This window comes from Calypte anna, chromosome 4A (assembly GCF_003957555.1).
Source record: "Calypte anna isolate BGI_N300 chromosome 4A, bCalAnn1_v1.p, whole genome shotgun sequence".
Classification (NCBI taxonomy): Eukaryota; Metazoa; Chordata; class Aves; order Apodiformes; family Trochilidae; genus Calypte; species Calypte anna.
In genome coordinates, this window is record NC_044248.1 from 30,233,735 (window position 1) to 30,377,913 (window position 144,179).

The 144,179-nt window shown below is 37.2% G+C and overlaps 3 protein-coding genes across 4 annotated transcripts; 1 reads left to right on the plus strand and 2 right to left on the minus strand.

Moving 5' to 3' along the window:
• The first annotated feature begins 4,407 nt into the window (after positions 1-4,407).
• On the plus strand, positions 4,408-85,870 carry MARCHF1 (membrane associated ring-CH-type finger 1). Its single transcript, XM_008493820.2, has 6 exons — positions 4,408-4,509; positions 41,290-41,340; positions 52,594-52,673; positions 64,664-64,844; positions 81,376-81,523; positions 85,428-85,870. Exons 1-6 carry the CDS (start codon positions 4,408-4,410, stop codon positions 85,727-85,729), a joined length of 864 nt encoding a protein of 287 aa, XP_008492042.1. The 3' UTR covers positions 85,730-85,870.
• Positions 85,871-95,627: 9,757 nt separating this feature from the next.
• TMA16 (translation machinery associated 16 homolog) lies at positions 95,628-113,831 on the minus strand. Its single transcript, XM_008493819.2, is given in 8 exon segments — positions 95,628-96,048; positions 96,050-96,122; positions 97,702-97,744; positions 103,065-103,213; positions 104,315-104,399; positions 105,094-105,131; positions 112,428-112,540; positions 113,743-113,831. Coding segments are annotated over 8 exon segments (579 nt in total). The 5' UTR covers positions 113,746-113,831; the 3' UTR covers positions 95,628-95,973.
• A 19,638-nt stretch (positions 113,832-133,469) lies between these two features.
• On the minus strand, positions 133,470-138,884 carry NPY5R (neuropeptide Y receptor Y5). 2 transcript variants are annotated; one of them, XM_030450327.1, is made up of 3 exons: positions 138,350-138,884; positions 136,669-136,773; positions 133,470-134,854 (listed from the first exon to the last, which is right to left on the minus strand). In XM_030450327.1, the coding sequence occupies exon 3, from the start codon at positions 134,843-134,845 to the stop codon at positions 133,514-133,516; it is 1,332 nt and encodes a 443-aa protein (XP_030306187.1). In that variant the 5' UTR covers positions 134,846-134,854; positions 136,669-136,773; positions 138,350-138,884; the 3' UTR covers positions 133,470-133,513. The 2 variants fall into 2 exon arrangements, with proteins under 2 accessions (XP_030306187.1, XP_030306186.1); XM_030450326.1 differs by lacking the exon at positions 136,669-136,773.
• Between the last annotated feature and the right edge of the window lie 5,295 nt (positions 138,885-144,179).

Below are 144,179 nucleotides of genomic sequence, written 5' to 3' on the forward strand. Positions count from 1 at the left end.
GACATGATCTCCTTGAAGATCCTTGGAGGGCTGTTGCCACAAGTAATGGCATGCACTCTTCACTGCACCTGTGGCTGAAGCAGACTGTTGAACTCCAATTAACATGTTTTTAAAAAGTTGTAAAACTTTGAGAACCTAGACTTCTTGCCACCTGACATTACAGAGGATTGGCTCCAAGTTGCTAGCACGCCATGTATCTGTCTCAGCTACGTATAAACTGCTAATGTAACAATTGCAAGTACTTACCTTTGTCATACTGATCTACAGCTCTTGCCTGGGGTTTATGGTTCTTTGTCAGTTTTTGGTAGCAGGAGAACCCAGCTGTGCAGAGCCATTTTTAGAATATTCCCTAGAATACTAAATTTTTTCACTTTACTAAACCCAAACTGTGCAGTATAACATGTTGTATGCTTATATGTGCTGTATAGAATTGCATTCTCAGGCTTAATTGCCTTAAATAGAGTACATGATTCTGGAGGTGGTGGACTTTGCATTACTTTCCTATATCAAATACATCTCTAGAAGAATTCACTGTACTGTGTAACATGCAGCCATGTAGGTTTGCTTCTGCTAAAAGTTTCAAATAAACTTTGGTAGACAATCAGAAACAAACAATTAGCCTTACACATGAAGCTGAATTGAAGTACAAGCCTAAGAGAATAATAATTCATCAGAAGTAACAGAATTCTAGAAGGGTTTTCAGTGAAGACCTGAAGCTTTCTCTATAAGTTATCAAACATATAATGGTTCTAAAGAAGGCCTCCACTAGCTTATTCATGTGAGCAATTGCTCAACAGTGAGTGTAGTTAGTATACTTTTAATCTGACCTTAGAACTGTAGGAACTTGGGAACTCCCTCTCATTCATAGGGTTTCTTTTAAACCATTTATGTAAAATATACTAGTTTAATTTTTCTGCCTTTGCAAAAACATGTTTTTTGTCCAGAGAAAGATGTGTAAGAGTGACCACTTAAAGGTTGGGTTTTTTCTTCTAGTGGGAAGATTGGATATTCTTGTCCAGTCTTGGGAGAATGATCAGGAAGTTTTCCATCTGAACAGCATTCTGGAGAGAAGTATCTTTTAAATAACGATTTAATTTAAAATAAGAATGAAGACTTTCTTAAAAGTTTTATATTGTGGTTTGGTTTTTTTCTTCAAGTTCATAGTCTTTCTTCAGGGAAGAAACCAAGGCTGAAGGGCTTCCAAGCAGTGAGTGTCACCAGCTGAGCATGTAGCTGCCTTGTTCAGGGTGTGCTTTCAGAGAAACAGTGCCTGAAGTGTGCCTTCAGACTTAGCAAGCAAAAAGTTCATACATTCATTCTTCTGGGTTGAATTCTTTTTATTTTTTTAAATAATTTTTTCCCATCTCTCTCTAGTTTCCATGAATCTGCACAAAAAATGCACAACAGAGATTTACTGATCATGGGAGCATGTGATCATAACAAATAAATCTGCCATACAGCGAATGAAATCTGCCCATACACCCTGTGTGTAGTAAAACATTTTACAATAGTTACTTGTGGGAAAAAAGTTTGCAGAGGCTTAAGGATTCCATGTACACATGAATATGATCGTATGAAATTGTTTATTAACAATTTGCACTCACTTATATGGAGAAGCCTTGTTTACACAATCATATCATGCAGGTGGCTTTGTATTCCAATTACACATTCCATTCTCACTCTTGTCACATAATTATTTTTCTCTACTGGTGCCAATTAAGTTATCTCTTTCCCATTAGCTCATTTTTAGAAAACCTGCAACTAGGCCTCAGTAACCATTAACCCACTGTAGCCTTAGCTGAAGTAAGTCAGGATTGCTCACAACCTGTATATTTCTCAACTGTTTCCCCAACAGTTACTGACTGATTTTACCAAAATAGAGAACTACTTCTGTAGAGCTGTTTTTCTGTTCCTGAAGGCTCAGGTGGCACAAAAGTTTGGCCCAACATCTTTTTATAAACTTCTCTTGTTTATGTGTAAAGCAAGCAGTATCTCTTTGCCTTGCCCCAAGTGTGCTCATAAAGAGAGCAACAGCAGCTAATTAATTTTTAACAGTTGACCAGCATCATACCTGGTACAACTCCCCTCTTCTGCTCATGAACTCCATGTAGAAAACAGTATGTGAGGAACCACTGTGATGGGTTCCAGCATAGCAGAAAGAAATAGTTTGTCTCATTTTGAAAACAGTGCTGACATACTCGCTGCTTGAAATTTTGAATGCAAACCAGGAAATTCCAGAGATGTCAGAATAGTTTTGAAAAGATATTTTGCTTTTTCAGACTCTGTGTTCTCCCATTTAAAGAAGTATGGGGGTTGTAATCAGTATTTTAGCACAAATTATGTAGAAATTACCTGAAATTTACAATAGAAGCTCAAAAAAACTGTGAATATATTTCTCATGTTAAGTCCTTATCTTTTGAAGTTGGAGAGTAGGAGGATATGTGCAGGTCAGCCTGTCCTTCTGATACTTTTTCTGAGTCTTCAGTTTTACTTTCATTCATTTAATTCATGATATGTTCAATGTACAGTGAAAAGCATTTTAAAAATAAATTCATTTTTTGTATCTGCGTAGAGGTTGTTTAAATGCACAACCATTTCACTGGTATTTCTCTTACTCTTAAAAATGAACCAGTTTGGTTCTGCTAGTTGCATTCACAAAATTATGGAAAATAAATAGTCTTGCAGGGTTTGCAAGAAAGTGGATGCTCTGATCCAGTGGAAATCATAACTGCGACTAAGTTGGTTACAATTATTTCAGTTCGTACTTCAGCTAGGTTTCTCAGGGTGAAGCCTTTTGCTGTGCTATACACAAGCTCTGGAGGACTGAGTTCTTGAAAGTCTACACCTGAAATATTTTGTAATATAAAAATTAATTTGACTCCACAGGCAGTCAACACACTACGTGATGGTCTTAATGCTACTGGTGCTTCACTGGCTTTTATTTATATCTGACACTAAGATCTTAAGAGACTGAAAAATTAAGAAGAATCAGTTCACCTGTAAACTCAGTCCTCTAATCATCTCCAGTGTGATAAAGCTAAGACTAGTTCCTACTTCCTCCCCACTATCAGTTCCATGAAGCTGTGTGGAGAAATGCATGTTTGTGCAGTTCATGCTTTGAAAAGTATGTATTAAAGATAAGTGCAGAAATGGTAGAGCTATTTAAAAAGAGACTAGTTTGTCATTATCAGAACCTGGGAAGTACATCTGAACATGAGGTATGCCTGTAAATACAGGTGTGTCCTTGTGTACTCCTTAGAGAAGTATTGCAGAAAAAAACCAGTGCTTTACAAGTACATAGTATTCAGTTACATTAAATAGGTTCTACTTTATCACGTAAGACCTTTAATATTATTGTAGTTAAGTTCCAGACCTATTCAGCCTAGCATTAACCTCATTGGGAGTGCTAGGCACTCAATCTGGTAGGTTAATCTTTTTGTTTATTAAGTTCATGATGTTCTGGAATAACACATTTTAAATTAAAAACGTTATAAACAATCAGCTGTTTCAAGTATTGCAGAGAAAATACTGCATTTTTACTCAAAGTTGTCTTTTGTAATTCATCAGCAAGGTGTCGCATTAAATAGCTGTACTGCATATTTCAACTGAAAAGTTGTGACATTTTAAAGGTGCTTTTTTAACATTTAACATAAATATTAGCATTTTAAACATGGAGGGCTCTTGTACTTAAAGAGCCCCAACTTACTGGTGGTGTATTTTCAAAATGTTAGAGTCATTAAAAAGTATTTTGTTATTGTTACAAATGAAAAAATAGTTCACATGCAGCTTGCATTTGGCATGCAGCATTTATTGCTTTTTTTATTGCTTTTTGCTCTTTACATCATTTGCAGTGTAACACTTGAAGTGTAACACTTCAAGAGAAGCCAGGTAGTCTGGGGTGTGTGGGAATGCGTACATGTATGTGTGTTTTCACACTATTGATTTGTATTTAGTATCTTCTGTTGCTTTAGGACTATTTCTAGTTTTTGAGGGAGTGTGGAGTATTGCATCCTAATGTAAAATGGGTTTAGGAATTATGCTAGTTTCACAGTTATTTTGTTGTAAAATTCCTTTAAAATTACATTTATTAAAAATAAAATGGCAACTTGAGAAAGATTTAACATGGGGAGAAGGCACTGAATTTGCTGATACTGAAATAGCATTAATGGATGTAAGGTGTGCTGAAAGTGCTTATTTCTTTTTTAACCTGCATGGTGTAACCCTTTGGAGTATTTTTAAAGAAAATTGTACTTCTAAAAATATGTTTATAGCTTGTTTAGATATTACTTTAAAAACTGTTTTTAAAGGCATGCATCCAGAGTCATCCACTTAAAGTGTCAATGTTTCAGGGAATCTAAATTATTTTCAGAATTTCAGAAATTGAGAAGGGCTAATTGGAAGGAGAAAATGTTGGGCTGGTGCCAAGCGATAGCTCGTAACCCTCACAGACTTCCAAACAGCACAAGAACACCCGAGGTCTCAGGTGATGCTTCATTTAACTCTACTTTGGTGAGTGAAAAGTTGAATTTTGTGGTGGTGGCACGTGCAGATGAACTTCAGAGGTGTTAAATTTCTTTTTTTTTTGAAAAATGTAGTATTTGCCATTGATTGCATTTCCTGTGTGTGTGAAACTCTTTTACATTATAGTTATTTACTCTTTCCATTTGCTGTTTTTTTCATATTTTGTGTTATGCATGGTCCATTCTGACTTGCATGCTGTGTCTACAAATCAGTAGTGATGTTTTGTGAATGATAAAGTCTTTAAGTGGGGAATGTCCTAATATGATGACTTACATTCTTTGTGATCTTAATGCAATGGAATTTGATCCCTGATGAATACAGCTGGATATTATCTAAAGGCACCTTGCTCTTTGCTCCTGCCTGTAGCAGGAACAAAGTATAGGGTGTCTGCACTTGTGGCAGAAAGATGGATTTAAAAATTATGTTCGTCTATTTAACATGATGCTGCAAGAGATGGTTGAGTGTCTGCGTGCAAAGCTATCCACAGGAGGTGTTCAGGCACTATAAGGTTGACAGTTAACATAGTGGAGTTACCACGAGTTGTATCAAGTTCAATAAAGTGACTCATTGACAAGAAATTTAATCCTGCAGTTCTCGTGCATTCAGATAAATCAATTTACATCAGTAGAACCCCCCAGGTGAATGAGAACTGATACTGGAATGTAAAGGCTTGAGACTGCCCCACATGCAGGAGCGAGAATTGTGTATGTACTTGATTTCTTCAGCTATATATTGACATTTTCAGAATACAGCAAAACTAATAATTTGAAACATTTGGTTAAATATGCCTGGCCCAACTTCATGATTAAGTTTTAAATAGGCACAACACTTCTAAGAACCACGAGGTGTAAGGAAGTATGGCCTTTCAGGTTTTGAAACATGGATACGATGACACGTAAGCAGAAAGTCCAATAATTGTTTATAGACGCTGAGGAAATGTGTAACGCCAAAGGGGGTGGAGAGAGTTATAAACTGAGAGGCAGTGCTCTGTTGGAAAGCTGTTGAAGTTCTCATGAAAAAAAAAGCCCCTACCTAATGTGGAAAAATGATCTTCTTCGGTGGTAGATTATGTAGAATGTGAGTTTCTGCCAAGGAAGAGAATACAAAAAGGCAGCGTGAAAATTTGCAAATTTTATGGGTTTACTTAGTATCCTAGATTATTTATTAGAGCTCACTGTCTTCTAGAACTATTTTCTTTTAGAGAAATAAAAAAAATGATGAGTCACAAAACAAGATCCTTAAATATATTATCCCTGTTTTTATTACTATTTTATTTTTAAATTTTATTCAATTGCAATAAATATTTAGATATTGCTAGTAACAGGTGATAGCTATGAAAGAATTTAGAGATAGTAAATTTGCATATCTTGGTTTCTGCTTTATTGCTAACAACATTTAATTCCGTTTGCTATTCCAAAGGTTAGCATTCCAATATTTCAGGTGGGATTTAGAAATGATGAACTGGGGATACAGTTCATAACAGTTGAATCACTAGAGTTAATGTGTTAATCTTATTAATAGTAAAATTTGTGGAAAAATAAGTTTGTATGAAACTGTATAGACTGTTGCTTGGTTGATGAGATGTGTAAGAAACCCAGGCATATAAACAGCTAGGGAAGATACCATGTGCCCTTTGATCTCATGATTAGCTATAGAATAACAGTAATCACAGGAAATAAACCAATAATATCCCTTGAGGCCTATCAAGCTTTCCTCTTAATTTTCTTTCCTTCCTGCTCTCTCAGCCATTACTCCTTCTATCCTTCACTTCTGAAATGAATGACATTCAGCGTAAGCTTTTGCTGACAGTGTCTTTCCAACTTTTGGGCTGTAGGCTGAAAATCCTTATTTTCCTTATGAACATTTTAAAACTGCAGTTTTGTTTCAAATCACTTCTGATTTTTTTTTAGTATTCTTAGCCTTTCAGTGCTGAAAAATTTTCCATCGGATCCTGAGTGAAGATGCAGACTGAAACATACTGAAACAGCAGAAGAGAAATAATACATTAAATTATTTGTTGTAGATGTACAAAGCCACTTCCAATGAGCTATTCAAATCCCCTCTTTCTGACTTAACTTTCATATCTCAGTGAACTGCAACTTCTCTGAGGACCTGGTTCCCCTAGCAGGGGTTTATTTGGTCTGTCTTGTGAGGACATTTATGGTAGGAAGAAACAGTTCTTTGCTTCCTTAGGCTGTAGGTGCCCAGTCTAGTTTAGCGGGAAGTAAACTGGGGGGTACACCTCAGCTGTGTGCCTTCATGTACACTGCTGATTCAGCAAAATGTCTTCTGCATTTCGGAATCTCAGCAAAGGCTTTGCAAAGAAAACTTTTCTTTCCCTTTAAAATAACCTTCCCAAAGCAGTCATTTTACAATGCCACTTTCCCAAAGGGGAATGATCTGGAAATTGCAAGTATGTCTTATTAATTTTTATGTAAAGAAATTTTTTATCTCAGAGAAATATAGGAGGAAGCTTTTAGAGTAGAAAACAGGTTATGATCATTAAAAAATTGGTTTCTTTAATTAAAGAAGTAAATGAGATACTGAACAGCAGTACGGGAAAAAAAAATAAATTAACTCATGAAAAGACTAAATACATTTAAAGAGTTTAATAAGACCAGTCCTACTTTTTCCACTTTATTTGATGTTAAGAAGTTCTGGCTTCATCCAAATCAAATGCATTCTGAAATACTTCATCAAATCTCAACATTCTTGGAAACATTTTTCCATTATTATTTTCAGCTTAAATATAACATTATCCCCATAGTCTACTTAATTTGGAAATTAAAGACTTTGTATTCCATTTTTTCTGGAACTCTGTCTTTTTTGTTCTGAGCATACCTCAAGAACATTTAGTCATTCTGTAATCTGAAGACACATAATTTCTCCAATAATATTTTTTAGTGTTACAACTTGTTGGATTTGGGTTTCGTATTGATAATTTCAGGTATAGAGGGAGTACACCCTTTTTTCATAGTCAAAATAATGTCATTAATTGGTATTGTGGGACATTGTGCTCAAACTGACTTCTTCTCTGCTAGAAATACCTGTTTTTCAAGCTACATTTATTATCAGTTTGTGTTTGTTTATCCTGTATGTATTGTTTCTAAACTTTGAAGGTTCATCATTTTTAGAGACCTTTGATATAACTTTTGAACTGTACTTTTCCTTATGTAATAAATTCCACGTGCCTGTGAATATCATAAAAACTCTTGTCAGTTTGTCCTCCTGAACATGACTGACCAGTTGTGCACACTATACTAGATGTACTGTTTTTTCCTAACAGTTGTGAAACTAAGTATTCCCTATCACACTGCATAGATTCAGAATCACTTTATCGGTATGTTTTTGAAGCTAATTATTATTTTAGTTTTGAGATCCAACCTCCAGACTATGCTACGTTTTGGTCAGTACATGAAGCCCACAGCCGTTCAGATTACTATTACTCCTCTACTCTTTTCTATTCACTCATTTTTATATTTAGTTAGTAAAAAGACCATTTCCTATTTAACTTTTTTTTTTAATGTAGCTTTTTCACTACTTTCTTGCACACTTCTTTGTTTTTCTATTTCACATAGGTTTCATCTACTCTGTCTCTTCTGATATAGATATTCAGACAAATATGAAGATGTTAAGATTATTCTCTATAGTTTTTTTTTCTTAAATGCAAATTCATATGTTTTTCATTTTTCCCTTTCTCTGATTTTTGCTAGAGTTGGAAGAAGAATAGTAAAGTTTTCTTCCTTAATTGAGAACAATCAAAACCTTGAGAGCTCATAATTCTGTGCGATAGTATTTGCAGGCTTTTTTCTTCTGAAAAGATAATGGATATAACTGAAAACATACAATTGAGTTCTTTCTTCGTGAATCACTCATCTCTGTACTGACAGTATCTATTTATACTGTGATTTTGTAAGCATATATATGTATGGTTATGATGTTGATGGGCATACATAAACATGTATTAACATTGATTAAGTAATTTGACTAGAAGCAATTCTGTGTCTTCCTATCTTTTCTCAGTTTTCTTGAGATCCTAATTCAGAACTTCACCACAATGTGTGTAACAGTTATGTACAGCATCTTTTGCATAGGGTGTTGACTGGTCCTTGGTTTAGTGCATCATGTTAAGCATATGAAGCTAGATGGACATAAGTACATACTTAATGCTGAATTGTAGTCATTAGTACATATTACTGTCCCCTGTTGTATTCCCAAGTATAAATATGGATGAATATATGTGAACATGTAATTATGAGAGTCACTAGGTAATTTATGTTTATATATGCAAATTAAATTTAGAAGTCATGACAAATGCAAATCAAGCATCTAATTTAAATCTAAGGAAGAAAAATTTTTATATGCAAGCAAATGATACCATCTGCTTCTCCAATAGAAAGTAAATTATGCTTGTGAATTATCAGTTTGGCATAGGCAGATACCAGGTTGCCATGTCTGTTCTACAGATGTTGACTTAGAAAGTTAATAGTAGTCAATGGTCATTCCCCAGTGTAATTAAACAAACAACAAAAAGTGGCTTTCGTGTGGTTTAACCCCAGAAAGCTCAGTGGGTTATAGAAGAGAAAGAGAGGGTAAGGCTAGAAAAAACATGGGTTGAGATAAAGACAGTTTAATAGTTAAAGCAAAAGCTGTACACTTAAGAAAAATAAAACAAGGAATTAAGTCCTTCCCTATTGTCAGGTGTTCTGCCATCTCCAAGAAAGCTGGGCTGACATGTCATAATGTTTATGTCAGAGGGTGGATGCCATCATGGCACCCCCAACTTTTATTGCTGAGCAGGATGTCATGGTATGGAATATCCCTTGGGTCAGCTGGAGTCAGCTGTCCCTGTGCCCTCACAGGTTCCTGAGCACCCCTGGCCTGCTCACTGGTGGTGTGAGAAACAAAGTTTCTTGGCCCTGTTTAAGGCTTGCTCAGCAATAATTGAAAGGTCTTTGCATTATCAACAGTGTTTCCAGCACAAATCCAAAACATAGTCCAGTACTAGCTACTCTGTAGAATATTAACTCTGTCCCAGCCAAAACCAGCACAGGTTAAACTGAGAAGCTGGGGGCTATCTGTAAGTTCTGCTAACTCCGTGGAAGTTCTAAGTAGGAATGAGTTATCACTAGATGAACACTGAAGGTCCCATCCAACCCATAGTGTTCCATGATTGTGTGATCTTTATCTAAAACCCCAGAACAAGAAAAATCTCTTACTCTGAGTTTGAAGTGTTTGGCTGCCTGATTTTCATCAAGGAGTGTAATTCCTTCCTGAAAATCCTTGTGAAAAGGGATCCCTCTTGGTTTCTCCTGATCTAGTGGGAGGTGTCCCTGCCCGTGGTAGGGGAGATTGGAACTAGATGGTCTTAAAGGTCCCTTCCAACCCTGAAAATTCTATGATTCTATGATACTTATTTCAAACCTGCTAGTTTAAATTGTACCTAATAATTTCAATTTGTGCAGTTTCCACAACAGGGTTAGTTCTCACTGTTACATGGATAATTATTACTGCAAAATCCAGTATACTCCAAAAATTTCATGCATTGATATTAGTACATAAATTTGGCCACATACCGGCGTGGAAGATGAAGAGAGTAGTAAATCAGAGAGAGCTGAAAATTTCCCTAGATACATACCTAATGTGGTGTTCTTCTATGCTGTTCTCAGTCAGAGTCTTCTGAGTGCTACAAATGATTTGGTGGTGTTTTGTGACATACATAAGGCTGCATAATGCTCCATATCTCTGTGGTTAGCTCTTCTCCTGGTGTGATGGTCTGTTGATGTGCTGTGGAGCCATTTCAGCCCACATTCAGCACTGTGTTCCACCCAATCTATGGGCTGGTTTTCCTGCAGCATAATAGGCCTGCATGTATCACAAGTGTCTTGTGAAAACCTAGCCTGTGTAGAGACTGGCCAAGTCCTCATTGCAGTTCTTACTCTCTAGCAGAGACATTCTGTAGCACAGAAGCTACAATCATATTGGAATCTGAAGTGTGTATGTGTTTCCCTTTTGATAAGATTTTGATGGAGCCCTGAGTGTAAGAGGGTCTGGGGAGGAATCAGATCTTCAAACAGAAGTTACCTTTTAAAGTCAATTCATAAAAAAGTACTCTGTGTGATTATTCTGAAATTTTGTTACCACCCTGTTTTCCAGTTGGCAGTGTCACTGAATACCTGCCATTGGAACTGCAATTGAGCTTGCTCTTTTACAGCAAAAAAGAGCAACAGCAAGGGCTGGAGTGATCAACTCAAGCAGAAAATGGGTAGTAATTATTTCACAGAATCACAGAATTTGTGTAGGTTAGAGTGTTGACTTGCATTGTATGTAACTTCCATGTAACTTTGTGAAAGTCACTTCTACTTTGTGACTTCAGCCTCATTATTATGAACTAATGACAGCTTTCAGAATAAAAATCCACTTGCTATTGAAAGGTGTTTAAATACTGTAGAGACAAAGGAGTTAGACCTGTCTTGGTTGATAGTGGACGGATTAAATACATTTTGAAAATTAATACAAAGGAGGAGAAAAAAACATGGCAGAAGACCTAGTGGCTTTCTAGAGATGATCAACAGATAAGCTGAGGTTTAGTGGCTGTTCCACAGGAGACGGAGAGAACAGCATGAATTAAGTACCCTGCTGCAGTTTTAGAGGTTTAGTTTAAACTAGGTCTGGATTTGTAGGAAATGCCTCTGTCCTATCAGTTCAATTAAAAATGGATACATGGTAGAAGATGGCCATGTGTGGATGCTGACTGTATCACTTCTGTCAAGTCTATTGACTGGGAAAGAAAATTGACTGTGACCATAGGCTAATTATGACTGGGGTTGATCTTTTATTCCTTCCCCCTTATTCTTTCATAAGGTATGAGATGGGAGTAATGGAATCAGATGAAGAAGAAGTTCAGACTGAAGGTGAAGAGCATACTCTTGGCAATGAAATATGTTAGGCTGCTATATGATTTTATATTGCGGTTTACAAGAACACCTTGTCAGTGACCCTTGAAATCTGGAATGGAAATATTTGCATGTTATATTTGTACTAGCTTTTTTCCTGCTTCTAATTTTCTGTGTATGAAGGTTTTTTCCCCATTTCTAGAAGAACTACATTATAGCTTCTCTTGCCTAAGTAATCTTTTCATAAAATGGATGATATGACAGGTATGATTCCTGTACCAGATCTGACTGTGGTTTGTCTAATCATTAAGCATTGTTTAATAAGAAATGTTTAGATTTCATCCTTTCTGAAGATGTATTTTGTGATAAAGCATCTGTTCTCTATTTTTGTTCCTCATATTTAATTATTTTATCTTTTCCAGTCTGCACTGACTCCAGCAATATTTACTTCTCAACCATGTAGGCTATAATCTATCTGAGTTAGTAATTTGCATACAGTATTGTAAGTAGGATCTTATGCTTGACCCACTTAGACTAAGAAGAGGGGCACCAAATATAGCCATGCTTTTAGCGTATTATATCCAAAGTTAAACACTGGGTGTTTTTCAAGATGAATTAGGGAGACAGTGCATTTTTTTTCTGCACCTTTTTTCTCTGTTCTGTTGTTTTGGAGAAACAGAATTTTATGATATACAGTATAACCATGATCTGACAGAGGAAGACCAAAATTGATTTCATAGATATTTCAGTACTACAAAGAGAATATCTTGTTTTCCACTTGTTTTCTATTTAAGCAGAAATGGTACACTTAAATGTTTAGAGGTATTTGTTATTCTTAGCTTTAATATGACATTTATGTCATGTACAAGGATTATGTTTTCAGTTGCACTGAGGTATGCTTCTGTGTATCATCTACATTGTTATTTTTCAGGCTGTAAGTGCATTGTTCCAGAAATATGTAAAGATTATACTAATTATATTTCAAGTTTTATTGCTAAACTGGCATACTGCACTTTTTTGCTCTGTGAGAGAAGAAATATTTTCATCTTACTCAGATGTTTGGGCTTTTCTTATTTGAAGCACAAATAAGATTGTATAAATTCAATTCACCTGCATTTGACTTTCCCTAGGTATATTTTGGCTTCTCACAGGGTGTTGAGGAATCAGGAGAATTAGAAAAAAAGATTAGGGAAAAAAATTAGAAAAGAAAAAACCCAGGAATCAGCATTCTGTTGACTCAGTGTCAGTCAAACCATAATTAACATTTTATGTATAACTGTTGGAAGAAATATATAAGGAAAATGCGTAAAATAGGGAAAAGAGGTATTGTGGATGAAAAAGTGATTGTAGGAAATGCTTTTTTACTGATTAGGCCCTTAATATGAATTTGTGGATTTCCCTAGGCAAAGAAACCTCCCCAAAACAAACAAATGAAAAAAATCTCCAAACTTGAAGTAGCTGCAGACTCTTCTTTTATTTCATAGAGAAGCTGTGAAGTAGCTTTGCCTAGTGTAAGTTTGAGGGTAGGTAGAATAAATATATATGTAGTGAAATTTGTAGTCATGAGATCATTGAACAAGGAGGCATGTGTTCTTGGTGTAATGAGTGGACTCAGAGTCAATGTAGATGGACACCCCTGAGGCAATAGAGATGCTTCTGAGGGCTCTCAAACTGCTCTGCTGATAATCTGGAAATATGGTGCATCAAACGATGTACACAGACTTCTTATTTAGTGGGGAAATATAATTTTAGCTGTAGAGATTGAGGTGTATAATCTTCTGGGTAAGCAACACTAATTTAAGACTGCAATATTTCCTGATGCTGCATTTTTTTTATTTTTTAGTGTGGAAACATGACTTTGTTTAATCATGCTTGATGTTTGTTTTCTCTGGATAATATTATTTCAGAAGGTGCTGATTGCTACTTATAATCTTTGTAATATATAAATATTAATGCTCATGAAATATTAATAAGAGCTGATAAAAAGCTAAATGCAGAAAAATGATCAATTCAATTAATGAATTTAAACTGATTTTATAACTGCATAGATAATTATGGAACTGTCAAAACATCAATAATGATGCCTGTTGAACTAATATAGTATGAGGTACTCTGCATAATTTTTACAGACTAAGTATGATTACTCTTCAGTTTCTTTGCCGTTGTGAGCTAAGGCCATTTTACTTAAAACTGAAAATCTGCATTGTGGGTAACCAGTGCAAGATGTCATGCCATTTTTAAAGCGGTCCTAATCACACAGTGACTTGAAATGGCCAGTGATGATCCCTACCTCTAAAAATCCTGTTTTGTGGTCAAAGGTGTGAAACTTAAATTTACTTTAAAAAAATATTTTCGTGTTGCAATAAAAATGGGCTGACTTGTAGGAAACAACTAAAACTGTGTGCTTAGAATACCTGAAGTGATGCTTCTCAGAGTTTGATGGCTTATCAAAGTGTGATTTTTAAGTGCAATGCATATTTAGATAGTATCAGAAAATTTGCATTTACTGAAATCCTGCAGTTATCAAGGTTCTACACCATCAGGAATTGTTTGAAATAATGAGAGGATGGTTCAGATAGGATTTTTTTTTTTTTAGTTTAGTTTAGTTCTCTGTAGTGGGGAGAAAAAAATGAAACAAAGAAGAGAAGCGAGGGAAAAAATAGGAAAAAATTAAATTCTATATAAATACAGATGTCAGTTTCACTTTGATTGGTATCTTGTACAAATATGAGTTCACTTACTCCAAACAAAAATTTTTCAGTTTTTTCCAAATACAATTTTTTGAGTTTTTACTCCTGCACTGTCACTGACTGGATCCACTAATAGTTGTCTTGATTCTGATTTATGTACTTTAGTACTTAGTGTGATTTACGTACTGATTTATGTACTTAGTGATTAAAAGGCAAGGAATTCTACAAAATGTAAAAGTACAGCTTTGCTTTAGTGCTATGACTTACCTAAATCCTTTTTGTTTAACATGTTCAAAAATATTTCGTGTGGTATGCCTACACACAGGGTTGAATCAAGAAGTCTTACTGCAGTAACAGTCTTGAAAGCAGGGTCTGGTTTTCTTATAAAAAACCATCATTTTAGAGGAGCTTTCTTAGCAAGTTCAGACATGAAAGGATTTCATTAATGTTTAAATAGTTCCCTTTTGTGACCTAAGTAAGAGAACTTTGTCGTAAGTGCCCTGAGTTTAAACTGGCACAAAGATCCTTACTGACACCCACAATTTCCTTGGAATTAATTATCAAAATCAAGGTTAGGTTTAGGTAGTTGTTGTTTTGGGCTTTTTTAAATTGATATTTACTATTTGGGGAACCATTACCAAAGAGAGACTTTTTTTAATGATGTGGAAGATGGTAACGTTATGTTAATGCTTTGCTCAGTCAGTGCCTGTCATGGAAAATGCATTGCTTAACAGCTTGCCAGATGAATGAGATGTGCAGTTAGCTTAGTAATTTTGTGTATTTATTCTCAATTCAAAGCATTTAGTAAAGGAATTGGTTTCTTCTAGATAAAAAGTAATTAAAAGCAATTTATTTTTGTACATGAGAAAATTCAATATGCTTCGGTTATCTATGTATGAAGTTTATTTTTGCAGTGTAATTAACTGCATGAAGTCCAGTCAGAAAGGGGTCTTTTTGTGCCTATTTGTGTAGCAGTGCATTCAAAAATTACTTATCAAATTGTCTGCATAAAAAAGTACATCTGGGGCCAGAATGTACTTTCATTGAAAAAATAATCCTTACAAGTAAAAAATCTCCTTTGTTTTTCAGATATCTAGTATTTTAAAGATTTACTCACACTATTAGGAATTTTGTCTCTAGAGGCCATTGTCTGGGGGCTTGGTGTTCAATTTTTCATTCTGTTACTACATGCTGCAGGGAAGTTCCTTCTTTCTTCAAGAAAACATCTATACAGGTTTGAGAATATTTGAGAATTTTGCTTTTTTATGGCCTTTTTAAGTTGCATTTTGCTTTAATAGAGATTTCCTCATTCAGAAAATAAAAATGTGAATATAATTATTAATGTAATATGTTAGAAGGTGACTTTATTACCTTCTTTTAAAAGAAGGTAATATGTTCACTATTTCACTCAATTATTTACTTAAAAGTGCATTACTTTAATTATTTTTATGCACTTTTGCATTAGATGTATTCTAAAATTGAAAACAAATGGAGTATAGTTCACTAAATAGACTTCTATTGTAGATTTATTCAAAATAATACGTAAAATGTATTTGTTTTCATTCCACATTGCTAAGACTTGCAAGACAGTTCTCTGATACAGGTTATAGCTTCTGTTTTTTCCTGCAGACAGCACAGTGTCTGATTTGATATGCAGCTTTTGGTTTGGTTTGGTTTGTTTTTTTAAATAACTGCATCAGTTTGCCTACCACACATTATCTGTGTTGCCACAAATCTGTACATGGTGGTGTAAGTGTACTTGATCAAACAGTCTCAGCACTTCCTTTGGGACCTTCTGCAGACTATCATCATCTCAGGTTTAGTGCTTAAATGACTTTGAAACTCTGTCAGATTTGTAAGGAGATCTGGGAACTATGAAATTTCTGATGCCATATCTCATGGCATACTTTTCTGCTTTTTCTCTCTGATTACACATTCTAGGGAGAAGATTAGTTTTATAAATAGAAAACATGAGAAAAGAAAGCTAAGAACCAGTAACTAGTCATAAACAATAATGGTGCAAAGTTTTGTGATTTCTTTTTTTGGGTTTTTTGAGATACGTGGAAATATTTCAGAACATTCAAATGCTTTGTAGTGATTGGAGCCACTCAAAATTGCAATTACTTCAGATTTACTATCCAAAAGTTCATATCAATCCATAGACCATCTGCTTCAAGGACTACATTATTATGTTATTCGTTACATAAAACAAACAAACAAACAAATTAGGCCATTTGCACTACTATTTCAGTAATATTTCATTTATAAATATATTGGGAAAGCACTAATGTTTACCTTTCAGGCATCAGTATTAAACTACTGCTAAGTTTTCTGTGCCTTGATAAAGAATGAGGAGAGAAAATAAATTTTATTTTTCCTAAATGAGGTTTGTGTGGGCAATCAGCCATGCAGAACTGTAAAATAAGATGTTTACTTATTCACTCCTTTCTCCTTCAACCCTAATACAAAATGAAGTCAAAGACTAAAAAATGCCAGCTTTCAGAATAACTCATTTAAAAACAGAGAGTGAAGACTGAATGTATTCCAATGCAAAGGACCTGTGGATTCTCCTTAGAATAGCATATAAAAAAGATACTCATCAGCATAGAATGTCTGTAAGTAGCTGGGCTGCTCAAGAAAGCATATTCTCTAATGGCCTTCCAGGCACTGCCTCTAGCGTTGGATGGCCCGAGACAGTTACATTAATGAAAACAATGCAGTTGATACCACTTTATAATCCTCAGTAAAACATATGCTGCCAGGAGGTTGCTGTGATGAAAGTTGCAGTCATGAAGCTGGTTTCGAACTTCACGCAACTCCTTTTTCCCTCAGAAACGTCCATTTTTGTATTGTGTTCTGTAAGGCTTTTGAAGAAAAAATGTTTTTTTTCTTTGTCTTGTAAGAAAAAAAATTCTTTATTTTTTAATGACTAAAAATCCAGTTATTGTTGAGTTCCTTTGACTAGAAATTTTTTTTAAATTTCATTTTAAAAGTTCAGGTTTATTTTAAGTTTTCAGAATAGCTCTAGGTTGTTGTTTAAGCAGTAGAAATTACAACCTTTCAGTACTTTTCAAACTTGAAAATCAAATTCAGAATATATATATATGTATATATATTCAGAATCAATATATATGGGTCCTATAGTGTCTTTACCATTCTCTTCTATTTTCCATAGTATAATTCTTTTGCAGGTGTGCACATCTGCCATCCTCATTTCTTTTCTGGTGGGATGGAAATATTGTAGAATTTGGTCTTTAAAATTTCAAAGCCTCAGTACTAATCAGCATTGCTATTTTTTGCTTGTTGAGGGTATTTTTACAGAGAAGAATTTTCAGCAAAATTTACTACTATTTTACCTTTCACCTTATCAACTATATAGAAATTTTAAGTCTACTACAGGTATGGTTTTTTTAAGAGGAATACCTTTTTACATAATCCTCACTTGTAATCAAAGCTTAAATACCATACAACAGAAAGATTTTTATTCTGATTTGCAAAAAACTGGTCTGATTCTCAGCCTAGAATAAATTTAGGCAAAACCAGTATGTACTGAAATCAGCTGTAGAAAGTTCAGCAATTAAAGGTTCATGGCTGATTTGGATGGTTGTACCCTATTCTTTCCTATTTGAGTAGTCCTCTTGGTTGTGAGATTAATTGCATGGTAATAATAGTTATTAATACTCAAAGAGCTAAGATGAAAAATCTAACTGAATGCATGCATTACAGTGCTATCAAAGAGCATCTTTTCCCATCTTAGGATAATTGAACGTGCTCAGAAGCATAGTCCTTAATTATGATTTATAGACAGTGTGTCTTAATACATATGCACATGTGAGTTGGGGGATAAGAAAAGCTCATATATTTGAACCTACCAGAAGTACTTTTACTGTTTTTCGTTTTTTTGGTTTTTGGGTTTTTTTTAAATTAATTTTCCCTGTTCCATTTATCTCACACTTGGAGTTACAATGACTACATTAATGAAGGAAATTAATCCTTACTACTGCCATGAGCTGTGATCTTGTCAGATCTTGTAAAATAAGCAAACCCAAGCCTATTTGATGTTTAAAGGAGACAAAAAAGGTGATCTGCATAACAGATAGCTCTTCTTGTGCTAAGATATTTTTTTTCTTTCAGCAGACGTTATTCTTGTGGGGTTTTTAATTTATCTTTTTCAGGTGCATTTTTTTAAAATGCAAACTTCACCATTTAAAATGAACAAACTTCACCATTCATCACTGCATTCTTGGAGGCACAGAAGTTACAATATTAATTTTCTTGGTTTTACATTGGGTAGTGAGTACAGCTTTTAAAGAAACACTTTGGAATATATTACCTAGTATGTAAGTATGTTTGTAATTTAAATAAGGTTTACTTCTTGCTACAGTTACAAATTGAATGTATTTATACTTTCAATGTGTGTGTATATATATGTATATATGTTACATAAAGTAATCCATAAACTGTAATTTTGGTGTTAAAAGATGCTTCAGTGTGACTGAGGTTCGTATTACTCATTGTACTCCTAATATTGAAATATTGTGCTGCTCTTGGCATTATTTTTCTGTTTTGTTGAGAGTGCTAAACACTTAGAAAGCAATAATGAAATCAAAAAGTGAGAGCTAAATTATTTTAGTGGTCCCCAAAGCCAGATACGTTCAAAATCCAATGACCTGTGTGGTTACCAAAGGATGTTCTTCTAGTCCAGTGTCATGTCACCTTCAGAAATAACTAATAGAAAACCACAAATATATCTAAAGAGAGAGGCGGTTATAGGTATACACTTATCCATATAGGATATTATAAGTTTTTAACCATTCTTGGTAAATATTTTTTCTTTCCTTAATTTCTTCAGTTGCATGCCTTTTGAGGTCCATTGAATATTAACTTTTGACCAATTTCTCTGGAAGAATTCTAGTGCTTAATTACTTGATTGTGTGAAGAACTACTGCTGCTTGTTATTATTAATGAAATCCCTAGGCTCCTACTTAGATTTGTATTGAAATAAATTATCAAATCTGATATGGATTCTTCAGAAAGATTGCCCTTTGTACCTCCTTCATAGGCCAAATTAAAAACATGGAAGACGATGGAACATGATGACCTAGAATGTATTTGCTGTTTCTGAACAATTTTGAGACAATTTGTGTGAATTTTGCAAAACAAAAATTCTTTATCACTTACTGCTACTACCTCCAAGGTTATACCCTATCAACCTTTGATAGTCACACTTACAGAAATTAAACTAGGTGCTTTTAAACACCCGATTTTGTCAGAAATCTAAAGAATACACCTTCAAAAGCATGTCAGGCAGAGCACTACTCCTAATTTCAGGTTTCCCTGCAGTGGATTCCCAGATAACCGGACCAGGAGGGCATCTGTCAGAAATTGACGGGCACTGAAAATTTTGTTGAATGGAAAAGGAGAAGGCAGTAATAACTGTTCCACTTTGGCAGATCCCATGGTTTTCTGCCATCCTGTAGCTGAGTCACTTCAGGAATGAGAGGCAAGGACATTGGGGTGAGCACTCAGAATGATAATCCACAGGAGAGGAATTCACACACATGTTCAGCATTCAGCTTCATAGGCATTGCTCTTGTGTCACTTCCAGCATTGTTTGCAAGCATAAAAAAGAACAGCTGCTTTTCCTGGGTTGTTGATTTGATGGCTGAGGGATTTGAAGAAGGGACTGGAAGTTCAGTGTAAATAAAAACTGCTGACTTTTGTATAGATATCAAAACTAATTTTTTTCATTTTTTCCCCTTTAATGTGAAAGTACTGTAAGTATTTGGGGGATGCTTTCATACTAAAATTTAACCAAGATTCTTTTTATTGACAATGCTTAGACAGAAAGAGTTGGAATCAGGGCAGAGTCTGTGGAGTAACAAGTTCTTGAATACTGCTTCTTGAAAAGGTTCCTCTGAGTAGAGGAACCTGAGTAGATGCAGAAAGAAGTTCAGTTCATAATTTTGTGCCCAGGTTGGTTCTTTAGGAGCTTGGCAGTAGAGTTTCTCTCATTGGGCATAAGCAGTGGTGAAATTAAAATGTTCATATTTCTACCTGAAGACAGATGTTCTGTGCTATCCAAATGTAGAGCTGTATTTATACGAAACATGTTGCTAAGGCAGATGCTCTCTTCTTGTTTTTGTAAGTTCAGCAATGCAGAATGATCATGCATGTTTCAAAAATATGTGAAGTGCCTCCTGTAACCTGATTTTTGGGATTCCTCAGAATTATGTAGATTTTAGAATGCCTTATGTTCTTTGGCATTGCATGTTAAAAGTCAAATAGCTAAAAGTCAAATTTGGTTTTGACATGGGGCAGAATTTGGCCCATAGTGTATGGAGATCCTTTGCAATGTATAAGCACTGTAACACTTGCTAGGAATTTGGATTTCTGCTTTAACTCCCAAAGCCTGATCTAAATCTTACCCTCAGTTTCATTTCAAAGTAGTTGTTTTTTTGCCTGACATATTTGCATGGGAAGTAGTCTTTCATCTGTCTTCATGAATTATGCAGGCAGCTGAGTTATCATACAAAGGTGGAAAAGAATTTTTGTTCAAAGGCTTTCCTGGAGTCACATAATATCACAAGAAACTGTCCTGATGGAAAATAATAATTAAATTTTTTGAAGTGATTTTAACATGACAAAAAGCTCAAAAGAGATCAAGATGTGCAGCTATGGAGGGGGAGAGGACTGCATTCAGGCTGTATGTGAAAGCAGCAGTGTCTCCAGGCTGAGTCGGAAGCCAGGACTACAGGTGACCTGTTCAGTTCACACACTTACACATACTTATCCCTCACTTAGGGGAAGGATTGCTTAAATTTTTTTTTGGCTAGAAGGGTGTAGGCAATGAATATATTGTCCCAGGGCAGAGCTTTTGGACCATTACGTATTTTGTTATTTTTTGTGCCTGTTTTTTGTTGTGCAGACTAGTATACTTGTATTCAGAAGCATATTCTTTATTTATGCCTTCTGTTAGTTTTGTGAATATTTAGTTGTATCTTTTTTGGTCTCTTGAAGCAGCAGCCTCGGGGTATTTTGAAGCAAGATTTCTAAGTAAGATTATACATCTTTAGAAATGAGATGCTTGGGTTTTGTCAGAGAATTTTCAAGCCTTTTTTGAAGGATTCATCCCATTTCAGAAATAGCTTAGGGCTTTATATATTAGGAGGAATGTTAAGTGTGCTTTTTACTGTTCCGTGTCACACAGGCAATAGGATATATAAATGCAAATTTTTCAACCTGTTATGTAGCTAATAGTTTAAAGTTGGAAATAAATGGTATGTTTTTTTATAACTTTTAAAATTTTGTAACTATTTAGAATATCTTCTTCTGTTATATGCATACAAAACTGAAGTATTTCAGGTTTCCTCCGTTCCAAATTAAGAAGTCCAGGTTCTTGTTAATTGTAACATTGATTTTGTCAGGTAGGCAATTAGTTCAGGTAGGCAATTAGTAGATCAGGTAGATCTATTAGTTTACAGAAAATTAATAATACCAGTAAGTTCAAAAGAAGACATTAAGTTCTTGTGAAATTGCTAGATAACAACATATAGTGGGTGATTTGTGTGTGTGAAAATGTCAACAGTGCAGTTTAAGTAAAGCTACTTCCAGCTGTGTGATTGAATACCTTCTATTTAAGGTCATGTAATACATTATTAATTTAAAAATAGCATGATAATTGAAATATAACTTCCCTTTTCTAATTCTCAAGTATCTGCAAATAAGCTGAGATACAAATTTTACATTTCTTGCAACTAATGGGAAATGCATGAGTTTCTCATGGCACCTGCAAGACCATTTGTTTCCAAATTTACCCATAAAAATAATTAATTAATTTTACCCTATTATAATATACTTTTTACTCTGAGTCAGTGCAGCAACATACAGGGTGATTCAAGTAAGTGGAATTTTTGAAGAAGCAAAATTATCTATTTACAGAAAAGGTAAATGAATACTAAAATTCAACTTTAAAAAGTATTCTTATTATTTTTTTAGATCTAAGCATGGCCAGGCTGTTTGGCTAGGGGTTAGGGTATGTGCAGGTTGGCTAATTTTTTTTTTTTTCTTAAACAGACATTGAATTAAAAACAGTTCTGAGATATTTCAGAGCATGCCCATGTTTCAAACTTCTGACAATGAGCTGACACAAGACTCATACTGACCTCAGGAGTAGCAGTCACTGGGAGCATGAGCACATCAGGCACGTCCTATCAGTTCTTTTATTTCAAGTATTAGAATGACTTTGTTATGGTTACGTGGCTATATAGCCATGCCCATATAGCGGGATTCAATTTACTGGTGGAATAAATGAAACAGAAATTATAGGTAATTGAGATCATCCAAGCTAAGGCTTTAAGCTGAATGTGTAGATTTGCATTAAAGCTTTTAATGTTGTTACCAAATTGAATGGGAACTTTAGATGTTTTATTCTCCATTATAAATCAAGTCTGAATGAACCACCAGTGGCACCACTGCATTTGGCTGATCACAGTAAGCTGAAAGCGGAGCCCAGAGAGGAGATGATACACCACCATACAAATCTTCACCTGTCCTGCATTGCAATCTTCATCATAAAAGCCTGTGCCTATCAGTGGAGCCAGGCCCAGTGGTGCACATCTGTAAGCAAGATTCTCTTAACAAAGATGAAAACGTGTTTTCTCTGTGGCTGACCATTGGTAACCAGAGGAAGACATGGTTGAAACAGAACACACTTCTTTCAGGTGCTGCCTCTTGTCCTGCAGCCTTCCTTCTTTTAAGGAAGACTAAATCATGGTTTTCTTCAACTTCTTGCTTTGAAAACTTGTGACAATCTGATGTCAGCAACAGGTAGTCAAAACCATGAAATTAGCTGAACTTGTCTCAGAGGCTGCAGTTTTGGTATTCTGGGTTAAAGGAGTGCCATGAAAAATAGGCCACTGAGAATGGTTTGATTTGGAAGCTAAAATTTACTTTAATGGTTATAGTCACCCTGCTGTCATGAGTTAGATTTGTTTCTCACTTCATTTCTGTTTTAGATTGTGTGAGTTTGAGTTCACACCGAGTTCTGTTTTGTTTTTAATTGGGTGCTCATCATGTAACCCAAATCAAGCAAGGAAGTTAAATGTTATATCCTATTACCAAAACTGAATAAACAAATAATTGATTCGAGATGTTCACTGGTATCCTAGGACACTGTTTTTACGGTACAGCTTATAAATTTGGTATGTTTTATAAAAACATACTAGTGAAATGTATGGTATAACAAAATCAAAGCAGGTATACATTGCTGTTTGCAGCTTTTTAGAAATTCAAATATAAATGAATCCTGGGCAGTAAGATCGTGAAAGTATTACAGATTTTGGAATAGTTTGTGTTGTCTGTAATTATGTGTCAACTGAACTGACAGTTGTGAGGTCATCTGTGCAGTGTAGAAATGCTGCAGAGGGAGGAGAAACCCTTTCCCATGAAGAAAAACACATCTATTTGTCAATGTATTAATGTTGCCTAATTTTTCCATACATTGAATTGAAAGTATGGGAAATTTTTAAAAGTTTTCTTTTAAAATGAAGACATAAGATATACTACAAACAGAAGGGAGTCAGTCCACTTTGTTGTATTTACTGAAATGGTGGTATTTTAAAAAGAGCAGACCAGAATTCACTTTATTTTTACACCTTTTAATGTTAACTTCTTAGAGTAAAATTTGAGTAATGGAATAAACTGTCACTTTGAAAGAGGGAAATCAAGGATTCCTTGTGTTATAAATTTTAGTAGGAACACCTTGCAAGGTGCAAGTGTTGTGACATAGCTGAGAATGATTTGTTTTCATAGGAATATTTTGAATGAAAATATTTGTATAAAAATATTTTGTCGGTTATGCTAAAGAAAACTTGAAAGAATGGGTATTTATTACCAATACTATTAATTAGTTTTAGTTTTAACAGAAAATCACTTTACCAGGCAGTAAATATCAGATTCATTTAAATTATTCATGCCAACAGTATAATGTAATGAAACCACATTTGAGAGCCTGCTAAATGTCTCTCTGAATCCTCTATAGTGACAAACCATGTTTGGAAACCAGCAGAAGCCATACTTAGGGAGAAGTGCAGATTCATTTAATTTGCTTGTGAAATGGTGAGTGTGAGCAAACTGAAGTGTACTGAATGAACCTGAGCATCTGTGTCAGAATAAAAGTCAGCAAGCAATCCCTACCTCAGGTAGCCAGGGCCTGTATACTTTTCTGGTATGAAAAATGCTATCTGCTTTTGTCTCTGACTTTGCTTTATTTCCTAAAAGTGTGTGGGTCCTCCTGCTGTGGTGCTTGGGACCCTGGAATCAGTGTGATGCCATGGTTGAGATGCTGTGGTTCTGCACTGCATCTCAAGTGTATGTGTCTAGCAGGACTCCCACCTGAAAGTATATTGAATGATGTTAGGTTGTTTTTGGTTTTGTTTTGTTTTTTTCAGTAGGCACATGACTACAAGAAAGACATTGATGTGCTGGAGCATGTCCAAAGAAGAGCAATGAAGAAGCTGGTGAAGGGTCTGGATAACAAGTGTTATGAGGCATGACTGAGGGAACTGGGGCTCCAATCTGGAGAAAAGAAGGCTGACGAGAGACCTCATTTCTCTCCACACCTACCTGAAAGGAAGTTGCAGCAAAAGGAAGGATGCAAGGAAGTAAAGAAGTAAAGTTTTCAGCTAGAAATTAGCTGCTCAGAAAAGATTAGTCTCAGAAGAGATGGAAGTTCAGTAAAGAGCTTCCATGTTACCTGATATAAAAAGTAAAAAATTGGTACAAAGCCAGTTTTATTTGTTTCTTTGTTTACCACTGAAACTACTGAAAGCATTATATTAGTTTGTATAGCATCCAAAATTAACACCTTCAGAAAAATGGTCATTGTGCTGTTTCGAGCTCCTCAGGGGAATCTTCCTCAGGATTAACTACTATATTTGGTGAAATGAGAAGACTGAGCATAGATGCATTGAACATGAGATTAAATAACATTTCAGATACTGTAATAACACCATGGAAATTCATGCTAAACCCTATGCAAAACATCTAGAATATTTAGTACTTTTTTATATAAATTTAAAATATATAATATATATAGTATAGGTGATTTTGACCACACTTAAAAAAATAAATCATATTTAATTAAATCTTGAGCCTAATCTTTAAGGCTTGAAAAAAAAGTAACAAAACAGAAAATCGCAGCTCAGCTCAGCTCAAGGATAGATAAAGGTATGTTGCTTTAGAAGTGATGGAAGAGCACACATGTGCTGAATGACATAGCAAACTCCTGTGGGAGTATTATACCTTTCTCATAATACATTATTTTCTGTTGCAATCTGAATAACAATGTAAAGATGATACTCAGCTTGGAAGGATGGAAAAATTTAGAGCTCCCAAAGGGTTGAATTAACAAACAGGGCATAATTCAGTTCCCAGAGTTTTAAGTATGTACAACTAATACAGATCAGCTTTGCTTTTTTTTTTTTTTTTTTTTTAATCTTGTTCTCATTGTTGGCTTGTTAATTTAGTTCTCTTGAGTTCCTGTACAATGCTGAGTATAACATCTAATGACCTTTTATAGCAATGATCAACCCATCGGGGTTTTCAGAGTAATTATTCTCAGGAGCCACAGAACATGCATGCATGCCGTAACTTCTTTGTTTTTTCTCTCTTTTTGATGGCAGTATGTAAAATTATATTCTCAAGTTACTATTTAGCATCTGGTTTCATTTCTCAAAATGTATCTGGCAGTCTTCTATTCTCTATTAGGTTTCTGCTTTATCTGTGTGATGATCCTTCATCAAAGGTCTTTATAAAAGGCCAAAGTATTTAAATACACTTTGCTGAAACTTTTTATTGTTTCATTAAGAAAAGAGCGAGTTACTGATACGCTATACACTAGTATGCACATATATATGATCCATACCTCAGAATGAAAACTGTCGAGTCTTGATAATCTTGTCTTTTAGCATGCAGCTTTGAAAATTATGAATGATGATTCTCAAATGATGATTCTTCTTTATCTCATGGAGAAATGAGTTATTGTATCAGAAATGTCAAAATTCAACTTAGTTCTGAACTGTATTGGAGTAGAAAGTTTTTAAAAATGTACTATGGTGATGTTTTCAAATATGTAAGGGGTGAGTGTCAGGGAGATGGAGTTAGGCTTTTCTCAGTAGTGACCAGTGATAGGACAAGGGGTAATGGGTGTAAATTGGAGCATAGGAGGTTCAAGTTGAATATTCGAAAAAATTTTTTTACTGTAAGGGTGACAGAGCCCTGGAACAGGCTGCCCAGGGGGGTCGTGGAGTCTCCTTCACTGGAGACATTCAAAACCCGCCTGGACACGTTCCTATGTGATGTACTCTAGGTGGCCCTGCTCTGGCAGGGGGGGGTGGACTAGATGATCTTTCGAGGTCCCTTCCAACCCCTAGGATTCTGTGATTCTGTGATTCTGTGTGATTCTGTAAAATAATCTACCTACCTTTGACAAACAAAAACAGTTCTATTCAGAATAGGGTGAAACTAGGGCTCTCTCTTCTCCCCTGCCTCCCATTTTAGTTTTCTTCTTTGCTTTCTTTATAAATAGTAATATTTTTTCAAAATGTTACTCCGCCAAGTTTACTCTGAACTTATTCTGTGGGGAACAAGAAACGAACAAAGCTATGGACAAAGGACTAAACCTCAAGTTTTAAAATTATTTTTATACTCTGTATACTCAGCAGGAACTTTCCCAAATACAGATGAATTAGCAATGTACGATTCACTGCAAGTTTTTACATTTACATAAAAAAATTATGTCCTCACTGTTTTTTTCAGAACTGTTGAGTTAACAGGAGCTTTACATAAGTGGGAGTTGTTTGCTTTATACATTTTCAAAAGTATCTTCCAGGACCGAATTAGTGAAATACTGTCATACAGAATATTGTTCAACATTTTTATTGAGTAGTGTGAAATGTTCTCATTTATCTCCATCTTGGTAAATAAAATTACAAATTCCAGTCTAAAAATTATCTGGTTTATGTCTCTTAGTGTAAAAAAAGGTCCAAATGAAGACAAAATAAAACCCCATGTAGCCCAGTGTGCTATCTCAGGCAATGGCTGATTGTGAATGCTGTGAGAAGGTTAGGGTAAGAGCGTGAGCTCTTTGTGTGGCTCTCCAGAATATTCTCTTGGAATCCTTTAAAATGTAGCTCAGGGAATTTCTGGACAAGAAAAAAATTTATACATGTTCTCATTGAATGAACTTTTCTTCTGTGAGTAGTTTCTGTAACTTTTTAATTATCTCTAAGCTTTTAAAAATTTCCAATATGCTCATCAAACATTAGCCACATATGGTATTTACTGTGTTCTGAACCTATTGCCAGATAGTTTGATTTGATGTTATCTTATTCTTGTATTAGTAGGCTGGAAAATAATTCCCTGTGTATAATGCCCCCATTTATCAGGCCCCCTACCATATTTCAACTCAGTTGTCCCTCTTCTAGTTTTAGTTGCTTAGTGGTTCAGTGGTTGTTACAGCAGAACTGGCAGTTTACATTACATTGCAAATGCACACTTAATGAACTAGACATTCACCAGCTCATGTTCATTTGACAGGTATGACTCTTGTCATAATTAATTCACTGAAATACATAACTGAAAAAAATGCCTGTTTACAGTGGATCTGGTTTGTATTGTTTTCACAATGGAAAATAACTTGAGCTGCTTATTATATTTCTCATTATCTCCTTTTTGTTTTTTTTAAAGCGCCTGAGAGTAAAAGAAGGGAGAAAATTACCCTTAATTTACTGAGTTGGTTTGTTGGTTTTTTCAGTTGCCAAATATACAAGCTTGTTACCATAGAGATCAGTGCACAGCTTGGTCACCTGACTCACTGCTGGTAAACGCTGCACCTTACTGGGTTATCGGGTGAATGTTTGACTATAGTAAATAGCTAAAGAAAATACAAGGATCAGAACAGGTTTATTTTAGGATGCAAGGGAAGTAATTGACACTTAGTCACCAAGGCCTTTTAAAAGACATACAGCTTTTCATTTTCTGCTCCTGTTTGATGGCATCTTTTCTTAGTACCAGAGAAGAACATGTAGCAATTGTAGCCCTAGGAGAAGTGCACTGTTAAACTGAACTGAAAAGCTAATGTAAATAGAAACTGGAAGTTGCATGCACTGTGGCGTTTTAAGAGTGGGAATTTAGCTTTAAGTGCAGTGCAGAAGTGATTTGAAGTGCAGTGAAAATATCATTTCATGTTTAAAGTGGAAGAATAGGATCTTGGCTAATGACTGAGCATCTCAGAGAAAGGATGAGGATTTCATCCTTGCATCTTCTAAATCCTATAGCTGATCAGTGCTCCCACTACTGATTTTTGCAGTGAGAGAACTAAGAGACTGACAGCCAGGCTCTTTTAAGTTTTGGGGTTTTTTAGCTGGAAGTGTCCTTTAACGGTTCTGCAATTATGAGCTAATTCCACTTCCTCTTTCCTTATACTGTAGATAGTCTTAATGAGCCACTTACGTACAGACCTGAGAAGGGAAGAAAATCCAGCTGTGCTACTTCTTCCTTGCAGTTAATTGCAGAGGCCAATGACTTGCACCATGAGAAATACCATAGTGGGAGAGTGGCTCCAGGGATATAAGGTTATCTATTATACAAGGGAGAGCTTGTTCATTCATGTCGCTTCTTTCACACATGTATTTCCTCATATAAATACCTGTAATACTTTGCTTTATAGCTACTTTGCATCACAGTGAATCAATATATTTTATCTGTGTTATACTTAATCTTCTGTCTTTTATCTGGGCTTTCTGAGCATATTTTAATCCCATTTCCCTGAGGAGCATAATGTAGGGGGACACTCTGTGTTAACTATCTGTGCAGGCTGAGAGAGTTTAGATGGTTACAGTGTTTGTGTCCGCAGGGACTCTATTCATGACTGTCTTTTGTATACACTGACAAGGGGGCTTTCACTGTCCTTTACAACTAGACTATGTGTGCAGAGCTCTAGTTCTTGAGGGTTATATTTTCATCCTCTATGGCCGGTAAAATTTCTCCATCCAGTCACAGTATGAGGTTATGTTCCTCATCCTGTTAATTGGCATCATGTCCAGAAATTCTGTTGGTTTGTCTGTATCTTTGCATCTCAGTTTGTCTCTAATGTGGATGAGTAAGCTGAGTTATGTGCTGTAGAGATTTGGCTGAATTGCAGTTCAGTGGTTTTAGCACATCTATTTTCTTTGAATGCAAAAGGATAATTTCGTTTCAGTGTAGATTGAATCTGGATGCTGACCTTTACAACTGTAACAGATAGGATCAAAGTTAATTAATCTCCCAACCAGAATATATATTTGAAACATACTGAAGAAACCATATGTTTAAAGTTCTACTGGGAGCCATGTAGGAACAGTGGAACGTTGATATCCATAAACATTATAGTTGTCCAATAATAGATGAAAGGAAAAGTTACGAAGTGTATAGCTGAGCTTGAAAAGAACTCGTAAACTGAAACTGGAATATTGCATCTTCATACTTGGTCTTTATTGTGAAATGGGAAGAAAAAAGAAGGTACTGATTTTGTCAGCCTCTCTACTGACATTTCCCTTAACTTGTCCTCTTTTCATGCTGTCTGTGGTAGCACTTTAAAGCCCTTCCAACTTAAAATACAAATTCTTTGGAATTAGATTGTGTGTGTGTATGTTTTAAAAGAAACTAAACTCTGGAAGCAACCAAAAAAATAGATTTAATCCCTTTACATTGGTCTTTGCTTGATCACTTGGTGTTTGTAATCAGTTAAATCCTTAATAAGAAAAAGAGGACTGAAAATTGAATCCTTAATCCTTTCTCTGAGTCTCATCTCTGTAATAATTTTGTCTCTGTTATCTCAGCTTCTGAAAGCCCTGTTTTTCTTGTTTATAGCAATAATTGGCAAGAATACTGTTTCTGTATGGGGGAAAAATTCAGATGAAGCTAAAGATGGTTTTTAAATCTAGAAGAGACCACCTGAATACCAGCCGGGTTTTTGTAGCAAACAGTGCTTTGGTTTGCTCCCCAGAGCTGCAAGGTTTGGTTCCCAAAAATTTGAAAGATAATGTGTTGCTGAGCATCATATTGCAAATTGTGGACCACTAGCTGAGATGAAGAGTGAGGAGAGTGAGAAGGAAATTGATTACATTCTTCAAATGATCTCCCCTAAATTAGAACAAGAAGTAACTCTCAGGGAAACAGAGGATCCCATATCCTCTCAAAAGCAACCCCCCAAGTCCTTCCACAGTGACCCACAGTAGGAGGGTCAATGGGAACAGGCCAGCACTTGACAAAAAAGAAAGCAGAGCAAGCATGTTCCCCTGAGAAGTGCACCACCTGCAGTGCCTTTGCAGAACAGGTATGGGGCTCTGCAGGAGGATTTGGTTACGAGCAAGGTCTCACAAGGCCAGCTCACAAGGGCTCACAAAGGCCAGAAACACCCCCAAGGCTGACTCGCCTCAGGACAGACATCAAACCTGACCCAGAAATGAAGATTCAGTGGGTCACTGTAGTAGGCGACTCCCTGCTGAGGGGAGTGGAGGGCCCCATATGCAGACCAAACCCACTTCACAGGGAGATCTGCTGTCTCCCTGGTGCTCAGGTTAAGGATGTTGTAGGTAAGCTTTCCACCTTTGTGAGTCCTTCAGATCATGACCCACTTCTGGTCTCTCAGGTGGGTAGTGACGATGTAATAACAAGAGGCACCCATTCAGTTAAGAGAAACTTCAAGGGCTTAGGGCAACTGGTGAAGGGATCAGTAGCCCAAGTTGTGTTCTTCTCTATCCCTCTAATGACAGCGATGGATGAGGGAACTAGCAGGAAGATCCAGAAGGTTAATTCATGGCTTAGGGACTGGTGTCAATGGCAGGGTTTTGGGTTCTTTGACCATGGGGCAAATTCTGTGCTACTTCACATCAGATGGGCTTCAGCAGGGGCAAAAGGACTATAGCCCTTAAGTTGGCAGGGCTGATCAGGAGGGCTTTAAACTAGGTTTGAAGGGGGAGGGGATTGAAACTAGGCTCTCCAGAGCTGAGACCAAGGGTGGAAAGCACAAGTTAAGAGCAAAATCAACAGCCCAGCTGAAGTGCAAATACACCAGTGCACGCAGTATGGGAAACAAGAGGAGCTGGAAGCCATCATGCAGTAGGAAAGGTACGGAAAGCTAAAATGCGTTTATGCTAATGCACATAGCATGGGCAATAAGCAGGAAGAGCTTGAAGCTCTTGTCCAAACAGAAAACTATGATATAATTGCCATCACAGAAACATGGTGGGATGCATCCCATGATGCATTAAATGGCTATAGGCTGTTGAGAAGGAATAGGTATGGAAGGAGAGGAGGGGGTGTGGTCCTCTATTTTGGGGAAAGTCTTGAATGTCTTGAGCATGTTAATGATGGTGATAAGGTTGAGTGCTTATGGATAAAAATCAGGGGGAACAGCCACAAAGCAGATGTCATAGTAGTGGTCTATTATAGACCATCCAACCAGGGAGAGGAGGCTGATGAAGTGTTCTATTAGCAGCTGGGGAAGGTTTCAGATTCTCTTCCTCTTGTTCTTGTGGGAGACTTCAATTTATCAGATGTCTGCTGGAAATATAATACTGCAGACAGGAAGCAGTCCTAGAGATTCTTGGAGTGTGTGGAAGGTAACTTCCTAGCACAGCTGGAGACTAAGCCAACAAGGGAAAGCTCAATGCTGGACCTACTGTTTGTGAACAGGGAAGGACAAGTGGGAGATGTAGAGATTGGTGGTTGTCTCAGACAAAGTGACCATGAGATGGTTGAGTTTTCAATGCTTGGGGAAGTAAGGAGGGAGGTCAATAGAACTTCTTCCCTGGACTTCCAGAGGGCAGACTTTGATAAGTTAAGGAAATTGCTCAGTGGTATCCCCTGGGATATAGTCCTCAAGGACAAAGGAGTCCAGGAAGGCTGGACAATCCTTCAGGGATGTACTTGTGCATCTTAAAACAAGCCAGCGTAGTACAAGACCAGCCTGGCTAAACAAGGAGCTTTGGGCAGAACTCGGGGAAAAAGGGAAAGTCTACAGGCTACGGAGGGAAGGGCAGGCAACTTGGGAAGATTACAAAGTTACTGCAAAGATATGTAGAAAGAAAATTAAAGGCCAAAGCTCAGTTTGAATTAAATCTGGCCAGTATCATTACAGATAACATATAAATATGTAAATAGCAAGAGAAGAACTAGGGAGAATCTTCCCCCTCTACTTGACCTGGGGGGGAAACTTGTGACCGATGACATAGAAAAGGCTGAACCTGCTGAGTGTTCATCTTGCCACAGTCTTCATCAATGCCAATTGCTCCCTGAGGATACAGCTCCTTGAATTGGATGAACAAGATGGGAAGCAGAATGAAGCCCCCATAGTCCAGGAAGAAACGATTGGTGCCCTGTTGTGCTGCATGGATGTGTACAAGTCTATGAGACCAGATGGGATCCACCTGAGGGTACTAAAGGAGCTGGCAGAAGTGGTCACCAAGCCACCCTCCATTATTTATCAACAGTCCTGGCAAACTCGGGGTGTCCCAGCTGATTGGAAACTGTCAGATGTTCTTCTTCAAGAACATTGTTCTTCTTTGGCCTTCTACAAGAAGGGCCGAAAGGGTGATCCAGGGAACTATAGACCTGTTAGTTTGACCTCAGTGCCAGGAAAGGTTATGGAGTAGGGCATCTTGAGTACCACCACATGGTATATGCAAGATAACCAAGTGATCAGGCCCAGTCAGCATGGGTTTGTGAAAGGCAGGTCCTGTCTGACTAACCTGATCTCATTCTACAACCAGATGACTCACCTAGCGGATGAGGGAAGAGTTGTGGTCATTGTTTGTCTGGGCTTCAGTAAGGCTTTTGACACTGTCTCTCACCGCATTCTTCTTCAGAAACTTATGGCACTTGGCTTGGATAAATATACCCTGCACTGGATAAAAAGTTGGCTGGATGGTTGGACTGAAAGAGTAGTTGTGAATGGAACTAAATCTGGCTGGCGACTGGTCACAAGTGGTGCCCCCCAGGGTTCTGTACTGGGGCATCTTCTCTTTAATATCTTCCTTAATGATTTGGATGAGGGGATTGAGTGTACCCTCAGTAAATTTGCAGATGACACCAAACTAGGTGGCTGTGTCAATCTGCTGGAGAGTAGGGAATCCTTACAGCAGGACTTAGACAGGTTGGACCAATGGGCCAAGGTTAATTGCATCAGGTTTTACATGGCCAAATGCCAGGTCTAGCTCCTGGGTTATAACAACCCCATGGTAAGCTACAGAGTTGGGGAAGTGTGTTTAGAGAGCTGTGAGCTGGAAAGGGACCTGGGGGTATTGGTTGACAGTTGACTTAATATGAGTCAGCAGTGTGTGCAGGTGGCCAAGTGGCCAATGGCATCCTGGCTCGTGTTAGGAACGCAGTGGCCAGCTGGAATAGGGAGGTGACTATCCCTCTGTACTCAGCTCTGGTGAGGCTGCACCTTGCATTTCTGGGCATCTCACTACAGGAGTGACATAGAAGTGCTGGAGAGTGTCCGGAGAAGGGCAACAAAGGGCCTGGAGCACAAATCCTGTGAGGAATGGCTGATGGAGCTGCAGTTGCTCAGTCTGGAGAAGAAGAGGCTGAGAGGAAACATAATTGCTTTCTTCGACCACCTCAAGGGAGGTTAAAGCGAAGAAGAAAACAGCCTCTTCTCCTTAGTAAACTGGACAAGAGGGAATGGATGGAAGCTGTGCCAGGGGAGGTTTAGGCTGGATGTTAGGAATATTTTTTCACTGAGCAGGCATTGGAATGGCCAAGGACAATGGTGGAGTCATCATCCCTGGAGGCATTTAAAAGGCATTTGGACCTGATCCTTTAGGACATGGTTTAGTATTGACTCTGGTGTTAGTCAAAGGTTGGACTGATCTAGGAGGTCTCTTCCAACCTAAATATTCTGTGATTCTGTGTGAATGTGGACCTGGTTCAAGTTAACACTGCAGAAACTACTAGTTAAATAGCTTCGTCATATATGAGTAGCAGGATATTGCTTACTTTCTTAAAAGGGACTGCTGAAAATCTGGAATTGCACTGATGACTAAAAATCTAGAGCATTTATCACACTCAAGACCTACTACAGTGAAATGAGAAGAAGTGTGGTATCTATTCAGAAAGTGACAACAGTGATTTCTATGTAATATTATTTCGTATTTCATGTTCTGACTTAGAATAGCAAGATTCCTTGTTGAGAAAGCGCAGAAAAGAATAAAATAGAATCACACATGCTTCATTGTTGCCTGAAGTAAAGGAAAAAAAAAGTAAAGTCTAAGTTATTAACTAGTATCTTAGGCTGGATGAATAAGAAGCTTGATAAAGTCAGTGGTGCTTTTAACAGCTAGAGCCTTTGAAGACAGACACACATAAATGCATGGGATATTGTGTGTGAATACTTGAGTCAGTTATAGTGTCAGAATGTTCTTCCCAACACATTAGACTAAATTCTATGCAGTAATTAACAGATATTAATAAAATAAATATAGTCTAGTGTGCATTTTTGCAAGTAATTATTTGTAGACACTCAGGAAAGTTTGAATTATTGTCTGTCTTAATTATTCCAAGGATGGTTTTTTATTAGGCATGAAGAGTCTGACTGCGAGAAATTAACAACTGCCTGCAACGTCTCTACCTTACAGCTAATCAGATATCTTGTCAGAGATGTTTCTTGTATTTTGATTCTGGGTTTCTGTTTATTATTTTTTTAGCTACATTTGGAATCAGAAGTTGTGGTTTCAGCAGTAAAGTCTCCCCTTGCCTAAGCCAGGGTAGCTGTTTCTTTTCCCCAGAACAGTTTACCCATTATCTGCTTTCCCAAAACTTCCTCCTTCTTTCACCGTTGGTGTTCCTGTTTCCACCAGAGAAATTTCTGTTACAACATGAAAAGGAGTAATCAATAATCAGTGTGCTGTGTGTACCCAGCTCTCAGCACATCTTTGAGACTGAATAAATAGGTCATATCTATCTGGAAATAAAAAAGCTGTAGAAGGCTTCTGTCATAAATATGTATGACTTGCTGGGCAAGTCTGCTAAGAAATAGGTGTGTACTGTGTTCCTTTTTACTTACATTATTTTAAGTGGAAAATAGCATCAAAATTTTGCCTTTTAATTAAACATTAGGGTAGCTATAAAGAAAAAATAAAAACCTTTTGTATAATAGTTTCCCTTGATCCCCTGACTGCATAAATGAGAACATGGCAATAGGCACACATGTGAGTTCCAAAAATAAGTGAAATTTAATTGTAATTTCTACATCACCCTTCCTCTAGTGTATACAGTGAATATTTCAGAAAGCAGAGCTAAAAAATCATAATTGTGGCCTGGATGCTAAGCCTTGCTGTCCTAAAATATTCCAGGTGTAACCGAATTGAGGATCTAGTCTTTGTCACAGAAGCTCTTCAGAGGATTGGAGTAAATGGTGTAGACAGCCAAAGCTTACCTGTAAAGAAAAACTAATTTCTATAATAAAGATGTGTGATCACTGGATCAAAGGATTTGGAAATAATTTAAGTGATCTTCAGTATTATTTCTGAAGCAGAGAGAAGACATTGTGGCTAAATATTTTGCCTTGAAGCTGTTTTTTCTACACATTTTTGTGCAAATAGATATATCACTCCACAAACTTCCCTGTAGAGCTTCTTTAAAAAGAAATGTAATAAGAATTTTGTCATGCAAGCACTGAAGTTCATGTTTTGCTTTGATTCTTAAAGAGGGAGGAGTTGAAGTATTCAAATTTCTGTTGAAAATCCCAAACTAAGTAATGACTAAACTAACAGGTAGATAATTAAATTAGATGATAAGCCCCAAACTGTTTGTTTATGTATTAAATTCAGTTACTCCAGCATTAAGATGAATTTTGGGATTTCCAGAAGTAGGAAAGATGCTGATGCATGTATCTGTGGAATCTATGTGCATCTCATATTCAGTTGGCATAAATTTCCTTTGTGTCCTTACGTTTATTATTTTCAGCTTATGATTTTAACTTTTCAGACATGCCAAGCCTAAAGAACTAAGAGTTACAGGCCTTTGAATATGGGCCTGCTGGTACAAATAAAACTATTCAACTGGTAACATTTCTGATTTTTCAGCTGCATCTGGCAGTAAGAATCCTAACCACCAGATTTTAGCATGAATTCTTACTTAACATTAATCCTTACTTAATTTCAGCATTTTCTGTGAGCTCCATTGTTCTGCTTCCATTTCTGTAAGACACATGGAAATCTTAGAGATGCAGGTTTCTGATGTATGTCAGAAGCCAGGTGTATAGTCAGTGACAGTCTTTGTCAAGTTCTGTTTCCATTATTTTTTTCCTTAGGGTTACAACTTAGAAATTGCAGTCAAGATCTTAATTATTTATGATTTTGATTCTACCCTTTTTGCATCTGGAAATCAGTGGGTTTAGGCTGAACACAAATCAAATTGGCCAATGAAAGATGGCACCTGTACTTTGCAGGATTTGAATGCTCGGGTATCCTTTAGAGGGCTAGGGAAAATTTTTCCTTTCATTTTCTTATATTTGATGGAGTTTGAGTTAAAGTGACATAATCAGGTAATGTTTTATAGCACTAGTGCAACTGAGGTACCTTGACTTGGTGTATTTAATTAATCTTCTCTCCTTTGGTAAATATTTGGCTGTTAGACAAGTACTTGGCCATTCAGAATCTTTCATCTCTGTTACTAATTGAGTGGAATTTAGCAGGTCACAATAATTGGCATACAGCAAATGACCTCTGAATTCCAGCTTCTGAAATAGATTAGCCTGTCCTTTCAATTAAAAATTTTGGATACAGTCATATTTAGCAAAGAGAAAACTGTGTGCATATCATACTATGAACTAAAAATTGGATTACATGGTCCACTGTTGTACTAACCACCAGGAATGTTCATAAAAGAGAGGAGACCATACATTTGGAGAAACATGATGAAAGAGGAAAGGATGTCACTCATGAGAGAAAAAATAAGAACATTCTGGCTGATAACTGAACAAGCATTGATAGGAGTTCAACATGGCGATGAAAAGAGCCCAGAGAAAACAAAGGCAAAATATTTTATAAAAAAGGTTTTTTGAGGTGTTGGGTATTTATGTTGGTGATAGAAGCTGTTGCTTGAGATTCTCTTGTGAACTGAGATACTGTGATTTCCTGATGCTCTTCTGTTTAGAGACATGAAGAGCAATATGTTAGCAAGCTGCCTGTGTCAGTTCAAGTGATGCTCAGAGCAAAAGCAGAGAAAGGGGCAGCTAAAGGAAAGAAACCAAGCAAATGTGTATTTTGCTGCCCTGCAAGACCAAAAATTATCAATTGAAAATCTAGTGCAAGTCAGAAAGCAACTGGCTTTCTAATACTTTCTACTACTTTTCTCATTAGACTAAGAGCCTGTACTGTTCACATCAGTATTTTGGGAAGTTGTTACTAGCACCCTGTTTATTCTCTTGCTTTAATAAAACCACAGCTTGTTAGCAATTTAGGTCATGTATGTGAGTTTGTAAAACCGATCTTGAAGCATCAGAAAGTTTATCAGGTTAAATTTTAGATGATAACTGCAAAAACCAAGCCAAACTAAAACCAAACAAAACAGCAACAACAACAAAAAAACAGTTCAATCTTCCAGTCTTGTGCTGAAATATTATGTTTACTGACACAAAAAAAAATTACATATAATTTTTTTTTTAATAATTTTAATTACTTATTATAACCAGAGTTGGTTTCTTTGTATGATGTACTGGGACAGACTCATATGACATTCTTCCGAAAGCAGTTTCATGAACTTGTCATCATTTGAGAGTATGTGGTTTTCTTTCCTTTTGTCTTTCTCACAGAATTTATTTTGAAGGTTGAATTCCATTTTCAACAATCAATGATTTACCAAATGATTTTGGCAAAACTGAACTCTTGTGGAATGTAGAAACACAGACTTATTAGAATTTTGAAGATATACCTGATGAGTGTTTGTAGGATGTAACCCAAGAGATGAGATATTGGTGGCACAGAATGTCTGGAAGTAAGAAGAGGCATTCCAGTGTGGGGTTTTGGGCTGCGTAATACAACATACAATCTAAAAAGCTTGTATCATCGTCAGGAGGAGTCTTGGAAGGATATGTTTTCTCTTCTGTTGACTGGAGAAAAAGCTGGTTTGAGAATTTTAGCAAGAGGTCTTTCTAAACATTTTAATTTTACTTTGCTGAAGGGCCAGAATTCTGTAAATTCAGAAAAGTCATTTAGGGAGATCAAGAAACGTAGTTACAGAACTTGAGTAATTTATGCTGAGGAGTATAAATTCAAAAAAGCAGACTCTATTTCCTTTGAAAGTATCTGTTTGGAAGGACATGATAAGACATTTCCCTGATGGATAAAAATATTTATAGATTTTTGAACATATATTTCTTTCAAATGTAAATTAATATTGAATGTGTGGGAGAAAAATCTTTTATTAGGGTTTAGCAAGCTTGTAGGAAAAACATTCTTCAATAGAGACAGTCCCCCTTTCAGTAAGAAAAGGAATCAATTATTTTTAACAATGTGATTTCTTTGTAAAGATAAACCACTCAAATAGAACCACACAGTCATTCTTTAAGGAAATATTTCAAAAGATATTTTTGCCATAAATTTTCTATTCTGTTCTTTCTTTTTAAAAACAGTTACACCAGTTCAAAGTGAACTTGAATGAAGAATTCTAGCTTCAATTTAAGCATGGTTATTTAGTGCAACACTTTGTGGTTTATTTATATACTCTTCAGGTTGAAATACCTGAACAGGGAAATGATTGATTAAATTTTTTTTTTCTTTTTTTGTTTTTCTTTTTTTTTTCTAAAAGCTCTAGAGTCAGCACCCTTTCTCTTAACTTAGAGCAGTCAGTGTACAGGCTTGTACCTTGCAGACTGTGGATTTGGGGAGTTTGCAGTTAGAGAGTCAGAATCTTGCAGCTAAAATGAAGGTATGTGCCATATTGAAGAATGGATCGTGCAAAAAGCCTTGAGAGCTTTAGTCAGGAAACAGATTTTGAAAATGCATCTTGGATGATGGATTATTAAAACAAAAGAAATCAGAGTTCCAAATTCACTACACTGTCAGAAAGTACAAAATATTTCTTTAGTCCAAGTGATGGAGGATAAAGGTTGCATGATTTTAGCAGGGAGTTTATCAGCTATGGTTGTCCTTCATAATTTCTAACCACAAAAGAGGAATGAATTTCATGGGTCCATAACTTCTATTATTTTGAGGTCAAAGCAGAGCTTCTCTGCACATGGACTGAGAATATCCATAGTGTATTTTCTATGGATATAAATGAAGACAATAAAAACTGCATATATTTAATGTAGCCTGCAAAGGATAGGGTATTATTAATTTATTACCAAAGCTACAGTGAATAATGTATCACAGGAGTAATATTTGAATCACAGAATACTTCAGGTCAGAAGAAATCATATGGTTCGCTTCCCTGTTCAAAGCAGCGTCAACTTCAAGGACAAGATGTAATAAATTAGTGCATAACTTGGAGAATTATTTTTAGTTCTTCATAAAAGATGAGAAACTAATGTACAAACCTGAAGGTTATTAAGTCCTGAGAATGAGGGGGTATAGTAGAATAAAATGGAGAATGATGTCTGGTAAGGGAGTTCGGTGATGGTTTTTTGAGGACAAGAGTCTGTTCTGCTTAGTGCTTGTGAAGACAAAGTAAGAATATTGAATATATGGATATTTGCAAGAAGTTGATAGCACTGAGGGATAGAACAAAAACATAAGCTACCTTCTGTCTGAAGGAAGAGAAATGCAGAAGGGTTTATGAAACAAGTAGGTTTTAGCCTATTTTTCACATGGGTCTGCTTACTGGATTGAGATTGAAGTAGTTTTTTCAATATAAAAATGGCAGAATGTTTTTCCTAAATATTTGCTGACAAATTTCCTAAGTTGTGTTTTTGCCATCGTAGAACTATTGTGTTCTATAATGAGGATTATGAATTTCCAGACTAGACACATGCATTAATGGAGTAGGAAACTTAGCCTTTTTTAACTGGTAGCTTCTTTATTTTTCCTTAGTTATTTAATTGAAGAATGAGGAGAGATGGGTCATAGTTAGGTTGAAAAACTTTTATGGACACGTGTTATGAATATGCCTGTAAGTGCCTGCTACAGTGATGGATGCATTGGAGGCTGCTGCAGAGGTGAAAGGTGTACTTTGGGTTTGGTTCCTTTGTTCCATCAAGTAGATTATCTAGCAAACCTGCACAAATGGTGTCTAGTTCAATCCCTTCTTGGTAAAAATGTATCTTGTTTATAATGAATATTTCACCTTAGTGTTTAAACGTACATTCTCAGTGCTGAAAGAAATATTTCCCTGACCTTCCTAAGCTACCTAAGCTTCCTAAGCTTGGTACCAAAGGGTACCAAGGGCACTGTTTCTGAAATATCTTTTACCTTTTCAGTGTAAATGAAGCTGAGTATATTGTTGGGGAACTGTAAATACAGGACACATTATTGAATCATGGCTTCACTTCCTCCTTTGTATTATCAGAAAAAAACCCCAAAACTTTAGAAAAGTAGCTATTTAACAGATACTTTATTAATTAATACCAGCCTATGGTGGCAGTTTATATGTCTTTTTTTCTTGAGCGAGAGGGTATGGAGGGATAGGTGTTAAATTGAACTATATCTGCAACTCTTTACAAGTTCATATTCTCAGAATGTGTCTGGCCAGGAATTCATTTAGTTTTGATTCAATTTTTCAGAAAGTCTGAGTTCAATTCTTTGAGCAGACATGTGTCCAGCATAACTAGGTGGATTTTATTATTTGTCATGAAACTTTCCTCTTCACCCAAGATCACCAGTTTTCATGAGAAACTGTGATGATTTATTAATATTTCACTCAAAATGTTGTCAAAAAAGCCCTGCAAAATAAACCCACAGTAATTAAGTTCTAGCATTAATTTCTTACAGAACCTTAAAAACTTTTTAGTAGTGCAGTTCCCGTGAATGTTATAATGACTTACTTGCTGTTTGTTCCATAGAACAGTCAGTATCCAAACTGAAGAAAAGTAGAGGAAGAGAAAGTCTGTGCACTCAGAATTATAAAAATAGTAGAGTTTCTTAGGAAGAATTTTAATTAAATAACTTTTTTCATCTTTTAATTTTGTTTTCCAGAGTGACAAATCACCAGGGCGTTCCACAAGTCGATCAAGTAACATTTCAAAGGTATGAAAAATCTATTTCCTTTGTATAAAAGTCAGATTTTTAAATTTATTGAAAATAATACAGTACTTTATCCCTTTTATCCCTGTATGCATTTTCCGATATTTTCCTTATAACCATCAGGTTTAAAGTCTTTCCTAACTAACATGATGGTTACCATGTAAAACTCTGTCTTAAATATACAATTAATCATTAGTGTGATTACAATAAGTAACAGTTGCACTTCTTGTATCTGCTTTCCACGTGCTTAACATTACATTAACACTATGGCTTAAGGTGGAATTGCTGCTTGATTTTTCTCCTCCTGTGCAACCCAAATAATACCTGTAATGTGTGAAGCTCTGAATGTGTCATCATTTCCTACTGACCTCTTGAATGCCTTTTACAGGGATTTAAGGTTCACTGAAGCCAGGACTTTATATCTAGGTGGTTTTTAGTTTTCAGGAAACTTTGCATTAGTAAAATGCAAAATAAGATTTGTACTGATTTAAACCCCCTTTGTTCTGCATTTTTGCTTCAGATGTGGCTGGAATCTGTGCCAAAACGCCAGGGTTTGCAGGAGGTGAAAGATAAAACCAGCGATTGTTTGAATCACAGCCTAAACCTCTACCATGTATTATGTGTGTAGCTAAAGATAAATTATTTTGCATCCAGTGCAAGCACAGTATTCTTAAGCCCCTTCTCCACAATATTATTGCTTCTGAGGTACACATTGTAAAAGTGTTTTCTTCTCAGAGCCATAAAAAAACCAACAAAAACCCCGTGGTTTTTTAAATTAAGGAAACTTGTTAAATGTTTTGCTATTTTATGTTAAGAAGGAAAAAAAAATGTAGGGAAAAATGTGTAGAATAGATCAAGGCTGTTGTAGGATATGGCTGAAACTCTTCCTGATTTGCTGCCTATTTTTTCCAAGTTATATACTTCCAAGCTTGATCATAGTGAGTTGTATGCATTACTTTAAATAGGAGTTTTAAATGCCTGTCTGTACATACCATTATTGTAAATCTCTGCTGCTCTAATATGACCTTTTCAGCTTTTTTAAGGCTGTTGTATGGGTTACTCTGCGACTAAGCATAAATATAATAACAAACATGAGACACATAGTAGTGACTAGATAAAGCTAAAAAAGGCCACATTGAGAGTTAAATTTAGTAGCTGCTCTCTTGTGTATGCCATCCATATAGCAAAGACTCCGCAAATGCAGATTCATATTTCATAATGCTTTTAAACTGTTTATTCAGAGAACACCTGTGCTATGCAGTGTATCCTTGGGCAATTTTGCTTACTAGGTACTTAACTCTGAATTATATGCTATTACACATTAAATCTAATTGTTGAACACTGAACTTGTCTTATCCAGACAAAGTGAGAAGTAATGGCTTAGGTTTAGTCTGTTATTTGCCAGATGCAAGGTAGTATAAACTTAGATTTTGAAATCCAATATTCCCTAGAGGGAAAGAAAAAAATCCATGCTTCAATCTCACAATTCGCTTTTGCTTCCCATTTAGAGTGCAGAAATTCAACACGTTGCAAAGGCTTTTCTTTTCTTGCATATGTTTCTGATAAGAATTTCAATAATAAACCATTCTAGAATGGGCAAAACTTGAAATAGTTAAATAAAAAATTATTTTCCAAGTCCACAATAATATATACTCATAATTGAACAAAATAGGTTATTGTATTTCTTTACATGTACTAGTATAAAATTAAAGCAATTGGAATATTTACAGATTATTTGAATATAACTATAAAATTATGTAGCTCTACCTGTAAGAGTGTAAGAGTAATTTTGCTTTCTACAGATATAATGGAGTATTTCATCAATATGGCAGGATTAAAGCAAAATCCTAGACTTTGATTCTGTTAATGACTCAGAACTGAATCAGTTTCTATTTTATTTGTGAGCAAGAGGTCTTGAACGGTGAAAACTGAGTGCAGTAGGGCTTTAGTTCCCACTACCCATTATCCCCATCACTCTGTACTTTACCACTCCTGCCCCTGGCCCTCCTGTACCATGCCTACCCCATGTTTCTCAACAGGTAGGAGGGAGAGATAGCATTTTCTCAAACTAATTTGCTGACTCATCTCTGTTCTTTTCCAGCTCATTGCAGTAACCTTAAATATCCCATTTGTGGGATATCCACTGAGTTAATTGCAGGGTTTTGAAAGTAGTGACACATCATTTTGTATTTATCTGTATTCTGCCCAGTTCTATCTGCCTGTTTGCTGATACTCCTGGCTGACAGTCACTGTTGCTGTTTTCAGTGAGTGTCTGCCTGGGACTTCAGTTGCTTCAGTTTATAAATAAAACTGCTCTGGAACTCTGAGGGCAAGTGCTTCAGTTGGTTTTCCCAGCAGAGAAAATTAGGGAGATTTATCAGTCTATTATTTCTGCTACACTTCTGTTAATAACCTAGATTTTATCAATAAACAGGTTTGCTTGCCTTCTGCCCTGCTAATGTTGGGAATGAAAGAATCAGAATAGTTTGGCTTGGAAGGGTCCTTTAAGCATCATCTAGTTCAACCCCTGTGCAGAAAGCAGTGACATCTTCAACTAATCAGCTTGCTCAGCCTGACCTTGAATGTTTTAAGGTTGGAGCATCTACCACCTCTTGCTTAATCTGCCGCAGTGCTTCACCACCCTCATTGTAACAAATTTTGTCTTTACTTTTAGTTGGAATATACCCTCTTTTAAAACCATTACCCATTGTCCTACTACAACAGAACCTTCTAAAAAGTATGTCCTCATCTTTCTCATAAGCTTCCTCTAGGTACTGAAAGGCTTCTATAAGGTCTCCCTGGAGCCATCTCTTCTCCAGGCTGAACAACCTCAACTCTTTCAGCCTGTCTCTGTAGGAGCAGTCCATCCTTCTGATTGTCTTCATGGCCCTCATCTGGACCTGACTTTGTTCAGTAGCTGTTTGTCAGTGCTTAGTTCTGTACACCATAGATTTTTTTTTTCCTAAGCTTATTATGTCTTCTGAAATATTTGTAAAATTTAAGAGGAATGCTAGTCTAAGAAGGATCTGGTGGATCTTTCTGTTGTGGTTAACCAGTGAAACAAAGCTTCTGTTTGAACTACAGTCCATAGAGGTTATGCTTATATGTGTTTTTGAGGCTACCTGATTATGTTAAAATGCTTTCTGGAAGAATTATGTCTAACATAGTGTAATTATCTTTTTGCATGTTAATTATGATACAAGAGCTCCTTTGAGAAGCATGCTCTCTCAACACTAAGGTTTGAAATTATCTAATGGGAACTCTGGGCTTATTTTTTAGTGCAGAGAATCTCAGTCTTGGAAAAAATTTCCTGCTTTTGTCTTGGCTCAATTGCTTCTCAAAAACCTGGAGCAAGTGTTAGAACACTTTATTTACAAGTCTCTGAAGCATCCCTCTAATAAAACTCTGCTGAATTACATCAGGAAGAATTGAAGTGAATTTTTAGGAATACCAGTGTGATAAAATTCACTGGTCTAATTTAGAATATGAAAAACAACAGAGAAATGAAAGAAGGAAACAATTTTCTCTATGTTTATGCAATTTTTATATTGATTTCTTAAGTCAGATTGGGTTCCTCTCCTTAAGATATAAGCAAAATCTAGAAAGAAGCAGCATGTCAAAGTAGTACCCACTAAAGTTTTAGATGAAAAATTTATTGTTGCCAATTTGTTCATTATTGATTTCATCTACTCAGTTTATGATCTTGAAAAATATTTCATGAACTAATTATCAATGTAACCTGTAATACAAAATTTTATCATTTTGAATCACAAATTTCCATTTAATATCTTCCATTAAAATTGAATTTTCTCTTGCATGGATTTTGATACTCTAATTTTTCACCCTCTCTCAGTATGAGGTAAGTGTATGAAGAGTCCTGTGTCACAGTCTAGATGGTTTATACAACTTGAAGCATAGCTCGCTGTTTCACACTATGTGTTTTTTTAAATGGATTAACATAACACCATGGTTTTTGGTAGTGATACTATCATAGAATGTGTAATATCTTCTGTCTGAATTATTGTAAGCCTACATGATTGGTTTTATGGTGGAAAAAGCTTAAGGGATCTTAAATGATCTCTTAAAAAATCTTTATGTTATGGACTTTGATAGCTTGAAAGAGGGTTGCAGCATCTCCAGGATATCTGTTTCTTGGCTGAATCCTAAAGAGCAATTGTATGACCCTTTGCGTTTTGCTACAGGGAACTGCACTGCTAAAAGTTGATCCACATTTGTTATTGTTCTTTGGCAGTTTCACAGTAATCATAAATGACAATTCTCTTCCAGATTGGTAGGGTTTATTTTTCAAGGAACCATGTAGCTCCATCCTTTCCAGCTTTAGATTCTAGATTACTGTCATGAGCAACTGAGAAAAAATCTTAAAGCTTAAAAGAAGAATAATTCAATAAAAAAACAGATCCTTGCTTTTGTAAAGTGCAAAATGTCAGCCTCTGAAAATGCTGTTCCAGTGAATAATATCATATATACAAAACTGGCATTAAAATATGAGTGTAAATGTTATGTTAGTCATCTCAGTTATTCTTCTTGCTCATAAACAGAATCATTAATATCAAAGATGAAGACTAACCTGTCATTTAGCTCTTCATTATTTTCTTACTGTAAAAAACAATGGCACAAAGTGTGGGAAAAAAAGTCTGCGGAGGCTTAAGAATTCCATGTACTCATCAATATGATCATATGTAATTTTTATGAACAATTTGCACTCACTTATATAGAGAAGCCTTGTTTACACCATCATATCATGCAGGTGGCTTTGTATTCCAATTGCACATTCCATTCTCATGGAACCACTCTTCTCACATAATTATTTTTCTCTTCTGCTGCCAATTAGTTATCTCTTTCCCATTAGCTCATTTTTAGAAACCTGTAACTAGGCCTCAATAACCATTAACCCACTGTAGCCCAAGCTGAAATAAGTCAGGATTGTTCACAATCTGTATATTTCTGAACTGTTTCCCCAACAACAAAGCAAACAAGTTAGTGAAGAGTATTTTGTTCATCAAAATATAAAGCAGAGAAAGGCGAAAAACTAGAACTAGATACAATGGCATAATAACTTGCTACACCTTTTTTTTTTTCCCTCTGAAATATAAATGTTTTATTTCTTTATCTGAAGAAAACTTTGTGCCTTGGACATATAATTTATTCTTTATTTTCAGTAAGCTTAACAAGAGTTATTACTACCTTATTTACCTAAATCTACCTGGTACTTGAACTTCTGAATAAAATTGCATTAAATACATCTTCGTTTCAGGGGACAACTTGTAGAAAATAATGCATTTTCAATTTATTCTTGGACATACATGACCTGTTTTAAACTCATGTTCTAATGAGAGGGAATACAGACAATAGTGCAATTGTATGCATAAAATAATACGTACAGTTGCACAGGTTATGTTTTATTAAATCACAGTTCTTGCCAACAGTGTATTCTGGGTGCACCTAAATGTGCCACATTCACACAGCCAAACAGAACTGCATATATGCTTGAGATGTGTGAAGTGCCTTAAACTTTGTGTTTATACAAGCTTACTCTATGAGTATTGCATATATATAATTTCCACTTTTGTAAACACATCGCTGAATTATCTGTGTTATCCTTGAATTTTGATTTTATTTTGATGGAATGCAAACCTGCTTTAGTCTTTAGATTTCACATTCTTTTATAAAAGGGTCAAATGACTCTTAAAGGTGCTGAATGGTATTGTTCTCTTTCCTTCTGAGTCACTTTTCCCTTAATTCCTTGTCTTCAGAGGCAGGTAGAAGGAATACAGGAGAGAAAGAAAAGGACTGGAGAAGAATTTTAGAAGGAATAGTTTACAAAAATCAGTTCCGTAGAAGAAAATGTGGCAGAAATCATTACAGTTAATTTAACAGTTGTTAAGCCATCAGTCAGGCTATAAAAACTGAGATCTGGGCACAAAGCAGGAACCTCATCATAAAGGATCAGAAAAAATGAAGGAAAAACAAAACCAAAACCTAAACACAAAAACAAAAAACAAAGGGAAAACAAACAAACATAAAAAAAACCAACCCCTCCCCCAAAAAAACCCTCCTCTCCCATCAAGACACACTTTGTAAGATAGACCAGACTTTGTGGACTGATCTTTAATGAAAAATTATCCACATAAAGTTTATGAAGATGGATGTTTTCCATAAAGAGCTACATTGTTTATAAAGCAGAATTTTTAAGATGAAAATACACAGACTGGCTCTCCTGCTGAGCTCATTGCCATGCAAACTGCTCTAATTTTCTAAGGTATCCATTCTTTGCTATGCCATTATCCTAATAGGACAAAGTTTCATCTTTTTTACTATATTGCCTGATGTGATCTGGAGGATTCCATGATGCATCACTGCCATAATGTATACTTGGTAGGAGAATAAAAGCATTAGTCATAGTCCCTGTCTGCCCTATCACCCCTCTGGTTTTTACAACTTTCTGCTTCAGCAGTGTGGTAAACAGAGGCATTTTTGGAAATGCCTCTGGCCTTCCTTATTCAGAATAGTCACATGAGGACTTATTAGCCTTTCTGGTGCTATCTATGAAGTCATCTTAGAGCAGCTGTCCATTACATCTGCTTTGTTATTTTAAAGCTTAACTTCATTGACATATGAATGTCTTGCACTTGTGGAACATGTTTTTATTCAGCTTTTCTGTGAAGTCAAAGTCCTTCTCTTTTCTTAAGAAGAGCTCAGCTTGACTCATGTTCTTGGACTAGTTTCAAGATGCCAGCTTAAGCAATAGATGGTCAGCAAGGACTTTAATTTTTTGTTATTATCTGGAAAATTATATCAGATCCTGAATACTGAGGTAAAGGCAGTCTTGACTTGAAATTCTTACTGTTTTTATCAGTTGTAACTTCATTCTCTGCCCCATTTCTGTCTTTGCTCCAGTCTTTCAACATGGACATGTGTGTGTCATATTAAAGTCTCCTTGTGTCAGTTAAATGATTGTCATCTTGCTTGTCTTGAAAAAAATCCATATTTACTAGTATTCTGTTCAAAAAGTGTACTATAAAATCCTGTTGAACATATGCAAAATAATTACGGCTAAGTGGCCTGTTATGTCTCTTGATTGATTTGCATATCCTTGATGAAAGAGTTCATCTAATCTGACCAAGACAGCAGAAGATGGTGACTCTCTCAGAAGATGGGAGTCTCTCACTACCAGCAGCTTTTTTGAAATGCCAAACCTAATCAGCTGGAGTTGCCATTATCCCTCAAGCATTTTCCTTATGTTGATGGCATAGGGAAATGAGCTGCCTTGTTTATAAATTAATTGTCAATTATCTAGATTATCAATTATCAATTATCTAGAATCACCACATTAAAATATGTTGTTAATATAATTTGCTATGATAAAATTAGTACGGTGCTTGTTTAGTTTTCCCATTCCAATGAGCTGTCCAATACACTGTCTCACATAGACATCCATTCAAAGAATACTATTAAAAATTTTTTTCATTATGCTGCCTACTAAGTGGAATTGGAGTCCACAGCATCAGTCTGATCCCTCTATTCACTAGACACAGTATCTCAAAATATTCAGTGTGCTAATTACCAATATAGCAGTGGGATAGCAATTGTAGCAGTCAGATCTATGTTCTTGAGACCATTTCCATCATCTGTTGTATGTACAATCCCTTAAGAGCTGGACAGACATGATGTGGGCAGTATGCATTCAAGTGATCATGTTTTGTTTTGTCAGATGGGCCTTTAAAATAACTTGCTGCCGCTTGAAGGATTTTGTATTTTGTTGCTTAAAGCTAGAAGTAAAGATTGAAACTAAAAGAAAGGTTGTATTATGAGCAGGGTTGATGGTCTTATTTTATGCTGGGTTTGGTGGTAGCACAGCATTGCAGAGACTCCAAGGCAGCACAGGCCAAATGAATGTGGAACTTGTTCAGGGAAATATTTGTGTTCATCACCCTGCCTTGACATGCAGAGGAAGGAAAGCACAAGTACAACCACATCATTCAAAGATCTAACCTGGAACTTCCCTAAAGCCATGTGCTGTGCTCTACAAATACACCAGCTGACTAAATGCTTCTTCAGGTGTCTTCATTGTGAGAATGAACTTCAGAGGATATGCTACTTCAAAAAAGTTCTATGGCTTGTAGAATAGATAACTAAAAGGCAGTGTTACTAAGAAAATAGGTAAGCCCAGAGGCTTTCTGGCATTAGAAAGCAGATGCAGTTAATGCTGTCAGAACATGGGTAGTGTGAAAAAGCAAAGGGATTTGGGGTTAGGGATCTGCAATAGGCTTCCAGCTGGGTTTGAATCAACAAGTTTTTAAATACAGCTTGTCTAGATGTGAATAATTATATTCGTACGACATGTGGTAGAAAGGACAGACTGGACATTAACAGGTCCTCCCACTCCTATTTAATTTACAGGGAGAAGACTGGAATTTTTACAAATAAGGTTTTCCAGTATTTGTGAGGCCCGTCAGTGAATATCAGATAACTAACTATCAGAAACACTAACTTTCATGGTTTTAGAAATCACTCCATCAGTTCAGTTTACTATTAAAAGCTATTTTCAAGAAGATAAAAATCAAAAATAGTATTTTAAATAGTATTGTAAAAACTTAATGAATGAAACTTGCTCATAGTTAATCTGAATTACCTTGTGCATTGGGACTTCTGTTGCTTTGTTTTTGAAGACTTAAATAATGCATAGGCTTTTCCCCAGCCCAGACATCAGGTTTGCTTTGATAGTAATTAGACAAACAAGGAAAAAAGCATTTTTTTTTCTTTTTAAGATGTTGATTTACATTATTTTAGAAGAAAATAAACCGTGCTTTAAGTCAGGTGCAATTTACATAACCTCATCATGCCAGTCAAGAGGAACTAGAAAATAAATTTTTGTGAGCAGGGCTGATACAGTCCAGACCTCCTCACAGATAAGAGTGAAACGGAAAGATTTAAATATTCAAAATGGTAATGTGAATTTAATCTTTAAATAATTAGATTTCCATCTGTCTCCAGTACCAAATAATAAATGTAAAAACTTTTCAAGAACTTTGTTTTAATTTTTGTCTTGATTCCAACCCTCTTAAAAACTGTTTAGATGAATTCTTTAATAACTGCTGAAAGTTTCCTTAACTAGTGCGGACCTGCTGTACAATTACTGGGCCCGGTTAGCCCTTCTCCTCTTCCCTTCATAAGGAAGTGCTTGTAGTAAGGTGACAAAACACTTGTCAGTATGGCATGGGAATGACCTGAGCACTGCTTAAGATTGAGCCAAACCTCCAAGTGCACAGATCTTGCAAGAAGAAATGTTACAGATACAGCAGCTGTGAGGGGTAAAAGAAATGGAAAAGTAGTTTCAGGGGACGAGTGCAGGAGTCCACACTATAGGGCTAGATTTCTCCAGTAGTCCTTCATCTGCAGTTTAGTCTGGAGGGATTTTTTTTTTCACATGCAGCCCAACATGGCACTGATGTCTGCATCTTTTCTCATCAAGTAGCTGTGCAAACAGCTTAAAGTATGCCTGATTACTTAAAACTAATCACTGAGCCTGTCATGGAGAAAGATTATATATCCAACCATACATGAACCATCTGTTTCTAATGTGTATGTACAATCTTCATATTCCTTCACAGATTGTGTCATTGAAATGTTGCATTTGTAGAAAAAGTGACATGAAATACAATTTCTCTCACTGATAGTTGCTAGTGTTTCTTCACTCTCTGGTGATCCCAGGCTTTGAAAAAAACATTTGAATATAAGGATTGTGTGCAGATGCTTTATCAATTTAACTTCTCATGTTGGCTTAGTTTTCATACATCTGAGTTTCCTTTCATGGAAATAGTAGTAAAGAATTAGTAATCTTTTTGGTGCTGTGACATACGCCCATCAAGAGGTAAAAAGTATTACTTGAATTCCAAAAGCTAGAGATTGTTTTCATGCAGAAGCACTGTTCTTAAGTCTCAGATGCCATCCCATTAAAAGCAAAAATGCACAGTGGTGACCAGTGTTTCAAAGAAGCCTATGTGTGAAATATACTGGCTGTGAAGAGCCTTGGATAAAAGTGAAGTGTCAGCAGGTACTTGCTGTATTTATTTATTTTTGCTTGTACTATTAATTTTCAAACTAAGACGACAAAAAATGTCTATGAAAGGTGAGCTAGAAATAATTTTAATTATGGGCCTTACGTGTGACTAAATTTGATTTGCTAGTACAAAAGCTTGGGGTTACAGCCTTTACATCTTTGTGTTATTTGTACTCTTGCTCAACAGCCATTCTTCCCCCATATCTGGTGCGTGATCTTGTGTAACTCTTACACTTAAAGTGTTTTGTCGCTAGTTGATAGTGGTGCTCACAGTAGGATAGGTTTGCTTAATAAAAGAAATTCCCTTATCAGTTAAAGGAAGGTTTTAACATTAAGAATGGCTTTTATCCTGAACCCTCTCCCCATAACACTATACTTTGTGGGTGATTTTGAAGAATCACAAAGCCTTGGATGTAAATTTGTATTCTCTGCAGCTTTGCTGCCAGTAGGTTGTGAGGCCAGATAGAAATGTTTTTTAGAAATGTTTTAACAGCATTAAAATGTATTCTCAGTGAAAGTATTGAGCCACTAAATTTGCAACTTGTATCAACAACCTTAAAAGCAAAAATGACACACACTAAATGTGGTTTATGTTGCTCCTGCTGTTGGGAAATGTGATCAGCTCTGTAGACAGGCAGCTTGCCCTTTGTTCTTCTCATGCTCATCAGTTTAACACATCTGAGTTCTTCTAGAAAAGCTGATTGCCTTGAAAACCTTTTAAAAGATATTTCAATTTTCTTGCTGTTCTGTCAGTACACTCAACATAGGTTAGCTTTGTGCTCTTAATCACTCAGCATAATTTAAATGCACTTCACTCCATTTTGAATCACCATGGTTGTTTGATTGCATGAAATAAAAACAACATTCTTTCCCATCAGACATTTACAGTAGATGAAAAAATGAAAATTCAAGTGTTGAAAGCTGCTTCCTCAAACAGTGACAAAAAGTAGTCATGAGCAAATGAGAGCTGAAACACTTCAGTCATATTTAGTTCCACAAAAAAGGTTTTGCTTTTGGTCAAACTTCCTGTATTTTGTGAGCTTGCCTGTGTTCAACACCGTGCTATGAACAGCAGCAACAGTTACTTTAATCTTGTAATCATGTGGCAAAGCAGTAAAATATCTGCAATGTATTTCATGGACAAGGATTCCAAACTGTCTAACTTATTTCAACAGGCAAGCAGCCCTACGACAGGAACAGCTCCTAGAAGTCAGTCTCGGTTGTCTGTCTGCCCTTCTACTCAGGACATCTGTAGGTATGTGCAGAGAAAAAAATACTCTAGTCTGGCTGATGCTTGTTAGTTGTTGTATTTATTAAATAATATGTAGCTCTTGTTTCTGCTTAGCACTTCATAATTTACATAGCCTTCAGTTTTCTTTTGATCTCTGTTCTGGTTCTCTGTTTTGTTTTATAGTCTCATGTTTCTCTATTAAAATTCATCTTCTCATTTTCATCCATTTTTTGTGATTTCTTTCTCTTTCCACCCATCCTTACCATATCCACCCCTTTCCTTTGCTTACTGCTTTGTCTAGACCTACTGCATTGCATGATTTATCAGAAGATGAGCTTGAAAATGCAATCCCTGTCATGGTGCTGACCCCGTCTAATAGGGAGTCTGGTAAGAAACAAGTAAAACGAAGGTTTAGGCGGAAAAAAGAGACTCGAGACAATGGTGAGCATACAGAAAAGCAAGGAAAGGGAAAAGACTGTAAATTACACCCGAAACCAACAAGATCCAGCTGGAATGCATCTGATTCATCATCATCTTCAGATGAGAGTCAGTGGGCTCAGGCTAGGAGGAGAACAAGAGAAAGAGCCAGAATGCCCAGGAGGGGCAGAAGGAACCATAGATCATGCACTAACCAGGATGAGTCCTCAAACAATAATGCTGTTGAACTTGACACTTTGGGGACAACGGGAAGAAAGAAGCAAGAGGTATCTGACCCTGAGAATCCGACTTCAAATCACCGCCGAAGAAGGGTTCCAAGGCTTAAGGAATCACAGTCTTCAGCATCATCTCAGGAAGCAAGGATTTCCTCAAGAAAATGTGAGAAAAGCAAAGGCAAAAGCTGCTACACGGATCGGCAGCCTGTGTCTTTCCTTAGACACAGTAAAGATCCAAAGGAGTGCTTTGCAGAGGCAGGCTCCAGCAGTGATGCTCTGGCAGTCCCTGATAACAGAGCATCTGCTGGAACAAGTCCCCATTTGGCTGATGCTGTTCAGAAGCCTCCGGTGTTGTATGATGACTTGTCTGATGATTTTGAAGTATGCAGGTTAGTCCCTAATAAGAAAGATTTAGCACTCTTAAAAGGAATTTCTCACTGCTGTAGGCTGAGTGCCCTTCTCTTGGCTGCTTTCTGTCATTGTTTCTCAGTAGTAACCTTCTAGGCAGGCTGTAAGAAATAACATGGGAACCTGCTACAGTTAAGTTATCATACTCAATATTGAAGACATCTCTAATTTATGAATATTAATCCTGCATGAGAACCAAATGTTTTTCTTTGCTTGATTTCTCTTCATGATGAAGGCACATTGTGTCCTCTGGCAGAGAATTACTGTGTTTCAGATCTCCAGTCAGAGCTAGAGAATGAGGCAGAGTGCCAGATAGCTCAGTACAATGGGATATGGAGTTTTTCATTCTTAGGTGATCAGTTCAAATCCATCTTTGGTCTCTCTTTGTCATTTTTCATAAGTTTATATGAAATAAATACTTGGTTTTGATTCAGTGTCCTCTAGAGCCACCATTACCACAATAATCTGGTGAATGGTGCCTGCAGAACACCCCTGTGAGTTTGACATCAGCTGGACAGGACTTTGCACTGCTGAACACCTCTACACTCTGAAAGTATAGGGACTGTTACTTTGGTACCCATCACAACGACTGGAACAATACAAAGGGTGACTGGGGAGGATAAGCATTGAACTTAACTTTAGGAAAGAAAAATTAACACCAACTATCCTCTTCAGTCCAGAACTTCAGGCTAACTGTCTGATACACTTAATGTGAAGCACAATATAAGGAGAGCATTTTTCCCTGGCCATTTCCTAGCTAATGTCTGAGTTTCAAGTAGGCATCTGGGTGGACTTGAGTTATTTAATTCAGTGGTAAATGAAAATGCACCATCCCCTAAGCTTAACAGAAGTGAAACAAGTAGATTTGTTTGGGGTGGTTTTGTTTTGGTTTGCTTTTTGGGCTTTTTGTGTTGGTTTTGTTTTTTTTTTTTTTCTCCCCAAACATGGGAACCAGCATTGATTCTCATCTACAAAGTGTTAATGGGGATCAGGCTTGGTTTCTTGATACGATAACCTAAAACTTCTGATTTTTCTTTGCTGATAAGAAATCTGCATGGAAATAAAAACACGGCCCAAATGAGGAAGTTCATGATGTCAAATCATGCAGTTTCACCATATACTTCAACTTAGTAACAGTGAAGGCATTGTGCTTTTTTATAGCAGGAGATTTAAGCCATTAATAGTACCACTAGTGCTGTGCACTCCTTGTTATACTTCCCAGTATACTTACCAAGTGAGAATGGAGATTTCAGTTGTCTTACCATTTTCTGTCATCATAGTTTAAATTTCGCTTCAGAGTGAAGTTCAGCTGTTTTTGTACATCAGAATGTACAACAGGACCACACCTCTGGCTTGGGACCACTTCCCCTAAGAGAAATGCAGAGAAGCAGCAACAGTAGTAATGCAAAGAAGCAGCAACAGTAGTAAATATGTTATATATTTTTGAAACACTTGAAGTATGTCTGCATGGCATGATCCAGAGATTTGCACAAATAAGTACTTCAACATGTTCAGTTGCCTTGAATTTCTGAACCAACAAGCCTGAATGTATTAAAGATCCAGTGCAGCAGGCACAGTATATATATAAATAGGGCTATTTAATCATCAATCTGCTATGCAAAACCTAAAATAAATTGTTTCAGTATGAGTCTTTTTACAAGTTAAACTACACCATTAAAAATAAATAAATAAAAACCCCCTAAAAAATCACAAAAATTGTGTAAAAAAATTGTTTTATTGAGATGTCTCTTCAAGGTTTTCATCCTACATATTTATGTCTTCTAGCTGATGTGACAAAACTGGCTGAGAGGGATGGCCCTCACCTAGATGGGATTCTATTGAAATAGCAGAGGAACAGGAATCTTGAACATCTTGTACCAGTTATTTTGTCATTAAGTGTTTAGTTAGGCACTTTTTATCTTTACTTCTTCATGAATTACTGGCATTGGAAAATATTTCTATGTATACATAAGGCTGTTGGCTTTTTCCCCAATGTGTACTTATCTGCATGAGCAGGAGTGTGAGAGGACACATCATATTCTAGCTAAGCACATCAGTCACATCAGATGAAGTAAAATACTATGGCACAAGGTATGCTTCAGCTAGTCTAAGGCAAGGCTCTTTGGTCATCTCAGGAGAGACATTTTCCCTTCTAGTGACTATTTCCAAAATGCTGAATTAGTGATATGACACCAATTATGATCTTTACAATCTCTTCCCTGAACTTGTGTCTCCTCGAATTCATTAGAAGTCAAAGTTTCTACTTCTGGAATTAGGGACAATTATATAGGTTAGTTCTGACTATGCTGAGTTGTTTTGGCACCTAGTTTTTAGAGATTCACAAGACTGACTCTCTAAATAATACAATTGGATCCCCCTTTTCCTCAGTTGCCCTGTGTCTGAGTTTCTTCACATATCTTGTATTCTGGAATTTGCCATGGAGCTTGAGGCACAACCTCAGAAATAGCTTTCATTGATCTACATCAGGGTAATCTCACTGAAGGGAAAAGCTATGTGTGGGATGTGATAAAGTGAATAAATTGTGAGGATTTAGCCCCAGGGATTTTCATGTAGGAATTACTAAGAAAAGAGAAAGGATTAGTTGGCATTGCCAATAGTGTATCATAAGTGCTTTGTCCATAAGACTGAGTTAATGTTACGGTATTTTTATTATTTATGATGAGAGAATTGAAAGATATTTATTGTTTCAGTAGTTTTCCTATTGGTGTTAGATCTTTTTGTAGCAGTGTGACTAGTTATGATGTTGGTGTAAGTTTTTTTTTGTAATGCAGTATTTCAGCAATAATACTGAACTGTAATTCTGTAAGCTGAAAGAAATCACACAGAGGAGAGAATTTCTCACTATAAGAAAAATGCATATCAAAAGTAGAATTTTGATTTTGTTGATCTCCATTAATGACTCTATATGCAGTCAGATAAAGAAAAGCCCTCAACTGAGGAGTGAATGGAAGAACAAAGGATGCCAGAAGGCTGGGAAGAAGTAGTAAGGGAGATGATTAAGTTGATTCAGGAAATCTGCAGAATCTACTTCAACTATAATTTTTGTAAAATCAGCTTTAAAAAGCTAGTGTCTTAATTTAAAGTCCTTTAAAAATTTTGAAAAATAATAATATGGGTATTTTAAAAATATAATCATAGGAAGAAACTGTACATTGCACTTGACAAAAGGCAATATGATTATGTAGCTACTGTCTCTGAAATCAAGTGTTGTAACAGGGTAGGTTTTCTCATAATATTATTTAGCAGAACCTGCATCTTGCATGAAAATACTTATATCCTGAAATGATAATGTAGCAGAGTGCTCACAAATCATCAGCCTCTTGGGTGTAATAAATCCTCATGGGCTTGAGGAGAAACGAGAAACATGAACAGAAGCTAGATGTATAGTCTCAAATACCACTGAAATATAACAGTCATTTTAAAGAAGTGAAACCATGAAGCTGGATCCAGTAAATAATTTTAAGCAGTCGTGCAGAATACATAGGCTTGAAGTACAATTGAGAGTCCTCCAAAATCTCCAAAGCCTGAGGATGCTGAACTGCCTGACTAGTGTTTGGCTCAAGAGAGTTTTTAACCTGTTTCTCCTTGGGATGTTAGTGCCTTCCTCGGAGTCTCAGGATGATACATACCTTCATTAGGAGCCAAATCCTTCAGCCTTGCTCTGTATTTTGGCTCCTCACGCCTTCCTTTTAAAGAATTGTGACTGCTGCTTACTTTCTCATTCAAAGCCTTCATTATGCAAGGTGACTTTCTGATAGAAATCTCCTATCAGTAAGAAATTCAGTATGATGGTCTTCACCAGTCTTTGAAGCAGTATGAAATCCTGGTTAATTCTCTGCCTGATGATTCAAAGTCCCATCTGTCACCTCTTTAGCCATCTGGTTACACAGACTCCTCTGGAAGCTCCTCATGATGCAGAGGGTGTAAAGAAAGCTGCAACAAGGCAAGCTCATCTTTGTTGTGGTTAGGGTCACTTATCTGGGAGAGAACCGAGTCCTGGTTTCTGCTTCTCTCTCTCAAAAACTGTTATTAATTTTACTGCATGTAAGTGAAATGACATCACTTCCTACTAGAAAGTTTGGGTGAGAGGAAACCCTGGGTTCTAAGAGTCCCATTAAATATTTAAATCTTGCATGTATTCTGCAGAGAATTTAGTTACTTAAAGCTTTGACTTTGATTAGGTGGGTGGGAGGAAATCTGAATCCTTTTTTAAGATGCAGTTCTTTGAACTATGGTCAGTACAGTAAATCTTGTCTGACATGTATCTTGAGTTGCACTGACAGTCCACCTGAGGGAGGAATTGCTGGTAACTCTTTAGATGGCTAGATATCCTATTTATCACTTATACTGGAAGATTAATAGAAGGACAAGAAACGATGACAAAATAAAAGATTTAGTGTGCGTTTGCTAATGGTGTTTGCTCTTGGGTTTTTACAAATTCTGATCATGCTTGCAGGAATGAAGAGGAAGCTTTACCCAGACCATTATAAAATTCCACTGGTGTGGTGCAACATTTTGAAAAGTTTTTTTTCTCTAGTCGGATTAAGGCGGCTGACTCTATAACATAATGGAAGGGCAGGAGTGACAGGGAATAGGTATACAAAGTGATTACATTAGGCATGGAGAATTGATGTGCTTTATTCACACTATGTTTAAATGGAGAAGATCAATTTGTCATTTAGATTACTTTTTGATTCAATGGTGGAAAGAAGGGAAATGAGATTAAAAAAAAAAAAAAAAAGCCTGCAAATTGAAAGGAAGGGAATCATGGCATGCTGTAGTGTATTGCTAGGTGAATTCAGTATTAGGTATTTAGTGAATTTAACTACTTTTTCCAAGTGGTAAATTATGCACTTATCGTAAATTATTATGTTTCTGGTTCTGAATGAGTTAATTATTTGCTGTCAGTTGTTTGCTTTAATTTGAGGTTCTAACTATCTAAAAGCACTGTAAGCACTTTAGAAATTGGTAGAAAAAGAAATGAAGTTTTTTGAAGAAGCAGTTTTCTTAACATTATCAGATAGTAATGATAGCAATTTTGTGCATCATTTTGCAAACCTGTGGCATTGGTTCCTTTTGGTCCAATTGAGATAATCTAGGAGCTCATGGTATTTCATGATGAAAGCTAATAATCCTCAAAGCCAAAAATCAAAGCCAATGATTCAGTTTGTCCAGCATTTTCCAGCTATTCTGTTTCTCCCTGACTAAACTGCGTTTAATAATTAGGGAGTTACAGCAATGAGATGTACCTGCTGAGCAGGATAAGAATTTATCTTTGCACAATCATTATGAGCCCAGTGAAGGTCAAGATTTTAACTGCTGTTTCAATCTTTTCTCACCCAAAATAATATTTAAAAATAAGCCTTATCTTTTATGAGCATATTTATGTGGAGAACCTATTTTCCCCTTCAGTAGGGAGATCTGTTAAAAGTTCAAAGGTGGTTTTGTTCTACTGGTATACTTCCATCTGCAGGAAAATAACAGAATGGGTATGAGTCATCTGCAGTAGTTTATTATCATGCTCTAGTTAATAAGGGCAGTAAGCATGTCACAGTCATAAGGCAGTAGTACCTCCTAATTTTGTCAGTGAAAGAGTCTCCACTAGTGCTTTAGGTCAGAAACGGAGCTTGCTTTTTAAGTGCATCATCTTTTACTTTTACCATGATCTGGAGCACACTGAGGACTGGTCTTGCAGTTGTCCAACTGTCCTCCCTTTGAGTAAGAGTAAACTGAAAGATGCATTCCTGGTTTATCCTCAAATCAGCATCAAATCAAAGTAACACCCACAAGCTAAGTCCCTCATGTAGTTACCAGGTATTTAGCACTATTTGTTTTTTCAACAGACTTGCTACACTTTCACTAGAATGCTTGTTAACAGACACAGCTGCCTAGTACCCAAACATATTAGATAACAATACAGCTCAAGCTATGATCATCAATATCATCATAGATCAGCTGTATGGATACTGTCACAGAGGAGAGCTTGCCAGCTGTATAAGTAGAGCACTAGGTTTCACAATGCATAGAAGATTCCTGCAGAATAAGTGCATTTCGTACTTCATTGTGGTGGCACAGAAATAGGCTCGTTCTCTTAATTACTGAAGAGGAAAGTGACTTAGTGAAAGACAGGTTAGGATAACTGCTGTTTTCCAAGGAGATTTGAGATTAGCGGGTATTCTCTTTCACGAGGGTAAAATTGTTACCTTGAATGTGAAGGAAAAGCCACAAATCTGTTGGTATCTATCCCAGTCTCTTCCAATAAGCAGCTGAGGTGGTGACTAAGCACCTAGACTGTAATTTTGGTTGCTATGATTTTGCCCAATTAAACCACTGTAAGGGAAACCTGAACATTTTCCTTGTCAGCTCCTTGCTTCGTACTGATTTTAGTTGGCCTTCTAAACTGAGATTATGCGGTTACTAAGAAATGTTTGTCTGTATGGAAAAATCAAGCAAGCCTTTATTTTTTGAGAAGTGAAGGAGTCATTGAGGATAGATTTTGCTGTTTTTCTGAAAATCATCCTAAGTACAAACAGCAAAAGGTGTCTCCAGACATCTTGTTTCATACTTCCCTTCCTGCCTTCTAACTTTTGCAATGAGCAGGAGCAGGGAAAATAAATGGAATTAAAGACACTGCAATAAAAGACTTAGTTCTGAAGGAGCCTTACTTCTGAATGCCTAGTTTAGTACCATTTTTTCATTTCAGTCCAATACAAAATTTCTGGCATTTATTGATTCTGTTATTGTCAATAGTCCCTTCAGTGAAGTACATGGTAGACCTTCTTAAACTACTAGCAACTTTACTTATTCCTTTTGCATGGTCACCATAGTGGGAAGTTTAATATGTCACATACAATTTCTTAGTGAAGCATTGCATTATTCTTAGGTTCTTAGCATTGTTTGAATGTGCCGTGCATGAAGTTAATATTTTGCACAAAAGGAAATACTGAAGAATAATTCTAAAACTTTCTCAGTGAACTGTTTTATATTTTTGTTTTTGCATGTATCTTTAACAGTTTTCTAAATTGAAGTATTCTGTTTCTGAGGATTGGGTTTTATTGTAGGGAACATACAAAAAATCTGCAACAGCTTTCATATGAATTGTGCAAAATCTTTCAAAAAGACCAATTTTGTTACCAGTGTAGCTTTTTATATTTTTTCCTGAATTGTGTTTTTTCCAGGTTATTGCACTGTGAGTGAACTTGCTGGTCAAGAAGATATTTCAAAGGATTTTTATGGGTTTTGTCTGATACATGCACAATGCTGGCAGGAATTTCTGTTTGGTACATCTGTGTGCTGAAGGCTATAGAAACAATTCTGTACTAGAAAAATATGTTCTTGGTAATTAAAATGGTGGCATATCAAGCAAAAACTTAAGCATAAGAATGACTGCACTGTGAGCTTTCTTTAATAACATCACAAGGGACAAAAGCCCCCTTGGAGCCTGGTGTTCATGATTTCCACTAGACAAGTAAGATGCTATTCATAGGCAGGCATCTTTGAGCACTAAGATGTCAAACCTGCACACAAACATACACACAAAACCCCAACAAAAAAACAAAAAACCCAACTCAGTTTATGACTATAAAGGGTTTCTAGCTAAAAGGACTTGGTCAAATAGCCAACTTCCCTCCCTTCTGTTTCCAGATATTAAAAAATATTGCTCTATAATGGATGCTATTTATCTACTAAAAGACTAGAAAGTCGAGAAAAGATGAATATGTAAATTCTGTAGACTCCATAGGTATAACTAACCAGCTGAAATGGCTATTAACCATGATCATTGCTGTGTATGTATTACATTGTGTATGAAGCAGTGTGAATTTCACAATATATATATTTTTAAATTTAGTTATAATCAAGAGTTTTTTGTTTTATTCAATCAATTTCTAAAGTATGTAAGCAAATCTTATTCTCAGGATAAGATAATTCCAGTAAAGACAGTCTGATGGGTGAAAATTTTGAACAGTTGATTATGTAGAAATGAGAAACTAGAATGGAAGTTCTGTGTCTCCACTGAGTGGTTTACATACCACTCAGATAATTCTGTAGTTTGTATCCCTAACTCAGTTTTGTTTGCATAACATATTTTTTCAAAATTATTTTTTACAATTTTATTTGCTATAATTTTGACAATCAAGATGTACCTTATACATAAATATAGCAAAGGGCAAAGATGCACAAAATTCTGATTCAGTACTCTTGATGAAGCAGGATGTTACAAGTTATGTGGCCAAAGTCTTTAAAAGATATTTAAGCAGTTACCAAACAGTTGTGTTTCAATAGCTGTCAGGCACCCACGTCTTTAAAGACTGTGATTGTGAGCTTAGGTAGCACAAATTTCTTTTAAGTGCATTTGTTCTGGCAAAACAAATAATGAAGAGCTAAATTGCACCAAGGAGCATTCAAGCTAATGAAGATCATGCCTTTGGTTATTTTTTTGTCCTTTAATTCCATGCAAAGTTTGGTTTTATTCTCATTACATATTTCATGTTTAGAAAGGTAGAAGAGGCCATTAGATTATTTAGATCTTTTTATTTGGGGCTTCTTAATGTCACCCTGTTATTTACATGTTGAGCTTACAGCCTCTGTACAATGAAAACAGAAATAGTGTGTAATTCATACAGCGTTTTTCTGTAAAAGTGTTTCTACTGAAGCGTACTTATTTTAATTCAAAATTTGCAATGTCATTTTATTTGAAGATCCTAGTAGAGTTTTAAGCTTGTATTTTTGCTCTTAAAATAGTTGTAAACCATTCTGCAGAAGCAGAAAAAAGGCTCTTGGGTACCAGCTTTGTTTTCTAACTTCTAAATAGTTTAAATGTTAATCCTTTAAAATTGCTTATGTATAGCTTGCATTTTATAGAACAAAGAATACTAGTTTTCCTTTGGGAAATAGATTTAATTTAAAAAGAAAATGATGCTTTTTATGTAACTCTCAGCTGGGAATGCATTTATTAGGAAAATAGCTATTTGGTGCTTTGAAAATTTAGTTCTGCTTAAGCTACAGGTTCCATAAGAAGTCAGCACAAAGACAATTTCCATGTAAGAACTAAGCCACTGATGAATTTAGCTTGGCTGGGTCAGTAAATTGGATTCTTGCAAAATGTGTCTCACAAAAAATGAATATGTGCAAGGTAGCAGCTGTGGATATTTTAGTTTCCCTGACACTCCCATGGGGCAGAAGATGCTGATAAGTGTACAAACACCACTGCAAACCTGCCTTTTGTGTACTAGGTTTACTAGGTTTCCAGAGCTTTGTTTTTCTGGCCGTTTTGGTTGGTTGGTTGGTTGGTTTTGTGGTTGGTTGGTTCATTGAGTTGTTTTTAGGGTTGTGGGGTTTTTGTTTTTTTTTTTTGCTGTGTTTCTAGCAAAGCAGCTTTGTTCTGCTTCACCATTGTTGTAGATTCATTTTCTCCGAGCCATAGGCTATGCCACAGAGGAAAAGTGAAGCTGCTGGCTTTGATCCATAGTTCTTTCACTTAGACATTGAAAACTCCTCCTGACCTTGCTCGTAGACTTGGCAGCCTCAGCACTGGGCTGTAGCCACTCTTTATACAAAGTCCCTTTTTCAGACTGCCTCCTGACCTATGCTAAGTGCTCCTGTACCCTTCTTCCCTAACCTGGATGGTAGGAAGACAACCTCACCATAGGGACATCCCCAGGCTTTTTACCACCCCAGGAGCAGTATGGCTACAGTTTACTGCACAAAGGGACAAGTTATTCCTCAGACGTGTCAAGCCTCCTCTGCACATATGCATCTGAGGGAACCTTTCCTAGGAACTAATTTCTAAGCTCTAAATTTGATTTGCATGACACCAGGATCTGTGCTGTTGCTACTTCTCTATTTTGAAATAACATTTCTCAGGCTTAAACCTTTTTTTTTGTTTGGTTGGTTTTTTGTTTGTTTTTTTGTCTTTTTTTTTCCCCAATTCAGTTTGATTCTTAGGACATTTGTTAGGGCTTGGGTGCTTTATTGTGTTTTTTTCTGGGATGGGCACAGGAGGGATTACCCTTGAATGAGATTGACCTCCTTTACTTCAGATGTTCAGTTAAGCATTGTGCACACTGAAGAGCTTTCTCTGCCCTCACAATTACACATGCCAATAAAGCTGTTACTTTTTGGAGGAGGCTTTTTGGAAGAGGGGAAGAATCACCAAGACATTTGGACACATGTCACTGAAGAAAACTATCAGATTGTGATGTTAGGACACTGACCATTTTATGCAAAACCACAACATGAAAAGCTCTATATCCCATTACAAGGTAACAACAGCTCTGGGACCGACTCCTACCTTGGGGTCTGTTTACAGCTGTACTTTTTTATTTCCCAGTCATGCAGCTCTCTGCTTCAAGGAACAGTGAAGAAGGAAAGTGAGGAAGGACAATGGTTTTTTAACATCTACCTCCTAAAAAGTGTGTGTGTGTATGCACTGTGCCATACACATTACTTCAGAGTACTCAAAACTGTTCTTAGATCTTTTTAACTGTGTAACTGTAGAGGTATCCCAGAAACTTTTTGTACTTTTCATAGTGGATATTTTTAGTTTATATTCTGCTAACTTTGGGTATTTTATTGGCATTGCTAACAGACCAAGAACTATTGAGCTCTTAGAAAGAGCACTGGTATTTGTCTTAAAGGTTTTGCCATACATAAAAGGAAAAAAAAGTGTTATTTGTATTGATTCACTGTCAGACCATGCAGTGAATTTTAAGAGAAATAACTAAGCCAAGAGAAATTGCTAAGTGCCAGAAGGGAACAAGGAATATGTTCTTGTCCCTCAATCCAAAATTTCCTATACTTGGCATCTTACGAATGTGAAGTCTGGGAAAAAAAAAACAAAAACCAAAAAAACATGGCAGTGTAAATAAACTAGTGCCTTTGCATTGCTGGTTGGCAAGGTCCCTCACTAGCTCTTGCTGTCCTTCCTGTCAGGATCTGTCACTGTGAGGGAGATGATGAAAATCCCCTCATCACACCATGTCGCTGCACAGGGACCCTGCGCTTTGTCCATCAAGCCTGCCTGCACCAGTGGATTAAGAGCTCGGACACACGCTGCTGTGAACTCTGCAAGTACGACTTTATCATGGAGACCAAGCTCAAACCTCTCCGGAAGGTATGGGGCTCTTGAATTTAATCACACTCAAGCATCAAATGGCCAGAACAGCTGTCCAAAATACTGGCACAGTTAAAGAAAGATCTGCCTGTCCAAAGTGGCTTTGTATTTGCTGTTAAATCAGCCCCAGTGATTTCATTTCTACGTTTATGTTAGTAAATTTATGTTGACTAAAGGCTGTCTTTCACCACAAATGCAATATAAATGCATGATAAATGGCTTTTTGTATTTAGAATTTTTATCCACAGCTTTTTGCTATTGCCTGATCTGCTTACTTTTAAGCCACCAAGAATACTTAATCATCGTGATTTCTTCCTGAACAACACAGGCCAGTTCACCCAGTAATTTCTACATTGAGCCCATAACTTCTGGTTGAGAACAATGCCTGTACCAGTGTGGAGGCAGCAATTATGAAGTAACCCAGTCAATTAATTTAGCTGCATCTGTTCTAACTGTTACACTTTGGGGCAAATTAATCACTCATACATTAGGATTAGTTAATAGAATTCAAACTACAGAGCAACCTTGCATCCTAAAAGTCTAAATATAAGTTATTATATAGCTTATATAACTAAATATAGGTTATCTGCACTCATCTCTTTTCCAGGATAAATCAATTTAATGGTACATGAGTTATCAGCATAGACAAGGTGAAGTTTGTTAAACACATGTGGGCTTTGTTTTCTTTGGAGTTAATCTTTTCTCCTCTCATTTTTTTCTAAAAATGCTCTCATCTTTTGTTGCATCTTTGAAGTCTATGTCAATCCAGAACAGGGCAAATTTTGATTTAAAATAAATTTCAGTGTGAGAGTCCTTGAAAGTCATGTAGAAACTATTAGTCTTTAACTAACATGTGCATAGTAGTGGTGTTTTCATGACAAGAAATGAATTCTGGCTTTGTCAGTTTTGCACCGGTAGCAGTTCAAAGAAAGGAGAGCAAATGAAATTCCTACTGATTTCCTATTCAGAGAAATTATCTAGTAAGTCCCTAGTGATGAACCACTTCTGAAGAGAGATAGAGGGATAGATTTGACATGCAAAGCTTGTGACAGGATAGGACACAGTTCTTAAGTGCCAGTTAGATCTTGCCAGGCACATTGGAAAGTAAAATAGATAGAAATATAAAACTGATGGCTAAAACCTAGAATATATGGATTTAGTTTTTAGTAATTGCAGATAAATTTTACCTAATATGACAGGACAAAGATAATTGTATAAAATCCCCTGCCTCTAGCATACCTCTAGGGATTGTTTTCCATATATATGTTTCTGTTTTCAGCACAAATTGCTTTATCCTGCCATCTAACAAAACACACTTACAACAGTCACTTTTCCCTAGAGAATATACAGATGTCAGTATTTTTAACAAAAGCCTCTTTCTGATCATGTGAGATGATAGGGCATAATTTAAAAACTGGAAATAAATTTACGGCATCCAAGAAGAAAAGCAGTCAAAAATGTGCATAGCTGATGATATCAGAGGTAGGCACTTAACCTGCATGTGTCTCATCAGTTCTGCCCCACCTTTTTTTTTTTCTTTTTTTTTCTTTTAACATAAATAATGGGAATACTGAAAGGTTTAGAATGAAAATGTAATTCCTGCAAGTCTGTAGCTTCTTAATCAAATGGTAACTTCCTTATTTGTCTTATCTTTGGTTGTCAGGTGAGGTTTTGATTTCTGACATAGTGAGGATGAACCTCCTTTTTCAGACAGGATCTTTTTGTTTCCTCTCAGAGCAGTACTCCGATGTAGTTTATCTACCTGACAGTAAATGCTGGCAGCATTATCCCCTTCAAATGCATTGCTAGCAGATATTTGTATTGTATGGACCCAGCATTTAATTTAGAGCCTTTCCTAAAATTAACAGCCATTTCAGAAACCAAAACATGAAAACACTTTTTGAAGTTTATGACTTTACAGCCAGTTATCGTTTTTGTACTTACAGCATTCAGCTGTGCAGCCCTTCATGTGTTATATTAAGCTAAATATATCACGCCTAATAAGTGTATGCACTTATCATTGATACCATTCACAAATTTATGGAACACAATTTATGAAAAGCTGTGTTGTAAACCATATATTTTGAGAGCTGTAGCAAAGACAAGGTAAGGGAAGAAAATGTTATCATCAAGTGACCTTTCAGGTAAATAAAGCTGACTTGTAACTTTTCACCCAGACATCTTTTATAAAAATCACTGAGAGTACTGTTTTGTCAAAACCTCTGTGTTTTACAGAAGTGGAAAATTCCAATGAAACTGTCAAATTTCTTGCATGTTATTAAAGAGCCCAGATCTTTAGCTGTGGGTCATTCCCTAGTAGTCCGGGTTTTAGGAAGATGGCATGAAGACTGATTAGCAGAGATCAAAGTGCTGTGCAGTAGGCAGCTCAGAAAGCTGAAGTTCTCCACAATCCTCTCTGTTGTATGATCTGAAAATTACTACAGAGACTCTAGGACTTCCAGACCTCCATGAGAGCTTTAGGTTTTGCTAAGGCTGGGCTATATACTAGACCCTGAAAATGATGCAGTTCTTCTCAGCTATACTGTATGATGAATTAAAACAGCCAAATTGACTAAAAAACCCAAGGGATTCTAAAAACAGATTTCATTTCAGTGTTTCCTACAAATGAAAGGATCACATTTCTCTAACCAGCTTTGCTTTTAAATCTCTATTTTAGCCATGACGTTAAATTCTGTGGTTTGATTATTGACTGCATTGCTTCATTATGATGAATTTTATAACAATACCTTTGTAACATTCCAACTGCAGGTCTCCTGAAGGGAAAAATTACAGCCCACAGAATTTAAATGCTGGTATCTAGACTTGTGTTCTTGCGGTGTCACTGAAGCAGAATTTAAATATATAACAAACTATTTGACTAAACTGGTGATTTGCTATCTTTATTCACACCTCAGTCTTTCATGTACCCTTAATGTTTTCTAACAGTTTTTAATGAAATCTAGGTTTTTATAGCAAAATGATGTTTGAATCAGCTGTCATACAGCTCCTAGCACCCACAAGTGACAATGTGTAACATATGAAGTTTACTTAAATCAAGATATCTCTTAATTAAATCAACAGGCTTGTGCCAATTTGTAACAGCTACTTAATTACAGAATCCCTGAAACCCCAGACAACAAATAAAATGTAGTTTAATAATTTTAGTGAGTCTTTGTGTTGAAGTAAGCCTTTTAAGCATTGATCAACAGTTGTTACAAGTGTTTCATATATTTGAGCAGGTCTAATTACTTAGTGAAATACAAATTTGGAGATTAAATAGTAAGCATTGTTTAGTGTGTCTGTTTTATTTGTCATGGTCTCTGTCATATCTATCTGTGGTTATAAATAATAGAGTTGCATTTGTAGCTTTACCTTTCAGCATTTGCAGTCCATAATGCAGAATTTCTCACTTAACAAACTGACTTCTTTATCATGGAAGGATGTATGAAGTGGCAAAAGACTCATGTGAGTTCCTTATAGAGCTCTCTCAGGCAATAGCTTCATCCTGAGAAAATCACTTCTTCTTTAAAAAGGATGTAATTCCTGTAAAGCAACATTTGCATTTTGTATCTCCTGAATTTGGTGCTGGAAGTGTAGTAGAGACAGCAACTGAATGAAAAATACCATGAGTATGAAATGGATTAAAGTGTAAAAGGCACTTAAAATGCAGAAATGTCTTCAAATGGAGATTTCTCCACAATGTCTCACTATGCTTCAAGATATTTTTCATATTTAAATTTTGCTGTCCATTTAAGATGTCTGGTATCTGATGAGAAGTTTTACTCTGATATATTATCTCAACAGACTATTCTGTGGTTTTGGGTATGCCTATTTTAATGCCTGATTTCATTTGACTTTGAAATGAGTTTAAAATAATTTCTTATTTATGTAAGGCAGAAACAGCATCGTACATTGTTACCATGTTACTTGTGGTCATTAAGGAAGAGGAAATAGATTTTTTGTTTAGGAAGTTGAGGTTATTTTCTTTCTGATCAAAAGGATATCTGAATTTCTCAATTTTAAAAATAGAGGATCGGCAGTATTCTTTTCAAATACAGCAATAAGTTTCTGTTAAATTAAACAGAAGCAAGACCAGTCTTAAAATATTGATAACAAAAGAAACTTGATCTTAGTGTTTATTTTAAATGGGTGCATGTATCTTCTGTTTACTCTTCTTGTGGCCTGTGTTTTTTCATATGATGATTAATTGCACTTCTAAATCTGGTATGAGGCCCATCTCTCTGGGCTTTACACCTCTGAACTCTGTGGAATTTCTCCTGTACTCAGCTGCTGTCACCAGAAGAGAAGGAAGGAATGATTTCTCTCCATTTGGTAAATTTGATAAATAATCAGGTTGTACTAAATGATAAAATGTCTATGCCAGTTTTAACGCACTTACAGTATTCAAAGGTTTAAGTCCCAGTTGGATATACATGGTTCAGTACTGTCCATTTACATCCTGGAGTGAAATTGTGGAACTGGTCAACTCAAATTTCCACACAAAGCAGAACCCAGTGCAAGCATATCAGTGCCCCTTTAAACCAGTTATATCAGTTTGAGGAAGATTGCAACTCTTTAGCCTGATGGTGCTTTAACTAATACTTAGTTTTACTATGATACTGAAGATACTTTATTTTTTTTATTTTTTATTTTATTTACTGAAGATACTTTTATTTTGAAGATACTTTATTATTCAGTATCTTTACTGAAGATACTGTGTTTACAACAAGACCATCAGATAAGTAGGAGCTGTGTAACCAGTTAAAGATGTAGGATTGAAGCCAGTTGACAACTTGTGGCAGAGAAATCAGCAATTCCATAAGAGTCACCTACAGAAGCAGCAGAGAAAATCAGAATGCTGCTTTGAAAGCTATGATAGATGAAAGGCAAGTCTAAAATGAATCTTCAAGTCCCATTTCTGTCTCAGACCTCATGTTTCACTCTGTTATCAGAGGCACATTTCCTTCTTCTCTGTCTGCTGGAGACAAAACAGTCGTCACCTACACTACTCTAAATGCAGTTTTTAGAGGCCCTACCTAATGTGAGAACCAGATTTAGCTCCCTTCTTTTTGTTCTATGCAGTCCAATAAAAAGAGTAAATCTTAAAAAAATATGACTACCTGAAGGATTTAATTCAGACATCAGACATGAGTCCTTCGTGGATACATCTTTTTTTTTTTTTTTTTTTTGTAGCATGCATGATAATAGGCAGTGACAGTAAAATATGCTAATGATGTAGATTTATTTTTGGTTCAATACTAGCTGGGTCAGTTGTCTTTACATTCCTTGTTTAGGAATACGATGTTCATTGCTGAAAGTGATATAGCCTGCAGAGACATCTTTGTGAAATCCTGCTGTGAAATCAAAAGTGGTCGCCATTAGAAACCACTTCTCCCACCAGAGCAGACTCTCAAAACCAGAAATGACCTGCAGAGTCTCCCAGGAAAAAAAAAAAAAACAAAACAGCAATTGAATTTGAGCACTCATTACTCTATCTCTTCCTGTTTACTTCTTATGGCCCTGTGCTGTGAATTAGGAGCCATCTGGCTTTTTCATCAGTTTCCTAAGAAGTCTCCAGTTAAGAAGTGATAGGTAACATTGGGTAGGTCAGGTAAGATAGCCATGCTGTGGGATTAGTTCTCTTTTAACCTAATTTGGTGAATACTTCACAGTCCTACCATAGTATATGCATTTCCTTTTGATTGCTGTGCAGGGGCACAGTGTTGTCAAGGCAACCTGCTCCAATATTTTCTTCCTCCTGGTAAACTGTCTCAAAACATCACTAGCCTCAAATCATTTCTTGTAATTTGTGAGGTCAGACATTTCACTGGTATGCACATAGGCATAAACAAAGTGACAAAGCTGTTACTTTACTATTGGCTGTCATGTTATTATAGCAAACAGCTTTGCGCTGAATAGAGAATGTCTATATTAAGGCTTTTAAAGTAAAAAAAAAAATCCAAATTTCATTTAATCATATTGTGATGCCTTAAGATGCAAGGGACTGCTTTGTTCAGACAGTTGTATTCCTAATTCTTGTGAGAGTAATACAGCATTACTACTAATGTATCTGTGTATAGATAGTACTAGAATGGTTTGACTTTGAAGGGACCTTAAAGATCATATAGTTCCAACCCTCCGTGACACTGGCAGAGACCAGGTTGCTCAAAGCCCCATCCACGCTGGCCATGAACACTTCCAGTGAGGGGGCAGCCACCACTTCCTTAGGCAACCTGGACCTCACCACCCTCACACTGAAGAATTTGTTTCTCATGTCTAATCTGTATCTTCCCCCTTCCAGGTTAAAGCCATTACCCCTTCTCCTATCCCTACATGTCCTTGTAAAATGTCCATTCACAGGTTTTCCTGTAGGCCTACTTCAGGTACAGGAAGTCCACTATGAGGTTTTCCTGGAGCCTCCTCTTCTCCAGGATGAACAAGCCCAACTCTCAGCCTGTCTTCGTAGCACAGCCTTAGATAATGTGCTGTAGTTCACAGGGTAATTTTGTCTTGCATTTCATGTTGTAGCAAGAGTAACAGATCTTACCTTTCTCATTGCAGTAGAGTTAGGGTTAGCTTTTCATCTCCATATCTCTTTCTCGTCCATTCAACACAGGTTTGGTTCACACAGCTGCCCCAGTTCCCATGGACTTCTGATGAGAGATACTGATCCTTTGTTCCTCATACCTTGAAACCATCATAACATCCCCTCAGGCTTGCAAAGAGTCATCTTACTGTGATGCTTTGCAGGGACGCTCCTATGTGCAGCAGCCTTCCCAAAGGGCGAATATGGTGGTTTCATTGCCATTGCTTTAAACTTGCATTCTGTTAAGAATCAAAGAAAAAAAATCTTATACCAGAAATCAAAATGCACAGTTTCCTCTTCTAGTTAGCTGCTAGTGACCAAATTTGCTGCTTCTGCTGCTTTTACAGAAAGAAAGAAAAAAAAAATAAAAAAGATAATTCAGGAGATTGTCCAGCTCTGGGCATTAGTGGTACTCATGATGGCACAGAACCATGAACGTGAGCTCTGGGATGTACAAATCTTCTGCGCTTTCTGAAGTTGAAATAAACTGTTGGTCTGATCTGTTTTGCAGATGCAATTGCATCAAAATGTTTGTTAATTTTACTTAAAGGGTTTTACCCTATTCTGTAGTTCACCAGCCTCCGTTATTTTTTAAGTTTTTAATTTTTTATTTTTTAAATTTCAGCCCTTTCAGTGTTCCACTTTTACAGCTTGGCCTCATCAACAGTTAAAACAGAAGGGGCACTGAGTAACTGAAGCATTGTAAATAATAAAGAGAATCTCTTAAAATTGGCTTTACAACTGAAGAAAATGCAAATGGAATGGTGCCCTGACATAAAATATAATATAAATATAATATATATAAAATTCAAAGAGCACAATCAACCTAAGCATTGACCTAAGCCAGTCATTGTTATTCATAGAGTTGGGTAAAAATACCATTTTTACTGTTTAATTTTGAAGCTAGAGATTTTACCAGCTTTAATGGGAGTGGGCTGCTATTCATGAGCTGATGTATGTATGTATTAATCTCTCACATAATTACCACATACAATTTTACAGGGGTTATTTGCCTCAAATTTATTTTGCCTGGGAACTACTGATGTGGGCATGATCATATCTGAGTTTTAGTTCATAAGCTGATGCTTGTTTGTTGGTGGAACACACACAAAAGATGTCTTCTCTTGAACCCAGCGATATTCTCTTGGATGTAGCAGTGATGTACTTGATCTAAATTATGAGAAGCACTAACCATTTTTTTCAGAATATTTTATTATTTTTAGTGTTAATTTAATTTTATTCCTTTAGTATTTTATTAAAATTACTTGGGGAAAAAAAGAAAATTTTCCTCCACAACTTTAAATCTTTACTCATCTGCTTCAATTTGTATGTGGCAAAACTGGAATCTGTGGCCTTGTTGAAGGTCTTTCAGAACCAATACCTTCCCCCAGCTCTTTGCAAGAGCTCTAGGCTGGAGTTTTGTGTTAATTACTGGAGCCTTTCCTCAGCACAAATTCTTATTTCATTTTTATTTAATTGGATCAAAAGAGTCTCTCTTGTGGAAAAATTAACAGAGAAGGTGACTGTGGTTATTCACTGGGAAATCAGTATTCTTGGTAAAGTCATATTGATAGATAATGAAGAATATCAGCTCCTTTTTTGAAACCTGGTTGTGTGACAAGTCAGGCATAGGCACGTGTATGTAGTTGCAAAACTGAGATACATCTAGATACGGTTAAACAAAAATATATGTAGAAGTACCAAGGTTTTGGTATATGAGGAGATTTGAACCAAGGCACAGCTTCCTAACAATTCAGACTGATTTAGTATCGGAAATGTCAGAAGTTGAGTTACACTGATTTTTGGAAACAGCAGCTTTCTTTTTCCAGCCAATTTACCTCTTCTCTTGAAAGTACACAAGAGTACCTCAGTGTACTCAGTACACAAAGGTACCTTTGTATCCCTTCTTCCCCTGCTTCCTCCTATACTGCTCTCCGTTTCTGTTGCAGCCCATGATGCTGAAGGCCTTGGGCTGCACCAGTGTAACAACCACTTCTGGAGGGAAGGTTGCACATTCAGGTAAATGACTTTAGGTTTTTGGTCTCTAAAAAGCAAATTAAGAGTTTTAAGGACTTTTATACATTGGAAAGAATGTTTAAATTACTAAGGTACCAAGTGAGACAATCAAGGACACAGTCGGTGAAGTAAAAAGACCAGGCACATTTATTACAAGGGAGTAATGAGAATTTTCATGCTTGTGTGGGTATAAGAGGAGGCAAACAGGTGGAAAATATTTTCTAGGTGGAATAACTAATATTCTGGTATAACTTCTGGAGATACATCCTGTACATCATTTATAACTACAGCTAAATAAATATAAGGTATATTTGTTGATTTTGCTTTCCAGGTGTCAATAGTTTTATTTCATCAGCTCTAATTTTGAAATGTATGCTTCAAGGTACTCCTCAGCAAGCTAGACAATTTGATCTTGAGGAAATTAAGCAGAGGAAATTAATACTGAAAAGAACGTGGTTCAAGTAAACACTCTAACAAAACCATGTTCACATATTTTTTATATATATATATATATATATAAAAAAAATATATATATTATATATATGTTATATATATTATATATTATAACTATGTCTTAGGTGCCTAAGGGGAAGAATTTCATATTATTTAGACCAGACTGCGGAAAGTGGAGAGGCATACAAGGCTTTGGAATGGGATGTTGATTTACCAGCATTTTGCTATCCACCTTTCCCTCTAATTTCTGTCATTTTGCTATTTCCCATTATCCCAGGTTTCTATCTACATCCATCACACTTTTTAAGACCAAAATGCACTCATATGTGTGAAGGGAGCCCGTGATACTTGACATTCGAAGACAGAGAGTTTGTTACAGCCTGTTGGGAGATTGTTATGACTGCTGTATTAGAGGAAGAACTTACGGTTGCTTTTGACCCTGGCACAGTCCATCTCAAATCTAGCACTGAGCAAGTGTCATGGCTGCTCTTGTGTTGCACATAAAGTGCATACCACAAAATGTAGCTCTCCCACCTGCTTTTGTCAGAAAATGAAATCTAAGCTTAACTGACTTTGCAGTAAAGCTATCATGATAAAATTATGAAAATTATGTGCCTTAGTAGTTTGACTGGTTGATTTTTATTTTTTGTGTGTGTCTTAAGCTAAAGTTGTTTGGGATTTAAAGGCATTTGGCTGTGGAAGAAAATGTCATGCCTTTAATTAGGTGTGCTGCTCTTTTGGTAAGACAGAGCAGACAGAGGTGGGAGACAAGTAGCTGCAAAGAGAATAAAGGTGACACACAAATTAGATCCATATGATAGAATGATTGTAGAAATAAGGTAGGGAGAGCAGGTAACATGCTTCTGTTCTTGATCAACTCTGGTAGAAGTTAGAAGAGACAAAGATTGTGTGGCTTTTTTTTCTTGCTTCTCTATGGATTGCTCAATGTAGTTTGTTTGTTGATTTTTTTTAGTAATAAAAGCATATGCCCAGCGACCTAATATAAATCTTTTCTAGATTTCTAGATGTGTGCCAGACATTTCCCGTGGTTATTACAAGCTTTGCATTATGGTGATTCACTTCTGACCGGTGATTTAAATGTTTTGCCTGCATTATTGTCATTATGACATCATTATAATTGTCATTATAAGACATTATATTGTCATTATAAAGTCATTATATTGTCATTATAAGACATCATTATTGTCTTATGTATAAAGTAGTTGAAAGGTGCCATACAACCATCCTTTTCTGAAAAAGCTTGCATACAAGGCAAGAAAAGAAACAATTGCAAAAGATAAGCTCATGATAGTGTAGACCTCTGTTGAACAAAGAATTGGTTAATGTTGTTCAAGCACTCAAAGAGTATGTTTGGAAAGTAAACACTTTGTGGAGTACTTTTGCATTCTATATATTGATGTAAAATAATTTCTAGCAGATGAGAGCTAGGAAGAAGAACCAATATGAAGAGATCATGTTGCAACGACTTGCCAAGTATTTCTTGCACATTTCTCTGGAGCATCTGGTGTTGGCATCTGTCTGAGACAGACCACTGGATGAGAGGCAGACCACACGAAGTTTGGCTATTCTTGTATTTCCAAAGCATAGAATTTCCTTATGTTGGGATGATTACAGTGCAGGTACTGAAGTTTTTCTAGCTGGTAAATGACAAGTATTTCCAATAGTAGTTCCTGACTGCAAGAGCAGCTTCTTCATTTCAGAAATTATCTTCTCAGATTACTTCATACCTCTATTTTACATTTTTAAGGGTCTGCTAATTGGACATACACAGCTAAAATGTGCAGAAGTTTGTGAAGGTGCATAGTGATTATATCACTCAAGTCCAGCTCTTTTAAGTTGCACTTTAAAAAGAAATATAACTCAGTCAAATTCTTTGCAGATGTTAATCTTAAGGTGTTTATCGAAGTGATATTTTTCATTATGTAGTCCTCTTATTACTCTAGACATGCACATCACACATTAAAGTACGTTTGTCTTTGGAAATGGAGCTATTTTAGTTTTAAACTTTTAATAGTTGTTTTAAATACACCACAGGCTTTAATTTGTATTCCAACCAGGTTTGTTTAATGTCACCTAGGGACAGAAATAGTTTTTATATACACTTCAGACAAGTTTGCCAGGAGAGGATTTGTACCAACTATATTGAGATAAGGTTGTGCATAGCTGTGGCCACATGATGCATATGACATGGTATTTTAAAATTTGTTTTATTTTTGTGTTCAGTGGCTAATGTAGCAGGGGTCTAGGTCTGATATTCTGTTCTTGATCCTTGGAAGAGGGGTTGTTTTTTGTTTTTTTTTCCTGGGCTTTTTGCTTTTGACAAGCTAAACATATTTTCTATGAACCTGCTCAGTTCTTCCTCTGAATGTGCTCTGGATGTGTTAAAAGAAAAGAACACAGAGGAGGTGTTTTCATGGCTCAAATTCATCTTTTTTGAGCCATCAGACCTGACACATTCTGTTTTACTGTGTGAGAGGCATTTCTCATCTTGGCACGGGATGCTGTGAAGCATGTCTTGTCCTTCTTGAAGATGCAGTTCCTCAGGCACAAGCTGTAACCACATGTTGTTTAGATGGTGCAGAGTCTCATCTCTGATCAACACTTCAAATCTCCATTAAGCTGTTTTGTTCTCCCGACATGTGGAGCCCTGTTTTCCTTTATTACTATTATTCCTTTGCCACCCACTGCACAAATTCCAGTCCTGCAAGCTACTGTTGCAGCTACTTTCCTCCAGCTGGTAGGTTGATGTTTTTTTGTGTACTCCTGGTCTGTGTGCATAATGCAGTTTCCCCAACAGCCCCTAGCCCCTAGGAAATAATTTTAGCTTTCGTTTTGAAGGCATGATTATTTCAAGATAGAGCTTGTCTCAAAGTCCTTCTTTAGATTGCAGAAAGATTTCAGAAAACCATGATGGCTTTAGCTCTAGGTGAGAACAGAAGGAAGTTCTTCCAACTCGGGGTGCGGTTTGCATTACATTTGTTGTCATTTTTTTGCTCAATAATGGATAAGGAGAAAAATGTCAGAGTTGGAAAAATACTTAATACAATCACATGCCAGATTTGCCTGCCAGGCCTCCTTACGTGCAATTTTTATAAATAAGTGTCCTGAAAATACCCAGGATTTAAAATTTGAAACATTCATAACATTGCAAAGCAGCCCAATAACTTCACCTTCAATCTGGCATCCCAAATGATGAGCCCCTGTCAGAGACAGACCTTCTCTTGCAGAGGTGTGAATCTGCAGCAGATATGGAGCTGGTTCAGGAAATCTGTGTAGACATCAGTGCTGTGTAGCACTAGCAGAAGGCAACATGTGGACACAAAATGGGGACAGGGACATGCAAACAGTAAATTGACAGTATTGAAGGTGAGGAAAAGGAGCACAAGCAGCAAAATTTGCAGAGTGCTGTTCAGTGGTGTGATAACAGCTTTTGTGTGAGCAGTGTGAAGTTTTTGAGTCTGCACTGGGCCATCATGAAACCACTTTGCAGAAAGCTTAATGTATGGGAGGGAATTAAAATTGCAGATTTACTTCTCTCTATGAAAAGAGAGGCTTCATTAGGATCTCTGGAATATGAAGCAGCACCCCCACATCCGCAGACAATCTGTTTTCAGAGGATATTAAAAAAAATTCTCTGTCTCTTGCATAAAACTGAGCTTTAATCAGAAGTGTCCTGCAGAGAGGCAAATTTTGGTCCTTTATAATAAAAATCAGGGATTCACTCAGACTATGTGACAGGAAAGGGAAGTGGTTTGCTACATGTGATTAAGTGTTCCCTGTTAACAGACTTTTTGGGTTTTTTTGCTTTTTTAAATTTTCTTTTCTTTCCACAGAAGATTCATGACTACATTTTGTAATTGCAAGAGTGTGTTATGAAATCAGTAAACACTCCCGTCAAGTTTCAGAGCACATCAGTATCCAAGAAACAACTAAAACACAAGAAGTGTTGTTTTACAGCTGCCAATTAAAAATTATTGCAAACTTCTCTGCCTGTGAAGCATATGAATTCAGACTGAGGTGCTCGTTGTGTTTTAGAAGTAGCTGTAAGTTGGAGTGGGAGGAGTGTTTCTGATCACATTTACAATCCACCTTTTTTGACATTTAGTTCATTCTGGCTTGCTTGTCCGTAGGAAACTCTGAAGCAGGTAGACAGTCTCCTACCACCCTCCAGTGGTTTGCAGAGTACAGTACATGGTAATGTACAGAAAGCTTATTCAGAAAATAAAAAAAGTGTTAGGGGTATTTCAGGCTTTCTTCTCAGGATACATATTGTTGCACTGTGGATTTGTTTGGTGACTTGTGTAAAAATTCTTGTGGCTGCTAGATGTTCTGAAGTGTTTTAGCATACCTAGTCTGTGAAACATAGTGATATTCATGCAATTGCTTGCCTTTGCAGGACATGAAACCATCTGCATCTATGATGCTGTCCAGTCTGTTTGTATAGCTACCAAGATTAAGGAATCTGTGGGTGGTGACAATCAGATGTAAAGGGGTGCTTCAGAGGAGCCTGGGCATAAACTATAGTTTAGTGACTCAATAATTTGCAAGCCAATATAAATGTCTTCTTGGGCTGTAACATTCTTCCATTTCTTTCTCTCTTTCCAGTCTCTAGAGCAACTTAGGAGTATTAAAATACAAGTTTCCAATGAAAATTTAGCACAGACTTTTGTCTCCAGTAGACCAGAAAGTGTAGCATCAGAGTTGAGATGAGGTAAAATTTCAGCTTGAAACCCCAGTTTATTCTTCTTTATGTTTGGCAGTGATTTCCCACAAAGCACCCAAAGCCAAGTGTAGAGTTAAGTTAAAATCCTTTCTTCTGTATGGACAAAGACAACTGTTTCTTTGGAAAGAAAGCCTATTGCAAGGCTGGGATTAAATTTGCACTGCAAAAAGGATGAAAGTCTCCAGGTCAAATGCCATGTAACCTTGTGACTGACTATAATGCTATGATAAGACTGTGCTGACAAAGCCACAGTCTGTCAGGCCTGACTACTGAATACTGCCTCCAGGAATTAAAATGAACAGAAGGTTCTGGTTTTTTGTTTTATACATTCTTTTCTTTTCAAAACTGCTAGCTCTGTCCCTTCCCCTATTATTTGAGAAATATTTCAGTTCTTCTAAATGGTTATTTAAGTCTTGTGTTTGTAAAATTCTGTCAAGGACTTAGAAAATGCTCCAGAAATTGTGTTTTCAGACAACAGCTCTGAAACCTGCAAGCTTTGACTGCCATTAAAGATTGAAATTTGTTTGGTCTAATATGTATTTCTCAGAGTTCTGTCACCCTCTTGGTGACATTGCTGTTCCTCATCTTTTACTTCACTTGTGTTCTGTGGAAATGTGACCAAACAGCAAATAGTGTTCAGACTAGAAAGAAAAGCTGTGTTGGTTCAGATTACTGTGTAACTTAAAGGCTGCCTCCAACGCTAGCCATAATTTTTGAAAATCTGTTATTTCTCCAAAAGAAACAAAACAAAACAAACAACAAACAAACAAACAAAAAGAAAAAAAAAAACAAAACAAAAAAACCAAAACAAAAAAACCCAAAACAGGTGACAAAAAAAAAATCACAAATCAGAAAACTGAAACCAAACATTTGAAGTACAGTGATACCACCTCAGTGCTCTGAACTTGCCAGTTTTTTTGATCCAGCCCTGACATCATTAATCTATTAGGAGGGTACAAAAGGTGTCTGGAGGTGGAAGAGCAGCTCTGCCATCCTGGCTGGGATGCTGGAGCTGTTTGGTCCTGTGTTAGCATGGCTGAAGGGAGGTGGCACTGTGGTATTGAGGTTTGTTCTTGTTTCATTCATCTGATGGTAGCAACTGACTGCGAGATTATTCATTGGAATTGAGGCATTTGCCTCAATTGTCATATTCTTATTCAATGTCATATTCTTTCATCTGTTTTCAAAGACCAGCATTTCAGTTGAGAAGGACTTTATTTTAAAGAAGTGCTAAAAAAAAAAAAAAGTATTTACAAGCTGGATTAAAAAACTTACCTTAAGTGTTGCATTGTTCAAATGCAGGGAATCTCCTAGTTTGTTTTAAAATAGCCTTAATTTAAGCTTAGATTTAGTGCCATAACTCACAAACATATTCCTGGAAGGTCCTTCTTGTCTCACTGAGGCTGTTTTACTGCTCTCTTATACAGCCATTTCCACATAATAATCTTTTCAAGTTTATAGACTTTAATCCTCAAGGCACTTGCAGTTCTTACACTTATATTCTATGGGAAGGCTGTTCCAGAACTACCTCTAATTTTAAGCAGCTTAGACTGAGTCACACTGAGCTGAATAGTTTAAATATTATAAGCTGACAGGAAGCTGAAGATGAGCCAGCAGTGTGCTCAGGTGGCCAAGAAGGCCAATGACATCCTGGCCTGTATCAGGAACAGTGTGGCCAACAGGTCCAGGAAGGGATTCTGCCCCTATACTCAGTGCTGGTGAGGCCACAGCTTGAGTTCTGTGTCCAGTTCTGGGCTCCTCAGTTCAGGAAGGAGATTGAGGTGCTGGAGCAGGTCTAGAGAAGAGCAACGAGGCTGTGAAGGGACTCAAGGTGGTAGATTCTCCATCTCTGGAGGCTTTTAAGAAGAGACTAATGTGGCACTCAGTGCCATGGTCTGGGAACCACAGTGGTAGTGGATCAAGGGTTGGACTTGATGATCTCAGAGGTCCTTTCCAACCTGGATGATTCTGTGACTCTGTGAAGCTAACGTTTGGGATTTTTTTCTTCTCTCATCACCAGAAGTATGCATCAGGTAAAGCTGAAATAAAGATACAGCTCTTTACTATATTGTTTCTGTAGGTAGAAAAGGACCTGGAGGTGTTGGTTGACAGCTGGCTGAACAGGAGCCAGCAGTGTGCCCAGGTGGCCAACACTGTCCTGGTTTGTATCAAGAATATTGTGGCCAGCAAGAGTGAGGAAGTGTTCTCATCACTGGTGAGGCTGCACCTCAAATGCTGTGTTGAGTTTCGGGCTCCTCTCTACAGGAAGGAAACTGAGCTGCTGGAGTGTGTCCAGAGAAGGGCAACAGAGCTGGTGAAGGACCTGGTGCACAAGTCTTAATAGGAGTGCCTGAGGGAACTGGGGATGTTTAGCCTGGAGGAAAAGAGGCTGAGGGGAGACCTTACTGCTCTCTACAACTACCTGAAGGGAGGTGTGTACCTTCTGTTTAGCACAATGAAATTATTTGAGATGTCATTTGCTAGCAGACAGAAACAGAACCTTCATCTCTGAATGAGATTGTAGTGCATTTACAGTGATAATGCACATACTACTGTGATGTGTATTATCACCATGAAAGGATCAGCAAATTCAATTGCATCATGGTTTTTTTTTTTGGCAGAAAGACACAGAATTACCTAATTGGTTTATGGTAAAATTTTACAAGTTGTTTTGGTTTTGGTTTATTTTGTTTTTTCATTACCTTTCTTTTTTCTTTTTTTTTAAATTTCAGTGGGAGAAACTGCAGATGACAACAAGCGAAAGGAGGAAAATAGTTTGTTCGGTCACATTCCACGTAATTGCAATTACTTGTGTGGTTTGGTCATTGTATGTTTTAATTGATAGAACTGCTGAGGAAATTAAACAAGGCAATGATAATGGTAAGTATCTTTTATCTTCTTCAATCTGGTTTATAATCCACTGGATGGACGTGAGATTCTTTTAAGTAACAGTTCACTGATACATGGCTACGTCAAATGATTTCATGGAGAAGTAATGAATGCATCAGTGTTAAAAGCTTATGCTTATGCCCCTGCAGAGAGACCTCTACTTGATGCAATCATTACAACAGTTTAAATAGCCTGCTGGTTCTTCTTAGGTTAATCTCCTATTACCTAGATATTTCTAAAGCTCAGACAAAAAGATGACTTGAATTCAAACAGCTCAGTGTAATTTTAGGTCATAAAACAGCAATTTCTTTATATTATCCAGTAGAACTGGAACACAGTTCTAAAGCACAATAGAGCCCTTTCATCAATAACCTTCCTAATGCAAACTTCCAAGACAGTGTGTCCCAGCTCTGTTAGTCCTTCATGTGGGACTCAAAGTAGCATGGAAAGCCCTTCCTGTGCCTTCCTGTGCCCTTTCAAATAGAAATTAACTGTGAATGTCCTTATCCCAGTTGTGTTTATTGTTAGGGTGGTTAAACACTGGAACAGAGGGATCATGGAGTCTCCTGCATCTGTGCAAATGCTGAAAACCCAGCTGGACATATGTAACAAAATGCATGCATAACATAAGCAGGTTTCTTTCTGAATTGTGTTTACTGCATGTGGAAACTATAGTTTTCCATTTCAAAACTGTCAGTTTGGTCTTAATTTTATGTTATCATGATGAAGAGGACAAGAAGCTTGGAGTTTTGAACTGAATTGACTTTAAGAATTAGACAGTAGCTGGACAAAGGTCTCTGGCTTTATGCTATGCTTTGAAGTTATAAAACCAGAATGAGACAGGTAGAGCTTTCTGTCTTGCTAGTTATATGAATATTTAATCATACATCTAATGCTTGCCTTCTTGCCTATGAAAGGAAAATATGTAACAAGCCTCAGTAAGTCACAGACAAATGTGTAATACGAAGTCTTGTTTTGCATTCTTTCTAAATGAGTAACCCTGGTTTTCATCTGAGAAAACTGGCCCTGGGGACAGGACTAGGAATGGCTTTGAACTTCTATTTATGAGTACAACTACATCACCCTACTCATTAAAAAGGGGAAAGGTATGTCTGTGGATTAGCTGAATTTACAAAACAAAAGCTCTAACATGAATTTTTGTTCTTATATAGGATGAATAAGAATCACATTAATTCTGGTAGGCTCAAAAATTATTTATATAGAATTCAGTGCTTGCCAAATGTAATGGACGATTCTCCATACTAAAAATGGACAAAGAGATGCCTTGGAGCCACTTACAACATGCAAAAACAAGTGTTTGTGAAGAGAATTCTTTGGTCTCAAAATTTACATGGGGGGCTAGGGGAGAATCAAATGTGGATTTCAGGGAGGTAGGAGAGGGGCAACATAGATGTATTTTGCTTTTCTCTTTTTATTATCTCTCTTTAAAAGGCAAATGCTGGGAAAAAGACAGTGAAACTAGAGGAAAAATGTTAATAAAAATGCTTTGAGAAGGAGGAAAATGGAAAGCCCCTAATTATAGCATTGTTTGTTAATATTGTGTAATTTTTAAATTTCCTTTTAAAAATGTGTATCTCAAAATAATTGAAGGGTTTTTTTCTTATGAAAGCATTTGCTGAAAATAAATAAAAGTGTAAACCACTTAATTGGTAAATCTGAGCTATACAAAAGAGAATTTTAAGTATTTTTTTAATGTTCTATAACATATAGTGCTAGTGGTAGGGAATCAAGCGTCACATAAGTTTGCTCTGCTTGAAGAGAGTTCTAGACTTAGCTGAGCTTTTCTAATAAAGCTTGACTCTGTGAAAATATGGCAAACCTGGAATATACTGAAAGGTATGAAATTCACTGTGCCATACCAGTTAAGCAAAAAATTATGCTTCCTGTATTACAATTCAAGAAGCAGCAGAACATCTTTCCTAAGCTAAGAGGTGGAAGAAGCCCTAAAGGAAAGATGAGCTGTTTGTTCAGCCTTTCTTCTGAGCTCTGTGCTCCAGCTGTGAGTTGCTGGTTCTAAGTGTCCTTGTCTTCTGATGGGGATTAGTCAGATGCAAACCATACAGTTTTCATAATGAAAGGCAAGAAAGAGACTGTGTTTTTTGAAAAGCAGTTGTTAAAGGAAAAAAAAAACCAAAACCCAACAAACAACCCCCACATTGCTGAATATGACATCTTAGCAAAGAATTATTTGTCACTTACTTTTGTCCCAGAAACAGGGGAATGAAGAAAGGCATAACAAACATTAGGGTTTGTCCCTATCAAGTTCAGATAACCAGAGTAACAGTGATTGGAGAGATACAAAGTGATTTACATGGTCTCTGTATGCTTTATTTTGCTGCAAATTATAAAAGAAATATTAATGGTCTTGCAGCATCACTTACACTTACCTGTTACCATGTCACAGTAAACAACAGCTACTTCAAACACTTTGTGTGCTTTTTGCAATAACAGAATCACACAGAATCACAGAATCATCCAGGTTGGAAAGAACCTCTGAGATCATCAAGTCCAACCCTTCTCTCTCCTCTATTTATTTGCTTTAACTAAAAGCCTAGTTTTTACATGTTTTAATAGTAAAGGGGATACTTAAGTCCAAAAAGAAATGCTGTGTGAGACTGAGATGGCTAAAATTAAAGATGTGGTTTTTGAGGAGTCCAGTTCACCTGGCCTACAAGTCAAGACTGGCTCCTCACTGAAGCTCTTCTGCTGAGTCCCAAAGGAATGCAGATTGCTTCCCTGACTGTGGCAAAAATTTCTTCCCTGTGTAAAATTCACAAGTATGGCCAAATTGTTGTTATAAATCACCAGTGGTTGAATCTGCAGGTGCCTTGAATGCACACAGTGAGCAAAATGTTATTCAAAGACCTTCCAAATAGGACCAACAAGCCTGTTTGGATTGTTGAGACTGACAGATTAAGCAGTGATAGAGGCCTGACTCTTGTGTATGGATTTGAAGTTTTTAAGGTGATGAGAATATAATGGGAATGCTGGTAGCTGTTCCTTTATGTTTAGGCTACTGCATGTTTGAAAAAAAGCAGTGATATGAGTTTAATGAGGAAAAGGCTCTCTAATAGAACATTAATTTATTCTGTTAAATTCTCAAAATCACATTTAGGACAAAGCAAATAATTTTGATTTTATTTATATAATCACAACCAGTTTCAAATGCTCTCATCTCTAGCTTTCTTTTGTTAGCAGCCACATATTTTTCTGTAAGTATCAATGTGATTGACCAGTGCAACGAGAAAAGTAAGAACAGCTACACCAATAACTGTAAAGTTACTTTTTTAGTACAAAGTAAGTCTTGCTTTTTGATATAGTTGTGTTCAGGGATGGGGCTGCACAGGCAGTAAGAAACAGAAGTCAACTAAGGCAGGTGATGCAGGAGATAAGAGCCTTTTCCACCTGCTTTTTTAATTATAACTAGCTTCACTATTAAGCTAGGACCAGGTAATAATACTGTAATTTTTCATGTTCCAGGTGCTTTATACACTATAGAGTGTTGTGCTTCCAACATGATTAAAAAAAATTAATTGTTGAAGATGTGCATAGTATTTCTAGGTATACTGCTATCTCAGTTTTGTATTTGTATTTTTGCTATTGGATCTGGGAATATTATTGAAAAACAGTAAATTGTCTTGGTTTGGCTTTTATTATATCAAGTAGTATGTTTATTCCATGAGAGTGGCCTTGAATTTCTTCAAGGGGGGCAGGTGTAGTTTCTTGGCTGGCCTCTGGGACAGGAAACAGCTGCTGTGTTCTCCTTGAGCCACAACAGCGTGTACACATCTGGACACTCATATTTTTATTGATATTCAGTACTTGATATGCATTTTATAGCAATGGTAACAAATACAAGCATTTTACATTACAGGTGTCCTTGAATGGCCATTTTGGACAAAACTCGTTGTGGTGGCCATTGGATTCACAGGAGGCCTGGTCTTCATGTATGTGCAGTGCAAGGTTTATGTTCAGCTGTGGCGCAGGTTAAAAGCCTACAACAGAGTGATCTTTGTTCAGAACTGCCCAGAAACCATAAAAAAAATGGAAGAGAAGAACCCTTCAAGTCCTCAGACCTCAGATGTCAAGGACGCAGTGGTATTGCCAGTAGCACAAACAGGTACAAACTCTCAGCCAGCAGCTGAAGAACTGTCCTCTGAGGTGATGCCAGTTTGACAGAGACAGCATTGTTTCTTTCTTGGAGACGAAGGTGTAGTGTTTTCTTCACTACAAATGCTAAAAGAGTAGGAATGACTGTGTGTTTTTTCAGTTAAAAACAAAACAAAACAAAAAACCCAATAAGGAAAATGGATCCAGCAAAGCAACTTGTTTACTGTATGGAATGTAACCGTTTGTGAAGTAGTTTCTCAGCTAGTCAGCAAGTGTAGTGAAGTGGAAGTGTAGAAAGTTGCAATAGAGAGAACAGGTTTTACAGACAATGCCAAACAACATGATGACTACTTTTTTTTTCTTTCTTTCTTTTCTTTCTTTTCTTGAATTGGATGGCTGGGAAAATAGAACAGACCTGATATAAGCATTTTGTTTACAGGAAGCAAAAAGAAACCTTTAATCTGTTTACTACTACCAATTTGTATTTGCTATTTATCTTTTTAAAGATACACTCCAAAAAGAGTGATGTTCAAGTTATATACATTACCTGAATTGAAGGCTAGAGAGCTGTATCACAGGCACTCACTCTGAGGCTCACACAGTAATGCACCTTCATGTGAGTGCAGTGGAGCCTGAACCTTTGGGCAGCTACAGACATTGGAAATGTTTGAGGGGTAATGTTGTTTTAATATACCTGAATTTTTTAAACTAAGCAATTACGATCTCATATGTCTATGAAGCTACAGATATTTTTTAAAGCATAGCTGTCAGCAAAATAAGGGGAGGAATGTGTAAACATGCATTTAGAACAGCAGCTCAGCTTTTTATTTTTACTTTGCAAGAATGAATTAGACATTAATTGAATAAATAAAGTCTTTGAGACAGAACTATAAATTGCAAAAAAAATGCAAGCTTACTACAGAATCATTACAAAAGTAAATTTGCAGGTTATCAAAGGTCTGGGAAAGGTTGAGACATAAGGAAGATGGAAGCCATTTTTGGTTTTTATATTTTAAGATCCATGATGCAGAAATGTAGATGTAATAGAAATATACTTGGTGTATCTTATGAGAACATTAGATTTTATCTCCTTCTCTGAAATGTTAGTTTTTATCTTTCTAGATTGAAAAAATGTATCAATGGTTCCCTCTGTACAGGTAAACATGCAGTGTTAGACATTCAACAGTTCAGTTTGTTAACTTCGTGTTTTGAGGATTCTCATATAAAAATGAAGTGTGGAATAGCAATTAAAGGGTGCAATAGCTAAATGAATGTAGATATATATTGCGTCCAACAGGGGGGAATTATAACATAAAGAACCAATTTGTGATTCACTTCTCATACCTGTGATGTTTACCATCAGGATACGACAAGAAATACTGTCTTGAAGGCACCTGTGTACCGGCGTGGACAAGTCTGGGCCTGAACATAGTGTATGTTTAAAAAAAGTTGTGATTCTTTTTTTATCGTTATTTAGGTGAAGAAGAAAATACAAGCAAGCAAAGAAAGGAGAGTAAAGAGGATAGGAGCACAAAGGTTCACTCACAGGGGGAAACCTGCTGTAATTACAGTGACTTAGTCTTCTAAAGAAGCCTTGCAGTTTCTGATGGTAAATTTCCTCTTTACATACTCAAATGTCTACAGTTAATTAACAGAATCATCCCATTCTTGCAAATATCCAGGGTGCTGGGCCTAAATTGTATTGGAGTTTATATATTACACATTCCTTTCTGAATGTGTTTATGGGCTTAAGGCTCAGGGAATGCTGGAAGTAGCAGTATTAGCAAGGAACGTGTCTTTTATCAGATCATTATGTTATTTTGTACATGGAATTGCTCATGCAGTTTGGCAGTGAGTAAGTGACTGTCATCTGGTTAGACACAAAATACTGGTGCGTTGAATAGGCATAGTACATATTTCATCTAAAATAATCCATGTGAGCTGGATACATGTATTTTTCCACATAGTTTCATGCCCCTTTTTCACATAAAATGTAACTTTTCCAGTTGTACAATTACATATTGAATTGTAGCAGCTTCTTATTTGATATTACATACAATACTAACTAAATCATTTCTCTGTCTATAATTGTGGAGGAGCTCCAGAAGGTCTTCAGAAAACTGTATCAGTAGTAAGGAATACCTCACTAACCATACCTGGTTAAGATATTGTGCAAAGACCCAGTTTTGCCTAAAAGTGCAAAATTTCTTACTTAATAAGTAAATTTCATTGTATCTGAAGGTAAACACTTAAAATTAGTAGCTGCATCTAAAGGTTTGGAGTCATGTGTACAATAAAACTTGATGAATAGCAGCAAAATTGTCAAAGAACATTATTATGGAAGATAAATCTTTCTTAAAGTAATCAGAAAGTTTCTTTTACTAAGTGTGGGAGTTTCCCTACTTCAAAATAAAAACACAACTTGCTCTATCGTAACCCTACCGAAAGTATTTTATCCCCTCTTTTGACTGTTCACTGGGATCATCACACTGTTTTATTCATGCACAAGTAAAAAATTTAAATTCAAATATAAAATACCCAAGGCTTCTGAAAGCAGATCTATAGCACCCGGCAAGATTACTGTCCATTTTCTGAAATACACTGAAGAGTCAGCAATAGAACAGACACTTTGCAAAAGGCATTTTATACCAGTAACTTCAAAACACTATTTTGACATTCATTCTCAAATTACATGTACAACTGATCCTACAGTTAGTTAATGTAGTATAAAATGGAGATACTTGAGTTGAAATTCCTCCTCTCCCTTTGAAATATGATTTGGAAATCAGGAAAAGGAGCAAGAGGAGGACAGTGCCTGCCAGAACAGACAGACAAGACAGCAGCAAGAGAGTTAACAGCGAGCTTGAGGCTATCTTTAACCCTTTTTAAAGCCATTACAGTTTTAGCCTGTATATTCCTTTTTTCAGGTGCTGCATGAATATTCTAGAGCTTTCAGGGATTTCATGGCAGGATTTTGGAACTTGTTTTCTGAAGCAGGGTGGTTCCTTTTCTAGAGGGCCACGGAGCTGTTGACACCAAGCATGCCTCAAGCGGTGTGCATGGATAGGGAAAGTGGATGAATACAGACCATAGGCAGCTGCTGAACTAATGTATTTTTATTCCCACACAAAGCACAATTTTCTGTATTAATTTAATGACCACAGGACTCTATCCCTGCAAAAACAGTATACTGAAAGTTTTTAAGATACTTCTAAGACATTTAAATGACACCATTATAACAGAATAAGATCCATTATCAAACTGCCATGTATTCACAAGGCATCTCAGGCAAACATGAACACAGTGGACTTCAGCCTGGCTAACCCACATGGACAGAACCTTGCTCTGAGCTGCTATTGCAGGAAGGAGGGCAATCAGCATTCCAGTTTGTGCAGTTTTCAGAAGGTGGTTAGAAGTCATTATGATGTCAGATCAGATCAGGTATTTCAAACAAGATACTGTGAGCATGCATGTTGCTTTTCCTGTTTTATGTTAAAAGCATTATGAAGTTTTTTTCAAACTGGCATAAACATACCACTTTTGACTATCATTAGCATTACAAAGATTCACAACTAATCCAATTGTGCCATTCACACACTGCTGTATCTGAAGGCAGTGTTTATTTTTGTTATGTAAAAAAAAATTAGTAATTCCCATTACCAGAACAAACTATTTATAATTTCTAATAATGCAACAAAACTTACTCTATGATGAAAATATTTTACTCTGTATAATATCTGGAACTAGAGTTTGTGTTACTTGTTTAACTCCCTCTCTTTTGAAAAAGAAAAATTGTATGTTCTTGTGGGTGAATGTGTACTGAAAGACAGAAGGGGAAAAAAAGTAATATATCTGCTTATTGTTGTGGAAAAAAAATGTATTTGTATTAAACAGATGACCCAAATTACTGTAGTATCTACATTTGTCACTTTGTTATATGGAGAATCACATGCTGTCCATGGATGGGGAAAAGCAAACTACTGCAAGAAAGGTGAACAGTATACTTAGCTGCATACTTAAAATCCATACACCTATTGGATCAGAGTGGCTGGTTCTGAGTTCCATACCTTGGCAGAACATTCAGGAAAATCTCTCACAGTACAACACTTGATGGGGAAAAAAAAAAAAAAAAAAAAAAGAAAGAAAAAAAAATTTACCTGCAGAGGGGAAGACCGGGAAGGGGATATGTAAGAGCAGATTTCAACTACATAAAGAACTCCCCCAAAACAACAGGTTTTACACACAGCAAAATGTCAACTAGCACTCCAGGAGAAGAAGAAATTTTCATCAGGGAAGCAGTGCCTTGGAACAAACTATTTGTTATATTTGACTGTGAAGTGTCCAACACCAGGAAGCTTTAAGGATGGGCTGGAGAAACACAGATTTAAATGGCTTAAAGCTAATCCCACCTCAGACTGTCAGAATGGATCAGGTTTCCTTTCTTATTATTTTAGAAATCTACTTGTTGAGATTTTTCTCCTTTCCAAAATGCTTTTTTAAATTAAAAGAAACATTACAGTATTTGCATCATACAAGAATCTGTGTACTTCAAGTTACATGTAAACCAAAATAAAGTATCCTGCCTTAAGAAATACACAGTGTTGTAACCAAACTAAAAATCTAGTTGTCTAACCATATCCCATATCTTTATTCTAGATTGTCACCTTAGGAGAGAGTTTTGAAACATCACACTTCTAGCTGGAGTAAGACAGAATATAGGTGGTGACTGCCAGGAATATATTTTCAAGAAACAAGCATTCTAGCAAATTACATTCCCCACATCCAAGGCTAAGAGATTATTCCTTTTGCTAAAGCTGACCTATCTCACTCTCACCATTTCAACGACAGGTTCATGCATTCAATAATACAGAAGAAACAGCATAACAACAATTCAAGCAAAAAGATGGTATTAATTTCCATTTATTATAAAATATAGAAAAATAGAGTCAGATTTGGGTTTATAATTAAGAGAATATACGTATAGTTCACTATATCTTTTTGCTTTGCACACAAAAGTCCAATCTTTTGAGGAAGGGCATTAATAGAACACAAACACATCTCTGGATCTCCAGGTACCCATAAAAAAAGTTACACATAAAAAAAAAAGATACTGCTACACATACACACTGCTATATATTGAGACTGTTCTGCATAAATTTTACCTAAAAGCCAAAAAAAATTATCAGTTAACAAAGAACTTATGTAAAGTACTCTAAAGTGTATCAAATTAATCTCTTATGACACAGACCTCAGAAAATAACTTGGATAAATTTTACATCATGATTGAGAAACACAGTTCTGTCTGTTGGGAAGAATGGGTCCTGGACAAACTTACCTTTCTAATTACTTGCAAATATTTTATGACTGAATCACAGAATTTTATTTTTTTTAGCAGCTCAAAGTTATTATTTATGAAAATATAAATAGGCAGCCCTATTCCAAATAAAAGTGAGGATGAACAGAAGGTCACGGTCATTTTTTAAATGTGTGAACTAGACCAGGTTCCTATTCCAGCAAAGTATAATTTCTCATGAAAGCCACATGGAAAACCATCTAGGCTGTATGATACAAAGGATAGCTTTTCTCTCATATTGTTTAGGGTCATCTAGTTCAATAAATGACTTTGGGTTTGAGGTTTATTTGTTGTTTTTTTTTTTCTTCCCAACTCACCATAGTTGTTACAATGTCTTTAGAAACTTATGCAATTTATACTTTGAAGAAATAAAGCTCTAATGAAATATTTATGTGTATGCATGTCTGGGACATAAAGACATTATCTGGCAATTTAATAATAGTTCATAAACCACAAATAAATGAAAAGTAAGTTAGCCAAGATTTAGATGGGCTTTAAAGTAAACTCAGGAAAAAAAAAAAAAAAAAAATCTTAATGGCTCTGGGAAGGTAGACTGATTACTTAAAGAAACCCTGAAGAATGCAGTCCAAAGAACAAATCAGTCTTGTAGAAAGTTTAGGCAAAGGCTTAAGTGAATCTTCTTCAAGTGCCAATTTGCTTCTAGGCTTGCTAGTACATTTGAGAGCTAGGGAAAAAGAACGTTTCACTTAAAATACAGGTACGAACTTTTGGCTGGTTCATATCCTAACAAAAGGCATTGTGACTTTACAAATTTCAAACCAGCATGTTACTGTCAAGTTTGACTGTGTGAACTTAGGCGAGTATGAACTGGTAGAATGATTAGTGGAATAATGCCCCCCTTCCTGTATTTCTTTAGAAAATGCTTTTGTGAGTAATGCTGAGACTTTGATCTAATAACTTAGTTTGAATTTACATAGCTTTATTTCTCAGTTAACCAGCTGCATATTAGAAAATTGGGCCAGTATTTTGCAATACAAGCAGTTAAGGCTTAGGGAACATGATTACAGTACCACCACAGTAAGTCTCTTGCAGTCAGCTGATTTTTTAGTTTCTTTATCAGTTTCAAAAACAGGATCTTGCTATCTCTATTTAAGGCAACAGCTCAAATTGCAGTGCGTAAATCACCACACCTCATCAGCAAGGTTGCTTTACCTTTCCTAAAATGTAACTTTTTTTTTAGGTAGAAAGTCTGGAAGTCAGTCATATGACTTTTACCTCCTGAAATAGCTAGAAGACTATGATGACTATATGATGTAACTTGAGTTTCAAGTTTATGCCTCTGCAGTTACTATTAAAAATCCAGGGAAACTGCAAAGTGGTATCTTACAAAGACAGGAATGAATGAAATATTCCATATAATTGTATATATATATTTTCTAATTTATCTTCTACCAGAGACAAAAAAAAATGAAAAAAAAAAACCGAAAAAAACCAAAAAACGAACAAAACAAAAATCCTTATCAATTACAGAATTTTTAATAGAGGATTTAACATTAAAGTCTATAAATCTTTAGTTACAAGTAAACAGAATTTCAATGTACTCCCAAGAGCAAGTTTCTAAGAACACAAAATATCACCTAAATGTTTCCCATTCTTGCTGTTAACAAGCAGCTGCTTTCTAGATTTTAATTTTATATAAATGGAATAACAATTCAGAACTCCTGGGTTCTTCTACCTTAAGGAAGAAACTGATCAACATACAAACCCTCACAGCCTGGCTTTATAGCACAGACATGACTGGACTATGAAACTGATGGAAAGAGATTTCCACCATCTAGTCTCAGTAACTTATATGAGGCAGAAGATTCTCCTCAGCACAAAACCTAAGGCACAGAAATCATAAATTAATAATTGGGGGGGGGGGCTATCTCCCATCACTACACTAGTATTCTGGTAAATTGTTCTAGGCACATTAATTTAAACCTAGGCTACTTTTCAATTCAAATATGAACAATTGAAAGCAATTGTTTCTGATAAATCAAGCTGAAGAAGTTCACACACAGAAACTGTTCTTATTTTATTATTTATATGCCAGGTCAACAAGACAGTTCAAAAGCCAACTAAACAAAACAGTACGTACATGAACTTCAAGTTAGAGAAATCCACAAGCTCATCAAAGTCCCAATTTTAAATATATTCTTCAAGTGTGAACAACAGATGTTCAGTGTCCAGTGGCTGCACTGCGGCGATGCTACATCCGGCACCCATGGTCCTGGGATGCAGATGTTAAACATCTTCCTGAGAGAATGCCTGTAAAGAAGCTGGCAAAAGAGCTGCCTGGAGACCCAAAGCGATGGAAAAGCAAAGGGGGCAGGAGCTGTGCCTGGCATCACATCACGGCACCACGGGGCACCACAGCCTAAGCTCAGCCCACTTCTTGTACGTGTTTGCAGGATGAAAAGACTCAAAAACAATTTTTCAGGGAGACCTCATTGCATTTTGCAACTACCTGAAAGGAGGCTGTAGCCAGGTGGGGGTTGGTCTCTTTTCCCAGGCAACTTTCAACAAGGCAAGAGGGCACGGTCTTAAGTTGTGCCAGGGGAAGTTTAGGTTAGATAGTAGAAAGAATTTCTTTACGGAGAGGGTGATCAAGCATTGGAATGGGCTGCCCAGGGAAGTAGTGGATTCTTCGTCCCTGGAAATATTTAAAAAGAGACTGGATGTGGCACTCAGTGCCATGGTCTAGTAACTGCAACGGTGGTTCAAGGGTTGGACTCGATGATCTCTGAGGTCCCTTCCAACCCAGCCAATTCTTTGATTCTATGAAATCACTTCAAATATTTGACTATCATATCAACCTCAAAAATATTTTTTTTTTTTCAACACGTAATTAGTGAATGTGTTTTCAGAGAATACATCCTTTACAAAGAAGAAATATCCCTTCTCCATAACTCTGTACCAGGACTATTTTACATAAAACATTCACCAACCAGGATGTCAGCCTAACACACTGTCATTACTGTAACATGCTAAACCTTCTAGTTACTTTACTGACCATTTCCTTCTGCATATTACCGAATGGTGATGGGAAAGTGATTCCCTTGCTATGTTTCTACTTAAAATTTCAAAGCACCCTAAGACATCGTGTACAAGATAAAAACTAAGATGAATCCCAGGAAGGCAAAAGCTGTCAAACCCAGTGATCATACACACATTAGTTCAGACCAATTATCCCAGCTCAGCTTCCACCAGTTTTAACACGTTCAGATTTTTATAAAATGAAAACAAAATGGAATTCAACAAACACGGTTCAATTTAACCAAATTTTAAAAATATCAGAGGCCTGCCCTGAAGTTCCCCACACTAATTTCTAAAACACAAACACAAAGTAGTGATGTGACAGCTTAGTGATATGGTTGGTGCCAGAGATAACACTTGTAGCCAAGTGTAAGACTTGCAGTCCATCAAAGATACATAAGATCTGTCAGAAGTGCTTCAGGTCTGTTTAATTAATTCAGGTTCTTCTTTAGATTAATTTAAGGAGTACAATGGTTAATTCTATATACCTAAATAGATTGGATTCCTAAAACGTGAAAGGATAGCACAAGCCTATTAGTTTAAAGAAGGAAAAAAACTGAATATAGAAGTTAACAGAATAACATTCATCAGTAGCCCTTCTACACAGCTAAGAAAATGGCACACCTGGAATATCTGTATCTTGCAAAAGAAAACTGAAATCCTGCTAATTAATCACCATGACAAAGCCTGGTTGTTTAAACACACAAATCTATACTGGGGTTCAAGTACAGGAAGAAATCACCCACCAGGAATAATTATTTCCACATAATTAACGGGCAGTCGAACTGTGACTGCTATAATGCATGCAGACAGCGTCTCTGAACTGTGACCTCTGTGCCCTGACAATCTAACCCACACTAAGAGAGAAATTAATCCTACTTAATGCTGCTATGAAATTACCCCTGCCTTTACCCTTGCCCTTTTTTTTTTATGGTATTAAATGTGATAATCTGCTATGAGTGTTTCTAAAAAGACACATTTGAAGGCAAATTAAAGAGTCACTTCATAAGGCATGCCCGCTATTTAAAAGTCCTAAGCAACTTAATTTAAAATGCACAGCTTTCTCACAGGGGTCAGCAAACCATCAAACAAACAAATCTCACACTGTAGGGACTTTAGTTAGCTTCTGATGTGAATTTTTCAATACAGAATAGTAAGGGCAGTATAATTTTCTCAAATTCTCTTAACAAAACATAAAATATTCAGTATTTTATTGAAGTCTTTCCACCGTTCTCAGTGTTCCTGATACATTCAGACAAGAGAAGGTGCAAGAGAAGAGTTCTCCAAGATTAACTGATGCTCCATGTATTTTACCTTCTGTATATACATTTCCACCAAACAGCAGAGCAGGATAACACCCAAGCTGAGTGTTCTGTGCCACAACAGCACAGGACTTTGTGAGATGAGGCCCTATCACTGCTATAACAACACTATACATCTAGAGACATCCCAGCCACCACCACAAGAGATGGATAAAAGTTGCCGCTCGCTGGGCCCACTGCCAAGCTAAATACATTCTTCAGCAGGAAGGAAGTATTTCCAACCACAGAGTATTTGTATAATGGGTATCTGAATCCTGACTGCTCTATAACCATGGAAGAGGTTCTCAACTGGTCATGGACTTCAAGATGTAAACTAGAGTGCTGTGCCACCTTAGCAGCCCACATACTAAGGAGAAGGCACAGTAATGAGAAGCAAGGACACAACTAGGTTTTTATGTATTTATTTATATTCAAAATATTTTATCCAATACTATATAGCTTTACCCCCAAAAATACACTGTTTATTCTTTACCATAGGTAACACAGCTCAAAAATGCAATTAGCAGAGCTTTTGCAAATATAGTTAGAATTTATTTTTGTTTCCACTGGTAACTAAAATGGGTTTATTACAGTGCTTTTTCTGTTGCTTCGACTCTTCAATCAGCTGGTGGCTCATTAGACAACTCTTCTGCTTTTTTCAGTTCTTTTTTAGGTTCTACCTCAGGGTGGACTGCAGGCAACATCCCTAGATGAGACCTTTTTCATTTTTATGTTTGGCAGTTTTCTCAGATCACCATCCCATTCTCTTAAAAAACAAACAAAAAAGAAAACCAATTACCAATTACCAAGAGAAAAAAGGAGTGGCAGGAGTTTAACTCACCCTTTCCTCGAAGATGTTAACTCAAGCAAGTCTGCTTTTCTAAATTATACTACCAGTATGAATAAGCACCAACATTTTCACCTGATCTTGTACACTGCAGCAGCTGTATTTTCTCTGTGGAGACTTAAGTAGTTTCAGATTTGACATTCTGAACAAGAAATATATGATGCACTTTATTTCCACAGACCATTATGTGTCCTCAGTTACTTTATGCCAACTGCTTTTAGGTTTGACACATTAAGCTCCCAGTCTTGTAAGCAATGGAAATGTAGTTTGGAAGAGTGTCTTAGATTCTCAATTTGCAGATCTGATACCACCTGTATGTGAAGTCCTTCATTATTATTTATGGTAACTGTTAACATCTTGTATGATTGACTTCAAGGGTACACAAACACTAATTCATATAATAAGTACATATTTTTAAAGGTTGCATGAGGGAGGAAGGGTTCATTTAAACACAAGTCAAATCCAGTACTGAATTAACAGAATGCTTGAAGTGCACTTCATGGATAATCATTCTCAAGGACAGAGACAGTATTTGCCACTTGTAAGACATTTATGACCAAGGCAATAAAACACAACTTCCATCAGATGTCCCAGTACAAGAAGTCAATAATGCATTTATAAACACAGCAAGCCAGAGGCCTGGCCTAAGCTTTCTGGCTGTATTCCAATATCCTATGACATCTGGCTACATACCACCCCAAGGAGTTAATGGTATATATCATAAGCATCGTAAGTCTCTTTTCCTTTTTTCTATTAAAGTGTCTCATTTGGCAAAGATGTCAGCTAGAGTGCTCATTCTATCCATCACCAAGGTATATTGGCTTGCTGGCCCAGGTGAGCCAGCAGCAAGTTTCACAACTCTCACATCTTTAACTGAATGCAAGTTGTCAATACACTCAAGAGTTTCAACTAGTATATACTACTATTAGTACTACACCTACAACTGAATCTTAGAAAACATGACTAAGAGCTTGGTGCTCTTAATTACTTAATAGTATATTCTGACATTACATAACTTAGGTCATTATGTTATATGACTACAATTATCAGCTGAAATCTTATTTCACGTAAGAAAACAGTATAATTCCATTTATCAATAAATCTGTATCTTGGCCCTTAAAGACTAACAGTAAATGCTAATCCTTTTTGCATAAATCAGTGGACAGTAGAGGTGATAATTTTAGGTAAAGAGAAAACATTCTCTTAAGACTATTCAAAAAAGGTTACAGAAGTGGAACCCTAACTGTTGATGCTTTCTAACCCTTCCAACATTTTAAAACATTAACTGCCACTACTGTTCAGCCGGTGACAACTAAATCCTGAAATAGCAACACCATACCTAGTTTGCTTTCACAAATGACAAATTCTGACAGTTTTGCATAAATTAATTTTTAAGAAAAATTACATGCAACATGTCAAATTCAGAAACACCATTTGGCATAAAAAAAATTATAATAAAAGTACTGATAATAAAAGTAATTATAATAAAAGAACTTACCTGAAAAATTTAAGATGCTTTCTATTCAGAATGTCTGGGATTTCTAATAGGAATGAAATTAAATTCTATTAGCTGTGTTACATTATTCAAGTCAGTCTCGTTTTGAAGAAAGAAATGTGAGCTAAAGGGCTGAATGTATTACTTCTGAGATTAAAAGACCAAGAAAATGAGAATGTTATCATCAGAAAGTTTCTAGAGCAATACAGAAACAGGAAGACCTCCCACTGCTAAAGAAACAAAAGTGAACTTGTATCTATGAACTGTTCTCAGAATTGAAATATACCAGTTACTGAAAATCCAATCCTGACAAACAGTAAAAAGAGTGTGCTTTATTTTCTCTAAACTGACACATCCAAAAAATACCAACATTTTAATAATTTGAAGTTTCCCTTTAAAAGAATCCAGTGAAGAAATTAAGAAAATAATTAATTTGTTTCAAAAGAATAACTAACACCCTCAACCAAGATCAAGGTCTGCTTATAATATTTTTAACATAAAATCATTTACTGACCTAATAAGAAAAGATAATTCTGGTTATGCAAAATGTTTTTTATACCAATTATGCTCATTTCTGCAGCTTGCTTCTTGGTGGATGTATAAAGTGATCCTACTAACAACTAAACAAAGCAAGACAAAGAAACATTTCCCTAATCTTGGTTTTGGCTGCATTCTGATAAACACTGATGCTGCATTATGTCCATCTTTTCCATCTAAGCAGTGAAACAAAGCCAGGCTCTTTGTCTGCAGTCTCTTGAACTGCACTCTTGCCAGAATATTGCTAAACGCTGAAATATTCAAGCCCCCACGACAGAGAGGTCTTCCCTTCTCTCTCAGTTGTTTTGCAAGCAGAAATTTCGTGACAAGGAAAAAGAGGAAGTGACTGAGCTTCATTTGTAGCACAGAATATGCATAAAATAGAATCACAGAATCATAGAATCATAGAATTGGCTGGGTTGGAAGGGACCTCAGAGATATCAAGTCCAACCCTTGATCCACTACTGCTGCAGTTACTAGACCATGGCACTGAGTGTCACATCCAGTCTCTTTAAATATCTCCAGGGATGGAGAATCCACTACTTCCCTGGGCAGCCCATTTCAATGCTTAATCACCGTTTCAGTAAAGAAATTCTTTCTAATGTCCAACCTAAACCTCCCCCGGCACAACTTAAGACCGTGCCCTCTTGTCTTGCTGAGAGTTGCCTGGGAAAAGAGACCAACCCCCACCTGGCTACACCCTCCTTTCAGGTAGTTGTAGAGAGTGATGAGGTCTCCTCTGAGCCTCCTCTTCTCCAGGCTGAACAGCCTCAGCTCCCTCAGCCTCTCCTCATAGGATCTGTGCTCGAGTCCCTTCACCAGCCTGGTTGCCCTCCTTTGGACCCGCTCCAGGACCTCAATATCCTTCCTAAACTGAGGGGCCCAGAACTGGACACAGTACTCAAGGTGTGGCCTCACAAGCACTGAGTACAGGGGCAGAATCACTTCCTTGGACCTGCTGGCCATGCTGTTCCTGAGCCAGGCCAGGATGCCATTGGCCTTCTTGGCTACCTGGGCACACTGCTGGCTCATGTTCAGCTTCCTGTCAATCCAAACTCCAAGGTCCTTCTCTGTCTGGCTGCTCTCCAGCCACTCTGTCCCCAGCCTGTAGCGCTGCATGGGGTTGTTGTGGCCAAAGTGCAGGACCCAGCACTTGGCTTTGTTGAACTTCATCCCATTGGAATCAGCCCAACTCTCCAGTCTGTCTATGTCCCTCTGCAGAGCCCTCCTGCCTTCCTGCTGATCGACACTCCCCGCCAGCTTCGTATCATCTGCAAATTTGCTGATGATGGACTCAATCCCCTCATCTAAATAATCTATAAAGATATTGAACAGAACTGGGCCCAACATTGATCCCTGGGGGACACCACTAGTGACCGGCCACCAACTGGATGCAGCACTGTTCAGCACCACTCTCTGGGCCCAGCCCTCCAGCCAGTTCCTAACCCAGCACAGGGTGCCCCTGTCCAAGCTGTGGGCTGACAGCTTTTTCAGGAGTGTGCTGTGGAAGATGGTGTCAAAAGCCTTGCTGAAGTCCAGGTAGACCACATCCACAGCCTTCCCCTCATCCACCAGGCGGGTCACCTGATCATAAAAGGAGATCAGGTTGGTCAGACAGGACGTGCCCTTCCTAAACCCATGCTGGCTGGGTCTAATCTGTAAATCTGGGTCTAATACTGTAAATTCATCACCTTTCTCACTGTTCAGATAGAGAAACACTAGAACAGATCACTGCAATATTCTTATAAGCTTCAGAATTAAAATGCTTCCGTGAGCTGTAGGTCTAACAGATCCTGACTCTGTGCACAGGCCTGGACTGGAGGGCTTCTAAAGCACAACTAGAGAAAAAGGGGAAAGAGCAGCTCATCTCAGTGCCAGAGTGCCCTTCTAGAGCTGGTGCATTTTTCCTTTAAAGGCTGTTTTCTCCCAGGATTTACATTGTGCTTCTGTGAGAACATCCAGGGTAATTAAAAGCAAATCATCAAGCATGCATAATGTTCAGGAGAAATAATTATTATGCTTTTCAACTGAAAGCATGCTAACTCTTAACTCCCAAGGGCATAGACTATAAATCTCCAGGATTCCCTTTCTATAGCTTTGACCAGATTAAAAAACAAAACCAAAAACAAACAACACACATACAAATTATAACTTCAGGAAGAAAACTACAGTAAAAATTTATTTAAAGACTAAGGAAGTGACACATAGCTGCTAATAAAGCTCAGCCTCACAGATTGACAGAATGCTCCTTGTACAGGTAATAAATTTTTAAGACTAAAATTTACTATGTATTTGGATTTCTGTCCACTCCTTTTATAAACAGCTTGTAAAGAAAAATTAATTTTTCATTCACATCTAAGTACCATATATGCAGATACAAAGAGTATCAAATTTTAAGAGACTTTCCTGAATATGAACAATTTTTAACATGTAGTCTCTTCATAGCAAATGCACACACATACATGAATAACAGAGTTCTAGAATAAGAGGGGGAAAGAACCCAACAAGTACTAAGTCAGTTATAAAAGCTCCCCTCGCTAGAGTTTCCAGGGATAATAATTAGCTACAGCATAAAAGGACATTTTCAGCTGATTTCCATTCACCCTCGATCTCTAATTACAGTATTTAGCAGCAACAATTTTCTCTGAATGAATACTGTCTTAGAGAAAGAGAAAAACCTGCAGCAGTTGTGATAACAAATAATGAGTGATTTGAGAGTGTTTTAATATATGAAGCTGCACCATGCTCTCTGCATGCTTTACATACTAATACTATAATAACCTCAAATTTTGCTTACAATATTTCTGGATTCTGCTTTATTTTTATGATTTGGTTGTGCATTTGATATCTTCCTATGTAGTCCTATTGCTTTTCTCTCTCAGCTTTCCACAAAGCAGTAAAGCAAAAAGGAAGAACTAAAATTTCAAAACAAACCAAATAAAGTAGTTTTTCTACAACTAAGCTATTTCGTGACATTCACGGTATCGATCTTGCTATGACTTCCCCCCTTCTAAGAAATCCAAGATCCTGAAGTGACACAGCTACTTCTTCATTCCTCTGACATTCCTCTGAAAGTACTAATTTACACTGCCAAAATTTTCAAAGCCATTCATTTTCTTTATTGGTAAAATATGAATTGGGGGAAAAGGGGAAATGACACACAACCCAAATCTTGCTGTGCTTTGTTCCCTCGCCACAGAACAATGTAGATTTTTTCATGTCTTCCATGATGTATTTTCACTGTTAGAAGGACTGCCTACATTTGAATACCTTAGCATTAAAGCAAAGTTTGTCACTCAACTCCAACATACTTATTTGTTAAAGAAATAAATTTCAATACTATTTTGTACTTGAGTCTCCTCAAAACAACTCTGCTTTTTGCACTTTCATTATGCCTTTTTCTTTCTCCATGACCTTATCATATTACTACTGCTTCCTTTGAGCCTAGTTGCTACACAATTTTCATATCTGTCTCTCTCATTTGTAGCTTGCATGTGTGTGCTACCTCCAAAATCACAAAATTCTTTCAAGATTTTGTTTCTTAAAAAAAAGGACTATGAACCTTAACAGTAAATTTTCAACTCTAATGCTTATGCGTATGACTGATCCACAGAAAATGTCATTAGACAATCTCCTGGCACAGATGGCTACCTCAAAGGAAGAAAAAAAGTTAATTAACCTGTCAGAGAGAATGTCTGGCATTACAGCTTTGTTCAGATTTGTGACAATGGCCAAGATCAATGTTTAAAAACTCAAAGTGCTTTCAACTTGGCTGTTATATACAAGATATTCAGTTTTACATCTTCCGAGTTTCTGTGGGGCTTTCATCATTAGGAGGGTTAAGCATTAAGGCCTTCACACACAGTGCTCTCACTCCCTTTACCACCATCTTCACTAAGTCAAAGAAAGGAGCATAGCTCCTCTGCCTGAGAAGATTATAAATAAAATGTGGTTTCCTATTGTGAGTTATCATCTATGTCTTTAAAATAAAGCCTGTAGAGTAGATGTGTCACAATAGCCCAGGATTTCTACCTGGATTACCTAAATTTTAATAGGAAAACTCTGGAAATATTCACATTCTGGAAGCACATTCAGTAAACAATTTCTGCTGCAATCATTCTCCCACATCAAAAACATCTCAACCCTAATCAGAGGCTTTGGTTCTCTTCCAGTTTGTGAACCCTAAAGCCCACTCTCTCATGGTACAAAATTTGCTGAAGATCCTCATGCCACTGCTCCACCTCAGTGGAAATGGGCAAGCCAGGCAACAGGTTTGTCCTTAATGGTAAGTTTGTATATTGTCAAAAGAATGCGAGAGGAAGCTGTGTATAAAGACTTCATTGGCACAAGTCCCTATAATGAAGCCTACCTAAAAAAAGTAATTAATTTGTTGAGAAAGTGATGTTTATTCCCCACATGAGCAAATAAAGTCTTCATGCTAATGCATATTAAATCTTGCACAGCCACTGAAGTGCATGAAGATAAAAAATACTTCACATACAATTAAGGTCCAAGCAAGCTTTCTAAACAGATTTTGTATCTGAGAAAGTTTCATTAAATCCCTCTTTAGTTTCAAAAATGTTACATATGCCTGCGCTGAAGAAGCGATCCTAGCAAAGACACACAAAAGGAAAGTAGTAAAGCAGATCTCCACCATCTTTTTCTCCTTTTCTCCCTAAAAATTCTCTCCTAGGCATAAATACCTAGCATTAGTAAATTACTTTCAATGGAAAAGTGGAGAGAATACCTAGAAATTTCACTTAGATTCTAGGCTTGTGTGCAGGGGGAGAAGGTGTGACCACAGTATTATTTCTACTGCTTTTACATACCTATTCCATAGCCTTCGTAGAGTTGTCTTTCACGTTCTATGGTCTGCTTGATGACAGTTTCCCGTGAAACATGCTGTCTTCCTTCTCTGCCTTTAATACTGTTTTGTAATTCAATCTGCTCCAATTCAGCATTGAATCGACACATATAACTGAAATAAATAAAATTAATTTATGTTGGATGCAATCATATATAACTTGGGCAAAGCAGAATTACTTCAGTAATCTAAGAAGTTATTTTACTGTTTCTATATTAGTCAATAGATACTTCTTATATTTGAACTACTACTTTAATCTTCAAAATCAAAGCTCTATTTAAAACTCTATCAGGATCATCTGCAGCTTCCAGAAGGACTGTTTCGAGACATTTTAGAAGGTTTTTTTTTGTTTATTTGTTTTTTTAAACATGTGTATGAAACAGCAGTCCCACATTATTATAATTCACCTGCTCTGGAAGACCAGTGTTAAATATAAATATTCTTAGCATTTAATTGCTGAATTTCAACACCTCAATAATTTTTTAAGTAAAGTTCTTCTTTGACACATGTTCTACTTCATCTCACAAACATCTAACCCAAATCCAAAAAGTAGGATTTTACTGCCTTTGCAGCATCACTAATGTTGATTAGCAGCTTATAGGGTTCATGAACAATCTAGAAAGACGTCACAGCTTCAGAAAGGAAATGGTATAGTAAACCTGTGTAAGAAAACATATCTATTATTTAGCTAGCAGGTGAAAAATGGAGACAAGTCACAGGCACATACAACCAGCAGGACAGAAATAACTGAGCTCCTTGTTAGCAGATCTGATTTTGATATTTCCTGCCCTAAAAACTGACCCACATGAGTACCGTTTAGTCTTCTATGCAAAGAAAATTAAAGAATAAAGGAGTAAATACAATGAAATCTGTTCATGCGTCATTGAATACCCAGACAGGCAAATTCATTCATTACTACTGTCCAAATAATCTAGTCCTCTATACACCACAAACCCAGAGATCAAATAATTAAAAAAACCCAACAAACACTAGATTGATTTAATTCTCTTGTGAATTCAATATATAATTAATGTCAGTTACAACTAAATATTATAGTAGCAGCATCATCTATAGTTGCAACTATTTATATATTTCTATTAATACAGTTATATAAAGTCCTCCTCTGAGTCATCAGCACTTTACAGATCATACATAAGAACACTATTTTAAAAGACAAATTAAGCTTTTTAATCATGTTTTTAACACCAGTCTTACTTTTCAATTAGTTCACCAGCTTCCTTCTTGGTGTACTCAATTTTACTGGGGTCAAGGTGACTTTGAAACCATTGCAGTTTTTCTCCTACAAGAATAAACTCAGTATTAACAATTACACCATCACTGTAGCATGGACACATTTTAAAATTCTTCAAAGTTTCTGAAATAACTCCCCATTTTCCAAGATTCTGCATGGTATCTTAAGACTCACTGATACTGTATATTCCGAGTATGAAGGCAGCTGGAATAGCAACATCATTTCCAATGTATTTTATATATTCCTTATCCTTACAGAAAAAAAGATGTTATACTTTTCTTTACTGAAAACTAGTGTTCTGATCATCATAATTTTTAAGCAGACTAAATGAAAAGCTGCAGTGTCAATCAAATGAAAGAGAAAAATATGGCAGGTTGTGTCTCAAAGTTTTGAATTTACTTTGTAGCACAATGTATCTGTTAATGCACATTTATCATCATCATACATATACATATACAGTTTTCTAAAGGTGATTTAAAAAAGCATGGAGACAAGTACACTAATACATTCAGAGAAGAACAAAGCATTCATTTTGTCTGTACTGCCCTACTGGCATATAGGGCTATACTCAGCCCCAGGTTCAACCCTACTACTCACTACTTGAGTGACTGTGTCAGGTATTTCAACATTTCAACAAAGTCTATTTAAGATTATAGAGTCAGATTTTAGAGAAAAACACTCTAACTGGAATATCTATCCTAAAAAGTTGAGTACTGTATTCAGTAATATAAGTTCTGCTCACCAATGATACTCAAACGCAAAGCTTTGTCAGTCTTCAACCTATCAGAAAAAAAACAAGCATTTTAGCCAGGAATGAGTATTGTACAATTAATTATCTTAATTTTCTTTAAAAAAAATAAAATAAATATTCACTATGAGAATACAGGTAAAATTTCAAATAGAAATATTTTTCAAGTTCAGAACGATGTAAGATTTATTCTGCTTTATCTGGAAATTCTACTTTTTTGCAAGACTCCTAACTGAAATTTGTCCAGCTTAAGTTCAGCAGTTTCCTCAAAAAATAGAAAAAAAAAGATTGAAAATAGGACACAATACTTCTTAGAGCACGCCAAAAGGAATGTCATGAAAACCTCATTGTAACAATTTAATCAACTATTTAGAATATTCTGTTGGTATGTTTAGGGAGTTTGGAGACCAAAACCAAAAGATTTCACCACATCGCATCCTTGAAAATCAAGCATACAACATAAAAAATACTATTCTGGCATCTAGTAAACTAATAATCAAAGTTTGTGCCTAGTGAACAGTACAATTAGGATATTAAAACCTAAAATTAACAAATTCATAAAAACAATGAAAAACTCTATCTCAAAGTTTTTTTCACTCAATCTCTGGCAAGATACATGAAGCCTTCTGTACCCTATGGGATGTGTGCACAGAATTCAATTTGGTACTGATTCCTGTCCTATTGAGACATGCAAGTCCTCAGAGTATGCAAGTTTTCCAACAGATAAATAAAGTGCCTCATGCATTTTTTTTCCTGAATCTCTCAGATTCAGTCTGCAGCAATGAAACTTGCTAAATGCCACTTCTTTTCCGGAAAATAAAATAATACATTGTTGGGATAAGGATGAAATTTGTCACCAGAAAATGACAAGCCATGCTTGTTCAGTGCATACGACAAAGTACCTCTGCTAAAACTGACTTTTAAAAAAATATTTAATAAGAAAATTGACAAAGTATAAAAATTCGTAAAGGGTATCACTGACAAAGAACAAATAATGTTAAAATACAACACAGTTCAAACTTAATGTGCTCCTTTATTGAATTCCTTGTACTCCACAGAATTTAATGAGCATTTTAGGAGTTAACGGAAGAAACTCATAGAACAGAAGTCTATCACCTGTCACAAAAATTTGGATCAAAAGAAAAAACTTTACTTTCCAGAAACAAACATACTTGTGTCATTTGGCCACAAACCTACATTATTAAAAGAAAGATCAGCTTCTTCACGAAATACTTCATCCTCTGAAGACTGTCCAACAGCCATATAAAAGCAAACACACAGCATGTGAGAGCTGCCAGGAATTCCACTAACACATTCATGAAATGCCTTTTTACCTCTGTAGATGGCCCAGCATCTGGGATACACATTCTTAGCACAAAAGTCTGAAGAGGTCAATCATGAGCTTTGAGTTTTATCAGACCTGCCCAAAAACCCCAAGGTGGGGTTTTTTAAATTTTTTATTTTTTTTTTTTTTTAATTTTTAATCAAATTAAAAATAAAAAAAAATAACTCTCAGTCCTGTGGGCTCAAGGACAGAACTGTACAAGACTATGCAAAAAGGAAAGGAAACAGAAGTTAGATTAGAATTTGGCTTCAAACCTCAGCTCTAGAAGATGTCTTCAATAAAAACTGTGGTAGGTAGAATACAAAGGGTTTACAGTAGGGAGTTCTGAAGAGTAACAGCAACTGAGAAAAGGACACATATTCCAGACAGTGCAACTCCACACCAGCAGTCCCTGCTGTGAACCTTGTGTCACAACAAAGCCAGAACAGCATGTCTGCAACACGTTGCCATGGAGAAAAATACAATCTCATCTAGAAAAACTGACTAATTAAAATCATAAATCATGTCATCTATCTGCACTTTAAAACACTACAAATTATGTGCACCTGCAAGGATCACTAAATAATTAATTTATAAAGGCAATGAAGTATATAAGCAAAATTTTCTTCTTCTAGTAGAAAAACCTTCAGCCAGTAGGTGTATACAGCTTATTTCAGTATGAGATATAACAAATTACAGGATAAGATGTTGCCTTGTAGTTTCCATAAAAACCTCACCTCAATGACTGCTAGAAGATAACAGTATTAGCAGGGAGGCTAATGAAAGCAGGTAAGTAGAAGAAAGTTCTCCTTCTATGCAGTGAGTAACATCTTTTGCTCAATGGAAAGAAGGTTGGCAATCTTGTGGCAGGCTGTTGCTTCTTAATGATTGTTTCTTCCACCTGCTTCCCAAAAATCACCTGCTTAGGCACTAATTATTAATAAGTGGCTTTCTTGATGTTTACTAGTTACTTATAAAGTCTTCATACTCCATCAGCACTTCTATCTAAGATGTTGTATTCAGCTCTTCTGAACTCTGTTAAATTCTCATAATGAATAAATATCTGTTAGATCAGTTTACCAATTCACTATTCTTCCCTATAGTACCCACATGTACAAATGCTATCTATGGCTCTGAGAACTAAGCTATACTCTTTAACTAAGGGGAAAATAAAAAAAATCACAGTTGACAGGACATATATCCTTGTTTCAGGCTGCTAAACTCAGGCATCTCATATTTCTCCCTAATAATGTCCGATTTTGTCAGCTTATGCACCAGTTAGTGGTTTGGTTAAGTATTTAAGAACACTGCCATATGAAAATTGCTCTAAGAATTCATTCTAGTGTCTTTGCAGTCCACTGTTTTATTTCTGTAAGCAAAACAAGTAATTTTAAGAGATAACATTTTTTTTCCAGTTCCACATAAAGGACCTGCAATAGTACATCACAAAGCATCACTACTACAAGCAGCACAACTAGAGGCATGGCGGTTCAAATCATTAAATGGTCCAACAGAAAAGCTAAGGAGAAACAAACAAACAAAGAGCTCCATAAGGCTACTGCTTACTCACAAGGGGTTGCTTCATGTTAGACAAGGAAATACTGTAAAATCCCCTTGGTTCTCATATCATATTAGAGTACTAGCCTAGTATATTTGTCATGTAAATGCACTGACTCCTGAAAATTCTATAATATGCATGATAAAAGGGTGTATTTTGACTCAGGAGGGAAAAATACAGAAAGAAAATAATCCAGTGCTAGATCAGCTTTAACTACCACAATGAGAGAGAGACAGCAGTTGCAAACAAAAACTATGACTGGTGTGGATAAATCACTACTAACAGAATTTGCAGGTATACCCCATGATGGTCTTGTTTCCTAAAGCGTAGAAAAATATGTGTTCTATTGGTGACAGTGACCAAGATGGCATCTTTTTCAGCAACTTAGCAGAGCAACAAGTTGCCTCTATGCATAAGGATTCACATAGGATCAAGAGGTAATAAATTGGTAGCAAGATACTGGAATTTGTTGCTTCTCATGACACTTTGAGGAGAACTTAAAATAGATGCCAACAAGAAAAATGTTTGATTCAAGTGAAAAAGACAACTTAAGATAGCAGTCAATTTTCTGAAACCAACTGGTCTGCTCCCTCTTATTATGGTCAAGATTGGTCTTCTGTAATGCAATCAGTCTCTGGACAAAAAGCTTGTTATTACTGTCATATTTCATTGAGAATGCTTGCAATGAAGAGTAAGGCAAATAAGGCAAACATTTATTGATTCTTCTTCAAAAAAACATTCTCACCCTCCAGTAACATGCTATTCAAGGCCTTCCTACACTCCACATAATACTTATATTGAATAATAATCAACAAATAAAATGTATCTATGTTCAAAAAAGTATTATTTTACAAATTAATCCAAAGACAATTGAAACATCACCTGGCATGTAAATCCACAGCTTAATTAAAATAATAAAGATGACATATGAACTTCCTAGATTCATTGATAATATCTGATCCTTATTTTATGGGGAAGGTCAAAGATTTTGCTTGTCCATGCTGCAGAATTGCAGAGAAATCCACCTCTTCACTCAAGGTTGGTGAGATTACACTGGGAATACTGTGTCCAGTTTTGGGCCCATTAAGACTTAGTTCTATATGATAAAAAGCATTGCTAGAAATGCACCAGATTTTAGATGGGATTAAGAAAGGAAATACTGTAAAGATTAAAAGGGAGCTTCCCCTATTCACCACCAAAGGATGCACTGATCATCCAGCAAGAGAACAAGACTGTCATTAAATAAGAAGCCATTTAGAAAATTGTTTCCATTTCATCTTTTTAGTGAATGTAAGAGTGGAAAGCTCGTGCTTAGTCTACAGTATCAAGAAATTTACACTGTCTTTTGCAGAGCTCTGCAAACTGAACGCAAGTCTCATCATTAAAATATACTGAAGAAACTGAAAGTTAAGAAATTTTTCGAAAGAGACTAGTTAGTGACTAACCTGTTTTTAAGCATGTTATTAACTCCCAATATTAAAAAATTAAACAAATAATTTAAAGGTTTACCAAGCTGGTCATTAAAATAATAGAGACTCATAAGAAACTAGAACCTGTAGCAAAGCTTCTAAAGACCCTAGGGAAGAAAAGAAATAAACATTATTCATGTTTTTTGAGCTAAACTTATCTTCAAGCCAATGCTGTACAGGAAATAAAATCATCCTCCAACTGCCTATATTCTCGTGAAAATTATTTTTAGAACACCACAACAAAACAGATCTAAAAAGTGCAGATCTGTGAACTAGTTAATTGTTTAGGATCCAGAATTTCAAGATGCTAAAATTTTATTTTTAGATAGATCATTCTGCAATCACAATACCCTTTGGATGGTCTAGACTGACACACTACTTTTGGCTGAAGTAAAATGGTAGACTTGAATGTGTTAGCAAAAGCATTTGAACTAAAATTAAATTCTAAAAATAAATAAATAAATAAAAGTTTAAAAGTTTCTTTGAGGATTAGCCTGTCACAATGTCAGTTACATGGGAAACTACTATAGTCCAAATAAAGGACAAAGTACATTTAGCCCTTTAATAACCAGTAGCAACAGTGCTAGTAGTTAGAAGGAGGACATTGCAGCAATTGTTCTACCTGAACTGCTAGTCAGGATAGGGTGTTACTTGTAAGGCATAGGAAGTAAACTCCTTAAACACAAGCCCTCCATTCTTCCTTGCATAATCTAGGTTTCCATCACAGACAAGTTAACAGCTTTTCAATAAAACAAATCCATTCTTTTTAGCATTGCACCTACTAGTACTGTTGGAAAACAAATTTAAAAATTAATTTGGCTGGATCCAGAGCTGGATTCTACAATGTACTAACTGGAGCATCTTCTGTAAAACTACAACCATGGGGGCTAGTGTATTTAAAAGATGGGTATTGTCATGCTGAGTGATGCAACCTGATCTACTCTGGCAAGTGCAGACAGAAACCTAGATAACAAACACTAGTATCAACTCTCAGATGAGAAATCTTGAAATTAATACAACTGCAGAAAGAAACTCCCAATAAAGTACAGAATTTAATATTTTGTCTGGCATTGGGGGACGCAGAACTACTTTTTTTAATCAAACTTGAGGCATAAGATCATCACAAGAAAGGACAAGATGTGTTACAATTGCTGACTAAAAGTATGTATGTCTAGAAAATCAGTAATACAAAATCCTATGTGCTCAAAACTACTGAGTGGCCTTTGGCTCCTTAAAAATTTTGCTTCCATGTTTGCTCTGCAGATTTCACCAGGCAATGTTAGTAGTGGACTAAGGTGGCTCTGGTAGTCCCAAACACCCTGGCACTGCTCTGAATATCCTTTTAAGCACTAAACCTTCCAGCTGTTCAGCAGAAAAAGCACCTGTGGTAGAATTAAGCAACACTACCTCCCTACTGTGACCTGCCAAATCTCATTGCCTCAGTAACAAAACCCAGTCAGTAAAAAAAGGCAGCATCTTTTAATTCCTTTTCATGGAAAGGGTGACAAAAGTACTTCAATATTAATGCATTAAGCAGAGAAATGAATTATGTATTGGGTACTCTCTTACCTGCAACAAAAGATTGCCCTGTGTGATCCCTAACATATACCTTAAAAACATCTCCATGAGGAAAAGTAACTAAAGAGCAAGCTAAGTAGGAGAATACTGTTCCAGTGGGAGTTCTTTGCTTAAACTTATTGCTGTTAACCAAAAGCAGCACTCCAACAGCACGGGTGTCTGTATCAGTATAACTCAAAGATCTGACTGACTGTGCCATATCATAATGAATCAGTACTCCTTCGTTCAGTGTGTTTTCTGTGTATATTTTTCTCCATGGCAAAGTCATAAATATAAGCACTAAGAATCAAGTATCATTCAGTTATCTTTTGGGAGTAAACAATCTGAATTTGCGATAAAGTTCCATCAGGGAGGATGGAAGAGTTAAGGGAAAAACTTGTCAATTTAGCAGTAGGAAAATACATTAAAGACTTACTCACTATCAGGAGTCAGAGAGCACAGACAAAACATGAAGCAGAAGGGAAACCTTGCACATTAGGAAACTGGCCAATCCTCAGCACATGCTACTTGTAAACTCTTGCAGAAGCTCTGCCTGAGGCTACATGACACAGCTCTGCTAGTAGAGGGTGCCTTTCTAGTCAGAGCAACTTTACAGCTTTGCTGTGGATAAGGTTATACAGACTTCCCAAAGCATAAAATTGCACAGTCTAAGGAATGTTTCAAGTGTAACAGCAGTTTCCAATTTAACACCTTCAGACATATGAGTATTTGGGCTCAGCTCATGTGGTCCATCCAAATACTAGTGTAGTTTGATAGAAAATGCTTTAAGTTTGCTATAATAGCTTTCTAAACAAACCTTCACAACCTATCAACTAGCAAGCTGTGACAGAATGGAAACAAAGGTCAGTCTTCTTCAGCTACCTTTTGCCTTAAAAGCAGAAAACCAAACTCACCATAAAACAGCAGGAAATAACTGCAGGAAATAACCAAAGAGGAGTAAACTATTCAGTTTTATTATGAAGTCTCTCTCATGTAGGATAGTTTGTGGGTTTTCTTTTCTATGAACTCATCAGTTCAGCACAAGAAGCTAGACCCTAAGCAGCACTCTTACTAAATCTTGGACTAAAGTCAAACTAGGTGACTAAGCTCCAAGTGTGACACCAGCATCATGCCATTCAGACTACAAAAACCAAAATGCTGCAATAAAAAACCTAACAAGTAAGGACAACTTCAAAAATCAAGTAGCAGAAATATATACTTTGTATAAGCTGATTTAATTAATGTAAGCCTGTCAGTTCACATGGCACAGCAGCACAAAGTTATACAGGTCTTTCATTTATCTTAAGGCTTCATCAGCATAGCAGTCATCCTCCACTCCTCCCCTTCTCCCCTCAAACAAAAAGCATCTACTGTGATGTTATCCTTTGGTCTGCACACAGATTTTTCACAGTCAACTTACTTTTCTTTCTTTTCCTGTTTGTGTGCTTCCCTTGCAAGCTGTGCAGCTTTTCTGCTGTAAGGATGGATAACCTTCTTCTCCTGCTTCCCTCCTTGGGTTTTTCGTAACTTCGGCTGAAAAGAAATCACAGATGCTATTTACTGCTTAATTTAAATAAAACATTAGAAGGAAGACAGGAGAAGACACCATGGTAAAGACTTAAAAGGTCAGTATCTCAGAAAGCCCTTAACTTACCATAGCAGCTTATCAGTACCACCAATTAGATCTTAAGTCTTCTCAGTAGCAAACAAAATTACTTGAATATGGTACATGCTGTAACAAAACTACCAGAGCACAGAAAATGCTGTAAATAAATCTCACATAGTGACTGCTCTCAAAGTATCTATTTTGTAAGATTACCTCTGAGATTACCTCTTTGTATCTTTGCAGTAAATCTCTCCCTTCAAGTTTCTATGTAATTGTTGCATCTGAGGCTCTGACGAAGGCCATGTGCAATTTGTAGAATGCAACAAAATGGATTTTCCTGTCTTTCGCCACAGATCATGGGAGTGCCTCACTTCAGGGCACAGCCAGAGTCTTCACTAGCTCTCCATGCAGCAGATAGGGAACACTACTCACAAATTTCTAAATCACTTCAACACTACTTTACATTACACTGCTTTTTGGTACAAAAGTGTTTGAACAAAAATGAAAGGCTTTATCAAGCAACGAGCAACTGAAATTCCTTTCAGTCTTTACCTGTTTGCAAACGAAAGCAAGGAAGATGAGTGTGCAAATGCAATGATATGATATGAAATGCAAAGACTGATGATGCAGAACCCCTAAAGAAATGCCAAGAAGCACTCCTAGAAGCACCCCGCTGCTCACACCCTCCTCCGGTGACACCAGAGCCGCCCCCTGGCGGGAACAGCCACGCCCCCGGCCCCGCGGCCCTGCCTCACCGCCTACTCCGCCGGCAAGGCCACGAACGACAAAAACCTCCCCCGGAGGAAACGCGCCCGAGCGCCGAGCAGGGTCCCGAGGGGCCGCCGAGGGGCGGGGAGGGAGCAGCTGTTACCTGCGGGCTCGGTTTACCGCCGCTCAGGGCCCACAGGGACGCCCGCCGCCTTTCAGGGGAGGGGCCGCAACACCGGCGGGAAGGAAAGGGCCGGACTGCCGCGTGAGGAGCCCCCACCGCCCTCGGGGGCAGGGGGCAGGGGGCAGGGGGCTGGGGGCTGGGGGTTGGGGGTTGGGGGTTGGGGGCTGGGGGCAGGGGGCAGGGGGCAGGGGGCAGGGGCAGCCGCACTCCTATTCCCATTCCCGTCCCCGCACGCACCATGGTGAGTCACCCTCTTTCCGCCAGCGGAGTGCACCAGGCAGAACGATCCGGGCGGGCGGAGCGGGCGGCGCGTCGGACGTTCCGCGTCGGAGCGGTCCCAGTTGCCACCAGGTTCCGTGGATGCACGAACGGTACTTGTTAGGATTGTGTTTATTATTTTCCCTGAATACAAACAGAGCAAGATCACGGATGGCCGGGAAGGACCGGACTGCAGAGTTGCTCCAGCGCCGTCTTAAAGCAGGCCTGTGTTAAGAATCATAGAATCATCAAGGTTGGAAAAGGCTTCTAAGATCATCGAGTGCAACCATCCACCCCACAGCCCCAGCCACTAACACATCCACTGCAGCTCTTCACCTACCCGTCTGTTGAACACCTTCAGGGATGGTGCCCACCACCTCCCTGGGCAGCCTATTCCAATGCCTCACCACTCTTTCTGTGAAGTTTTTCCTAGTACCTAACCTGAACCTACCCTGCTAGAGCTTTAACTCATTTCTTCTTGTCCTATCACTGGTCACCAGGGAGAAAAGGCCAAGATCTGTCTCACTACCTCCTCCTTTCAGGCACTTGTAGAGAGCAATAAGGTCTCTTTCCCCTCAGCCTCCTCCAGGCTAAACAGCTCCAGTCCCCTCACCCTCTCCTCACCAGACTTCCAGACCCCTGAGCAGCTTGGTTGCCCTTCTCTTGCACCCTCTCCAGCACCTGGATGTCCTTCTCATATTGTGGTGCCCAAAACTGCACACAATACCCAGGATGCATTCTCACTACAGCAGGGTACAGGGGCAGGATCGCCTCCCTGCTGGCCACACTGTTCCTGATGCAGGCCACTATGCCGTCTGCCTTCTTGGCCAGCTGGGCACACTGCTGGCTGGTGTTCAGCTGCTGTCCCTCCCTCTCTGCTGGGCAGCTCTCCAGCCACTCCTCCCCACACCTGTAGCACTGCCGGGGGCTGTTGTGGCCAAAGTGCAGGAACTGACATTTGGCCTTGTTGAAACTCTTGCAATTGTCCATGGCCACCCCAATGGAGGCTGCCCAGGTCCCTCTGCAGAGCCTCCCTCAGGCAGATCAACACTCCCACCCAACTTAGTGTCATCTGCAAATTTACTGAAGGTGCACTCTGTCCCCTTGTCCAGATCAGTGACAGTTATGTTAAACAGGAGTGGCCCCAGCACTGAGCCCTGGGGAACACCCCTTGTGACCAGACAAAGTCACCACCCATGCCATGGGTCTATGAAAAATGCCCAGTGACTGCTCGGCTCTGGGTTCCACAGACTCAGTGCAGGCACCGTCCTTCAGCCCTGTTCCACCTTGCTCTTCAGGCACCAATAACTCTTTTCTGTCAAGTGTTCTGACTCTTTTCTATAAAATTAAACGAGAAGCACTGGAGATGAGTACTCCTTTGGGTTTGGACTGTGTGACTTCTCACCAAGCTTTAGAAAGGGTTTTATGCCACAAGGCTTCCCTCTTCTTTCCAACACCATCACGTAGGCTGATAGCCTTAATCCTTCCCCACACCCTACCTCACTGGGATGCTGTAGAAATATAAGATGAAAATTTTATTGAAGGCAGGACCATGCAGCCAGGGACAGATCAGCTCCCTCACTGCCCACAGTGCGGGGGTGCTGACACCCATGAACAGTCTGCATTTGTCCCAGCTTTGTACACTCCTTATGCCTGCAAAAGGACAATAAAATTATTTTCCAGACTGTAGGTTTATATTAAGACAGGATGGTTTATTTTACTGTGGTGACCCACCAAACCACCACCTGTGGTATGAAAGATCTGCTTCTAAATGCCAATTAAAAATTTACCAGCACATCTACATGCCATTATTTGCATATAGTAATGCTGAGGTATTAAGCAGTAATTTCACACTACTTCTTTTTTTCATATTTCCTGTGAAGATTGGGCAATGCAGAAGTGCAGAATAAATGTCCGTTTTACAATATAGCAGTGCCTCAAGATTGTGATGTTTCTTACTAAGATATAACTTTCCATGGACATAATTCATAATTTCTCTTAACATCTCAACAGCACTTGTAAGTGCTCTCAGTAAGCCAAGGTCATTGCTATTATGTTAAAATATTTTCACTTTTTGATTTATCAGCACATTGCTCAATTTAATGATGATTTACTCCAGTCCTTGTTATAATGACAGGTCAAACACAGTTTACAGCTCTGAGCAGCAGCAGGTGCCATGACTGGAGACTTGCTATTTTTCAAGCTACCAGAAACAACCAAACATATTTGCAATATGAAAATGTGTAAGCATTCCAGTATTAGAAGTCTAAAAAACCTAATGTTAAGGTGTCAGGCAAAACATTCTCATTACTTATTCTCTTCTCTTGTAGCAATATATTGTCAGAGGGTATGAAGCACAAACTCTGTTTATGCTTAATCAAAATGCTTTATGGTGCAGAATTCAGATTTTAAAAAGACTAAGATGACTGAGATGACAAAATGATTACACCCCCCTTGTGTGTTTCACTACACATTTATAGACACCCAATATCTACTGAATGATTTATAGGTTTGTTTGTTACATACTTAAAAATATTTTTTTCTAACATAATAATCTTAACTAATACATTCCCACATTTTTTAGCTGGCACAAGATCATAACATTATTGAGAAGACAAACTCCTCCAACAATTCCCAGCCTGTGTATTGCCTGCAGCACTTCATGCCTTGCACCTTTATCTCACGTAGCTCCATCTGTTCTCATGGTGTTTTTCCACAGTCTATTTTCTTCTCTCATAGCAATAATATTTTATCCAATAATTTCAGATGTAGCAATCATAGAGAGGAAACTGAGCACTGAATTTTAAACAGTCCATTCAGGTAAATTGATTTACAATTATGCTGCTAAATAGCACAGGAATTATAATAGCAAACTAAGGAATAGCTCTGTTTTAACACTGTTGAAATTTCCGTGTGATCAGCAACTGAGATATGCTGAAGAAAGTCAGACATGTTGAAATGACAGTGAAAACATTCTGATTATGGGGTCCCACTCATGAATACAAACCAAAGATTTTAAAAAGTATTTTTTTATATTCTTTATTTATTTGGATGAACAAAAATGTCACTATCCTTTTGTCTGCCCAGGAACTAGTTAAAAAACACTAATGAAGAAACATTGTTGGCTTTGCTTTTTAAAAGCCTTTGTTCTAGGTGAACAGCTTGCAGTCTTGCATCAGGACCACTGATTGCAGCCCTTCCTTCCTTTGGGCACCCAGCTGCAAACACAAGCATGAGCATCCCTTTCCCTTTTAGTGTCTCTGCTTGCAGCCCTTACAGCCTTGTGCAGATTTATGTCCTTATCTTGGAAACTTTAGAGTATGCATGCCTGGAAATGTCAATAGCTATGCTATTGCTGGCAGCAAACCCATCTAATTTGCATTTCACAAAGATGTTCTGGGTGGGAAGCAGGGGAAGGTGTGTAACTGGCTTTACTTCTGAGCTGAAGGACATGACTGGGGCAAATGTTGGAGCTGAAAGGTACCCACAATGCAGGATTACTGAGACTCATTGGCAGCATTTAACACTGGCCCAGCAATTAAACCGAGAGACAGACGCTCTCTATTAATCTCTCTCTCCTCCCTGATAAAAAAGGAGAGAGAATAAGGGAGAGAGACTTATGGTTGGAAATTAAACTACACAACTTTAATGAAACAGTAATGATAAATAGGAAAAATTACTAAATATATACAGATATACAAATATACAGGAAAATTGATACCACGTTCCTTTCCCCTTTTCCCCAATAACTCTCACATCACCACCAAAGTTGCAGAGCAGCCCTGGAAAAGTCCAGGCTGGATTCCTGGGGTTAGCAGCAGTTGGGAACTGGAGGCAGGAACACACAGATTCGGGCTGGCATGGATCAGGACCACAGGCAGATGAATGGACGGAATCCTCCCAGGATGCCGAAGGAAACAGGGAACAGCTGAAGAAAGGAAAGCAGGAAAGGCAGGAAGGGCAGGAGGCCAGAAGCTGGAAGCCCTTGTGATCCCTAAAATTTGTACTGAGTATGACATGTATGGGATGGAATACTCTGGTCGATTCTGGCATCTATCTTGTCCGTTCCCCCCCAAAGGAGGGCTACAGGTGGGACCTCTTTCTTCCTTCTGGAGGGTAAAATGTTCCTCAGAGCTGAGCAGTGTCCTTGGCTCTGCATAGCAGTCTCTAGCAGTAACTATAAACATCGAGTGTTATCAGTCCTAGAAGCACACACTGTCTGAGAAACTTGCTGTTAATTTCAGCAAGTGCAACTACTTACAAGAGACTTAGCTGAAAGCAAAAATACAAGACAGAAAATCACCTTTATCCTGGCCCAAACCAGGACACTCATTCTGCATAACCTTATTTTTAACTAGGTCATTAAGAAAGAAACATAGCCTCTGTAGATTATTACACTGAAGGGGCAGCTCCAAGGAGCTCCTCAGCTGGTCTTTCACCATTGACTATAATGAAACCCTTAGATGATGAGGCATCTAATTTGATGACCTAGTTACCAACCAAGAACTATTCAGTGTATATGTGCACCAATTTCTAGTCCAGTCTTGTTCTTTAAATAGTTTTTAATACAGAAAAAAAATGTTGCATTTTAGTACTTTACTCTCTCCATCTACAAAAGATCTTTTGTAAAATGTCTTGAGATCTGTGTAGAATAATTGCTGTGTAAGTTCTCCTAAGTCATGTATTTATCCTGGAGGGGAGAGGGAACAGAAGGGACCAAATCTGACATGTTAATATCCAGATCTTAATTTGCATTAATTTTACCAATACTATTGCAAATGAATAAATTAAAGAGATACCTGTCTATGATAGTCTTTTTTACAGTGCTCTTTATCAATAAGGCACAATAAGATAGGTTTAGTAAGTATAGTTTTAATATTCTTACATCCATGAACAGATTTGCTATTAAATTCTACTTACTATGGAATATTGTATCATATATTATAAAGCAGGTGCTATAGTATGGTACTTAGGAGATAGTAGCCATCCATTTCTCAGAACACTCATTTTAATGACAATATCATGTATCTGATGTTCAGAAATCCTGAAATGTAATAATTAGACTAACTGACATATAATAGACTGTTTTCTGACTATTCTTGAAGAGCTCATTTACTGTGTTATAACTGCATAAATTAGAATGCAAGTTAAAATTGTGATTAATTTGGTTTTAATAAAATGCAAATTTCCTGAGTTCACGGAATTCAATTACACGTCAAAACAATTAACAGATGTGCTTAGAAATGAAGCTGGGGACACTACGTAAGTCAGGTAACAGCTGGTAGCCACATACAGTTTGGCAAGATTTGCCCTACACTGTAATGCATCTGCAGTAGAGATTTAGTAGAAAGACACATATAGGTTTCCTTGACTATCTTCCATGTTATCAATAAAAACAAGCAATACAATAGAAATATAAAATTGCAGCTATGCTTACAGTTAATTTGTTGGTTTTGTTTCTTGGTTTTTCTCAAGCTAATCTCTCTTACACTTGTGATTTTTCCTGTGTGCTATTACCTTAATGAATAAAGGACAGCCACATGGTGAAAACATAATGGATAATACTCTGCTACCTTTAAATTGTGGTGGGATTTTGTTCAGGATTTTTTTTTTTTGTGTGTGTGTGTGTGTGTGTGTGTGGTTTGGTTTTATTTTTTTCTGTGAGTGTTGTTTTTCGGTCTGTTTGCTGCCTTTTTTTAAACCGTATTGCACTTTATGTTTACTTAATGACAATTTGTTTTTACTTCTGTTATTCATTCTGGTTATCTTAATTTCTCTGATGACAAAGAAACTAAGAAAAGGTATAAAGTACCTATGTACTTAATTTACTCTTCCCTTCTTGATCTGTAACTATTTCTAAACTCTACTGCACAAGAAAGTACAAAAACCTACCTAATGTGCTCTGTCTTATTGCTGCATTTTCTGATTTTTATAAATGCCGTTTCTTGTTTTTAATCTCTCCTTTCTAGTGACACTTGAGCTTTTCCTAAGGTGCTCCTGTCACCGATCAGAGGAGCAGAAGACCACTTAATCCTTTTGACAGAGCCTCCTAATGCAATTACCTGGCATAATCAACCATTTTATCAAACCCTTTAACTTTTTAAAATTAGTGCTCTTGCCACTTTATTTGTTTAAATTTTTTAGAGACTCTCCAATGCACTATTTGCTTACAAATACTTTAAAATTCTAAGTAGGATCTAGTATATTAAAAATGCTAAAAATTAAATAGAAGAAATCATCCTCCATGCAAATAACCCACAGTGTTTTGTAAAATCACCCTCTCCTATCCCACCTGTTTCCTTTTTCTGTCTTACATAAATACTTCTGCCACACTAAAAAAGAATAAAAGGGAAAGGGAAAAGAAAAGGGAAAGGGAAAAGGGAAAGGAGGAGGAGGAGAAGGAGGAGGAGAAAAGGAGGAGAAAGAGAAAAGGAGGAGAAGGAGAAAAAGAGGGGAGAAACTACAGCTCAGCAGTTCAGAAGGTGGGCAGATATATCTGGTCAACATGCCTGTAGCTTAGAGAATGAACTGCTTCACACTCTGCTTAAACTTCTGTACAACTTACCTGGGCACCCACCTGAAGAAATCTGCCTTATCCTACCAAAAATTTCTGATTTTGTTGTTCATATGTTTTTTTTTTCCTCTTTTTGAACTCAGAATAGCCTTTCTCATCACTGAGGTCAAAGGATGTCACAGAATTATGCACAGCTAAAATAAAACTTGTACAACCCTCTAATATTTTGAATCTGAAATCACATAATCCCCATAACTTCTGTCAGCCTACTGAACAGTACTGACAGAAGTCTTTGATGAAGTATTCATGCAATCAGTTCATACTATAATTTTAATAAATTTCACAGCTCCTGAGAAAGACAAACATTGTAAAATCCGCCTCATATACCTGAATGTCTACCAAACATGAAGTTCACTGTAAAACATATTAATTGTACACCTTTTGATGTTTTTTTCATGAAAACTACCAGATCTAGTAGCTTGACAGTACAATCAGCATTTTATGTCTAAGTAGGTACCTAAGTGTACCATCTACAATTCACACTAATTATTAAATGTTGTTAATAAATAGTGAATTGTCTTGGCAAGTGTGGATCTACATTGATTAAACCGAATGTCACACATTTCTTTTTTTCCCTGATAGGTAAGGCCAGTCACCTTGGCTCTTCCCTCCCTTTGCTTACAGGCAGCTCCTGATGAGCTTCTGAAAACAACTTCATTCGTACAAGCAGAGAAGCAAAACAGATCAATAAGGCTGTTAGTTTGGTACTTACAGTTGATCTCCTCCTGATTTTCGTTTAAGTTTTTTTTTTTTCTTTAATTACCTAGAAGAAATTAAAAGGGTTTCAATTACATGTATTACACTGCTGCCTCGGTTAGTTTATAGTGAAACAGTGAGAGAGCAGATACAGATTTTCTGCATGGCATCATGTGGAATCTAAGAGCTAAATTAACCTGTCATTTTTCTCTCTAATGACCTTATATAAAAAGTAAAAACAAACAAAAAAATTAAAAATTGTAACAGCACAGAATTTGAGTGTGTTTAAAGGGAATGTTCCTTCGCTTACTCCAGTGTGACATCCTGCTGTGTGTATTTAGGACCCCCTTTTCAGTTGCAAATGGATTAATAACTGCCTCAATAAGAGAAAATAAGAAAAGAACTATAGATGGTGAGTTAATGGTGTGTCCCCTCAGATGCTCGGCACCCTGTGTTTCTGCAGCATGGCGGGATTTTCCCACAGTACGCTGCACAGATCAGGTCCTGTCCATGGAGAGAGATTAGCTCATCTCAGCTAATATAGAATTCCTCGGAAGAAAACAAGTCTGCTCCTCAGGGGTGTTCATATGAGAATGTCTGGCTGCAATTTTAGATAAAAAGCAAGGCCATGCAGGTGGCATACCCACCAGTATGGAATGGGAGCTGCCTGAAGGCTCCTGTGCTGCAGCGAGCTTTCCCAAATACATTTTGGATCTCTGATAAGGTTGGGTTTTACCCAACACCTTAAATATTTACCCAATTTACCCAATACCTAAAATACCTTTTAGCTATTTAAGATTTTTAGTGACACTGGCAGATCTAGAACTTTTTCAAAAACACCTAAGAGATCTACTCATGTTATTGCTATCTGAGAGTCTGGATTGCAGTGCCTAATTCTTACTTGAATTCTTACTGGACATTAAACTTCAAATGTTTTATATTAGCAGGACAATACCTCAGCCTAATTCAGAACTATCTTGATGATAAATATGAGAATCTTTTACTGAATTTCTTTGCGCAGTTGTTGCAGTAGCATCCAGTTATGCTGGTTTCTACAAGACAAAGAAACTGTTAATCATGTATATTTGTGCTCTGTTTTACTCCAGAACTAGACTTATTTTAGTTCTAGTGTGTTAAATTTTAAATCTCTGGCTAAACTAGCAGGTCATTTTAAGCAGGTATCACAAGCAACATAGCTGTTTGTTTATGGCAGTATCTGCTTAATTGTTAACTCAAGTGAAATCAGTTGAGAGAGAGCATACCAATAAATACATGTGGAAATCATTCATTATTATCATTATGTTTTTTCTTTTGACCATTTGTTGTTAGCTGCCTGTAAGCATTAGATCAGAAGGAATCAGAGATGGAGGAGTTTTTTAAAACATGTATTGACTTAAAACTTCAACTTTTGGGATGGAACTTTGTAGGCATTCCTAGATGGATCATCCCAGGAACTAGTGTGACTCAGAGTCACTGCAAGTGGCAGTCAGACAATACTTCATTCATTCAGCTGGTATTTTAAAAGCTAGTTTACAGACAAGTCTGTAGCCTTAGGATTAAGTTCTGATGTCACTTAGAAATTGTCAAAAGGTGTTTCTGTAAAGGTACTGGCTATGCTGTCATCAGTTGATACAGTTTGCCAAGACTTTCAACTTTCCAGTAACTTTGACAATAATGTTAGATTAATTATGCATTGTGTTAATAACGTATTTTTATAATCTGCAGTTTTAGTTCACCTGAGAGCCCATTTCTGCAGGTATCATTCAGAGGGATTAACAGGGGTTTCTATTACCCTTTCAGCAAAACTGTCCTTTGTGAAGTTCACCAATTTATCCCCTTGCTAGTAAGGTGTTTATCACCTGGAGATCATCTGTTTCTTTGATATTTTTCTGCACAGATGATGAGAATGATACCTGAAATTGTAGATGAAAGCATACCACAATTTAAAGGACTGCATGACACATTACTTGCCATACCTTAACCAATTAAAAATAATCATCTTGTGTAATTGCTTCTAAGGTGACACAACTCAGTAGTCATTAGTTTGCTGAATTAGAGGAGCTGAGTCAGAATTTTTTTTAACATTCTGCTGCCTAGATAAACTCATGGTTCCTCCGATCTCCCCAAAAGAATAAGTGTTTTACTAGAGAAAATGAACTGGATTAGAACTTGGCTGTACTTAGAAGTGGCAGAGCAAGTCTCTGAGGAATCATATATTGTTTCATGTTCTCCTTAATTCTAGATCACCTTGTGTGCATGTGTCTTGCTCCAGCCTGGAATGGGGACTCAACAAGAAGGTGTGCACACACCTAGGAACTGTTTCCAGGTATTTCAGCTTAGATGGAGGATAGCAACAGAGAGAAACAGGGAACAGTGAAATTTTTTACATCTTTTCTTCAGGTCCTTAGGGTAAAAGTGGAAGTTAACATATGTGCCCTGCTTTACTTGTCTCTGAAGAGTGGGAGTCGAGACTGGAATCATGGCTCCAAAAAGCAAGGGGCAGTCAGCAGAGCCCTCCTCAAGGTGAGATCCTAGGCAGCTTTCTTCACAGCTTTTGTATGGAGGTGAGAAAGAGATACTTTGTCCTTTCCTCTGTTTTGTTTTGCCCCTGATTACACTGCTGTTTGCAGAATATTAATCACTCTGAAAACTTACCCTAGCTTAGGTGTACTAATTTAGGATCTCTAGAGCTCCTGTGATAATTAATCAATTACTCATTATCAGTGGTCTGTCTGCTACTTATTTGGTGCAGCAGTGCTGGCCAATGATTGCCAAGACATTCTTGAATTCACTCACCTAGGGATACAAGGACTCAGTCTGTTCCTTAAGCTTTGCAGAACACATGTCCCAGTTTCCAGACCTAGAGTACAAATGCTCTGAGGTGGTTTGCTTTGAATATCATTGCCCTGCAATGAGTCATTTCCAGAGAAGCAGTGATCCCTCTACTTAGTGGTGTCATTTGAACTCACCTTTAATAACACCCGACTCCAAAGACAAAAAAAAATAAAATACTTGGTTACTTTATTTAATCAGAAGACTAGGTTAAATAAAAGATGGCAGTGAGGAATGAAACAAACAAACAAAATGCAATCACAAAGTCTGGCTCATATGGAAGTGTTTTCTTAGCCATCACTTTGAATCTTTACAACCCATTTCAGCCATAGCAGCCTGGGGATTCACTTGGCTAGCACTTGGCTCACAATATGACTTCTCCCAGTTGGCTCCTACTTCTCTTTGGTATACTGGATTCCAGCTGGTATAAGTAAGTGAAACAAGAAATAGCATGTTGATGTGCTTTGCTGCTATAAAAGAAGCAAAGGAGGTATTAGAACATGTGAGATGGGATCGAAGTTACAAAATTTATATAAAAGCATTTCCTTTTTGAAAAGAAGACACTGTATTTTAGCTTTTTTGAGCTCTGTCAAGAGATAGCAGTGTTAGTGCATGCTGAACTGGGAATACTTGTCTGTGAACTCAGGAAAGGTTCTTCAGTTTGTTGATTCTTAGCACATTTTCCTCCTTGCTGAGGAAAATAGCATTCTAGCCACAAATTCGACCTTCCCTTTTCAGGCAGAAAAAATTACATTGTGAAACACTTGTTTTTCTAACTTGCAAAGTTAGAAATTGCAAATTACATGTTATAGAAGTTACCCACTGTGTAGTAGTTTCAGTTGTACATAGCTTTTCTGACTCAGTAAAATGACTACACCCCATACCTTAATCAACCATGTGTCAACATTAAGAGCAAAGTACGTACACTAAAATTCTTGTTTTCTGAACATTTCTTATGCTGGCAGTTGTTACACATCTTTCCTCTGCCATCTTCATATAGACCCTTGAGATAAGCCAACACATTTTAAGCTACTGTGCGTAACTCTCATAAACCTCTCAGGGTTAAAAACAACCATGGTTAAAGTGGTGGTGCTTTTAACCTGGATAAACCTGCCTTCCAGCTGAGGTTAATTTGATGCAAAATGAACAGCAAGTTCATTTTAGGCTACCTGGGCCAGCATTGCTTCCCAGAGAAACACTCACAGATCACATGGATGATCTCCTGCTCCCCAACATGTGTGGGTATGATCAGTACCCTAATGCCTACTCTACTTCCCACTGGAATTAAACCATTGATATATAGTTGCCTCCATATATCCTGAAACTCTCAAATGAGGATCGTCAGGCATGCATGTATTTTTATTGTGTTGAGGTTATTTAAACTCCTTTTGCCTCTGAACTAAGTTGCTGCCTAGATGTTAAGCTGGACTGAAGCGCACTTTGTACTTCCTTGACTTAATCTGATTTGAAGTTAAAATGGGTGTTTTCAGGCCCTCAAAATGAATGGAATAGAGAGACAGTGTCCTCAAAGTTAATACAGTAAATCAAGCTACCTTATATATAAAGGTAAGCAGGACAAGAAAGTGAAAGGGACTGGATTTTTCAGTTCAGTGTCTCAACCTGAATTAAGGAGTTACTACAGGAAAAGAGGAGAGCAGGAGAGTAAGCAAATTTACATTACAAGTATAGGTATTAAGGAAAGAGCAAAAATTGACAATAGTAATAGATGGGGAAAGTAATAGACGGGAAAATAAATTGTGTTTTTAATATTCTCTCCCTCCTTGTCCCTCCCTTTTCTGACTAACACGGCCAGTCTGCCTCATATATGCAGTAGGCATGAAGGGGAATGTGTAGAAAAAAGATACAGTCTTGTTAGTATGAAAGAATAACCTGTGCACCCAGCATGTGCTGTCTTCTGCTGGTTACAGAGGGAGAAAAAGGTGCCTGCCAAGAGCCTGCCTCTTTGCAGCCCTTCTTAGAGGATCCCAGGGCACCTTGCAGATGCAATGGGATTTTTAGACTGCTCTTGTTCATCTGTTCCCTGCCTGGTGAATGTCTGTGTGCAAACAAACTTCTCAATTCTTACCACTAAATGAATAAGTCAAGTAGCTTTATTTAAAACATTGCAAGGCTTTCAGAAAGATTTCAGTTTTAACTGTGCAAAATTTGCATTGATGTGAGACTATTTTGAAGCTTGTATTTTTTTGGCAGCTACCAGTTTTCTTTGAATATTTTCCTTGACTTTCTCCTTCAATTTGAAATGTAGTATTTGAAAAGTAGAGTGTCTGTTTTGGGCACTTTTTTTTTTTTTTTTTTTTTTTAAACAAGTTAAAGTATTAATAAACTATATAAACACCTTAGAAGTACATTCATTGGGGATATAACATTCAAAGCTCTAAACACTATCCTCTTTCACAGTTGGAGTGTCTGTACCATCATCTCTGGTCAGAAAGCAGTAGCTGGAAGGAGATAAATTTTGTTCACCAGGAGAGGGCTCCCGCAGTCTTTTGAGATTACTGAATTTGGGAGCTTGAAGACCCGAAAGTATAGCTACAGAAGAATTCACTCATGAACTGCTCATATGGAATTATATTCAGCAGTGTACCATACATACCATAAATGTAAAATTATTTGTATGATTTTACTTAAATGCTTTTTTTTGTAAAAGTGAAAAATACATCTGCTGTTGCAACTTGGCTCAATTTCTTCCTTTATAAGGCTGTAGTTAAACAGCTTTTAAACATTATAGAAATCAACCTGTAAACAGCAGCATCACCAACATGGATATTAACACTGCTGTTCTTGCATTTGCCGAGGAAATTCCAGAGACTTAGGAAGCCCTTTCATTTTAGGGTGCTTAATATTGTATAGTCACTATTAGGGGAATATAAATTCATCTTTCAGATAGGAAACAGGAAATTTTTTGCATATTGTTTATCATTTATTGCTGTCCTTCAAATAACTCTGTATCATGAATGGTAAATTTATGTTACAAACAAAGAATCAGTCAAGCTGTACAACCTTTGAATGTACCTTTTATTTCTTGAAAATAAATGCTCTAAAATCTTTATATGAATGTTAATGTAAAACCAGTGCAACAGATGCCATGTTAATTCGTGCTTTAAACAAGATTAAAAAAGGTTATTTGTGTTTCTAACAATAGATAAATGAACTCTGCTTTTTATTAAATTACAGATTTAGTTCTGCTTACTGTCTATTGAAAGCATTATCCCATGAAATTCATGCATGGGAAGTAGAAACCAGTTTATTACAGTGCATAGTTAAGTAATATATGCAAAGAAAGGAAACTGTTATTAATTTACAATTATATTCTTAAGTAAAAGCTTTTTCTAGCCTGTTTTTGTTGGTTTTGTTCATTAAATTCTTGGTATAGTCACATATTTTATAGGTGTTCATAATTAAAGGGAGAGGTCAGATGTTCTATTTCAGCAAAAACAACAGCCAAGCTGGTAAAGAAACCTTTGCTTTTCACATATTTAAACAAGTGTCATGAAATATGCTGCAGTGTTCCCCTAGTGTTTTAGAGATAGCTTGACCTGTTCAACTTCTCATTTTGACAGATGTGTTCCTTCTTCCTCGTGCTACTCTGTTTAATAAATTTCATGGTAATATTTAAAAAAAAAAACAAACTTTTATCAGGATCAGACCTATTGTGCTGTGTAATGGACCAGTAAAAATTGGAAGAATACCCTTAGCAAAGGTATTGCAGCTGTGAAGTTTCTTGGTTGAGAGCACATAAAAGGCTCTACTGTCACTGAGTTAAATAAATCTATCTTGATAAAAGAAAACAAACAAACAAACAAAAAAAACCCAACAAAGATGGATATGTAAATACCTAGGGTTTTTTCCCATATTATTAGTAAGGCTCTAGGATCCTGAATATATTGAATTCATTATTTAGTCCTGGACTGACAGATTTCTTCATTCCAATGCAACTCCGAGGAGTGATTCCTCAGTCTGTCTCCAAAAAGCCTCATACAGGTGTCTTCTGCAGCTTTCTAGAAATTCTTCAATTTTAAAGTGTTTCAGATTCAGAGGTAGAACAAGTACCATAGAGTTTTTTGTCTCTTTCACTGCTTGCTTTTTTTTTTTTTTTTTTTTTTTTTTTTTTTTTTTTTTTTTTCAGACATCTCTCTTCTGTGAAAGGAATAGCACTTGAGGGCCCCTGCTGACTGCAGGAGTGATGATATGCAAGGAGGAGATTGGTGTTACCGGCCCCTTAGAGAGCTCCTGGGAACCAACTGTAATTTGTCTTACATAAATGGCCTTGGAGCAGCTTTTCTGAAGAATGTGCTCCCACAAAACCAGTAAGAGATCGACTGTGCCTTGAATGAGCTTCAGTCCCCGTTTGATCTTAAGAAGCAATCTCAAGTAGAGCATTGTGCAATTTGGTTCTGCAAATGAAGTTCTGAACTTTGTCCACCAAGATTTGCCGTGAGGGTTAGATAAGGCTGTGGTATCTGAAATGTGCTCTCAGACTCTAGGACACTAATTGAGAGAATGCATAATTGAGGCTTCAGACAAATACTTTTATGAGATGTGTGTTGGAACTGATGGAGTCTTAGAAAATATTTAATTGTTTCGCCTGTATCGGGTCCCAGTAGTTCCATAAAAAGGAGTTTAATGTTCCTGCAGTAAACAGCTTGCACTTTTTCTAGTTGTGCTAATACCACAAAGAAACCAAAACCTCCAGAAAGCAGATTTAGATTATATTCTGACCTCTTGCACAGCTCTTTCCTGCTTAGGTGAAGAGTCCAAAATCCTTATCCATATGCTAAATGAGCCCTCATTTGGAGAAGAGCTTTATAAAGCCAAGGAAAGTACTGGAAGTCAAAACAGTAAGACTATCATCTTGTCTAACGTAAGAAAATCTGTATGTAAGGCACAAAGAGTAGGTAAGATTACTTATTACTTGTAGTAAGGATGATTTTATTTTTCTGTTTTTTTTTCTCCATTCTCAAAAACAGAGATTTATTATTAAAATTATAATTAATTGTCAAGTGGTCTATCATTAAGGTCTTTGTGATTCCTACTGAATCTAAAAAGATGAACAACTGTTTGCTTATCACCAATTTACTACCCTGGAGAAATTTTGCACCAGAAATGCCTTTGAAATCCTTTTGTACATTATATTGTATTGTGCATGCAGTATTAAATGTTTCCTGCTCAAAAATGTCCTATTGATTTGGCATTCAAGTGATATAGACATGAGCCTTGTGCTAAGACAAAGCAAACATTTGTTTAACTGGATGTGAGAGCAGGTCCAACCTACTTTAGTTTTGAATGCCAGATCACTATACTAATAATTTTCCCAAGGAGTATTTTTAAGCCTTATTCTAAGAAAAATCACCTAATGTGACTATGAGGGCAAACCAAAGCATTCATATTTGTCCAAAAGAATTTAATTTGGGGTTGTGACAGTATTTCTTAACACTAGTATATAATGAAGTAATTTCATAACTCCCAAATAGTTTGCAACATTTTCTCTTCAAAAGCAAACAAGTTTAGTAAAAATCTGACTTGTATAGTTACACTGCATTTTTAACAATGATGCTGGTTGTACTCTCATGCACAGATAAGGTTTTGAAAAACACTATGACCACATCTTTGTCTGCAATTATATTCCTTCTGGGGAAATCAGATTTTTTACAAAGTTTGTGTCAGAATCAGTAAGTCTGTTTTTACCAAGTAGATGCTGTATTAGGTGTTTGTTGGGTTTTTTTCCTTATATAGTGACATACAGTTCAGTAAGGAGGCCAGGAGACCATGGCAACTTTAAAGTAGAGCAGATGTCTCTGGTATCTCTGAGCTTGCAGAGATTTAAAAATAGGTGCTGTGGTAAGAGTCATTGGCATCATACATACTATGATGACACAGGTTGTCTTAATGGTACAGAATGATGTACTATGACTGATCTCAGGGCAAACTATGCCAAAAGGTTGGAAAGAAAATGCTTTTGTTTTAAAGAAACATTTTGAGAGGGGTAAGGGCAGGTATATCCATATTAATTTATTAACTGTTACTTCCTTGGATTTAAAAATTTGCAATAGGCTTCCTGGTCACATCGTGAGATTGAAAATGTTAACCAGTACTGTCACAAACTTGTCCCTGACAGGTACTTGAGAAGGGTCTGGCTCTGATGCATTCCTTTGTCACTGGCATAGTGTGTCTATGTAGTGCTGTTGTGGGTATGCTTTTATTTCTGTCTTTTGTTTCTCCTCCTGTTAAAAGCCACTTCAACTAAATATGAACAATAACAACAGCTCTACCTACCTTCAATGGAAAAGCAATTTTCAACCAATTAAATATGCCTAAAATAAAAATGCATACTGTTGAATCAAAACCAAGCAACTTCAGGAGTCTTCATGACATACTGCATGTACAAGATCTTAGAAAAGATGGGGGCTGGGGCATCAGAAATATATAAAAAGCCAGGAAATAGAAGAACAAGAAACCTGACCTCATAGATTATAACCCACATACCACAGTCAAAAATGGTTAAAAATTAACTAGCAGTCTTTACAAAAGTCCTCCATGAGGATCTTGATTTTATTTCAGTCATGTGGGAGAAAACAGATTTACCTAGAACCAGAGTCCTGTCACTTCCCTAGGAGAGTTCCAGACTGTATTAGTGTATTTTCTGGCTAGGACTTTTTAATTGTAAATTGCATAGGCATAATTTAGCTTTCATCAAAATCAAAGGCTAAATTCTTGGACTTGGAAGTGTTTATGAATGTTTTTCTGGTGTCTATGATGTGTAGTACTCTTTATCTTGTGTGCTATAGGCAGATATTGGGACTACTGAAAGAAAACAATGGATTTTTTAGATTTTTTAAAGAGTGCAATGACAGCTGTCAGACTCCTGTGGATCACAGGAGGGCTTTTATATCTGTTAACAATATTTAGGTATGGAAGTTTTCCATATGTCTTAAAAGGACAGATGGAGCCTACCTCAGCATGACTGGGAGAACACAAACTTCTTGACTGTGTTCCTCTCTTGGTTCTCACACATCTTGAAGTTGGTGGATTTGTTTTTTCTCTGTCCTCAGGTGATGACACTGCTGAGCAGGCAACCTTTTGTCATGGGAGCTTCCAGGCTTGTGCCTGGGGCATGGGACACGGGATATGGTGTCCCTGGCTGCCCCACTGCAGTCAGGGTCTCTGCACTGTCAGCTGTGAAGACAATCAGTTTGGGCCAATGGGTACCACATGCATCTGTCTCAGCCCCTGTTGCCATGGAACTATGGAGAACCACAGAGACTCCAACCTCTTCCCCACAACCTAAATCAATACACTCTGGTGTATGCCAGCACTTCTTAATGGGCACTTCTTTCTTCCCCACTGAAAGAGGAGGGACAAAGATCAGCCATTAAAAAGATATCATCTTTGACATCGACATCTTTGTCAATTATATTATTTTTTTTACAGCTGAAAAAAATATTTATTTTCCTTATTTTTTTTATTTATTTAGTATGGACTAATCTTTCTGCTCCTAAGAAACCAGAGGAAGGCCTTATTCAAATGTTAGCATGATTCCATATGTCATAAACAGTAAAAGTGAGTAGAATTTGATCTGAATAGAATCATTACTGAAAAAAGTTATTTTATCCTAAAATAACAATCTTAACTGTAGGAGTTCAAATGGATGAAATTCTGAAAGCACACAAAGAAAGGAAGGAATAGAAAATAAATAGCAAGTAGGAAGGAAGGTGACAGTAAACTGAAAAAAAAAATTAATTAATATTTCAAACTGAAATATACGACTGCTTTCTTATCCTCTTATACTATTTGGTTACATCACATGGTATAAATAAGTTTAAATATTCTGTAATGATATGAAAATGTGTAGGCATATATAGGGCATTATCTGCTGTTACTTCTGTAGCGCTACATCATTGTTTCCTGGCTGCTGATGTACTTAAATTTTTCCTAAGTTTATCTACCAATATTAGTCATAAATGTCATTAAATTAAACTACTTAAAATTTTAAAGGCTCTTTTAAAATCTATTGTTTCAGTATTCAGTACCCTTTGTACTCTATAAAATGACATAGGAAATAATAATGACATAATAATGACATTAGGAAATAATAATCTGCAAAATGTAATAGTCAGTGTCAAGGAAGACACTATTAAAGTACATAACCAGTCAAAACAACAAACAATGGGTTATTGGGAACTAGACTTCAGGGAAATACCTTAATGATAGAAGCAAAGATATTACCCATTGATCTGTAATAAACTCCGTAGCAGATGATGGCCTGGGGAGAAAAGGGCTCAGAACTGTAACACTGTGATTAAAAAATTTGATGATTCCTCAGGATAAAAGAACTGTTTTCCTTTTCAAAGACTGACTGAAAGGGGCCCTTCCCATCCACCCATTTATAAAACCAGTATCTTTATTTCTTAGCCTGGAAGCGTTATGACCCTATTGATTTAGAAATCTTAGTGGAGAGAAGGAAATACCACCAATTAGACCTTGGGCAGGTCCTAATACTCAGGGCAAATACTTTGTTACTACAGTAAGTCTGGGGTGGTGGTGGAGGGGGAGAGAGAGGGGAAGATTATATATATAAATATATATCCCTTTTCCATTTGTGCTATGAAATATAAAAGGACTTCCTTAGGGAAGATGCATATGATTTCAGTTTGGAAGGGAAAGTACTGGTTAAAAAGGAGAAAAGGAGAGGAAGGGTGAGTGTGTGTCTTGTGTCTGTGTGTAAGCACTTCTACATGTTTATTTGAAAGCTATTGAAGCTCCCCAAAGTAAGTGGGTCATCTATAATAAAATGCAGTAAGCTTTTCAGACAAAGTCCTGCTATCTTTCCATTTTCTTTTTCTTACTTAGGCAGTGAAGGTTTACTCTGATCTGAAGCCTGTTGTATGTTCAGGGGAGTCATCACTGTAAGAACAAAGGCATAACTATAGAAAAGTTTGGGCCTGACTGAAAATTACATAAAATGACAAGCCAGAGCAAAAACTGGCTAAGGAAATCAAAGATAGGCTGTATTGTCTAAACACAGTGAGATGGAAATAATGTAAACCAGAGCAACTACTCATAAATCCTTTCCAGGGAATAAAAAAAGGCAATCTGGGAAAGAGCAGCAAAGCATCTTGCGAAGGTGTTACGAAGTGTGAGTCAAAGAGCTAAGGAAAAATATTTTTATAATAACATCCAGAAACAGATGTTTAAGTATTTTAGGAAAGAGTCAAAGTTGGCACTCAAATAGTCTCAACAACAGCTATTTAGTAAATGGTATCTATTTTATTATTGTTTTATGGTAGTTAATACTGATGTGTCTCAGTGGTTTTACATTTATTACTTATTATATACTCTGTTTAATTCCGAAGTAAAAATTGCCAGCATTTCAAGAAATGAAAATGGTATTCTGGTTTTGTACACTGGGTGTGATTTCCTGTGTGTAAGAGACAGAAGAATATTATAATATATGTATATTTTTCTGCCCAATGCAGGAAATACATGCAACCACACCACTATCCATTCACAGAGGATGCTAATAGCAACCAAGTCAGACTAACTAAACTAAATTAATTTAGCTTTTACAGCTGTACACACCAGTAAATTTGAAAGTCAAACTTGGTTTATTTTACCTTGGGGCACATAAAGTCATGGTATTTGGCAGCATGGAATAAGGGATATTAAATCAGCTTTTATGCTGTTGTTAAGAAACCCATAGAGGATGGGATTCAAGCAGCAGGACATCATACCCAGTAAATGGCAGATGCAATATACTAATTTAAAATGTCTGTTAGAAATGAGAGCGGCATTAAAATCTGTCACAATGTGGAAAAGATGAAGAGGCATCCAACTGAAACCAAAAACTAAGATTAGCACTGTCAGTCTGCAAAAAACTCTCCGAGACCTTGTCTTAATTCTGATGATGGATCGTGATACCGTAATCACATCCTGGATCCTTGTGTTTTCTTCTGGTTTCATCTCAAAACAGATGGGTATCCCAGGGATGAATTTACTGGAGGAAGAGAGCTGGCTTTTTTCCGTGACAGAGGTTTCTGGGAGGTCTTTGGAATCAGTATCCTGATGATGCCTTGAAATAGCTGGCATCACACTTGAAGTCTTTTTACTGTATCTTCTGTGGTGCTTTCTTCCAAAGGTGCAGCTCCACCTGGAATGGCCAGAGGGCTGCACCTGTGTGCTGGTACTCTTAGAGGGAGGAAGCGTTAGGTTTATCATCTCCTTTTCTTCCAACTTGTTTTCCTTGCTTGACAGTCTGGAACCTATGCTCCTGCAGACGCTGGTGTGACTGGCAGTCAAACACACCAGTGGCAATACATACTGCATCAACAACAAGGTTATTGTAAAGGCAATTCTGTACGAATCAGATGGCCATGCCTCAATACACAAGAGCCTGTTCTCCAGTGCCTCTAAATTCAGAGTTTTGCTGAGGTCCACAGTTTTATGGAAAACTGGCAGAGGGGAGCAAATTGCAAAGCCAAAGGCCCAAATGGTCACTATTAAGAAATAGCCTTGTTTTGCTGTTAAATTGCTAGAAAGGGGATACTTTATCATACGGTACCTGACTGCAGCAATAGAGACCAAAATCAAAGTTGAAACTAGAACTGATGCGCACTGGAGGAAGGGCATTATGTGGCACATGATAGTGCCAAACATCCACTGGTCAAGCAGGACAGATGTCAGCGTGAAAGGTGAACAAAACAGGACAACTAAGATGTCAGAAAAGGCCAAGTTACCAATAAGAATGTTTATTATTGTCTTCTGCTTGCGCTTCAGTAGAGCCGTCAGTATAAGCAGATTTCCCACAAAGCCAGCCAGACTTATAAGTGTGTACAGCCCAATAAGAAAGTACTGTATGTCATCAATACTGCTCTTATAATCTTCCCAGGCAGAAAAATTCTTTGTAGTAGCAGAGGTGTTCTTGGTAGGTGTCCTGTTGTTATGGTTTTTGAATCCAAAATCCATTTTACAGTTCTGCTTAGAATAAGAAAGGCATTAATTAGAATCTGAAGGATGGGTGAGAACTGCTGTTAGTCAAATGTAAAGGAACATTAATTTACCTTGTATCACCTTATTGAAAATAAATTAATAGTGAGATTATTATTATTGTATTGTGAGGTGGATCCTGCTTAACTTCAGGTCATAGGTTTTATCATGTGGTGTTCAGCACACCAAGGCTTCCTGCTGCTCACGTGGGACAATGGCAATTCAGGCTTCTGCATTATAACCTTGGCCTTATTTATGCTTTGCTTTAGACAGTAATTTCAGCCTTTCCATGAGGGAGCAGTTAGCTACAAAACCAATCCTTTTAGCGTCAGTGAGATTACTCATGTTGAGTAACAGTTCATTGGTAGGAGTGTGGAAATGACAATCACTATCGGGGCATGTGCCCAGTCATTACAGGACAGCAAATTATGGTGAGAGCACCTGAAAATATATGATGTTTTGACATATGTTAATAACTGCAGTAGTATTTTTCACTTTGATAGAAGAAAACCGCGAGAAAAGAGGTGAGGGCTTTCAAAAAGGATCAGCTTATAAGGACATCTATTGTTAGTGATCCAAGGGAATTCCCAATGCGCTGCATATACAAACCATCTTCTATTTCATCTGTTGCTCAAGCAGAAAGTAAAACTGCCTACAAATCATCCAGAGAGACTGAATGTAATACAGAGAAGCCAGTAGTAACTGGAAGTATACCCCACACAGCCATTTGAAAGTTCAGGGAACTTCAACCACTTCTGCACCATCTCCCTGCAATCACAGTTTCACAGTGAGAGAAAGTCAGGGAAAGAGAGGAATAAACCAATAGTCTGCTGGGTTCAACAGAAAACTGCTGTGGTGAGAGAAGTTCTCTTTACAACATGGCCTAATAAATTTTCTTTTCATTTTGGATGTGTGAACTGAAAGCAGCCTTTTCCCGCAAAAGCTCAAAAATTGCCAAGTGGATTTCTCTCTTGCTCTCTGAGGTTCCTCTCCTTCTCACAGGCAACAAGTTGCTCTCTTAGCTGGAGTGACACTGGCAGTGAAGATGCAAACAGAAGTGTTAGTCCTGTAATACTGATCTTCAGTCCTTCAAATGCAAATTAATGTATCACTGATTTCACAGGGCTGTGTACAGTTTTTGGCATTTATCTTCCTGCTTTGTTTTAACAGCTGCTTCTATCTTAGGGGATTTGGTCACTCTCCCTTTTGTTGGTTGCTTGATCCCCATGTAGCACGTGGCCATAGCTTTCAGGGAAATGAAGATTCCTGAGAATCCCACTGTGGGAAACAGTATTAAATAATTAAGTTTATTTTGAAAATGATGATTGCATATTTGAAGTGTTTTTCTAAACTGAATGCACCCCAATGCCAGGATGCTCTTGCACCTGTTTTCAAGATCAAATTTAATTAATCTGAAGGTAATTTGTAGTTCCAAAAGCTGCATCATTTCCATCTCCTACATCAATAAGACAAGCAAATGATGTCCCCTTTCTGTATTCCTGGTCTCTGTACACTCCCCGAGACTGCTCAGCTACACCTGCATGAGCTCACACCCTGTGAGCTTTAAGTGTGTTTTGGTCCCCTTTCCTTTCAACACTTGAAAGAGGAGGCTAGGCTACATAAAGCAGGAAGGACTGCAGCTTTGGGGCAGGATCCAGAGTTGCTTTGAGTATTTACTGTAAGAATCAAATGAATGCAGTTAACTTTAAGTACAAGGAGTATCTGTGGTTTACTTTTATAGTAAAATGTATTTTATGACACTTGCTGTAACATGATCTTGAAAGATTTTGAGTAACACCTACTTAAATCATATGCATCTGAAATACACCTCAGTCTGACTGGCTGATGTGACTCTTATTTTCACCAAAATCATGCCTCAGAATTTTCAGTTGCAATTGCTCAAAGGCCTGAGAGTGACAGGGAGAACTTAGTATTATAAACATTATTCAGCTTTAGCCAAGTCAGAGGTACCACATAACTGAAAATATGCTAATTTAACATGTTTAAAGTACTCAAATATCATCTCATTCCACTTAAATCTATAATTAAAAAATCCATAAGTCATAATTCAGGAGAGTAAACAGGATACATATTTCTCTTTCCACATTTAAAAAGAAACCAAGAACACAAAAGTTAGGCAGGCAACCATCCTCCTCTGAAGGCAACCGACCATCCTCTAAAGGCAATTGCTCTTTCAGAAAATTTTCCTTCTATTAGATGAGCTACTTGTATTAGTATTTACCCACGGATAAGAGCATATATCCTCCAGAATAAATAGCTCTTGACTGTGACTGACTGGTACCTGTATAGTCTGTATATACAGTGACTATACAGGACAATTAATCTTTACAGCTGTGAACAATTTACAGTCTTAGGAGACTTTTATCTACCTTAAAAACAAATAAAGACAAACACAGTAAGCAAAATCTGAACACTCCCCAAGAAATATAACCTTTCTTCTTCTGAAACACTAGAGTGATTTCTGCATAATATTGGAGAAAACACAGTCTGAGAAACTTCTATACAGCTGTAAAGAGTTAATATTACAGGCTGTAATTGCCTGATCACCTAAGGAAAGCCCTGAGCCATGCTGTTGCTACTTAAGAAATGATGCCCTTACATCATTAAAGACTGAGATAAAGTCTGAGCCAAAAATTGAAAAGACTGAAGAGTCACATTCACAACAGAAGCTAAAGATGAAACACTGCTGCTTCAGATGTTCTTGTTCATTACATGTGACAGCAAAAAATCAGTCTGAGAACCTGGGAGAATTGTGATTACTTCAGAAGCCCAGAAAAATAGATTTTTGTGAATGTTGATGGGATGCCTCTTTATTTGCCTAACTAAAAGAATTGCAACATTATCCTGGAAAACAGAAATATGACTTCCCAAGATAAGCAAAAGCCAACTAATGAGATTATTTCTCCAGTTCCAAGGAAATGTTATGCAATGTAACAGAGTATTTGTTGGTCAGAACAGAAAACTTGAAACATAGATTTTATGCCAGGGAGCACAGAGCTTCTGCCTTACAGAAAACCCCAAACCAAACCAAACCAAAAAAACAACAACAAAAAACCAAACAAAAAACCAAGCAAACAAACAAAAAGCCAACAAACAAAACCAACCAACCAAAAAAAAAAAAAAAAAAAAAAAAAAAAGCGAAAACCAAAACAAAACGGGAAAGATGCTTCTTTTCTGCCTCTCTGCTCCTCTCTAGGGAATCACTTGGTAATCAGCACCCCTGGTCAGCCCGGAGCCCCGTTCCCTTCCCCAGTCCGCAGCTCCAGGCTCCCCGCAGCCGCCGCGGTGCGGGTATGCGGGATAGGTCAGGCCGCGCAGAGGACGCTCAGCCGAGCCCTTCCCTTCCCCGTTCCGCGGCTGAAGCCGAACCCCATAATTACCGCGCATTGGCTGGCATGGCGCTGCCCCCCGCAAACCTGCGCTGCTGCCCCGCGAGAGGGACTGATCCCCGCGGCGCGTTACCTGCGCGCCTCGCCGGCGGCGCCCCGGGGTTTGCCGAGGCGAGGGTAGACGGGAAGGACCGTGGGTGAGGAGCGTGGGGCGAGTCGGACAGGCCCCTGGCGGCACTCATAGCTCCGGCCTGGGCCGCGGTGGGGAGAGCGCCGTTCCCCGGGCTGGCTGGCGGCGCATCTTACGCTGGTGCTGGGGCGGCGCCGGGGCTCGCCTACGGTCGAGGTCCGGGCCCCGGGGCGGGATACCGGTGGCGGTGGCAGCCGTCGTGCTCGGTGCTGGCCCGGCTGCTGTCGGGGTCAGGGCTGGAGCCGCCGCGCGGGCGCATGTCGGGAGGCTGCTGGGCGCGGGATGTGGACACGGTTGTTTCAGCCTGGCACGGTATGACAACCAGAGTTTCCATGGAAATACAGCGAGACTGTAAACAACCCCGCGCTCGCCAGTACGTAAGGGACGCTCTCCGTTTCTCACCCGAAAGTGGGGAAGACGCGCTCGGCCGAGGTACAATGCTCAGCGTGGCGCGGGACATTGGGGAGGGCACTTGCCCGAGCCCTCACTAGTTCCCCACTCTTTGGCTGGAGCAGAGAGCCAGTGGTATTTATCCATATTGCTCAAACACCCATTAATTTTTACCATTATGTTAGAAGAGGTGAGAGATGATGAATTTCTCCCAAACTGTTTTTCTTTACAAGTTGAGTAACTCAGTTCTTACAAGTATCCGACGGATGGTTATAACTTTATCTGGGCCATCAGTGGGATGGCAGGGCATTTTTTAAAAGTGAGCAATATTTTTAAGCGTAAAAATTGTTGGGTATGTCATAACACAAAAGATGAAAAGAAATTCTGCTGTTCTCACCAGCTGCTGTCTTCTAGCACATGAAGAGTCATTGATCATAGTCCAATTAAAGGGCTACTGGAGAACAGAGTGACATGCAGGTCCCTGGGAGCACAACTGGCAGAACTGACAGGAAAATGTAATGACTTTTCCACTTTCCAAGACACTCCTTTGGCAGCTGATATTAACACAGCACTGCAGGAAAGCTGTCAGTATAATTAGCCTGTGGGAGACTATACCACACAAGGCAAAACAGCTGGATCAACTGAATTGTAAAATAGCTCTTGGAAAGTTCAGTTAGGTTTCTTATTTAACTCAGGTTAAAAAAATATTCATTTTAGGGTAAGTGATGAAAGAACAATAAACCGTAATCTTCAGTGGATGAGCTCAGGACAGTGGAAGACTGCATCTTATCATCTTTCACTTGCTTCTGCATTATTCACCACCCACTGCTGGTGAATCATGGCATGTGCCAGGGTTGCCAGGTGGAAGTGACGTGCCAATCCATCTCATCCTTTTAAAACAGCTCTCCTGTTAGTCACCAAGGAGAACAAAATTAATCCTCTTTAGGCTGAGCAGCTGTTTGTAATATTTTCAAGCATCTTCCCACCTAACACTGATGGGGTTGAACCCACTCTGGCTCTAACCTGTGATGGGGGCTATTAAAATGATCTCCCAGGGCACCAGTTTACCTGGACATCTCTTGTTGCAGTGGAGCTTCTCATAAGGTGGACCACACTTTTCGAGGTATATTTTCCTTCCTGGAAAAAGAAAAGTTTTAGAGACACTGTATCTTTCTATGAAAGCTTCTGGCTACATCAGGCTGGTGTCTTAAAAAGAACCAAAACAAAAACCAACCAACCAACCAAACAAACAAACAAACAAAAAACCCAAAAGAACACCCAACCAAAAAAACCCCCACAAAACTTGCTGGCAGAGCCCATAAATAATAATAATCTTTTTTTGCATTGCAGAGCTACGATTTATGTGGGATGCCATTGTACCTTTGTAAATATACAGTCTATCTCCATGTTCACCAGTTCTAGGGAGACTGTATTTGGACAATTCAGCCCTAATACTTGTACACATCAGAGGCAATTACTATTCCAACCATTAACATTTTTTCCTTTTCACTGTTTGTGTACTTCTGAATTGCCAAGTAATACTACTGAATTATAAAATAGATGATCTAGAGACATGAAAGATACTAACATTAGAGGTGTCTGATATCAGGACTGACAATAGATAATAGTACAAGTTCCCTAGAAGCCAGCTTCCATAGGATTGTTGGAGGAAGTAAGAGAAGGTGATGATGACCTGCTCATCAATTGCTATGGAAGCAAGATGGTGCATTGGAGAGAGGAGGCTGGGATTCACAAGTAAGAAAGGCACAAATGAAATACAGGAGAGAACTCTGTGGTTTTAAAAATACAAAATATTTTTCACATGTTTGTTAACACATTTTCAAATGTATTATTCTTTTGGGAGTATCATGGCAATAACTTCAAAATCTAGCTTCTAAAGGCTAACTGAAAAATACTTGTATCAAAGCTACAACTGAAGTTGGTGACAACTGATAAATGCCACAAAAAATCAAGATCTAAGCCACCTAACATCCAAATTCCATCTAATTTGGTCAATTGCTCTGAGAGAAAGCTCATTGTGCATCAGTCTAATGTTACTGTAAAATCTGCCAGCAATGGCTTACCTATCCACGAACAAGACAGTCTGAAACAGTAGGACATAACCACTACAGAGTTAGACGCACTTTGTGAGATACACAAATCCCACAAATTTTTTTTTTACAAAATCTGTCAAAATTTTTCTCACACATCAACCCAACTGCTCACCCCCCTCCAGAAATACTATTGCAAAGTACTATTAAAAATACCACTAATATCTGGCTTCTGTAGATGTATATTTGGCCCATCCTTTTCACAGCCTCTTACCTCACGTAAAGCAGCTGGGCATGAAGATAGCAAGCCTTGGACTACTAGAAGGTTTGCAAAGTTTGAGTTGCCTTTGCAATGGAAGGCAGGACATCTGAGAGTTAGCTAATAAAATACTTCCAAGGGTGAGCATGTAATTGATAATTTCTTCCTGCTTAACCTGTCACTACATTTGCTTGGTGGTTGATTGTTAATGCCCCTTCTGGATGCATAGTCTATTTCTGCTTCATCTGAAGCCAGATGAGAGCTTGTGTATGAGCCTATGTGAGTTTGAACCCTGGATGTACAGAGTGCGGTGGCCATAGCAGAAAAGGTGACTTATTTTACATGTATTTTAGCTGGGTGGACATAATTTAAATTATATCTCGATCAGTCTTTAAGTAACACTGCATGTCATCTGGACAGCTTTACACTAATTAGTTTGGCCATATTGTTGAAAGTGGAACTGCAGCAGCAAGACTCTCAGTAGAGGTTAACCACATAATTATGCAGCTTCTTCAGCTTCATGCAGCTTCTTTGGATTTGTGACATTAGCAGTCAAGTGATGTGTTATGTTTGGTGTCAGTTGCAATCATTGCAGAATAAGCATGCTCTTAGCCCAAGAGAGAATTTGCTGCTATTCTCACAGCAAATGATGATGACAGACGTTTGCCCCAAGGAGCACAGGTTCCCTTAACTGTGCGTAGCATAATGTGAAATGCAAGTATTTCAATGGTACTGATGTTCATTAGTAGAAAATAAAAATAATAAAAATAAAGTTTAAAAAAAAAAAACCTTCAGAGAGTGTTTCCACTCATTTCCATAGTGGAGATGTCAGTTTGGTTTATAAATGATAGAAAACAAAAACAGCTCTTGTGGTGTTTTTTCACTGGGGTGGATTTTAGGTTTTACAGAGGGGTTGCATTTCCTGAACACATGAAAATACATATTAATGAAAGCGACAGTCTCATTTAATGCCCTTTTTTTTTCATTTTTGAGAGTTACAGGGAGAATTTTAATGGGTTGATCTCCTGGCATATTTCTTCTATGGTTGCTTAAAAACACCTTGTTCCCTTCTCAATGCTTTTACTTCAAAGAAATTCTGTATTCTTTTATTCAAGATGTTTTGTTTCCCTAGTTGAGATACTTGTGTTCTGTTTATTGTACTTATTCTCTTTTTGCAATGTCATTCCTTCACACAAATAAACATAGGCACACAAGCAAACAAACAAACATAGTCTTCCAGTCCAGGATGTCTTTGATGCACTGAAAAAATTTACGCCGTGCAAAAGGATAATCTTTAACACAGTGGCTCCAGTGTTCTTGTGTCCTGACCGTGGTCATCAATAGCATAAGAGTTACTGAGGAAACATTTGGTATTTTTCTGAGCTTGGTGCTCCAGCTTAACTGGTGCTGAAGCTGGGGATAAACAGAATAGGTAGGAACTGCAAAAGCCTGAGTTTCCTACAGAACATACCTGATACTGCATTTACTGCACGTCTTGTATATAGTTATAATGGAAAACCTTGAAAAGAGCCTGTCTCTGGTTATTGCAGTGTCTATTTATTAGTGTGTTTATTAGTGAAGTGCTTCAGAGAAGACTGATACAGTTCAACAGATCCAATCATGTGATGTGGGCACACAACAGTATGGCAGAGCAGGAAGCTTGTAGTAAGACTTGGGTTATAGCTTGTGTGAATACACACAAACACACGTATAGCATGTATGTTAGAAAGACTCAATGACTAAGGCAAACTTTTCCTTTGCTCCACTGCACAATTTATATCCTGACCTTGCATCCCTCTGCAGTGTGAATAACTGAATAATTGTTGTTATCACTGTGAATTAAGGTCACTTAGTGACATGTAGGATCTATCTTTAATCTCTTACAAGTAAAGATTATATTTCCATAATATAAAAGAAGTATTGTGAAGCTTGTTCACCTGTGTTTATACAATCTGAAATTCTTGTGTAAAAAATGAATATTCTTTGTATAAAAAATGAAGTGTAATGAATTGCTTTGTTTACTGCTTGTCAACATCACACTGCTGAAATGGAGATCCTCATGACTAATGACAAAATGGAGGAAAAGAAGATAATGCCTATCTGAAACTAGAAATTTCTCTGGTGGAAACAATGGCATTTCTCTATATGGATTTTGCTATAACACCCAGTTAATAAATTTCTGACAAGTTAACCCATTAAAAATACTGTAGAATGGTGAGAAACAAAGACAAAATTAATACCTCTCCACTTCAGACTCATCATTCAACCTGGTTATTCTACACTCCCACCCTCCTGGACTGTGCAGGGAAATGGAAAATGGGGATTTGTGATGATGCTTCCTCCTCCTGCTGCTTCCTGATGTGGGGTTTCTCCCACTGAATACAGTCCTTCACAAACTGCTCCAGTGCTAGTCCTTCCCACAGGCTGCAGTTCTTCAAGAGCTGCTCCAGTGTGAGTCCTTTCCATGGGGTGCAGCCCTTCAAGAACAGACTGCTCCAGCATGGGTGCTCCACAAGTCACAGTTCCTGCCAGAAAACCTGCTCCTGTGCAAGCTTCTCTCCACAAACCATGTGTGGATATCTGCTCCACCTTGGCCCTTCATAGGCTGAAGGGGGACAGCTTGTATCACCATGGTGTCACCACAAGCAGCAGAGGAATCTATGGTCCAGCACCTGAAGCACCTTCTCAACTCTACTCCTTCACTGACCCTGGTGTCTGAAGAGCTGGTTCTTACATTTCTCTTACTCCCCTCTCTAACAACTGCTACAAAACATTTTTTACCCTTTCTTCAATATCCTATCACAGGGGCATCACCAGTATTGCTGATGGGCTCAGCTTTGGCCAGCGATGGGTCCATTTTGGACTTGACTGAAAATGGTTCTGTCCAACATTGGAACAGCTCCTTGTGTCTTCTAACAGCAGCCCCCTTCTACCAAAACATTGTCATAAAACCCCAAGCCTCTTATTCTGAACTGGTTCTAAAAATGGATCTCTGCCCTGGATACCTGTTGTCAGAGTACCACAATTCTGCATCACAGAATGCTTTTTAAAATTTTTAAATAGCCATCTTGCC

Bases quoted from the DNA above. Each gene is read 5' to 3' on its own strand.
- MARCHF1 (XM_008493820.2), top strand. From the start codon at position 4,408: ATGTTGGGCTGGTGCCAAGCGATAGCTCGTAACCCTCACAGACTTCCA. The intron at 4,510-41,289 runs GTGAGTGAAAAG...TTTGTTTTCCAG, and splicing joins CTTCATTTAACTCTACTTTG to AGTGACAAATCACCAGGGCG. The intron at 81,524-85,427 runs GTAAGTATCTTT...TTTACATTACAG, and splicing joins TAAACAAGGCAATGATAATG to GTGTCCTTGAATGGCCATTT.
- NPY5R (XM_030450326.1), bottom strand. From the start codon at position 134,845: ATGGATTTTGGATTCAAAAACCATAACAACAGGACACCTACCAAGAAC.